Source organism: Giraffa tippelskirchi, chromosome 7 (assembly GCF_054371585.1).
Source record: "Giraffa tippelskirchi isolate mGirTip1 chromosome 7, T2T-mGirTip1v1.2.pri, whole genome shotgun sequence".
In the NCBI taxonomy this organism is placed as follows: domain Eukaryota; kingdom Metazoa; phylum Chordata; class Mammalia; order Artiodactyla; family Giraffidae; genus Giraffa; species Giraffa tippelskirchi.
The window spans coordinates 65,024,111-65,135,333 of NC_137281.1; the positions used below are offsets into that span (position 1 = coordinate 65,024,111).

At 54.9% G+C, this 111,223-nt stretch overlaps 6 protein-coding genes and 1 long non-coding RNA gene across 8 annotated transcripts in view; 1 reads left to right on the forward strand and 6 right to left on the reverse strand.

Annotated features, from left to right (window-relative positions):
• Nucleotides 1–7,335, reverse strand: part of LOC145514063 (uncharacterized) — a 10,959-nt gene extending 3,624 nt beyond the window's left edge. The window contains exons 1-2 of one of the 2 annotated variants that reach the window (XM_081511141.1): nt 7,160–7,329; nt 6,448–6,760 (exon numbers count right to left, since the gene is read on the reverse strand). In XM_081511141.1, coding sequence (XP_081367267.1) covers nt 6,448–6,760; nt 7,160–7,294 — 448 coding nt within the window. In that variant the 5' untranslated portion in view covers nt 7,295–7,329. Of the gene's footprint in view, nt 1–5,536; nt 6,141–6,447 lie in introns of those variants that run through there. The other variant, XR_014059829.1, reaches the window with a different exon arrangement.
• An 18,971-nt stretch (nt 7,336–26,306) lies between these two features.
• Nucleotides 26,307–87,092, forward strand: LOC145514066 (uncharacterized). The gene is made up of 6 exons (XR_014059831.1): nt 26,307–26,427; nt 56,860–56,971; nt 64,495–64,606; nt 72,130–72,241; nt 79,764–79,875; nt 84,062–87,092. It is a non-coding gene; the product is annotated as an uncharacterized LOC145514066 (long non-coding RNA).
• LOC145514061 (uncharacterized) lies at nt 28,456–30,291 on the reverse strand. Its single transcript, XM_081511138.1, has 3 exons — nt 30,079–30,291; nt 29,367–29,679; nt 28,456–29,116 (listed from the first exon to the last, which is right to left on the reverse strand). The coding sequence occupies exons 1-3, from the start codon at nt 30,211–30,213 to the stop codon at nt 28,488–28,490; spliced, it is 1,077 nt and encodes a 358-aa protein (XP_081367264.1). The 5' UTR covers nt 30,214–30,291; the 3' UTR covers nt 28,456–28,487.
• Nucleotides 59,008–60,800, reverse strand: LOC145514059 (uncharacterized). The gene is made up of 3 exons (XM_081511136.1): nt 60,623–60,800; nt 59,911–60,223; nt 59,008–59,660 (listed from the first exon to the last, which is right to left on the reverse strand). Exons 1-3 carry the CDS (start codon nt 60,755–60,757, stop codon nt 59,032–59,034), a joined length of 1,077 nt encoding a protein of 358 aa, XP_081367262.1. The 5' UTR covers nt 60,758–60,800; the 3' UTR covers nt 59,008–59,031.
• Nucleotides 74,276–76,062, reverse strand: LOC145514062 (uncharacterized). The gene is made up of 3 exons (XM_081511139.1): nt 75,893–76,062; nt 75,181–75,493; nt 74,276–74,930 (listed from the first exon to the last, which is right to left on the reverse strand). Exons 1-3 carry the CDS (start codon nt 76,025–76,027, stop codon nt 74,302–74,304), a joined length of 1,077 nt encoding a protein of 358 aa, XP_081367265.1. The 5' UTR covers nt 76,028–76,062; the 3' UTR covers nt 74,276–74,301.
• LOC145514060 (uncharacterized) lies at nt 81,904–83,696 on the reverse strand. The gene is made up of 3 exons (XM_081511137.1): nt 83,527–83,696; nt 82,815–83,127; nt 81,904–82,564 (listed from the first exon to the last, which is right to left on the reverse strand). The coding sequence occupies exons 1-3, from the start codon at nt 83,659–83,661 to the stop codon at nt 81,936–81,938; spliced, it is 1,077 nt and encodes a 358-aa protein (XP_081367263.1). The 5' UTR covers nt 83,662–83,696; the 3' UTR covers nt 81,904–81,935.
• Nucleotides 87,093–97,191: 10,099 nt separating the features above from the next.
• Nucleotides 97,192–102,255, reverse strand: LOC145514057 (uncharacterized). Its single transcript, XM_081511133.1, has 3 exons — nt 98,806–102,255; nt 98,094–98,406; nt 97,192–97,843 (listed from the first exon to the last, which is right to left on the reverse strand). Exons 1-3 carry the CDS (start codon nt 99,040–99,042, stop codon nt 97,215–97,217), a joined length of 1,179 nt encoding a protein of 392 aa, XP_081367259.1. The 5' UTR covers nt 99,043–102,255; the 3' UTR covers nt 97,192–97,214.
• Nucleotides 102,256–111,223: the final 8,968 nt, after the last annotated feature.

Below are 111,223 nucleotides of genomic sequence, written 5' to 3' on the forward strand. Positions count from 1 at the left end.
TTTCCCCGGTCTCTCCATCTGCAGAGTGGGGGTCATTCTCCCATCTGTTTCCTAGGTCTGTCGGCCTACGAGCAGCTCCATGCCTTTCCACCTGGGGCTGATATCACGTGGAGCTTGTGCGCTGAGACTTCAGAAAGAAAGACTCCATCCAGGGCTGACACAGCACAGAATGGGGCAGAACGAGGCCTGGATGCGCCGTGGTACCCAGGAAAAGGCACTCCCCCTCCTGACTGTTTGGAGACCCCGCATGCAAGTTGGAGGACCGAAAGGAAGACTCGAAGGTCTCCCTCTCTGATAGAAAAGAGTAGCCAACTTTCTGGTCCTCTGTTTCCATTGAGATTCTGTTCAAGTGTCCCAGCTCGGCTTCTGCGGGTGGCTGAGCTTCTAATGGCTCCCTGCGTTCTTGTCTTTTCCTCTCCAAACCTTCCGTCCGTTTCCCCCTTCTGGGGTGGATGGGCGCTGTCATTGCTTCTACCTTCGAGACAGATTGATGAAAAGTCTGGACCATCGACTCCTTTCCTCTCTTTGGTTCCGTGTCTCTCTCTGGCTGTGTCCCTCTCTTTTCCTTTCTCGATTCAGTCTGTGTCTTCCTCTTTCTCTCTCGTGTGTGGATGGATGGATGCTAGGAATGCACATGTATATGATTAGATGAGGGTTATGTTTTAGGGATAGGTTAGAGGGAGAGAAAGGCTTTAGGTCGGAGTTGGTCATGGGGGAAGGGTCAAGGGTGGTGGTGGTGTTTCTTGGAATCTGAGTGCTGTGCATTCTTCGTCTCTTTCCATATGAACCCCTTCTCAGATACACCACTTGCAAGGAGTCTCTCATGTTCCGTTTCCTATCTTTTGCATTTGTGAATGCTTAGCTTCTCTGTTGTGAAGAGGTTCCATTGGATGGAAACCCATTGGTGTACTTGGTTTCCCTCTTTCCCTTACTTGAAGAGACCCATTTCTACCTCCGCCCAGCAAATGGCAAGGAGACTCTGATGTTAAGGAGCCTTTGACCTACGCTTCTTTCTAGCTATCTCATGACATCAGTCTTTAGGGTGAGGTTTTTCCCCGATATTGAGGTGGTGTGAGATCAAAACCAATAGCGTTCTTCAGATGTAGCTGTCTGGTTTTCCCATGGACATTGATTGAAGAGGCTTTCTTGTTCCCATTTGGATATTCTCCCCTTCTGTGTCAGAGATGAGTTGACCTTGGATGCCGGGGTTTGTTTCTGGACCCTCAACTTTATTCCATCGATCTGGATCTGTGTGTGTTGTTGTATTCCCAATAGCATACTGTCCTGCTGCTGCCGCTGCGGCTAAGTCACTTCAGTCGTGTCTGACTCTGCGCGACCCCATGGCCTGCAGCCTACCAGGCTGCTCCGTCCATGGCATTTTCCAGGCAAGAGTACTGGAGTGGGTCGCCATCGCCTTCTCCGATACTCTCCTGAGGATCCTAGTTTGGTCGTCTAATTTCCTTTCACACAACCTTGGACGTCCGTATCGGGGCTTTTTCGTCGGATTGTATTGACAATTTAGGCTCTTTTCTGTTTCCGTAACCCCTTTTGCAATTCTTTGTTCGGTGCGAACATGCATTGGCATTTTGGGAGGAATAGCATCGAAGCTGTGGATTGCCTTGTGGGGCTGTGACATCATTTTCCCAATAGGAATTCTTTCAAGCCCTGAGCACAGCTTCTCTTTCCAGTGATTGGTGTGGGCTTGATCTTCTTTCTTCCATCTCTCGCCGTTTTGTGAGAACAGGTCCTTCCTTCCCTTCTGGGTTAGATGGACTCGTGGGTATCACTTCAGTGAATGGCATTGTCAGTGGGGGTGATAATTCCCTTCTCATTGGAAGACTTTGCTGTGAGTATTAGAAGTGCAAGTGATTTCTCTTCCCCTTCCTCCCTGTCCATCTCTCAGAGCCACCGGGAAACAGAGGCCTCATCCAGGGTCACACAGGCCTGAGGGAGTGCAACTAGACTGTTGTTTCTTCAGGCCCTCAGTGCTGGACATCATCCGGGATACTCTGTGTGTGTCTTCCTCAGTCTGGCGTCCCTTCAGACCTTTCCCTAGTTTTCACAGGCTTGTTGTGTTGGTGTTCTTTGTCTGTTTGGAGACACGTCCTTGAGAAGCTTTGTGTTTCCACTCATTCGTCTCGCGATGTATGACCTGTCTTTTGCTTTTGTAATGAGGTCTTTCCCACGGTAGATATCTTTGATTTTGCAAAGTCCACTGTATTCTCTGGGTTGTTTTGTGGACTGCCTTTTAGTTTTGTGTGTGAAGACTCAAAGCACGTGTCCGGTTTCTGCTCATTGTTCTTCTAGATTTGTGACAAGTTTTCATGGAAACTTTGTCTAGGGATAACTGGAAGTGAACTCGGTGTAAGGTGTCAAGTCTCCATCTCCATTCATGTCATGCCCTGCAGTTTCCAATTCCCTGTTCCTGAGTGGTTTTGGAGACCTTGTGGGAAGTTTGGTTGCATCGGAGTTTGCATTTCCACCTTGAGTAGATTCACACTGTTCTGCCCTCAGGGACACTGTCAAGGGGGAGTGAGGAGCAGCCTGCACTTGCAGCAGTGACCACACGGTGGGGCGAGTGCTGCTGTCCCCTCTGGGAGCCCCAGGCCACAGGCATCCCAGTGAGGAGCCAGCTCTGTGCTCAGCTGAAAGGAGTTATTCTCTCAGGAGCCTCTGAGCCCTTGCCTTTGGATCACCCAGGGTGGGCATTTACTGTGACAGAAAAAAATTGCCCTGAATTCCATGGACGGAAGAGCCTGGCTGTGTAGAGTTCGTGAGTTGCCGTGAATCAGACACAACTGAGGACACAAAAACTCAATAGACTAAAACACTTTTTGGGGGTTGGGGGAGTGAAAGGGGGTGATGTGGGGTTTTTTGTCTTATATAATAGCCAAGGGAAATCTAGTTTAAACCTAAGTTCACATAGATGGGAAAGGTATAGCTCTCCGTCACCCTATTAAAAAAAAAAAAAAAAAACGACTTAACTTTTCTGAAAGTTTATTTAGTAGCTTCCTTGAGCAGTTCATTGTGAAGCATTTTTTTTTTTTTCTGTGCCATTGGCCTCATTAAAAAGTACGGTTTGCCTTTACTGGATAATTTTGTTCATTGGTTTGTTAGGGAATCTTGGTAATATTTGAGTTTCCTGGGGAGCATGGTCACATGACCTGGCCCTGGCCAATCGGTGCGTTCCACCTCCCTGGCCACTGTGATTGGCTCCGGACTGGGGCAGTGCCCAATCGGGGCCCAGGGCCGGGCCTCACGTTGGAAGCCAGGGGAAGACGAGCTCTCGTCCTGCTGGGGTAGGGGAAGGGGTGGGGCCGGGGGAGGTCAGGCTCCAGCAGTGGGAGGGGCTTGAGGTCCGCCTGCGGCAGTTGGTGACCTTCCTGCTCCCCTCAGGGCAGAGCCGCCGGCCTGAGAATGAGGGCGCTGCTGAGCCCAGGGGCTGGGATGGCCCGTTGCTGCTGTGGTCCCAGAGCTCCACCCGAGACCTGAGGGAGGCCGTCTGCCCGTGAGTCCTCTCCCGCTTGTCTGTCAGCTTGTTTGAAGCATGCTGGGTTTTCTGCCCAGCTGGCTAAGGGGAGTCCCTGGAAATGCAAGGGTGTGGGTTTTGGCAGACTTCAGGGAAGACATGCCAGATGAGCCTGGGAGACTCCAGCTTAATCTGGATTCAGGAGATATCTCTTCGGGCCAGCTAGTAATTGTAGGATAAGCCTAATGAGTCTTCACAGGATGAAGAGAGTAACGTGCCAAGGTAGCAATCGATGTCCTCCTTCGAGAGGATGAAGCTGGTGCTCAGAGAAGGGGGGAACTTGGCCACAGCAAGGAGGTGTGCACCCAGACAGAACCCCCAGGTCCGGCCATTTGAGCTCAGGGAGGCCAGTGGTGTGGCTTGTCCCTGTGGCAGGGGCCGAGGCACGCAGCCCACCCTGATTCCTGCGGGGGCCTGACTTGGGAAGTGCCATCTGGTAGCTTTGAGACTCACCAAACCAAATTGCACTGGAGAGAGGAAGGACACCTTCCTTCATCCACCCCCCACCCCCGCCGGATTCCCACATACCCTGACCCCTTTCTCTGGATTTCGGAGCCATTTCCAGAGTCCCGCTCATATGACCTCATTCGAAGTGCACTGTGGACGAGCTGCCATGTGCAGCTGCTACCACAGCAGCCAAGGGCTTTAGCTCCCGAGTACCTCCCTTCCTTTGGAACTTGGGGGCCCTCTACTCCCCACTTGCACACCACAGACCTTTGCTGAGGATTGTGGGGACCCTCACTCAGTTTGCAGCACGTTGTAGCCATCCCTGTCCTCTCAATACCTCCCTTGCAACTCAGCTTGTGAGCTCCTTTGGAGCAGCGTGGCCCACCTGGCTGCAACGGAAGAGACACAGCTGACAGGGAAACAACAGCTTAGATCTGACAGCCGGAAAGCTCTGTCAAAAGGGACCTCCCTCTTCACACCGTAGAGGCTGTAGGAGCCGCCAGGGTTTGGGAACCAGTGCTGGGGCCAAAATGACTCCACAGCTGTTTTCCTTCCTGGGGAGGGTTCTGGCTCCAGTGGGAATGGCTCAAGTCTCCTAAGGTTCTGAAAGCCCACTGTGTGCAGATTCACGGTACACAGAGAGGAGAAGGTGGAGTCCTGCCCTGGAGGTGGGCACAGCTCACGGATGAGCCAGGCAGGCAGGCAGGCAGGCAGGGCATGAGAACACCTGAGCTGCCTTCATGAGTGAATGGTGTGGGGGCAGAGGAAGAGAAGCCGGTCTGCTCCCTCATATGGTGCCCAGGGCAGGTTGTCCCCAGAGGAAACCCTTACGACGGTGAGGACTATCACTGCTGTTTCCCAAGGGGTTCCGTCGGTGCGTGTCTTCCCCGGAGCGGTCAGGCCGTCTCTAAAGTACACTGGCCATGGGCATTGCCTCTCCTTGGAACTTCCCATGTGTTTCTCTTTTTTATGGAACAGTGATTTTTTAGAGGGGTTCTGGGCCACAAGGTTGTTGGGTCATTTTCTAGCCTTCTGTCGTGAAGAACGCTTTCCTGGGCGTTGGGGTGGTTTGTTGTTCCAGCTCCCTTTCTTGGCTTCTTTTGGGAGCTGGTGCAACAAGAGGAGCTCAGCCTCTGCCTTCTGGCTGAGATGACACCCTTCAAACAGCAATGCCTGCCTGGAGATAATGATGGCATTTGCCAAAAGGGCTTCGTTTGGCACATGATATCTTGAAAGGACGTACACCGTCCTTTCAGCTATCAAAGGCTAGTTCAAATGACATACAAATGAGAACTCTCCAATGGAGTCTTACAGTAGGTGGAGAGTCCGAAAAAAACTCCTTCAGTCATTTCACTGAGAGTCATTGATTGGGGACACCAAGAATATAGGAAGGAATGCAGAAAGAAAAGATGAAATTGTGTTCAGGATCGGGGGGAGGGATGAACAGGGCGTGCTTGCCTTGAATCCAGGCTTTGTTGGGGGGTGGGGCATAAAGATCGAACGGGTCTGAAACTACAAAGTGGGATGGTAACACAGTATCACCAGAGTTACACAACAGTGTTCCCAAATTGCAACAATGATGAAAAAGTTTACTAATCCCAACTTAACCAAGAGAAATACAGGAAACCATACACAAAATAAAACATCACCAGAAAGGTGGAAACAAACCAAATGCAAAGCAGTTCAGGGGAAAGGAACTCCATGTCCCCTGGGGGCAGACCGAGTTGCCGGCGTCCACGGTGAGCAGACAGGGATGGAGGCTGCAGAGCCGACCGCTCCCCTGGACGTGGTGTTTCCGGCAAGGGCTCTGGGTCTCTGCCCAGAGCGGGGCCTCGTTCTTCCTGCAGGGGCGAGTGAGTCATCGTCGGCGTCTGGGTGTTGCGCGGGAGCCAGGGCAGGCTCTCCCTGCCGAGGCGGTGACTCCTCCTCTGCCTCGGGTTCTCCTGCCAAAGCCCGAGCAGGTACAGGTGCACGTGGAGGTGGAGGTTCTGGCTGAGGGGGTGGGACGTCAGTGCCTGGGGCTGGGGGCCCTGCAGGCACGGAGATCCGATCTGCCCGGTGTGCTGGCCAGTACCCAGCTGGCCTGGTGTCTCTGCGAGGGCAAGTCTCGGTTCTCCATCTGGCCTCGGTGGATCCCTGGGTCCTGCACCTGGAGCCACCACCTCTGTAGGGACAGGTCTGGGAAGTAGAGCCTGGTTCCAGTTGGAGGCCAGTGCTAGAGCTGGGGGAGAAGCAAAGTTTGCCCACAGGCCAGCCTTGGCATGTGCGTATCCCGGGACAGAAAGCTTCCAAGAGATTCCCAAAGAATACCCAGGGTCGGATGTCTTTTGGGACTGAAGTGTGCAAGATGGGGGTGGGGGTGTGAGGCCAGCGCTTGCTGCAGGCCCAGCAGCATCTTTCGGGGACTCGTCCGTGTGTAGCTCAGCACCCCCTCCCCACACACTCCCGTGCACCAGCCCCAGCGTCCTCACCTCTGTGCTCTGGCGTGCTGGGCTCCAGGTCCTCCTGCTGCCTCAGAGGCCGGGGTTCTCGGGACTCTGGGTCGGAGCCGGGTGTGCTGAGCTCCGTGGCAGCCTCAGACTGGGCCGCCGGGTGTATCCTGGGCGGTGTCTCGGCAGCAGGCCTTCCCCGCCTCCGCTTCGCCCCCGGTGGGGCTGATGCCTCCGTGGGCACGCTCACCTGGAGCCTGCACTGGGCCTCACGGGCGGGGGGGTGGTGCTCCGACCCCTCCCTCCGGGAGGTGGACGGGGTGTCCCTGTCCTCGGCCTCATCACGTGGGAAGCTCTGCAACGACAGTGACCGTCAGCCAGCCGTGCTGGGAGTTTTCCGAGCTGGGCCTGGCCAGTGGAGCCGCTGCTTCTGCCTGCTCGAACTTCTCTTCCCAGAAGGGTCAGAGACGTGTGTCTGCTCAGATCCCCACCCGGGAGGAAAGAGACCCACCTGAGGGTGTGAGGTCAGCCTGGGCGGCCGGCGCTGCCCGCACTCTCCCCATCCCACCCAGCCTGCTCTCCCCTGGGGTGTGGACACAACTTGTCTGCAGGCTTCTGACCCCACATCCGCCTGGGCTTCCTTGAGGGAGACACACCCCGAGAAACCCGCATCCACACACACAGGCAAAGGACCCGGTGTTTCCGGGTGGCATGGGAGAGGTGGCCTGGCCCCGCCTGGGGCTCCCCGTGTTACCTTTCTGTTTCTCCGGGCAAAGGGCCAGAGGCCTCTCGGGGGTGCCCTGAGCCAACGTCGACAGGGTGCCCACGCACACTGCCTGTGAGCTCTCCTGAGGCCCCGGCCTCTGGGCAGGGGCAAGCAGCAGAACATCCTGGCAGCAAGTGATCTGGCTGGGGGCTCCTCTCCGCTCTGGAGGCCTGGATACCCGGGTTGCGGGTTCTGTTGGGTTCTGTTGCCGGCAGGTGACATCATTTCCTGGGGTTCGTGCTGAGGTCCCTTCCCCAAAACTTCGCAAGGGAATCTCTGGGTTTCTGACTGCTCGACCACCCCCCTTAGGCCATGTGCAGGCACAGTGACAGCCACACAGCCCAGCCCACAGCCCTGGGGAGGCCTGGGTGCAGCCAGGGCCTGAGCTCCGAGGACCCCGCTGCTCTCAGACCAGGCTCCTTCTTCTCATAAGTGGTGTGGCCCTGGACAAGCATATGCCCCTCAGGGTTTCCCCGGTCTCTCCATCTGCAGAGTGGGGGTCATTCTCCCGTCTGTTTCCTAGGTCTTTCGGCCTACGAGAAGCTCCATGCCTTTCCACCTGGGGCTGATATCACGTGGAGCTTGTGCGCCGAGACTTCAGAAAGAAAGACTCCATCCAGGGCTGACACAGCACAGAATGGGGCAGAACGAGGCCTGGATGCGCCGTGGTACCCAGGAAAAGGCACTCCCCCTCCTGACTGTTTGGAGACCCCGCATGCAAGTTGGAGGACCGAAAGGAAGACTCGAAGGTCTCCCTCTCTGATAGAAAAGAGTAGCCAACTTTCTGGTCCTCTGTTTCCATTGAGATTCTGTTCAAGTGTCCCAGCTCGGCTTCTGCGGGTGGCTGAGCTTCTAATGGCTCCCTGCGTTCTTGTCTTTTCCTCTCCAAACCTTCCGTCCGTTTCCCCCTTCTGGGGTGGATGGGCGCTGTCATTGCTTCTACCTTCGAGACAGATTGATGAAAAGTCTGGACCATCGACTCCTTTCCTCTCTTTGGTTCCGTGTCTCTCTCTGGCTGTGTCCCTCTCTTTTCCTTTCTCGATTCAGTCTGTGTCTTCCTCTTTCTCTCTCGTGTGTGGATGGATGGATGCTAGGAATGCACATGTATATGATTAGATGAGGGTTATGTTTTAGGGATAGGTTAGAGGGAGAGAAAGGCTTTAGGTCGGAGTTGGTCATGGGGGAAGGGTCAAGGGTGGTGGTGGTGTTTCTTGGAATCTGAGTGCTGTGCATTCTTCGTCTCTTTCCATATGAACCCCTTCTCAGATACACCACTTGCAAGGAGTCTCTCATGTTCCGTTTCCTATCTTTTGCATTTGTGAATGCTTAGCTTCTCTGTTGTGAAGAGGTTCCATTGGATGGATACCCATTGGTGTACTTGGTTTCCCTCTTTCCCTTACTTGAAGAGACCCATTTCTACCTCCGCCCAGCAAATGGCAAGGAGACTCTGATGTTAAGGAGCCTTTGACCTACGCTTCTTTCTAGCTATCTCATGACATCAGTCTTTAGGGTGAGGTTTTTCCCCGATATTGAGGTGGTGTGAGATCAAAACCAATAGCGTTCTTCAGATGTAGCTGTCTGGTTTTCCCATGGACATTGATTGAAGAGGCTTTCTTGTTCCCATTTGGATATTCTCCCCTTCTGTGTCAGAGATGAGTTGACCTTGGATGCCGGGGTTTGTTTCTGGACCCTCAACTTTATTCCATCGATCTGGATCTGTGTGTGTTGTTGTATTCCCAATAGCATACTGTCCTGCTGCTGCCGCTGCGGCTAAGTCACTTCAGTCGTGTCTGACTCTGCGCGACCCCATGGCCTGCAGCCTACCAGGCTCCTCCGTCCAGGGCATTTTCCAGGCAAGAGTACTGGAGTGGGTCGCCATCGCCTTCTCCGATACTCTCCTGAGGATCCTAGTTTGGTCGTCTAATTTCCTTTCACACAACCTTGGACGTCCGTATCGGGGCTTTTTCGTCGGATTGTATTGACAATTTAGGCTCTTTTCTGTTTCCGTAACCCCTTTTGCAATTCTTTGTTCGGTGCGAACATGCATTGGCATTTTGGGAGGAATAGCATCGAAGCTGTGGATTGCCTTGTGGGGCTGTGACATCATTTCCCCAATAGGAATTCTTTCAAGCCCTGAGCACAGCTTCTCTTTCCAGTGATTGGTGTGGGCTTGATCTTCTTTCTTCCATCTCTCGCCGTTTTGTGAGAACAGGTCCTTCCTTCCCTTCTGGGTTAGATGGACTCGTGGGTATCACTTCAGTGAATGGCATTGTCAGTGGGGGTGATAATTCCCTTCTCATTGGAAGACTTTGCTGTGAGTATTAGAAGTGCAAGTGATTTCTCTTCCCCTTCCTCCCTGTCCATCTCTCAGAGCCACCGGGAAACAGAGGCCTCATCCAGGGTCACACAGGCCTGAGGGAGTGCAACTAGACTGTTGTTTCTTCAGGCCCTCAGTGCTGGACATCATCCGGGATACTCTGTGTGTGTCTTCCTCAGTCTGGCGTCCCTTCAGACCTTTCCCTAGTTTTCACAGGCTTGTTGTGTTGGTGTTCTTTGTCTGTTTGGAGACACGTCCTTGAGAAGCTTTGTGTTTCCACTCATTCGTCTCGCGATGTATGACCTGTCTTTTGCTTTTGTAATGAGGTCTTTCCCACGGTAGATGTCTTTGATTTTGCAAAGTCCACTGTATTCTCTGGGTTGTTTTGTGGACTGCCTTTTAGTTTTGTGTGTGAAGACTCAAAGCACGTGTCCGGTTTCTGCTCATTGTTCTTCTAGATTTGTGACAAGTTTTCATGGAAACTTTGTCTAGGGATAACTGGAAGTGAACTCGGTGTAAGGTGTCAAGTCTCCATCTCCATTCATGTCATGCCCTGCAGTTTCCAATTCCCTGTTCCTGAGTGGTTTTGGAGACCTTGTGGGAAGTTTGGTTGCATCGGAGTTTGCATTTCCACCTTGAGTAGATTCACACTGTTCTGCCCTCAGGGACACTGTCAAGGGGGAGTGAGGAGCAGCCTGCACTTGCAGCAGTGACCACACGGTGGGGCGAGTGCTGCTGTCCCCTCTGGGAGCCCCAGGCCACAGGCATCCCAGTGAGGAGCCAGCTCTGTGCTCAGCTGAAAGGAGTTATTCTCTCAGGAGCCTCTGAGCCCTTGCCTTTGGATCACCCAGGGTGGGCATTTACTGTGACAGAAAAAAATTGCCCTGAATTCCATGGACGGAAGAGCCTGGCTGTGTAGAGTTCGTGAGTTGCCGTGAATCAGACACAACTGAGGACACAAAAACTCAATAGACTAAAACACTTTTTGGGGGTTGGGGGAGTGAAAGGGGGTGATGTGGGGTTTTTTGTCTTATATAATAGCCAAGGGAAATCTAGTTTAAACCTAAGTTCACATAGATGGGAAAGGTATAGCTCTCCGTCACCCTATTAAAAAAAAAAAAAAAAAACGACTTAACTTTTCTGAAAGTTTATTTAGTAGCTTCCTTGAGCAGTTCATTGTGAAGCTTTTTTTTTTTTTTCTGTGACATTGGCCTCATTAAAAAGTACGGTTTGCGTTTACTGGATAATTTTGTTCATTGGTTTGTTAGGGAATCTTGGTAATATTTGAGTTTCCTGGGGAGCATGGTCACATGACCTGGCCCTGGCCAATCGGTGCGTTCCACCTCCCTGGCCACTGTGATTGGCTCCGGACTGGGGCAGTGCCCAATCGGGGCCCAGGGCCGGGCCTCACGTTGGAAGCCAGGGGAAGACGAGCTCTCGTCCTGCTGGGGTAGGGGAAGGGGTGGGGCCGGGGGAGGTCAGGCTCCAGCAGTGGGAGGGGCTTGAGGTCCGCCTGCGGCAGTTGGTGACCTTCCTGCTCCCCTCAGGGCAGAGCCGCCGGCCTGAGAATGAGGGCGCTGCTGAGCCCAGGGGCTGGGATGGCCCGTTGCTGCTGTGGTCCCAGAGCTCCACCCGAGCCCTGAGGGAGGCCGTCTGCCCGTGAGTCCTCTCCCGCTTGTCTGTCAGCTTGTTTGAAGCATGCTGGGTTTTCTGCCCAGCTGGCTAAGGGGAGTCCCTGGAAATGCAAGGGTGTGGGTTTTGGCAGACTTCAGGGAAGACATGCCAGATGAGCCTGGGAGACTCCAGCTTAATCTGGATTCAGGAGATATCTCTTCGGGCCAGCTAGTAATTGTAGGATAAGCCTAATGAGTCTTCACAGGATGAAGAGAGTAACGTGCCAAGGTAGCAATCGATGTCCTCCTTCGAGAGGATGAAGCTGGTGCTCAGAGAAGGGGGGAACTTGGCCACAGCAAGGAGGTGTGCACCCAGACAGAACCCCCAGGTCCGGCCATTTGAGCTCAGGGAGGCCAGTGGTGTGGCTTGTCCCTGTGGCAGGGGCCGAGGCACACAGCCCACCCTGATTCCTGCGGGGGCCTGACTTGGGAAGTGCCATCTGGTAGCTTTGAGACTCACCAAACCAAATTGCACTGGAGAGAGGAAGGACACCTTCCTTCATCCACCCCCCACCCCCGCCGGATTCCCACATACCCTGACCCCTTTCTCTGGATTTCGGAGCCATTTCCAGAGTCCCGCTCATATGACCTCATTCGAAGTGCACTGTGGACGAGCTGCCATGTGCAGCTGCTACCACAGCAGCCAAGGGCTTTAGCTCCCGAGTACCTCCCTTCCTTTGGAACTTGGGGGCCCTCTACTCCCCACTTGCACACCACAGACCTTTGCTGAGGATTGTGGGGACCCTCACTCAGTTTGCAGCACGTTGTAGCCATCCCTGTCCTCTCAATACCTCCCTTGCAACTCAGCTTGTGAGCTCCTTTGGAGCAGCGTGGCCCACCTGGCTGCAACGGAAGAGACACAGCTGACAGGGAAACAACAGCTTAGATCTGACAGCCGGAAAGCTCTGTCAAAAGGGACCTCCCTCTTCACACCGTAGAGGCTGTAGGAGCCGCCAGGGTTTGGGAACCAGTGCTGGGGCCAAAATGACTCCACAGCTGTTTTCCTTCCTGGGGAGGGTTCTGGCTCCAGTGGGAATGGCTCAAGTCTCCTAAGGTTCTGAAAGCCCACTGTGTGCAGATTCACGGTACACAGAGAGGAGAAGGTGGAGTCCTGCCCTGGAGGTGGGCACAGCTCACGGATGAGCCAGGCAGGCAGGCAGGCAGGCAGGGCATGAGAACACCTGAGCTGCCTTCATGAGTGAATGGTGTGGGGGCAGAGGAAGAGAAGCCGGTCTGCTCCCTCATGTGGTGCCCAGGGCAGGTTGTCCCCAGAGGAAACCCTTACGACGGTGAGGACTATCACTGCTGTTTCCCAAGGGGTTCCGTCGGTGCGTGTCTTCCCCGGAGCGGTCAGGCCGTCTCTAAAGTACACTGGCCATGGGCATTGCCTCTCCTTGGAACTTCCCATGTGTTTCTCTTTTTTATGGAACAGTGATTTTTTAGAGGGGTTCTGGGCCACAAGGTTGTTGGGTCATTTTCTAGCCTTCTGTCGTGAAGAACGCTTTCCTGGGCGTTGGGGTGGTTTGTTGTTCCAGCTCCCTTTCTTGGCTTCTTTTGGGAGCTGGTGCAACAAGAGGAGCTCAGCCTCTGCCTTCTGGCTGAGATGTCACCCTTCAAACAGCAATGCCTGCCTGGAGATAATGATGGCATTTGCCAAAAGGGCTTCGTTTGGCACATGATATCTTGAAAGGACGTACACCGTCCTTTCAGCTATCAAAGGCTAGTTCAAATGACATACAAATGAGAACTCTCCAATGGAGTCTTACAGTAGGTGGAGAGTCCGAAAAAAACTCCTTCAGTCATTTCACTGAGAGTCATTGATTGGGGACACCAAGAATATAGGAAGGAATGCAGAAAGAAAAGATGAAATTGTGTTCAGGATCGGGGGGAGGGATGAACAGGGCGTGCTTGCCTTGAATCCAGGCTTTGTTGGGGGGTGGGGCATAAAGATCGAACGGGTCTGAAACTACAAAGTGGGATGGTAACACAGTATCACCAGAGTTACACAACAGTGTTCCCAAATTGCAACAATGATGAAAAAGTTTACTAATCCCAACTTAACCAAGAGAAATACAGGAAACCATACACAAAATAAAACATCACCAGAAAGGTGGAAACAAACCAAATGCAAAGCAGTTCAGGGGAAAGGAACTCCATGTCCCCTGGGGGCAGACCGAGTTGCCGGCGTCCACGGTGAGCAGACAGGGATGGAGGCTGCAGAGCCGACCGCTCCCCTGGACGTGGTGTTTCCGGCAAGGGCTCTGGGTCTCTGCCCAGAGCGGGGGCTCGTTCTTCCTGCAGGGGCGAGTGAGTCATCGTCGGCGTCTGGGTGTTGCGCGGGAGCCAGGGCAGGCTCTCCCTGCCGAGGCGGTGACTCCTCCTCTGCCTCGGGTTCTCCTGCCAAAGCCCGAGCAGGTACAGGTGCACGTGGAGGTGGAGGTTCTGGCTGAGGGGGTGGGACATCAGTGCCTGGGGCTGGGGGCCCTGCAGGCACGGAGATCCGATCTGCCCGGTGTGCTGGCCAGTACCCAGCTGGCCTGGTGTCTCTGCGAGGGCAAGTCTCGGTTCTCCATCTGGCCTCGGTGGATCCCTGGGTCCTGCACCTGGAGCCACCACCTCTGTAGGGACAGGTCTGGGAAGTAGAGCCTGGTTCCAGTTGGAGGCCAGTGCTAGAGCTGGGGGAGAAGCAAAGTTTGCCCACAGGCCAGCCTTGGCATGTGCGTATCCCAGGACAGAAAGCTTCCAAGAGATTCCCAAAGAATACCCAGGGTCGGATGTCTTTTGGGACTGAAGTGTGCAAGATGGGGGTGGGGGTGTGAGGCCAGCGCTTGCTGCAGGCCCAGCAGCATCTTTCGGGGACTCGTCCGTGTGTAGCTCAGCACCCCCTCCCCACACACTCCCGTGCACCAGCCCCAGCGTCCTCACCTCTGTGCTCTGGCGTGCTGGGCTCCAGGTCCTCCTGCTGCCTCAGAGGCCGGGGTTCTCGGGACTCTGGGTCGGAGCCGGGTGTGCTGAGCTCCGTGGCAGCCTCAGACTGGGCCGCCGGGTGTATCCTGGGCGGTGTCTCGGCAGCAGGCCTTCCCCGCCTCCGCTTCGCCCCCGGTGGGGCTGATGCCTCCGTGGGCACGCTCACCTGGAGCCTGCACTGGGCCTCACGGGCGGGGGGGTGGTGCTCCGACCCCTCCCTCCGGGAGGTGGACGGGGTGTCCCCGTCCTCGGCCTCATCACGTGGGAAGCTCTGCAACGACAGTGACCGTCAGCCAGCCGTGCTGGGAGTTTTCCGAGCTGGGCCTGGCCAGTGGAGCCGCTGCTTCTGCCTGCTCGAACTTCTCTTCCCAGAAGGGTCAGAGACGTGTGTCTGCTCAGATCCCCACCCGGGAGGAAAGAGACCCACCTGAGGGTGTGAGGTCAGCCTGGGCGGCCGGCGCTGCCCGCACTCTCCCCATCCCACCCAGCCTGCTCTCCCCTGGGGTGTGGACACAACTTGTCCGCAGGCTTCTGACCCCATATCCGCCTGGGCTTCCTTGAGGGAGACACACCCCGAGAAACCCGCATCCACACACACAGGCAAAGGACCCGCTGTTTCCGGGTGGCATGGGAGAGGTGGCCTGGCCCCGCCTGGGGCTCCCCGTGTTACCTTTCTGTTTCTCCGGGCAAAGGGCCAGAGGCCTCTCGGGGGTGCCCTGAGCCAACGTCAACAGGGTGCCCACGCACACTGCCTGTGAGCTCTCCTGAGGCCCCGGCCTCTGGGCAGGGGCAAGCAGCAGAACATCCTGGTAGCAAGTGATCTGGCTGGGGGCTCCTCTCCGCTCTGGAGGCCTGGATACCCGGGTTGCGGGTTCTGTTGGGTTCTGTTGCCGGCAGGTGACATCATTTCCTGGGGTTCGTGCTGAGGTCCCTTCCCCAAAACTTCGCAAGGGAATCTCTGGGTTTCTGACTGCTCGACCACCCCCCTTAGGCCATGTGCAGGCACAGTGACAGCCACACAGCCCAGCCCACAGCCCTGGGGAGGCCTGGGTGCAGCCAGGGCCTGAGCTCCGAGGACCCCGCTGCTCTCAGACCAGGCTCCTTCTTCTCATAAGTGGTGTGGCCCTGGACAAGCATATGCCCCTCAGGGTTTCCCCGGTCTCTCCATCTGCAGAGTGGGGGTCATTCTCCCATCTGTTTCCTAGGTCTGTCGGCCTACGAGCAGCTCCATGCCTTTCCACCTGGGGCTGATATCACGTGGAGCTTGTGCGCTGAGACTTCAGAAAGAAAGACTCCATCCAGGGCTGACACAGCACAGAATGGGGCAGAACGAGGCCTGGATGCGCCGTGGTACCCAGGAAAAGGCACTCCCCCTCCTGACTGTTTGGAGACCCCGCATGCAAGTTGGAGGACCGAAAGGAAGACTCGAAGGTCTCCCTCTCTGATAGAAAAGAGTAGCCAACTTTCTGGTCCTCTGTTTCCATTGAGATTCTGTTCAAGTGTCCCAGCTCGGCTTCTGCGGGTGGCTGAGCTTCTAATGGCTCCCTGCGTTCTTGTCTTTTCCTCTCCAAACCTTCCGTCCGTTTCCCCCTTCTGGGGTGGATGGGCGCTGTCATTGCTTCTACCTTCGAGACAGATTGATGAAAAGTCTGGACCATCGACTCCTTTCCTCTCTTTGGTTCCGTGTCTCTCTCTGGCTGTGTCCCTCTCTTTTCCTTTCTCGATTCAGTCTGTGTCTTCCTCTTTCTCTCTCGTGTGTGGATGGATGGATGCTAGGAATGCACATGTATATGATTAGATGAGGGTTATGTTTTAGGGATAGGTTAGAGGGAGAGAAAGGCTTTAGGTCGGAGTTGGTCATGGGGGAAGGGTCAAGGGTGGTGGTGGTGTTTCTTGGAATCTGAGTGCTGTGCATTCTTCGTCTCTTTCCATATGAACCCCTTCTCAGATACACCACTTGCAAGGAGTCTCTCATGTTCCGTTTCCTATCTTTTGCATTTGTGAATGCTTAGCTTCTCTGTTGTGAAGAGGTTCCATTGGATGGAAACCCATTGGTGTACTTGGTTTCCCTCTTTCCCTTACTTGAAGAGACCCATTTCTACCTCCGCCCAGCAAATGGCAAGGAGACTCTGATGTTAAGGAGCCTTTGACCTACGCTTCTTTCTAGCTATCTCATGACATCAGTCTTTAGGGTGAGGTTTTTCCCCGATATTGAGGTGGTGTGAGATCAAAACCAATAGCGTTCTTCAGATGTAGCTGTCTGGTTTTCCCATGGACATTGATTGAAGAGGCTTTCTTGTTCCCATTTGGATATTCTCCCCTTCTGTGTCAGAGATGAGTTGACCTTGGATGCCGGGGTTTGTTTCTGGACCCTCAACTTTATTCCATCGATCTGGATCTGTGTGTGTTGTTGTATTCCCAATAGCATACTGTCCTGCTGCTGCCGCTGCGGCTAAGTCACTTCAGTCGTGTCTGACTCTGCGCGACCCCATGGCCTGCAGTCTACCAGGCTGCTCCGTCCATGGCATTTTCCAGGCAAGAGTACTGGAGTGGGTCGCCATCGCCTTCTCCGATACTCTCCTGAGGATCCTAGTTTGGTCGTCTAATTTCCTTTCACACAACCTTGGACGTCCGTATCGGGGCTTTTTCGTCGGATTGTATTGACAATTTAGGCTCTTTTCTGTTTCCGTAACCCCTTTTGCAATTCTTTGTTCGGTGCGAACATGCATTGGCATTTTGGGAGGAATAGCATCGAAGCTGTGGATTGCCTTGTGGGGCTGTGACATCATTTCCCCAATAGGAATTCTTTCAAGCCCTGAGCACAGCTTCTCTTTCCAGTGATTGGTGTGGGCTTGATCTTCTTTCTTCCATCTCTCGCCGTTTTGTGAGAACAGGTCCTTCCTTCCCTTCTGGGTTAGATGGACTCGTGGGTATCACTTCAGTGAATGGCATTGTCAGTGGGGGTGATAATTCCCTTCTCATTGGAAGACTTTGCTGTGAGTATTAGAAGTGCAAGTGATTTCTCTTCCCCTTCCTCCCTGTCCATCTCTCAGAGCCACCGGGAAACAGAGGCCTCATCCAGGGTCACACAGGCCTGAGGGAGTGCAACTAGACTGTTGTTTCTTCAGGCCCTCAGTGCTGGACATCATCCGGGATACTCTGTGTGTGTCTTCCTCAGTCTGGCGTCCCTTCAGACCTTTCCCTAGTTTTCACAGGCTTGTTGTGTTGGTGTTCTTTGTCTGTTTGGAGACACGTCCTTGAGAAGCTTTGTGTTTCCACTCATTCGTCTCGCGATGTATGACCTGTCTTTTGCTTTTGTAATGAGGTCTTTCCCACGGTAGATATCTTTGATTTTGCAAAGTCCACTGTATTCTCTGGGTTGTTTTGTGGACTGCCTTTTAGTTTTGTGTGTGAAGACTCAAAGCACGTGTCCGGTTTCTGCTCATTGTTCTTCTAGATTTGTGACAAGTTTTCATGGAAACTTTGTCTAGGGATAACTGGAAGTGAACTCGGTGTAAGGTGTCAAGTCTCCATCTCCATTCATGTCATGCCCTGCAGTTTCCAATTCCCTGTTCCTGAGTGGTTTTGGAGACCTTGTGGGAAGTTTGGTTGCATCGGAGTTTGCATTTCCACCTTGAGTAGATTCACACTGTTCTGCCCTCAGGGACACTGTCAAGGGGGAGTGAGGAGCAGCCTGCACTTGCAGCAGTGACCACACGGTGGGGCGAGTGCTGCTGTCCCCTCTGGGAGCCCCAGGCCACAGGCATCCCAGTGAGGAGCCAGCTCTGTGCTCAGCTGAAAGGAGTTATTCTCTCAGGAGCCTCTGAGCCCTTGCCTTTGGATCACCCAGGGTGGGCATTTACTGTGACAGAAAAAAATTGCCCTGAATTCCATGGACGGAAGAGCCTGGCTGTGTAGAGTTCGTGAGTTGCCGTGAATCAGACACAACTGAGGACACAAAAACTCAATAGACTAAAACACTTTTTGGGGGTTGGGGGAGTGAAAGGGGGTGATGTGGGGTTTTTTGTCTTATATAATAGCCAAGGGAAATCTAGTTTAAACCTAAGTTCACATAGATGGGAAAGGTATAGCTCTCCGTCACCCTATTAAAAAAAAAAAAAAAAAACGACTTAACTTTTCTGAAAGTTTATTTAGTAGCTTCCTTGAGCAGTTCATTGTGAAGCTTTTTTTTTTTTTTTCTGTGACATTGGCCTCATTAAAAAGTACGGTTTGCGTTTACTGGATAATTTTGTTCATTGGTTTGTTAGGGAATCTTGGTAATATTTGAGTTTCCTGGGGAGCATGGTCACATGACCTGGCCCTGGCCAATCGGTGCGTTCCACCTCCCTGGCCACTGTGATTGGCTCCGGACTGGGGCAGTGCCCAATCGGGGCCCAGGGCCGGGCCTCACGTTGGAAGCCAGGGGAAGACGAGCTCTCGTCCTGCTGGGGTAGGGGAAGGGGTGGGGCCGGGGGAGGTCAGGCTCCAGCAGTGGGAGGGGCTTGAGGTCCGCCTGCGGCAGTTGGTGACCTTCCTGCTCCCCTCAGGGCAGAGCCGCCGGCCTGAGAATGAGGGCGCTGCTGAGCCCAGGGGCTGGGATGGCCCGTTGCTGCTGTGGTCCCAGAGCTCCACCCGAGACCTGAGGGAGGCCGTCTGCCCGTGAGTCCTCTCCCGCTTGTCTGTCAGCTTGTTTGAAGCATGCTGGGTTTTCTGCCCAGCTGGCTAAGGGGAGTCCCTGGAAATGCAAGGGTGTGGGTTTTGGCAGACTTCAGGGAAGACATGCCAGATGAGCCTGGGAGACTCCAGCTTAATCTGGATTCAGGAGATATCTCTTCGGGCCAGCTAGTAATTGTAGGATAAGCCTAATGAGTCTTCACAGGATGAAGAGAGTAACGTGCCAAGGTAGCAATCGATGTCCTCCTTCGAGAGGATGAAGCTGGTGCTCAGAGAAGGGGGGAACTTGGCCACAGCAAGGAGGTGTGCACCCAGACAGAACCCCCAGGTCCGGCCATTTGAGCTCAGGGAGGCCAGTGGTGTGGCTTGTCCCTGTGGCAGGGGCCGAGGCACGCAGCCCACCCTGATTCCTGCGGGGGCCTGACTTGGGAAGTGCCATCTGGTAGCTTTGAGACTCACCAAACCAAATTGCACTGGAGAGAGGAAGGACACCTTCCTTCATCCACCCCCCACCCCCGCCGGATTCCCACATACCCTGACCCCTTTCTCTGGATTTCGGAGCCATTTCCAGAGTCCCGCTCATATGACCTCATTCGAAGTGCACTGTGGACGAGCTGCCATGTGCAGCTGCTACCACAGCAGCCAAGGGCTTTAGCTCCCGAGTACCTCCCTTCCTTTGGAACTTGGGGGCCCTCTACTCCCCACTTGCACACCACAGACCTTTGCTGAGGATTGTGGGGACCCTCACTCAGTTTGCAGCACGTTGTAGCCATCCCTGTCCTCTCAATACCTCCCTTGCAACTCAGCTTGTGAGCTCCTTTGGAGCAGCGTGGCCCACCTGGCTGCAACGGAAGAGACACAGCTGACAGGGAAACAACAGCTTAGATCTGACAGCCGGAAAGCTCTGTCAAAAGGGACCTCCCTCTTCACACCGTAGAGGCTGTAGGAGCCGCCAGGGTTTGGGAACCAGTGCTGGGGCCAAAATGACTCCACAGCTGTTTTCCTTCCTGGGGAGGGTTCTGGCTCCAGTGGGAATGGCTCAAGTCTCCTAAGGTTCTGAAAGCCCACTGTGTGCAGATTCACGGTACACAGAGAGGAGAAGGTGGAGTCCTGCCCTGGAGGTGGGCACAGCTCACGGATGAGCCAGGCAGGCAGGCAGGCAGGCAGGGCATGAGAACACCTGAGCTGCCTTCATGAGTGAATGGTGTGGGGGCAGAGGAAGAGAAGCCGGTCTGCTCCCTCATGTGGTGCCCAGGGCAGGTTGTCCCCAGAGGAAACCCTTACGACGGTGAGGACTATCACTGCTGTTTCCCAAGGGGTTCCGTCGGTGCGTGTCTTCCCCGGAGCGGTCAGGCCGTCTCTAAAGTACACTGGCCATGGGCATTGCCTCTCCTTGGAACTTCCCATGTGTTTCTCTTTTTTATGGAACAGTGATTTTTTAGAGGGGTTCTGGGCCACAAGGTTGTTGGGTCATTTTCTAGCCTTCTGTCGTGAAGAACGCTTTCCTGGGCGTTGGGGTGGTTTGTTGTTCCAGCTCCCTTTCTTGGCTTCTTTTGGGAGCTGGTGCAACAAGAGGAGCTCAGCCTCTGCCTTCTGGCTGAGATGTCACCCTTCAAACAGCAATGCCTGCCTGGAGATAATGATGGCATTTGCCAAAAGGGCTTCGTTTGGCACATGATATCTTGAAAGGACGTACACCGTCCTTTCAGCTATCAAAGGCTAGTTCAAATGACATACAAATGAGAACTCTCCAATGGAGTCTTACAGTAGGTGGAGAGTCCGAAAAAAACTCCTTCAGTCATTTCACTGAGAGTCATTGATTGGGGACACCAAGAATATAGGAAGGAATGCAGAAAGAAAAGATGAAATTGTGTTCAGGATCGGGGGGAGGGATGAACAGGGCGTGCTTGCCTTGAATCCAGGCTTTGTTGGGGGGTGGGGCATAAAGATCGAACGGGTCTGAAACTACAAAGTGGGATGGTAACACAGTATCACCAGAGTTACACAACAGTGTTCCCAAATTGCAACAATGATGAAAAAGTTTACTAATCCCAACTTAACCAAGAGAAATACAGGAAACCATACACAAAATAAAACATCACCAGAAAGGTGGAAACAAACCAAATGCAAAGCAGTTCAGGGGAAAGGAACTCCATGTCCCCTGGGGGCAGACCGAGTTGCCGGCGTCCACGGTGAGCAGACAGGGATGGAGGCTGCAGAGCCGACCGCTCCCCTGGACGTGGTGTTTCCGGCAAGGGCTCTGGGTCTCTGCCCAGAGCGGGGCCTCGTTCTTCCTGCAGGGGCGAGTGAGTCATCGTCGGCGTCTGGGTGTTGCGCGGGAGCCAGGGCAGGCTCTCCCTGCCGAGGCGGTGACTCCTCCTCTGCCTCGGGTTCTCCTGCCAAAGCCCGAGCAGGTACAGGTGCACGTGGAGGTGGAGGTTCTGGCTGAGGGGGTGGGACATCAGTGCCTGGGGCTGGGGGCCCTGCAGGCACGGAGATCCGATCTGCCCGGTGTGCTGGCCAGTACCCAGCTGGCCTGGTGTCTCTGCGAGGGCAAGTCTCGGTTCTCCATCTGGCCTCGGTGGATCCCTGGGTCCTGCACCTGGAGCCACCACCTCTGTAGGGACAGGTCTGGGAAGTAGAGCCTGGTTCCAGTTGGAGGCCAGTGCTAGAGCTGGGGGAGAAGCAAAGTTTGCCCACAGGCCAGCCTTGGCATGTGCGTATCCCAGGACAGAAAGCTTCCAAGAGATTCCCAAAGAATACCCAGGGTCGGATGTCTTTTGGGACTGAAGTGTGCAAGATGGGGGTGGGGGTGTGAGGCCAGCGCTTGCTGCAGGCCCAGCAGCATCTTTCGGGGACTCGTCCGTGTGTAGCTCAGCACCCCCTCCCCACACACTCCCGTGCACCAGCCCCAGCGTCCTCACCTCTGTGCTCTGGCGTGCTGGGCTCCAGGTCCTCCTGCTGCCTCAGAGGCCGGGGTTCTCGGGACTCTGGGTCGGAGCCGGGTGTGCTGAGCTCCGTGGCAGCCTCAGACTGGGCCGCCGGGTGTATCCTGGGCGGTGTCTCGGCAGCAGGCCTTCCCCGCCTCCGCTTCGCCCCCGGTGGGGCTGATGCCTCCGTGGGCACGCTCACCTGGAGCCTGCACTGGGCCTCACGGGCGGGGGGGTGGTGCTCCGACCCCTCCCTCCGGGAGGTGGACGGGGTGTCCCCGTCCTCGGCCTCATCACGTGGGAAGCTCTGCAACGACAGTGACCGTCAGCCAGCCGTGCTGGGAGTTTTCCGAGCTGGGCCTGGCCAGTGGAGCCGCTGCTTCTGCCTGCTCGAACTTCTCTTCCCAGAAGGGTCAGAGACGTGTGTCTGCTCAGATCCCCACCCGGGAGGAAAGAGACCCACCTGAGGGTGTGAGGTCAGCCTGGGCGGCCGGCGCTGCCCGCACTCTCCCCATCCCACCCAGCCTGCTCTCCCCTGGGGTGTGGACACAACTTGTCCGCAGGCTTCTGACCCCATATCCGCCTGGGCTTCCTTGAGGGAGACACACCCCGAGAAACCCGCATCCACACACACAGGCAAAGGACCCGCTGTTTCCGGGTGGCATGGGAGAGGTGGCCTGGCCCCGCCTGGGGCTCCCCGTGTTACCTTTCTGTTTCTCCGGGCAAAGGGCCAGAGGCCTCTCGGGGGTGCCCTGAGCCAACGTCAACAGGGTGCCCACGCACACTGCCTGTGAGCTCTCCTGAGGCCCCGGCCTCTGGGCAGGGGCAAGCAGCAGAACATCCTGGTAGCAAGTGATCTGGCTGGGGGCTCCTCTCCGCTCTGGAGGCCTGGATACCCGGGTTGCGGGTTCTGTTGGGTTCTGTTGCCGGCAGGTGACATCATTTCCTGGGGTTCGTGCTGAGGTCCCTTCCCCAAAACTTCGCAAGGGAATCTCTGGGTTTCTGACTGCTCGACCACCCCCCTTAGGCCATGTGCAGGCACAGTGACAGCCACACAGCCCAGCCCACAGCCCTGGGGAGGCCTGGGTGCAGCCAGGGCCTGAGCTCCGAGGACCCCGCTGCTCTCAGACCAGGCTCCTTCTTCTCATAAGTGGTGTGGCCCTGGACAAGCATATGCCCCTCAGGGTTTCCCCGGTCTCTCCATCTGCAGAGTGGGGGTCATTCTCCCATCTGTTTCCTAGGTCTGTCGGCCTACGAGCAGCTCCATGCCTTTCCACCTGGGGCTGATATCACGTGGAGCTTGTGCGCTGAGACTTCAGAAAGAAAGACTCCATCCAGGGCTGACACAGCACAGAATGGGGCAGAACGAGGCCTGGATGCGCCGTGGTACCCAGGAAAAGGCACTCCCCCTCCTGACTGTTTGGAGACCCCGCATGCAAGTTGGAGGACCGAAAGGAAGACTCGAAGGTCTCCCTCTCTGATAGAAAAGAGTAGCCAACTTTCTGGTCCTCTGTTTCCATTGAGATTCTGTTCAAGTGTCCCAGCTCGGCTTCTGCGGGTGGCTGAGCTTCTAATGGCTCCCTGCGTTCTTGTCTTTTCCTCTCCAAACCTTCCGTCCGTTTCCCCCTTCTGGGGTGGATGGGCGCTGTCATTGCTTCTACCTTCGAGACAGATTGATGAAAAGTCTGGACCATCGACTCCTTTCCTCTCTTTGGTTCCGTGTCTCTCTCTGGCTGTGTCCCTCTCTTTTCCTTTCTCGATTCAGTCTGTGTCTTCCTCTTTCTCTCTCGTGTGTGGATGGATGGATGCTAGGAATGCACATGTATATGATTAGATGAGGGTTATGTTTTAGGGATAGGTTAGAGGGAGAGAAAGGCTTTAGGTCGGAGTTGGTCATGGGGGAAGGGTCAAGGGTGGTGGTGGTGTTTCTTGGAATCTGAGTGCTGTGCATTCTTCGTCTCTTTCCATATGAACCCCTTCTCAGATACACCACTTGCAAGGAGTCTCTCATGTTCCGTTTCCTATCTTTTGCATTTGTGAATGCTTAGCTTCTCTGTTGTGAAGAGGTTCCATTGGATGGAAACCCATTGGTGTACTTGGTTTCCCTCTTTCCCTTACTTGAAGAGACCCATTTCTACCTCCGCCCAGCAAATGGCAAGGAGACTCTGATGTTAAGGAGCCTTTGACCTACGCTTCTTTCTAGCTATCTCATGACATCAGTCTTTAGGGTGAGGTTTTTCCCCGATATTGAGGTGGTGTGAGATCAAAACCAATAGCGTTCTTCAGATGTAGCTGTCTGGTTTTCCCATGGACATTGATTGAAGAGGCTTTCTTGTTCCCATTTGGATATTCTCCCCTTCTGTGTCAGAGATGAGTTGACCTTGGATGCCAGGGTTTGTTTCTGGACCCTCAACTTTATTCCATCGATCTGGATCTGTGTGTGTTGTTGTATTCCCAATAGCATACTGTCCTGCTGCTGCCGCTGCGGCTAAGTCACTTCAGTCGTGTCTGACTCTGCGCGACCCCATGGCCTGCAGCCTACCAGGCTGCTCCGTCCATGGCATTTTCCAGGCAAGAGTACTGGAGTGGGTCGCCATCGCCTTCTCCGATACTCTCCTGAGGATCCTAGTTTGGTCGTCTAATTTCCTTTCACACAACCTTGGACGTCCGTATCGGGGCTTTTTCGTCGGATTGTATTGACAATTTAGGCTCTTTTCTGTTTCCGTAACCCCTTTTGCAATTCTTTGTTCGGTGCGAACATGCATTGGCATTTTGGGAGGAATAGCATCGAAGCTGTGGATTGCCTTGTGGGGCTGTGACATCATTTCCCCAATAGGAATTCTTTCAAGCCCTGAGCACAGCTTCTCTTTCCAGTGATTGGTGTGGGCTTGATCTTCTTTCTTCCATCTCTCGCCGTTTTGTGAGAACAGGTCCTTCCTTCCCTTCTGGGTTAGATGGACTCGTGGGTATCACTTCAGTGAATGGCATTGTCAGTGGGGGTGATAATTCCCTTCTCATTGGAAGACTTTGCTGTGAGTATTAGAAGTGCAAGTGATTTCTCTTCCCCTTCCTCCCTGTCCATCTCTCAGAGCCACCGGGAAACAGAGGCCTCATCCAGGGTCACACAGGCCTGAGGGAGTGCAACTAGACTGTTGTTTCTTCAGGCCCTCAGTGCTGGACATCATCCGGGATACTCTGTGTGTGTCTTCCTCAGTCTGGCGTCCCTTCAGACCTTTCCCTAGTTTTCACAGGCTTGTTGTGTTGGTGTTCTTTGTCTGTTTGGAGACACGTCCTTGAGAAGCTTTGTGTTTCCACTCATTCGTCTCGCGATGTATGACCTGTCTTTTGCTTTTGTAATGAGGTCTTTCCCACGGTAGATATCTTTGATTTTGCAAAGTCCACTGTATTCTCTGGGTTGTTTTGTGGACTGCCTTTTAGTTTTGTGTGTGAAGACTCAAAGCACGTGTCCGGTTTCTGCTCATTGTTCTTCTAGATTTGTGACAAGTTTTCATGGAAACTTTGTCTAGGGATAACTGGAAGTGAACTCGGTGTAAGGTGTCAAGTCTCCATCTCCATTCATGTCATGCCCTGCAGTTTCCAATTCCCTGTTCCTGAGTGGTTTTGGAGACCTTGTGGGAAGTTTGGTTGCATCGGAGTTTGCATTTCCACCTTGAGTAGATTCACACTGTTCTGCCCTCAGGGACACTGTCAAGGGGGAGTGAGGAGCAGCCTGCACTTGCAGCAGTGACCACACGGTGGGGCGAGTGCTGCTGTCCCCTCTGGGAGCCCCAGGCCACAGGCATCCCAGTGAGGAGCCAGCTCTGTGCTCAGCTGAAAGGAGTTATTCTCTCAGGAGCCTCTGAGCCCTTGCCTTTGGATCACCCAGGGTGGGCATTTACTGTGACAGAAAAAAATTGCCCTGAATTCCATGGACGGAAGAGCCTGGCTGTGTAGAGTTCGTGAGTTGCCGTGAATCAGACACAACTGAGGACACAAAAACTCAATAGACTAAAACACTTTTTGGGGGTTGGGGGAGTGAAAGGGGGTGATGTGGGGTTTTTTGTCTTATATAATAGCCAAGGGAAATCTAGTTTAAACCTAAGTTCACATAGATGGGAAAGGTATAGCTCTCCGTCACCCTATTAAAAAAAAAAAAAAAAAAACGACTTAACTTTTCTGAAAGTTTATTTAGTAGCTTCCTTGAGCAGTTCATTGTGAAGCATTTTTTTTTTTTTCTGTGCCATTGGCCTCATTAAAAAGTACGGTTTGCCTTTACTGGATAATTTTGTTCATTGGTTTGTTAGGGAATCTTGGTAATATTTGAGTTTCCTGGGGAGCATGGTCACATGACCTGGCCCTGGCCAATCGGTGCGTTCCACCTCCCTGGCCACTGTGATTGGCTCCGGACTGGGGCAGTGCCCAATCGGGGCCCAGGGCCGGGCCTCACGTTGGAAGCCAGGGGAAGACGAGCTCTCGTCCTGCTGGGGTAGGGGAAGGGGTGGGGCCGGGGGAGGTCAGGCTCCAGCAGTGGGAGGGGCTTGAGGTCCGCCTGCGGCAGTTGGTGACCTTCCTGCTCCCCTCAGGGCAGAGCCGCCGGCCTGAGAATGAGGGCGCTGCTGAGCCCAGGGGCTGGGATGGCCCGTTGCTGCTGTGGTCCCAGAGCTCCACCCGAGCCCTGAGGGAGGCCGTCTGCCCGTGAGTCCTCTCCCGCTTGTCTGTCAGCTTGTTTGAAGCATGCTGGGTTTTCTGCCCAGCTGGCTAAGGGGAGTCCCTGGAAATGCAAGGGTGTGGGTTTTGGCAGACTTCAGGGAAGACATGCCAGATGAGCCTGGGAGACTCCAGCTTAATCTGGATTCAGGAGATATCTCTTCGGGCCAGCTAGTAATTGTAGGATAAGCCTAATGAGTCTTCACAGGATGAAGAGAGTAACGTGCCAAGGTAGCAATCGATGTCCTCCTTCGAGAGGATGAAGCTGGTGCTCAGAGAAGGGGGGAACTTGGCCACAGCAAGGAGGTGTGCACCCAGACAGAACCCCCAGGTCCGGCCATTTGAGCTCAGGGAGGCCAGTGGTGTGGCTTGTCCCTGTGGCAGGGGCCGAGGCACGCAGCCCACCCTGATTCCTGCGGGGGCCTGACTTGGGAAGTGCCATCTGGTAGCTTTGAGACTCACCAAAGCAAATTGCACTGGAGAGAGGAAGGACACCTTCCTTCATCCACCCCCCACCCCCGCCGGATTCCCACATACCCTGACCCCTTTCTCTGGATTTCGGAGCCATTTCCAGAGTCCCGCTCATATGACCTCATTCGAAGTGCACTGTGGACGAGCTGCCATGTGCAGCTGCTACCACAGCAGCCAAGGGCTTTAGCTCCCGAGTACCTCCCTTCCTTTGGAACTTGGGGGCCCTCTACTCCCCACTTGCACACCACAGACCTTTGCTGAGGATTGTGGGGACCCTCACTCAGTTTGCAGCACGTTGTAGCCATCCCTGTCCTCTCAATACCTCCCTTGCAACTCAGCTTGTGAGCTCCTTTGGAGCAGCGTGGCCCACCTGGCTGCAACGGAAGAGACACAGCTGACAGGGAAACAACAGCTTAGATCTGACAGCCGGAAAGCTCTGTCAAAAGGGACCTCCCTCTTCACACCGTAGAGGCTGTAGGAGCCGCCAGGGTTTGGGAACCAGTGCTGGGGCCAAAATGACTCCACAGCTGTTTTCCTTCCTGGGGAGGGTTCTGGCTCCAGTGGGAATGGCTCAAGTCTCCTAAGGTTCTGAAAGCCCACTGTGTGCAGATTCACGGTACACAGAGAGGAGAAGGTGGAGTCCTGCCCTGGAGGTGGGCACAGCTCACGGATGAGCCAGGCAGGCAGGCAGGCAGGCAGGGCATGAGAACACCTGAGCTGCCTTCATGAGTGAATGGTGTGGGGGCAGAGGAAGAGAAGCCGGTCTGCTCCCTCATGTGGTGCCCAGGGCAGGTTGTCCCCAGAGGAAACCCTTACGACGGTGAGGACTATCACTGCTGTTTCCCAAGGGGTTCCGTCGGTGCGTGTCTTCCCCGGAGCGGTCAGGCCGTCTCTAAAGTACACTGGCCATGGGCATTGCCTCTCCTTGGAACTTCCCATGTGTTTCTCTTTTTTATGGAACAGTGATTTTTTAGAGGGGTTCTGGGCCACAAGGTTGTTGGGTCATTTTCTAGCCTTCTGTCGTGAAGAACGCTTTCCTGGGCGTTGGGGTGGTTTGTTGTTCCAGCTCCCTTTCTTGGCTTCTTTTGGGAGCTGGTGCAACAAGAGGAGCTCAGCCTCTGCCTTCTGGCTGAGATGTCACCCTTCAAACAGCAATGCCTGCCTGGAGATAATGATGGCATTTGCCAAAAGGGCTTCGTTTGGCACATGATATCTTGAAAGGACGTACACCGTCCTTTCAGCTATCAAAGGCTAGTTCAAATGACATACAAATGAGAACTCTCCAATGGAGTCTTACAGTAGGTGGAGAGTCCGAAAAAAACTCCTTCAGTCATTTCACTGAGAGTCATTGATTGGGGACACCAAGAATATAGGAAGGAATGCAGAAAGAAAAGATGAAATTGTGTTCAGGATCAGGGGGAGGGATGAACAGGGCGTGCTTGCCTTGAATCCAGGCTTTGTTGGGGGGTGGGGCATAAAGATCGAACGGGTCTGAAACTACAAATTGGGATGGTAACACAGTATCACCAGAGTTACACAACAGTGTTCCCAAATTGCAACAATGATGAAAAAGTTTACTAATCCCAACTTAACCAAGAGAAATACAGGAAACCATACACAAAATAAAACATCACCAGAAAGGTGGAAACAAACCAAATGCAAAGCAGTTCAGGGGAAAGGAACTCCATGTCCCCTGGGGGCAGACCGAGTTGCCGGCGTCCACGGTGAGCAGACAGGGATGGAGGCTGCAGAGCCGACCGCTCCCCTGGACGTGGTGTTTCCGGCAAGGGCTCTGGGTCTCTGCCCAGAGCGGGGGCTCGTTCTTCCTGCAGGGGCGAGTGAGTCATCGTCGGCGTCTGGGTGTTGCGCGGGAGCCAGGGCAGGCTCTCCCTGCCGAGGCGGTGACTCCTCCTCTGCCTCGGGTTCTCCTGCCAAAGCCCGAGCAGGTACAGGTGCACGTGGAGGTGGAGGTTCTGGCTGAGGGGGTGGGACGTCAGTGCCTGGGGCTGGGGGCCCTGCAGGCACGGAGATCCGATCTGCCCGGTGTGCTGGCCAGTACCCAGCTGGCCTGGTGTCTCTGCGAGGGCAAGTCTCGGTTCTCCATCTGGCCTCGGTGGATCCCTGGGTCCTGCACCTGGAGCCACCACCTCTGTAGGGACAGGTCTGGGAAGTAGAGCCTGGTTCCAGTTGGAGGCCAGTGCTAGAGCTGGGGGAGAAGCAAAGTTTGCCCACAGGCCAGCCTTGGCATGTGCGTATCCCGGGACAGAAAGCTTCCAAGAGATTCCCAAAGAATACCCAGGGTCGGATGTCTTTTGGGACTGAAGTGTGCAAGATGGGGGTGGGGGTGTGAGGCCAGCGCTTGCTGCAGGCCCAGCAGCATCTTTCGGGGACTCGTCCGTGTGTAGCTCAGCACCCCCTCCCCACACACTCCCGTGCACCAGCCCCAGCGTCCTCACCTCTGTGCTCTGGCGTGCTGGGCTCCAGGTCCTCCTGCTGCCTCAGAGGCCGGGGTTCTCGGGACTCTGGGTCGGAGCCGGGTGTGCTGAGCTCCGTGGCAGCCTCAGACTGGGCCGCCGGGTGTATCCTGGGCGGTGTCTCGGCAGCAGGCCTTCCCCGCCTCCGCTTCGCCCCCGGTGGGGCTGATGCCTCCGTGGGCACGCTCACCTGGAGCCTGCACTGGGCCTCACGGGCGGGGGGGTGGTGCTCCGACCCCTCCCTCCGGGAGGTGGACGGGGTGTCCCCGTCCTCGGCCTCATCACGTGGGAAGCTCTGCAACGACAGTGACCGTCAGCCAGCCGTGCTGGGAGTTTTCCGAGCTGGGCCTGGCCAGTGGAGCCGCTGCTTCTGCCTGCTCGAACTTCTCTTCCCAGAAGGGTCAGAGACGTGTGTCTGCTCAGATCCCCACCCGGGAGGAAAGAGACCCACCTGAGGGTGTGAGGTCAGCCTGGGCGGCCGGCGCTGCCCGCACTCTCCCCATCCCACCCAGCCTGCTCTCCCCTGGGGTGTGGACACAACTTCTCCGCAGGCTTCTGACCCCACATCCGCCTGGGCTTCCTTGAGGGAGACACACCCCGAGAAACCCGCATCCACACACACAGGCAAAGGACCCGGTGTTTCCGGGTGGCATGGGAGAGGTGGCCTGGCCCCGCCTGGGGCTCCCCGTGTTACCTTTCTGTTTCTCCGGGCAAAGGGCCAGAGGCCTCTCGGGGGTGCCCTGAGCCAACGTCGACAGGGTGCCCACGCACACTGCCTGTGAGCTCTCCTGAGGCCCCGGCCTCTGGGCAGGGGCAAGCAGCAGAACATCCTGGCAGCAAGTGATCTGGCTGGGGGCTCCTCTCCGCTCTGGAGGCCTGGATACCCGGGTTGCGGGTTCTGTTGGGTTCTGTTGCCGGCAGGTGACATCATTTCCTGGGGTTCGTGCTGAGGTCCCTTCCCCAAAACTTCGCAAGGGAATCTCTGGGTTTCTGACTGCTCGACCACCCCCCTTAGGCCATGTGCAGGCACAGTGACAGCCACACAGCCCAGCCCACAGCCCTGGGGAGGCCTGGGTGCAGCCAGGGCCTGAGCTCCGAGGACCCCGCTGCTCTCAGACCAGGCTCCTTCTTCTCATAAGTGGTGTGGCCCTGGACAAGCATATGCCCCTCAGGGTTTCCCCGGTCTCTCCATCTGCAGAGTGGGGGTCATTCTCCCATCTGTTTCCTAGGTCTGTCGGCCTACGAGCAGCTCCATGCCTTTCCACCTGGGGCTGATATCACGTGGAGCTTGTGCGCTGAGACTTCAGAAAGAAAGACTCCATCCAGGGCTGACACAGCACAGAATGGGGCAGAACGAGGCCTGGATGCGCCGTGGTACCCAGGAAAAGGCACTCCCCCTCCTGACTGTTTGGAGACCCCGCATGCAAGTTGGAGGACCGAAAGGAAGACTCGAAGGTCTCCCTCTCTGATAGAAAAGAGTAGCCAACTTTCTGGTCCTCTGTTTCCATTGAGATTCTGTTCAAGTGTCCCAGCTCGGCTTCTGCGGGTGGCTGAGCTTCTAATGGCTCCCTGCGTTCTTGTCTTTTCCTCTCCAAACCTTCCGTCCGTTTCCCCCTTCTGGGGTGGATGGGCGCTGTCATTGCTTCTACCTTCGAGACAGATTGATGAAAAGTCTGGACCATCGACTCCTTTCCTCTCTTTGGTTCCGTGTCTCTCTCTGGCTGTGTCCCTCTCTTTTCCTTTCTCGATTCAGTCTGTGTCTTCCTCTTTCTCTCTCGTGTGTGGATGGATGGATGCTAGGAATGCACATGTATATGATTAGATGAGGGTTATGTTTTAGGGATAGGTTAGAGGGAGAGAAAGGCTTTAGGTCGGAGTTGGTCATGGGGGAAGGGTCAAGGGTGGTGGTGGTGTTTCTTGGAATCTGAGTGCTGTGCATTCTTCGTCTCTTTCCATATGAACCCCTTCTCAGATACACCACTTGCAAGGAGTCTTTCATGTTCCGTTTCCTATCTTTTGCATTTGTGAATGCTTAGCTTCTCTGTTGTGAAGAGGTTCCATTGGATGGATACCCATTGGTGTACTTGGTTTCCCTCTTTCCCTTACTTGAAGAGACCCATTTCTACCTCCGCCCAGCAAATGGCAAGGAGACTCTGATGTTAAGGAGCCTTTGACCTACGCTTCTTTCTAGCTATCTCATGACATCAGTCTTTAGGGTGAGGTTTTTCCCCGATATTGAGGTGGTGTGAGATCAAAACCAATAGCGTTCTTCAGATGTAGCTGTCTGGTTTTCCCATGGACATTGATTGAAGAGGCTTTCTTGTTCCCATTTGGATATTCTCCCCTTCTGTGTCAGAGATGAGTTGACCTTGGATGCCGGGGTTTGTTTCTGGACCCTCAACTTTATTCCATCGATCTGGATCTGTGTGTGTTGTTGTATTCCCAATAGCGTACTGTCCTGCTGCTGCCGCTGCGGCTAAGTCACTTCAGTCGTGTCTGACTCTGCGCGACCCCATGGCCTGCAGCCTACCAGGCTCCTCCGTCCAGGGCATTTTCCAGGCAAGAGTACTGGAGTGGGTCGCCATCGCCTTCTCCGATACTCTCCTGAGGATCCTAGTTTGGTCGTCTAATTTCCTTTCACACAACCTTGGACGTCCGTATCGGGGCTTTTTCGTCGGATTGTATTGACAATTTAGGCTCTTTTCTGTTTCCATAACCCCTTTTGCAATTCTTTGTTCGGTGCGAACATGCATTGGCATTTTGGGAGGAATAGCATCGAAGCTGTGGATTGCCTTGTGGGGCTGTGACATCATTTTCCCAATAGGAATTCTTTCAAGCCCTGAGCACAGCTTCTCTTTCCAGTGATTGGTGTGGGCTTGATCTTCTTTCTTCCATCTCTCGCCGTTTTGTGAGAACAGGTCCTTCCTTCCCTTCTGGGTTAGATGGACTCGTGGGTATCACTTCAGTGAATGGCATTGTCAGTGGGGGTGATAATTCCCTTCTCATTGGAAGACTTTGCTGTGAGTATTAGAAGTGCAAGTGATTTCTCTTCCCCTTCCTCCCTGTCCATCTCTCAGAGCCACCGGGAAACAGAGGCCTCATCCAGGGTCACACAGGCCTGAGGGAGTGCAACTAGACTGTTGTTTCTTCAGGCCCTCAGTGCTGGACATCATCCGGGATACTCTGTGTGTGTCTTCCTCAGTCTGGCGTCCCTTCAGACCTTTCCCTAGTTTTCACAGGCTTGTTGTGTTGGTGTTCTTTGTCTGTTTGGAGACACGTCCTTGAGAAGCTTTGTGTTTCCACTCATTCGTCTCGCGATGTATGACCTGTCTTTTGCTTTTGTAATGAGGTCTTTCCCACGGTAGATATCTTTGATTTTGCAAAGTCCACTGTATTCTCTGGGTTGTTTTGTGGACTGCCTTTTAGTTTTGTGTGTGAAGACTCAAAGCACGTGTCCGGTTTCTGCTCATTGTTCTTCTAGATTTGTGACAAGTTTTCATGGAAACTTTGTCTAGGGATAACTGGAAGTGAACTCGGTGTAAGGTGTCAAGTCTCCATCTCCATTCATGTCATGCCCTGCAGTTTCCAATTCCCTGTTCCTGAGTGGTTTTGGAGACCTTGTGGGAAGTTTGGTTGCATCGGAGTTTGCATTTCCACCTTGAGTAGATTCACACTGTTCTGCCCTCAGGGACACTGTCAAGGGGGAGTGAGGAGCAGCCTGCACTTGCAGCAGTGACCACACGGTGGGGCGAGTGCTGCTGTTCCCTCTGGGAGCCCCAGGCCACAGGCATCCCAGTGAGGAGCCAGCTCTGTGCTCAGCTGAAAGGAGTTAGTCTCTCAGGAGCCTCTGAGCCCTTGCCTTTGGATCACCCAGGGTGGGCATTTACTGTGACAGAAAAAAATTGCCCTGAATTCCATGGACGGAAGAGCCTGGCTGTGTAGAGTTCGTGAGTTGCCGTGAATCAGACACAACTGAGGACACAAAAACTCAATAGACTAAAACACTTTTTGGGGGTGGGGGGAGTGAAAGGGGGTGATGTGGGGTTTTTTGTCTTATATAATAGCCAAGGGAAATCTAGTTTAAACCTAAATTCACATAGATTGGAAAGGTATAGCTCTCCGTCACCCTATTAAAAAAAAAAAAAACAACGACTTAACTTTTCTGAAAGTTTATTTAGTAGCTTCCTTGAGCAGTTCATTGTGAAGCATTTTTTTTTTTTTCTGTGACATTGGCCTCATTAAAAAGTACGGTTTGCCTTTACTGGATAATTTTGTTCATTGGTTTGTTAGGGAATCTTGGTAATATTTGAGTTTCCTGGGGAGCATGGTCACATGACCTGGCCCTGGCCAATCGGTGCGTTCCACCTCCCTGGCCACTGTGTTTGGCTCCGGACTGGGGCAGTGCCCAATCGGGGCCCAGGGCCGGGCCTCACGTTGGAAGCCAGGGGAAGACGAGCTCTCGTCCTGCTGGGGTAGGGGAAGGGGTGGGGCCGGGGGAGGTCAGGCTCCAGCAGTGGGAGGGGCTTGAGGTCCGCCTGCGGCAGTTGGTGACCTTCCTGCTCCCCTCAGGGCAGAGCCGCCGGCCTGAGAATGAGGGCGCTGCTGAGCCCAGGGGCTGGGATGGCCCGTTGCTGCTGTGGTCCCAGAGCTCCACCCGAGACCTGAGGGAGGCCGTCTGCCCGTGAGTCCTCTCCCGCTTGTCTGTCAGCTTGTTTGAAGCATGCTGGGTTTTCTGCCCAGCTGGCTAAGGGGAGTCCCTGGAAATGCAAGGGTGTGGGTTTTGGCAGACTTCAGGGAAGACATGCCAGATGAGCCTGGGAGACTCCAGCTTAATCTGGATTCAGGAGATATCTCTTCGGGCCAGCTAGTAATTGTAGGATAAGCCTAATGAGTCTTCACAGGATGAAGAGAGTAACGTGCCAAGGTAGCAATCGATGTCCTCCTTCGAGAGGATGAAGCTGGTGCTCAGAGAAGGGGGGAACTTGGCCACAGCAAGGAGGTGTGCACCCAGACAGAACCCCCAGATCCGGCCATTTGAGCTCAGGGAGGCCACTGGTGTGGCTTGTCCCTGTGGCAGGGGCCGAGGCACGCAGCCCACCCTGATTCCTGCGGGGGCCTGACTTGGGAAGTGCCATCTGGTAGCTTTGAGACTCACCAAAGCAAATTGCACTGGAGAGAGGAAGGACACCTTCCTTCATCCACCCCCCACCCCCGCCGGATTCCCACATACCCTGACCCCTTTCTCTGGATTTCGGAGCCATTTCCAGAGTCCCGCTCATATGACCTCATTCGAAGTGCACTGTGGACGAGCTGCCATGTGCAGCTGCTACCACAGCAGCCAAGGGCTTTAGCTCCCGAGTACCTCCCTTCCTTTGGAACTTGGGGGCCCTCTACTCCCCACTTGCACACCACAGACCTTTGCTGAGGATTGTGGGGACCCTCACTCAGTTTGCAGCACGTTGTAGCCATCCCTGTCCTCTCAATACCTCCCTTGCAACTCAGCTTGTGAGCTCCTTTGGAGCAGCGTGGCCCACCTGGCTGCAACGGAAGAGACACAGCTGACAGGGAAACAACAGCTTAGATCTGACAGCCGGAAAGCTCTGTCAAAAGGGACCTCCCTCTTCACACCGTAGAGGCTGTAGGAGCCGCCAGGGTTTGGGAACCAGTGCTGGGGCCAAAATGACTCCACAGCTGTTTTCCTTCCTGGGGAGGGTTCTGGCTCCAGTGGGAATGGCTCAAGTCTCCTAAGGTTCTGAAAGCCCACTGTGTGCAGATTCACGGTACACAGAGAGGAGAAGGTGGAGTCCTGCCCTGGAGGTGGGCACAGCTCACGGATGAGCCAGGCAGGCAGGCAGGCAGGCAGGGCATGAGAACACCTGAGCTGCCTTCATGAGTGAATGGTGTGGGGGCAGAGGAAGAGAAGCCGGTCTGCTCCCTCATGTGGTGCCCAGGGCAGGTTGTCCCCAGAGGAAACCCTTACGACGGTGAGGACTATCACTGCTGTTTCCCAAGGGGTTCCGTCGGTGCGTGTCTTCCCCGGAGCGGTCAGGCCGTCTCTAAAGTACACTGGCCATGGGCATTGCCTCTCCTTGGAACTTCCCATGTGTTTCTCTTTTTTATGGAACAGTGATTTTTTAGAGGGGTTCTGGGCCACAAGGTTGTTGGGTCATTTTCTAGCCTTCTGTCGTGAAGAACGCTTTCCTGGGCGTTGGGGTGGTTTGTTGTTCCAGCTCCCTTTCTTGGCTTCTTTTGGGAGCTGGTGCAACAAGAGGAGCTCAGCCTCTGCCTTCTGGCTGAGATGTCACCCTTCAAACAGCAATGCCTGCCTGGAGATAATGATGGCATTTGCCAAAAGGGCTTCGTTTGGCACATGATATCTTGAAAGGACGTACACCGTCCTTTCAGCTATCAAAGGCTAGTTCAAATGACATACAAATGAGAACTCTCCAATGGAGTCTTACAGTAGGTGGAGAGTCCGAAAAAAACTCCTTCAGTCATTTCACTGAGAGTCATTGATTGGGGACACCAAGAATATAGGAAGGAATGCAGAAAGAAAAGATGAAATTGTGTTCAGGATCGGGGGAGGGATGAACAGGGCGTGCTTGCCTTGAATCCAGGCTTTGTTGGGGGGTGGGGCATAAAGATCGAACGGGTCTGAAACTACAAATTGGGATGGTAACACAGTATCACCAGAGTTACACAACAGTGTTCCCAAATTGCAACAATGATGAAAAAGTTTACTAATCCCAACTTAACCAAGAGAAATACAGGAAACCATACACAAAATAAAACATCACCAGAAAGGTGGAAACAAACCAAATGCAAAGCAGTTCAGGGGAAAGGAACTCCATGTCCCCTGGGGGCAGACCGAGTTGCCGGCGTCCACGGTGAGCAGACAGGGATGGAGGCTGCAGAGCCGACCGCTCCCCTGGACGTGGTGTTTCCGGCAAGGGCTCTGGGTCTCTGCCCAGAGCGGGGGCTCGTTCTTCCTGCAGGGGCGGGTGAGTCATCGTCGGCGTCTGGGTGTTGCGCGGGAGCCAGGGCAGGCTCTCCCTGCCGAGGCGGTGACTCCTCCTCTGCCTCGGGTTCTCCTGCCAAAGCCCGAGCAGGTACAGGTGCACGTGGAGGTGGAGGTTCTGGCTGAGGGGGTGGGACATCAGTGCCTGGGGCTGGGGGCCCTGCAGGCACGGAGATCCGATCTGCCCGGTGTGCTGGCCAGTACCCAGCTGGCCTGGTGTCTCTGCGAGGGCAAGTCTCGGTTCTCCATCTGGCCTCGGTGGATCCCTGGGTCCTGCACCTGGAGCCACCACCTCTGTAGGGACAGGTCTGGGAAGTAGAGCCTGGTTCCAGTTGGAGGCCAGTGCTAGAGCTGGGGGAGAAGCAAAGTTTGCCCACAGGCCAGCCTTGGCATGTGCGTATCCCGGGACAGAAAGCTTCCAAGAGATTCCCAAAGAATACCCAGGGTCGGATGTCTTTTGGGACTGAAGTGTGCAAGATGGGGGTGGGGGTGTGAGGCCAGCGCTTGCTGCAGGCCCAGCAGCATCTTTCGGGGACTCGTCCGTGTGTAGCTCAGCACCCCCTCCCCACACACTCCCATGCACCAGCCCCAGCGTCCTCACCTCTGTGCTCTGGCGTGCTGGGCTCCAGGTCCTCTTGCTGCCTCAGAGGCCGGGGTTCTCGGGACTCTGGGTCGGAGCCGGGTGTGCTGAGCTCCGTGGCAGCCTCAGACCGGGCCGCCGGGTGTATCCTGGGCGGTGTCTCGGCAGCAGGCCTTCCCCGCCTCCGCTTCGCCCCCGGTGGGGCTGATGCCTCCGTGGGCACGCTCACCTGGAGCCTGCACTGGGCCTCACGGGCGGGGGGGTGGTGCTCCGACCCCTCCCTCCGGGAGGTGGACGGGGTGTCCCCGTCCTCGGCCTCATCACGTGGGAAGCTCTGAAACGACAGTGACCGTCAGCCAGCCGTGCTGGGAGTTTTCCGAGCTGGGCCTGGCCAGTGGAGCCGCTGCTTCTGCCTGCTCGAACTTCTCTTCCCAGAAGGGTCAGAGACGTGTGTCTGCTCAGATCCCCACCCGGGAGGAAAGAGACCCACCTGAGGGTGTGAGGTCAGCCTGGGCGGCCAGCGCTGCCCACACTCTCCCCATCCCACCCAGCCTGCTCTCCCCTGGGGTGTGGACACAACTTGTCTGCAGGCTTCTGACCCCACCTCCGCCTGGGCTTCCTTGAGGGAGACACACCCCGAGAAACCCGCATCCACACACACAGGCAAAGGACCCGGTGTTTCCGGGTGGCATGGGAGAGGTGGCCTGGCCCCGCCTGGGGCTCCCCGTGTTACCTTTCTGTTTCTCCGGGCAAAGGGCCAGAGGCCTCTCGGGGGTGCCCTGAGCCAACGTCGACAGGGTGCCCACGCTCACTGCCTGTGAGCTCTCCTGAGGCCCCGGCCTCTGGGCAGGGGCAAGCAGCAGAACATCCTGGCAGCAAGTGATCTGGCTGGGGGCTCCTCTCCGCTCTGGAGGCCTGGCTACCAGGGTTGCGGGTTCTGTTGGGTTCTGTTGCCGGCAGGTGACATCATTTCCTGGGGTTCGTGCTGAGGTCCCTTCCCCAAAACTTCGCAAGGGAATCTCTGGGTTTCTGACTGCTCGACCACCCCCCTTAGGCCATGTGCAGGCACAGTGACAGCCACACAGCCCAGCCCACAGCGCTGGGGAGGCCTGGGTGCAGCCAGGGCCTGAGCTCCGAGGACCCCGCTGCTCTCAGACCAGGCTCCTTCTTCTCATAAGTGGTGTGGCCCTGGACAAGCATATGCCCCTCAGGGTTTCCCCGGTCTCTCCATCTGCAGAGTGGGGGTCATTCTCCCATCTGTTTCCTAGGTCTGTCGGCCTACGAGCAGCTCCATGCCTTTCCACCTGGGGCTGATATCACGTGGAGCTTGTGCGCTGAGACTTCAGAAAGAAAGACTCCATCCAGGGCTGACACAGCACAGAATGGGGCAGAACGAGGCCTGGATGCACCGTGGTACCCAGGAAAAGGCACTCCCCCTCCTGACTGTTTTGAGACCCCGCATGCAAGTTGGAGGACCGAAAGGAAGACTCGAAGGTCTCCCTCTCTGATAGAAAAGAGTAGCCAACTTTCTGGTCCTCTGTTTCCATTGAGATTCTGTTCAAGTGTCCCAGCTCGGCTTCTGCGGGTGGCTGAGCTTCTAATGGCTCCCTGCGTTCTTGTCTTTTCCTCTCCAAACCTTCCGTCCGTTTCCCCCTTCTGGGGTGGATGGGCGCTGTCATTGCTTCTACCTTCGAGACAGATTGGTGAAAAGTCTGGACCATCGACTCCTTTCCTCTCTTTGGTTCCGTGTCTCTCTCTGGCTGTGTCCCTCTCTTTTCCTTTCTCGATTCAGTCTGTGTCTTCCTCTTTCTCTCTCGTGTGTGGATGGATGGATGCTAGGAATGCACATGTATATGATTAGATGAGGGTTATGTTTTAGGGATAGGTTAGAGGGAGAGAAAGGCTTTAGGTCGGAGTTGGTCATGGGGGAAGGGTCAAGGGTGGTGGTGGTGTTTCTTGGAATCTGAGTGCTGTGCATTCTTCGTCTCTTTCCATATGAACCCCTTCTCAGATACACCACTTGCAAGGAGTCTCTCATGTTCCGTTTCCTATCTTTTGCATTTGTGAATGCTTAGCTTCTCTGTTGTGAAGAGGTTCCATTGGATGGATACCCATTGGTGTACTTGGTTTCCCTCTTTCCCTTACTTGAAGAGACCCATTTCTACCTCCGCCCAGCAAATGGCAAGGAGACTCTGATGTTAAGGAGCCTTTGACCTACGCTTCTTTCTAGCTATCTCATGACATCAGTCTTTAGGGTGAGGTTTTTCCCCAATATTGAGGTGGTGTGAGATCAAAACCAATAGCGTTCTTCAGATGTAGCTGTCTGGTTTTCCCATGGACATTGATTGAAGAGGCTTTCTTGTTCCCATTTGGATATTCTCCCCTTCTGTGTCAGAGATGAGTTGACCTTGGATGCCGGGGTTTGTTTCTGGACCCTCAACTTTATTCCATCGATCTGGATCTGTGTGTGTTGTTGTATTCCCAATAGCGTACTGTCCTGCTGCTGCCGCTGCGGCTAAGTCACTTCAGTCGTGTCTGACTCTGCGCGACCCCATGGCCTGCAGCCTACCAGGCTCCTCCGTCCAGGGCATTTTCCAGGCAAGAGTACTGGAGTGGGTCGCCATCGCCTTCTCCGATACTCTCCTGAGGATCCTAGTTTGGTCGTCTAATTTCCTTTCACACAACCTTGGACGTCCGTATCGGGGCTTTTTCGTCGGATTGTATTGACAATTTAGGCTCTTTTCTGTTTCCGTAACCCCTTTTGCAATTCTTTGTTCGGTGCGAACATGCATTGGCATTTTGGGAGGAATAGCATCGAAGCTGTGGATTGCCTTGTGGGGCTGTGACATCATTTTCCCAATAGGAATTCTTTCAAGCCCTGAGCACAGCTTCTCTTTCCAGTGATTGGTGTGGGCTTGATCTTCTTTCTTCCATCTCTCGCCGTTTTGTGAGAACAGGTCCTTCCTTCCCTTCTGGGTTAGATGGACTCGTGGGTATCACTTCAGTGAATGGCATTGTCAGTGGGGGTGATAATTCCCTTCTCATTGGAAGACTTTGCTGTGAGTATTAGAAGTGCAAGTGATTTCTCTTCCCCTTCCTCCCTGTCCATCTCTCAGAGCCACCGGGAAACAGAGGCCTCATCCAGGGTCACACAGGCCTGAGGGAGTGCAAGTAGACTGTTGTTTCTTCAGGCCCTCAGTGCTGGACATCATCCGGGATACTCTGTGTGTGTCTTCCTCAGTCTGGCGTCCCTTCAGACCTTTCCCTAGTTTTCACAGGCTTGTTGTGTTGGTGTTCTTTGTCTGTTTGGAGACACGTCCTTGAGAAGCTTTGTGTTTCCACTCATTCGTCTCGCGATGTATGACCTGTCTTTTGCTTTTGTAATGAGGTCTTTCCCACGGTAGATACCTTTGATTTTGCAAAGTCCAGTGTATTCTCTGGGTTGTTTTGTGGACTGCCTTTTAGTTTTGTGTGTGAAGACTCAAAGCACGTGTCCGGTTTCTGCTCATTGTTCTTCTAGATTTGTGACAAGTTTTCATGGAAACTTTGTCTAGGGATAACTGGAAGTGAACTCGGTGTAAGGTGTCAAGTCTCCATCTCCATTCATGTCATGCCCTGCAGTTTCCAATTCCCTGTTCCTGAGTGGTTTTGGAGACCTTGTGGGAAGTTTGGTTGCATCGGAGTTTGCATTTCCACCTTGAGTAGATTCACACTGTTCTGCCCTCAGGGACACTGTCAAGGGGGAGTGAGGAGCAGCCTGCACTTGCAGCAGTGACCACACGGTGGGGCGAGTGCTGCTGTTCCCTCTGGGAGCCCCAGGCCACAGGCATCCCAGTGAGGAGCCAGCTCTGTGCTCAGCTGAAAGGAGTTAGTCTCTCAGGAGCCTCTGAGCCCTTGCCTTTGGATCACCCAGGGTGGGCATTTACTGTGACAGAAAAAAATTGCCCTGAATTCCATGGACGGAAGAGCCTGGCTGTGTAGAGTTCGTGAGTTGCCGTGAATCAGACACAACTGAGGACACAAAAACTCAATAGACTAAAACACTTTTTGGGGGTGGGGGGAGTGAAAGGGGGTGATGTGGGGTTTTTTGTCTTATATAATAGCCAAGGGAAATCTAGTTTAAACCTAAGTTCACATAGATGGGAAAGGTATAGCTCTCCGTCACCCTATTAAAAAAAAAAAAAAAAACGACTTAACTTTTCTGAAAGTTTATTTAGTAGCTTCCTTGAGCAGTTCATTGTGAAGCATTTTTTTTTTTTTCTGTGACATTGGCCTCATTAAAAAGTACGGTTTGCGTTTACTGGATAATTTTGTTCATTGGTTTGTTAGGGAATCTTGGTAATATTTGAGTTTCCTGGGGAGCATGGTCACATGACCTGGCCCTGGCCAATCGGTGCGTTCCACCTCCCTGGCCACTGTGATTGGCTCCGGACTGGGGCAGTGCCCAATCGGGGCCCAGGGCCGGGCCTCACGTTGGAAGCCAGGGGAAGACGAGCTCTCGTCCTGCTGGGGTAGGGGAAGGGGTGGGGCCGGGGGAGGTCAGGCTCCAGCAGTGGGAGGGGCTTGAGGTCCGCCTGCGGCAGTTGGTGACCTTCCTGCTCCCCTCAGGGCAGAGCCGCCGGCCTGAGAATGAGGGCGCTGCTGAGCCCAGGGGCTGGGATGGCCCGTTGCTGCTGTGGTCCCAGAGCTCCACCCGAGACCTGAGGGAGGCCGTCTGCCCGTGAGTCCTCTCCCGCTTGTCTGTCAGCTTGTTTGAAGCATGCTGGGTTTTCTGCCCAGCTGGCTAAGGGGAGTCCCTGGAAATGCAAGGGTGTGGGTTTTGGCAGACTTCAGGGAAGACATGCCAGATGAGCCTGGGAGACTCCAGCTTAATCTGGATTCAGGAGATATCTCTTCGGGCCAGCTAGTAATTGTAGGATAAGCCTAATGAGTCTTCACAGGATGAAGAGAGTAACGTGCCAAGGTAGCAATCGATGTCCTCCTTCGAGAGGATGAAGCTGGTGCTCAGAGAAGGGGGGAACTTGGCCACAGCAAGGAGGTGTGCACCCAGACAGAACCCCCAGATCCGGCCATTTGAGCTCAGGGAGGCCAGTGGTGTGGCTTGTCCCTGTGGCAGGGCCCGAGGCACGCAGCCCACCCTGATTCCTGCGGGGGCCTGACTTGGGAAGTGCCATCTGGTAGCTTTGAGACTCACCAAACCAAATTGCACTGGAGAGAGGAAGGACACCTTCCTTCATCCACCCCCCACCCCCGCCGGATTCCCACATACCCTGACCCCTTTCTCTGGATTTCGGAGCCATTTCCAGAGTCCCGCTCATATGACCTCATTCGAAGTGCACTGTGGACGAGCTGCCATGTGCAGCTGCTACCACAGCAGCCAAGGGCTTTAGCTCCCGAGTACCTCCCTTCCTTTGGAACTTGGGGGCCCTCTACTCCCCACTTGCACACCACAGACCTTTGCTGAGGATTGTGGGGACCCTCACTCAGTTTGCAGCACGTTGTAGCCATCCCTGTCCTCTCAATACCTCCCTTGCAACTCAGCTTGTGAGCTCCTTTGGAGCAGCGTGGCCCACCTGGCTGCAACGGAAGAGACACAGCTGACAGGGAAACAACAGCTTAGATCTGACAGCCGGAAAGCTCTGTCAAAAGGGACCTCCCTCTTCACACCGTAGAGGCTGTAGGAGCCGCCAGGGTTTGGGAACCAGTGCTGGGGCCAAAATGACTCCAGAGCTGTTTTCCTTCCTGGGGAGGGTTCTGGCTCCAGTGGGAATGGCTCAAGTCTCCTAAGGTTCTGAAAGCCCACTGTGTGCAGATTCACGGTACACAGAGAGGAGAAGGTGGAGTCCTGCCCTGGAGGTGGGCACAGCTCACGGATGAGCCAGGCAGGCAGGCAGGCAGGCAGGGCATGAGAACACCTGAGCTGCCTTCATGAGTGAATGCTGTGGGGGCAGAGGAAGAGAAGCCGGTCTGCTCCCTCATGTGGTGCCCAGGGCAGGTTGTCCCCAGAGGAAACCCTTACGACGGTGAGGACTATCACTGCTGTTTCCCAAGGGGTTCCGTCGGTGCGTGTCTTCCCCGGAGCGGTCAGGCCGTCTCTAAAGTACACTGGCCATGGGCATTGCCTCTCCTTGGAACTTCCCATGTGTTTCTCTTTTTTATGGAACAGTGATTTTTTAGAGGGGTTCTGGGCCACAAGGTTGTTGGGTCATTTTCTAGCCTTCTGTCGTGAAGAACGCTTTCCTGGGCGTTGGGGTGGTTTGTTGTTCCAGCTCCCTTTCTTGGCTTCTTTTGGGAGCTGGTGCAACAAGAGGAGCTCAGCCTCTGCCTTCTGGCTGAGATGTCACCCTTCAAACAGCAATGCCTGCCTGGAGATAATGATGGCATTTGCCAAAAGGGCTTCGTTTGGCACATGATATCTTGAAAGGACGTACACCGTCCTTTCAGCTATCAAAGGCTAGTTCAAATGACATACAAATGAGAACTCTCCAATGGAGTCTTACAGTAGGTGGAGAGTCCGAAAAAAACTCCTTCAGTCATTTCACTGAGAGTCATTGATTGGGGACACCAAGAATATAGGAAGGAATGCAGAAAGAAAAGATGAAATTGTGTTCAGGATCGGGGGGAGGGATGAACAGGGCGTGCTTGCCTTGAATCCAGGCTTTGTTGGGGGGTGGGGCATAAAGATCGAACGGGTCTGAAACTACAAATTGGGATGGTAACACAGTATCACCAGAGTTACACAACAGTGTTCCCAAATTGCAACAATGATGAAAAAGTTTACTAATCCCAACTTAACCAAGAGAAATACAGGAAACCATACACAAAATAAAACATCACCAGAAAGGTGGAAACAAACCAAATGCAAAGCAGTTCAGGGGAAAGGAACTCCATGTCCCCTGGGGGCAGACCGAGTTGCCGGCGTCCACGGTGAGCAGACAGGGATGGAGGCTGCAGAGCCGACCGCTCCCCTGGACGTGGTGTTTCCGGCAAGGGCTCTGGGTCTCTGCCCAGAGCGGGGGCTCGTTCTTCCTGCAGGGGCGAGTGAGTCATCGTCGGCGTCTGGGTGTTGCGCGGGAGCCAGGGCAGGCTCTCCCTGCCGAGGCGGTGACTCCTCCTCTGCCTCGGGTTCTCCTGCCAAAGCCCGAGCAGGTACAGGTGCACGTGGAGGTGGAGGTTCTGGCTGAGGGGGTGGGACATAAGTGCCTGGGGCTGGGGGCCCTGCAGCCACGGAGATCCGATCTGCCCGGTGTGCTGGCCAGTACCCAGCTGGCCTGGTGTCTCTGCGAGGGCAAGTCTCGGTTCTCCATCTGGCCTCGGTGGATCCCTGGGTCCTGCACCTGGAGCCACCACCTCTGTAGGGACAGGTCTGGGAAGTAGAGCCTGGTTCCAGTTGGAGGCCAGTGCTAGAGCTGGGGGAGAAGCAAAGTTTGCCCACAGGCCAGCCTTGGCATGTGCGTATCCCGGGACAGAAAGCTTCCAAGAGATTCCCAAAGAATACCCAGGGTCGGATGTCTTTTGGGACTGAAGTGTGCAAGATGGGGGTGGGGGTGTGAGGCCAGCGCTTGCTGCAGGCCCAGCAGCATCTTTCGGGGACTCGTCCGTGTGTAGCTCAGCACCCCCTCCCCACACACTCCCGTGCACCAGCCCCAGCGTCCTCACCTCTGTGCTCTGGCGTGCTGGGCTCCAGGTCCTCCTGCTGCCTCAGAGGCCGGGGTTCTCGGGACTCTGGGTCGGAGCCGGGTGTGCTGAGCTCCGTGGCAGCCTCAGACTGGGCCGCCGGGTGTATCCTGGGCGGTGTCTCGGCAGCAGGCCTTCCCCGCCTCCGCTTCGCCCCCGGTGGGGCTGATGCCTCCGTGGGCACGCTCACCTGGAGCCTGCACTGGGCCTCACGGGCGGGGGGGTGGTGCTCCGACCCCTCCCTCCGGGAGGTGGACGGGGTGTCCCCGTCCTCGGCCTCATCACGTGGGAAGCTCTGCAACGACAGTGACCGTCAGCCAGCCGTGCTGGGAGTTTTCCGAGCTGGGCCTGGCCAGTGGAGCCGCTGCTTCTGCCTGCTCGAACTTCTCTTCCCAGAAGGGTCAGAGACGTGTGTCTGCTCAGATCCCCACCCGGGAGGAAAGAGACCCACCTGAGGGTGTGAGGTCAGCCTGGGCGGCCGGCGCTGCCCGCACTCTCCCCATCCCACCCAGCCTGCTCTCCCCTGGGGTGTGGACACAACTTGTCCGCAGGCTTCTGACCCCACCTCCGCCTGGGCTTCCTTGAGGGAGACACACCCCGAGAAACCCGCATCCACACACACAGGCAAAGGACCCGGTGTTTCCGGGTGGCATGGGAGAGGTGGCCTGGCCCCGCCTGGGGCTCCCCGTGTTACCTTTCTGTTTCTCCGGGCAAAGGGCCAGAGGCCTCTCGGGGGTGCCCTGAGCCAACGTCGACAGGGTGCCCACGCTCACTGCCTGTGAGCTCTCCTGAGGCCCCGGCCTCTGGGCAGGGGCAAGCAGCAGAACATCCTGGCAGCAAGTGATCTGGCTGGGGGCTCCTCTCCGCTCTGGAGGCCTGGATACCCGGGTTGCGGGTTCTGTTGGGTTCTGTTGCCGGCAGGTGACATCATTTCCTGGGGTTCGTGCTGAGGTCCCTTCCCCAAAACTTCGCAAGGGAATCTCTGGGTTTCTGACTGCTCGACCACCCCCCTTAGGCCATGTGCAGGCACAGTGACAGCCACACAGCCCAGCCCACAGCCCTGGGGAGGCCTGGGTGCAGCCAGGGCCTGAGCTCCGAGGACCCCGCTGCTCTCAGACCAGGCTCCTTCTTCTCATAAGTGGTGTGGCCCTGGACAAGCATATGCCCCTCAGGGTTTCCCCGGTCTCTCCATCTGCAGAGTGGGGGTCATTCTCCCATCTGTTTCCTAGGTCTGTCGGCCTACGAGCAGCTCCATGCCTTTCCACCTGGGGCCGATATCACGTGGAGCTTGTGCGCTGAGACTTCAGAAAGAAAGACTCCATCCAGGGCTGACACAGCACAGAATGGGGCAGAATGAGGCCTGGATGCGCCGTGGTACCCAGGAAAAGGCACTCCCCCTCCTGACTGTTTGGAGACCCCGCATGCAAGTTGGAGGACCGAAAGGAAGACTCGAAGGTCTCCCTCTCTGATAGAAAAGAGTAGCCAACTTTCTGGTCCTCTGTTTCCATTGAGATTCTGTTCAAGTGTCCCAGCTCGGCTTCTGCGGGTGGCTGAGCTTCTAATGGCTCCCTGCGTTCTTGTCTTTTCCTCTCCAAACCTTCCGTCCGTTTCCCCCTTCTGGGGTGGATGGGCGCTGTCATTGCTTCTACCTTCGAGACAGATTGATGAAAAGTCTGGACCATCGACTCCTTTCCTCTCTTTGGTTCCGTGTCTCTCTCTGGCTGTGTCCCTCTCTTTTCCTTTCTCGATTCAGTCTGTGTCTTCCTCTTTCTCTCTCGTGTGTGGATGGATGGATGCTAGGAATGCACATGTATATGATTAGATGAGGGTTATGTTTTAGGGATAGGTTAGAGGGAGAGAAAGGCTTTAGGTCGGAGTTGGTCATGGGGGAAGGGTCAAGGGTGGTGGTGGTGTTTCTTGGAATCTGAGTGCTGTGCATTCTTCGTCTCTTTCCATATGAACCCCTTCTCAGATACACCACTTGCAAGGAGTCTCTCATGTTCCGTTTCCTATCTTTTGCATTTGTGAATGCTTAGCTTCTCTGTTGTGAAGAGGTTCCATTGGATGGAAACCCATTGGTGTACTTGGTTTCCCTCTTTCCCTTACTTGAAGAGACCCATTTCTACCTCCGCCCAGCAAATGGCAAGGAGACTCTGATGTTAAGGAGCCTTTGACCTACGCTTCTTTCTAGCTATCTCATGACATCAGTCTTTAGGGTGAGGTTTTTCCCCGATATTGAGGTGGTGTGAGATCAAAACCAATAGCGTTCTTCAGATGTAGCTGTCTGGTTTTCCCATGGACATTGATTGAAGAGGCTTTCTTGTTCCCATTTGGATATTCTCCCCTTCTGTGTCAGAGATGAGTTGACCTTGGATGCCGGGGTTTGTTTCTGGACCCTCAACTTTATTCCATCGATCTGGATCTGTGTGTGTTGTTGTATTCCCAATAGCATACTGTCCTGCTGCTGCCGCTGCGGCTAAGTCACTTCAGTCGTGTCTGACTCTGCGCGACCCCATGGCCTGCAGCCTACCAGGCTCCTCCGTCCAGGGCATTTTCCAGGCAAGAGTACTGGAGTGGGTCGCCATCGCCTTCTCCGATACTCTCCTGAGGATCCTAGTTTGGTCGTCTAATTTCCTTTCACACAACCTTGGACGTCCGTATCGGGGCTTTTTCGTCGGATTGTATTGACAATTTAGGCTCTTTTCTGTTTCCGTAACCCCTTTTGCAATTCTTTGTTCGGTGCGAACATGCATTGGCATTTTGGGAGGAATAGCATCGAAGCTGTGGATTGCCTTGTGGGGCTGTGACATCATTTTCCCAATAGGAATTCTTTCAAGCCCTGAGCACAGCTTCTCTTTCCAGTGATTGGTGTGGGCTTGATCTTCTTTCTTCCATCTCTCGCCGTTTTGTGAGAACAGGTCCTTCCTTCCCTTCTGGGTTAGATGGACTCGTGGGTATCACTTCAGTGAATGGCATTGTCAGTGGGGGTGATAATTCCCTTCTCATTGGAAGACTTTGCTGTGAGTATTAGAAGTGCAAGTGATTTCTCTTCCCCTTCCTCCCTGTCCATCTCTCAGAGCCACCGGGAAACAGAGGCCTCATCCAGGGTCACACAGGCCTGAGGGAGTGCAACTAGACTGTTGTTTCTTCAGGCCCTCAGTGCTGGACATCATCCGGGATACTCTGTGTGTGTCTTCCTCAGTCTGGCGTCCCTTCAGACCTTTCCCTAGTTTTCACAGGCTTGTTGTGTTGGTGTTCTTTGTCTGTTTGGAGACACGTCCTTGAGAAGCTTTGTGTTTCCACTCATTCGTCTCGCGATGTATGACCTGTCTTTTGCTTTTGTAATGAGGTCTTTCCCACGGTAGATATCTTTGATTTTGCAAAGTCCACTGTATTCTCTGGGTTGTTTTGTGGACTGCCTTTTAGTTTTGTGTGTGAAGACTCAAAGCACGTGTCCGGTTTCTGCTCATTGTTCTTCTAGATTTGTGACAAGTTTTCATGGAAACTTTGTCTAGGGATAACTGGAAGTGAACTCGGTGTAAGGTGTCAAGTCTCCATCTCCATTCATGTCATGCCCTGCAGTTTCCAATTCCCTGTTCCTGAGTGGTTTTGGAGACCTTGTGGGAAGTTTGGTTGCATCGGAGTTTGCATTTCCACCTTGAGTAGATTCACACTGTTCTGCCCTCAGGGACACTGTCAAGGGGGAGTGAGGAGCAGCCTGCACTTGCAGCAGTGACCACACGGTGGGGCGAGTGCTGCTGTCCCCTCTGGGAGCCCCAGGCCACAGGCATCCCAGTGAGGAGCCAGCTCTGTGCTCAGCTGAAAGGAGTTTTTCTCTCAGGAGCCTCTGAGCCCTTGCCTTTGGATCACCCAGGGTGGGCATTTACTGTGACAGAAAAAAATTGCCCTGAATTCCATGGACGGAAGAGCCTGGCTGTGTAGAGTTCGTGAGTTGCCGTGAATCAGACACAACTGAGGACACAAAAACTCAATAGACTAAAACACTTTTTGGGGGTGGGGGGAGTGAAAGGGGGTGATGTGGGGTTTTTTGTCTTATATAATAGCCAAGGGAAATCTAGTTTAAACCTAAATTCACATAGATGGGAAAGGTATAGCTCTCCGTCACCCTATTAAAAAAAAAAAAAACGACTTAATTTTCTGAAAGTTTATTTAGTAGCTTCCTTGAGCAGTTCATTGTGAAGCTTTTTTTTTTTTTTTTTGTGACATTGCCTCATTAAAAAGTACGGTTTGCGTTTACTGGATAATTTTGTTCATTGGTTTGTTAGGGAATCTTGGTAATATTTGAGTTTCCTGGGGAGCATGGTCACATGACCTGGCCCTGGCCAATCGGTGCGTTCTACCTCCCTGGCCACTGTGATTGCCTCCGGACTGGGGCAGTGCCCAATCGGGGCCCAGGGCCGGGCCTCACGTTGGAAGCCAGGGGAAGACGAGCTCTCGTCCTGCTGGGGTAGGGGAAGGGGTGGGGCCGGGGGAGGTCAGGCTCCAGCAGTGGGAGGGGCTTGAGGTCCGCCTGCGGCAGTTGGTGACCTTCCTGCTCCCCTCAGGGCAGAGCCGCTGGCCTGAGAATGAGGGCGCTGCTGAGCCCAGGGGCTGGGATGGCCCGTTGCTGCTGTGGTCCCAGAGCTCCACCCGAGACCTGAGGGAGGCCGTCTGCCCGTGAGTCCTCTCCCGCTTGTCTGTCAGCTTGTTTGAAGCATGCTGGGTTTTCTGCCCAGCTGGCTAAGGGGAGTCCCTGGAAATGCAAGGGTGTGGGTTTTGGCAGACTTCAGGGAAGACATGCCAGATGAGCCTGGGAGACTCCAGCTTAATCTGGATTCAGGAGATATCTCTTCGGGCCAGCTAGTAATTGTAGGATAAGCCTAATGAGTCTTCACAGGATGAAGAGAGTAACGTGCCAAGGTAGCAATCGATGTCCTCCTTCGAGAGGATGAAGCTGGTGCTCAGAGAAGGGGGGAACTTGGCCACAGCAAGGAGGTGTGCACCCAGACAGAACCCCCAGATCCGGCCATTTGAGCTCAGGGAGGCCAGTGGTGTGGCTTGTCCCTGTGGCAGGGGCCGAGGCACGCAGCCCACCCTGATTCCTGCGGGGGCCTGACTTGGGAAGTGCCATCTGGTAGCTTTGAGACTCACCAAACCAAATTGCACTGGAGAGAGGAAGGACACCTTCCTTCATCCACCCCCCACCCCCGCCGGATTCCCACATACCCTGACCCCTTTCTCTGGATTTCGGAGCCATTTCCAGAGTCCCGCTCATATGACCTCATTCGAAGTGCACTGTGGACGAGCTGCCATGTGCAGCTGCTACCACAGCAGCCAAGGGCTTTAGCTCCCGAGTACCTCCCTTCCTTTGGAACTTGGGGGCCCTCTACTCCCCACTTGCACACCACAGACCTTTGCTGAGGATTGTGGGGACCCTCACTCAGTTTGCAGCACGTTGTAGCCATCCCTGTCCTCTCAATACCTCCCTTGCAACTCAGCTTGTGAGCTCCTTTGGAGCAGCGTGGCCCACCTGGCTGCAACGGAAGAGACACAGCTGACAGGGAAACAACAGCTTAGATCTGACAGCCGGAAAGCTCTGTCAAAAGGGACCTCCCTCTTCACACCGTAGAGGCTGTAGGAGCCGCCAGGGTTTGGGAACCAGTGCTGGGGCCAAAATGACTCCACAGCTGTTTTCCTTCCTGGGGAGGGTTCTGGCTCCAGTGGGAATGGCTCAAGTCTCCTAAGGTTCTGAAAGCCCACTGTGTGCAGATTCACGGTACACAGAGAGGAGAAGGTGGAGTCCTGCCCTGGAGGTGGGCACAGCTCACGGATGAGCCAGGCAGGCAGGCAGGCAGGCAGGGCATGAGAACACCTGAGCTGCCTTCATGAGTGAATGGTGTGGGGGCAGAGGAAGAGAAGCCGGTCTGCTCCCTCATGTGGTGCCCAGGGCAGGTTGTCCCCAGAGGAAACCCTTACGACGGTGAGGACTATCACTGCTGTTTCCCAAGGGGTTCCGTCGGTGCGTGTCTTCCCCGGAGCGGTCAGGCCGTCTCTAAAGTACACTGGCCATGGGCATTGCCTCTCCTTGGAACTTCCCATGTGTTTCTCTTTTTTATGGAACAGTGATTTTTTAGAGGGGTTCTGGGCCACAAGGTTGTTGGGTCATTTTCTAGCCTTCTGTCGTGAAGAACGCTTTCCTGGGCGTTGGGGTGGTTTGTTGTTCCAGCTCCCTTTCTTGGCTTCTTTTGGGAGCTGGTGCAACAAGAGGAGCTCAGCCTCTGCCTTCTGGCTGAGATGTCACCCTTCAAACAGCAATGCCTGCCTGGAGATAATGATGGCATTTGCCAAAAGGGCTTCGTTTGGCACATGATATCTTGAAAGGACGTACACCGTCCTTTCAGCTATCAAAGGCTAGTTCAAATGACATACAAATGAGAACTCTCCAATGGAGTCTTACAGTAGGTGGAGAGTCCGAAAAAAACTCCTTCAGTCATTTCACTGAGAGTCATTGATTGGGGACACCAAGAATATAGGAAGGAATGCAGAAAGAAAAGATGAAATTGTGTTCAGGATCGGGGGGAGGGATGAACAGGGCGTGCTTGCCTTGAATCCAGGCTTTGTTGGGGGGTGGGGCATAAAGATCGAACGGGTCTGAAACTACAAATTGGGATGGTAACACAGTATCACCAGAGTTACACAACAGTGTTCCCAAATTGCAACAATGATGAAAAAGTTTACTAATCCCAACTTAACCAAGGGAAATACAGGAAACCATACACAAAATAAAACATCACCAGAAAGGTGGAAACAAACCAAATGCAAAGCAGTTCAGGGGAAAGGAACTCCATGTCCCCTGGGGGCAGACCGAGTTGCCGGCGTCCACGGTGAGCAGACAGGGATGGAGGCTGCAGAGCCGACCGCTCCCCTGGACGTGGTGTTTCCGGCAAGGGCTCTGGGTCTCTGCCCAGAGCGGGGGCTCGTTCTTCCTGCAGGGGCGAGTGAGTCATCGTCGGCGTCTGGGTGTTGCGCGGGAGCCAGGGCAGGCTCTCCCTGCCGAGGCGGTGACTCCTCCTCTGCCTCGGGTTCTCCTGCCAAAGCCCGAGCAGGTACAGGTGCACGTGGAGGTGGAGGTTCTGGCTGAGGGGGTGGGACATAAGTGCCTGGGGCTGGGGGCCCTGCAGGCACGGAGATCCGATCTGCCCGGTGTGCTGGCCAGTACCCAGCTGGCCTGGTGTCTCTGCGAGGGCAAGTCTCGGTTCTCCATCTGGCCTCGGTGGATCCCTGGGTCCTGCACCTGGAGCCACCACCTCTGTAGGGACAGGTCTGGGAAGTAGAGCCTGGTTCCAGTTGGAGGCCAGTGCTAGAGCTGGGGGAGAAGCAAAGTTTGCCCACAGGCCAGCCTTGGCATGTGCGTATCCCGGGACAGAAAGCTTCCAAGAGATTCCCAAAGAATACCCAGGGTCGGATGTCTTTTGGGACTGAAGTGTGCAAGATGGGGGTGGGGGTGTGAGGCCAGCGCTTGCTGCAGGCCCAGCAGCATCTTTCGGGGACTCGTCCGTGTGTAGCTCAGCACCCCCTCCCCACACACTCCCGTGCACCAGCCCCAGCGTCCTCACCTCTGTGCTCTGGCGTGCTGGGCTCCAGGTCCTCCTGCTGCCTCAGAGGCCGGGGTTCTCGGGACTCTGGGTCGGAGCCGGGTGTGCTGAGCTCCGTGGCAGCCTCAGACTGGGCCGCCGGGTGTATCCTGGGCGGTGTCTCGGCAGCAGGCCTTCCCCGCCTCCGCTTCGCCCCCGGTGGGGCTGATGCCTCCGTGGGCACGCTCACCTGGAGCCTGCACTGGGCCTCACGGGCGGGGGGGTGGTGCTCCGACCCCTCCCTCCGGGAGGTGGACGGGGTGTCCCCGTCCTCGGCCTCATCACGTGGGAAGCTCTGCAACGACAGTGACCGTCAGCCAGCCGTGCTGGGAGTTTTCCGAGCTGGGCCTGGCCAGTGGAGCCGCTGCTTCTGCCTGCTCGAACTTCTCTTCCCAGAAGGGTCAGAGACGTGTGTCTGCTCAGATCCCCACCCGGGAGGAAAGAGACCCACCTGAGGGTGTGAGGTCAGCCTGGGCGGCCGGCGCTGCCCGCACTCTCCCCATCCCACCCAGCCTGCTCTCCCCTGGGGTGTGGACACAACTTGTCCGCAGGCTTCTGACCCCACCTCCGCCTGGGCTTCCTTGAGGGAGACACACCCCGAGAAACCCGCATCCACACACACAGGCAAAGGACCCGGTGTTTCCGGGTGGCATGGGAGAGGTGGCCTGGCCCCGCCTGGGGCTCCCCGTGTTACCTTTCTGTTTCTCCGGGCAAAGGGCCAGAGGCCTCTCGGGGGTGCCCTGAGCCAACGTCGACAGGGTGCCCACGCACACTGCCTGTGAGCTCTCCTGAGGCCCCGGCCTCTGGGCAGGGGCAAACAGCAGAACATCCCGGCAGCAAGTGATCTGGCTGGGGGCTCCTCTCCGCTCTGGAGGCCTGGATACCCGGGTTGCGGGTTCTGTTGGGTTCTGTTGCCGGCAGGTGACATCATTTCCTGGGGTTCGTGCTGAGGTCCCTTCCCCAAAACTTCGCAAGGGAATCTCTGGGTTTCTGACTGCTCGACCACCCCCCTTAGGCCATGTGCAGGCACAGTGACAGCCACACAGCCCAGCCCACAGCCCTGGGGAGGCCTGGGTGCAGCCAGGGCCTGAGCTCCGAGGACCCCGCTGCTCTCAGACCAGGCTCCTTCTTCTCATAAGTGGTGTGGCCCTGGACAAGCATATGCCCCTCAGGGTTTCCCCGGTCTCTCCATCTGCAGAGTGGGGGTCATTCTCCCATCTGTTTCCTAGGTCTGTCCGCCTACGAGCAGCTCCATGCCTTTCCACCTGGGGCCGATATCACGTGGAGATTGTGCGCTGAGACTTCAGAAAGAAAGACTCCATCCAGGGCTGACACAGCACAGAATGGGGCAGAACGAGGCCTGGATGCACCGTGGTACCCAGGAAAAGGCACTCCCCCTCCTGACTGTTTTGAGACCCCGCATGCAAGTTGGAGGACCGAAAGGAAGACTCGAAGGTCTCCCTCTCTGATAGAAAAGAGTAGCCAACTTTCTGGTCCTCTGTTTCCATTGAGATTCTGTTCAAGTGTCCCAGCTCGGCTTCTGCGGGTGGCTGAGCTTCTAATGGCTCCCTGCGTTCTTGTCTTTTCCTCTCCAAACCTTCCGTCCGTTTCCCCCTTCTGGGGTGGATGGGCGCTGTCATTGCTTCTACCTTCGAGACAGATTGATGAAAAGTCTGGACCATCGACTCCTTTCCTCTCTTTGGTTCCGTGTCTCTCTCTGGCTGTGTCCCTCTCTTTTCCTTTCTCAATTCAGTCTGTGTCTTCCTCTTTCTCTCTCGTGTGTGGATGGATGGATGCTAGGAATGCACATGTATATGATTAGATGAGGGTTATGTTTTAGGGATAGGTTAGAGGGAGAGAAAGGCTTTAGGTCGGAGTTGGTCATGGGGGAAGGGTCAAGGGTGGTGGTGGTGTTTCTTGGAATCTGAGTGCTGTGCATTCTTCGTCTCTTTCCATATGAACCCCTTCTCAGATACACCACTTGCAAGGAGTCTCTCATGTTCCGTTTCCTATCTTTTGCATTTGTGAATGCTTAGCTTCTCTGTTGTGAAGAGGTTCCATTGGATGGAAACCCATTGGTGTACTTGGTTTCCCTCTTTCCCTTACTTGAAGAGACCCATTTCTACCTCCGCCCAGCAAATGGCAAGGAGACTCTGATGTTAAGGAGCCTTTGACCTACGCTTCTTTCTAGCTATCTCATGACATCAGTCTTTAGGGTGAGGTTTTTCCCCGATATTGAGGTGGTGTGAGATCAAAACCAATAGCGTTCTTCAGATGTAGCTGTCTGGTTTTCCCATGGACATTGATTGAAGAGGCTTTCTTGTTCCCATTTGGATATTCTCCCCTTCTGTGTCAGAGATGAGTTGACCTTGGATGCCGGGGTTTGTTTCTGGACCCTCAACTTTATTCCATCGATCTGGATCTGTGTGTGTTGTTGTATTCCCAATAGCATACTGTCCTGCTGCTGCCGCTGCGGCTAAGTCACTTCAGTCGTGTCTGACTCTGCGCGACCCCATGGCCTGCAGCCTACCAGGCTCCTCCGTCCAGGGCATTTTCCAGGCAAGAGTACTGGAGTGGGTCGCCATCGCCTTCTCCGATACTCTCCTGAGGATCCTAGTTTGGTCGTCTAATTTCCTTTCACACAACCTTGGACGTCCGTATCGGGGCTTTTTCGTCGGATTGTATTGACAATTTAGGCTCTTTTCTGTTTCCGTAACCCCTTTTGCAATTCTTTGTTCGGTGCGAACATGCATTGGCATTTTGGGAGGAATAGCATCGAAGCTGTGGATTGCCTTGTGGGGCTGTGACAACATTTTCCCAATAGGAATTCTTTCAAGCCCTGAGCACAGCTTCTCTTTCCAGTGATTGGTGTGGGCTTGATCTTCTTTCTTCCATCTCTCGCCGTTTTGTGAGAACAGGTCCTTCCTTCCCTTCTGGGTTAGATGGACTCGTGGGTATCACTTCAGTGAATGGCATTGTCAGTGGGGGTGATAATTCCCTTCTCATTGGAAGACTTTGCTGTGAGTATTACAAGTGCAAGTGATTTCTCTTCCCCTTCCTCCCTGTCCATCTCTCAGAGCCACCGGGAAACAGAGGCCTCATCCAGGGTCACACAGGCCTGAGGGAGTGCAACTAGACTGTTGTTTCTTCAGGCCCTCAGTGCTGGACATCATCCGAGATACTCTGTGTGTGTCTTCCTCAGTCTGGCGTCCCTTCAGACCTTTCCCTAGTTTTCACAGGCTTGTTGTGTTGGTGTTCTTTGTCTGTTTGGAGACACGTCCTTGAGAAGCTTTGTGTTTCCACTCATTCGTCTCGCGATGTATGACCTGTCTTTTGCTTTTGTAATGAGGTCTTTCCCACGGTAGATATCTTTGATTTTGCAAAGTCCACTGTATTCTCTGGGTTGTTTTGTGGACTGCCTTTTAGTTTTGTGTGTGAAGACTCAAAGCACGTGTCCGGTTTCTGCTCATTGTTCTTCTAGATTTGTGACAAGTTTTCATGGAAACTTTGTCTAGGGATAACTGGAAGTGAACTCGGTGTAAGGTGTCAAGTCTCCATCTCCATTCATGTCATGCCCTGCAGTTTCCAATTCCCTGTTCCTGAGTGGTTTTGGAGACCTTGTGGGAAGTTTGGTTGCATCGGAGTTTGCATTTCCACCTTGAGTAGATTCACACTGTTCTGCCCTCAGGGACACTGTCAAGGTGGAGTGAGGAGCAGCCTGCACTTGCAGCAGTGACCACACGGTGGGGCGAGTGCTGCTGTCCCCTCTGGGAGCCCCAGGCCACAGGCATCCCAGTGAGGAGCCAGCTCTGTGCTCAGCTGAAAGGAGTTATTCTCTCAGGAGCCTCTGAGCCCTTGCCTTTGGATCACCCAGGGTGGGCATTTACTGTGACAGAAAAAAATTGCCCTGAATTCCATGGACGGAAGAGCCTGGCTGTGTAGAGTTCGTGAGTTGCCGTGAATCAGACACAACTGAGGACACAAAAACTCAATAGACTAAAACACTTTTTGGGGGTGGGGGGAGTGAAAGGGGGTGATGTGGGGTTTTTTGTCTTATATAATAGCCAAGGGAAATCTAGTTTAAACCTAAATTCACATAGATGGGAAAGGTATAGCTCTCCGTCACCCTATTAAAAAAAAAAAAAAACGACTTAATTTTCTGAAAGTTTATTTAGTAGCTTCCTTGAGCAGTTCATTGTGAAGCTTTTTTTTTTTTTTCTGTGACATTGGCCTCATTAAAAAGTACGGTTTGCGTTTACTGGATAATTTTGTTCATTGGTTTGTTAGGGAATCTTGGTAATATTTGAGTTTCCTGGGGAGCATGGTCACATGACCTGGCCCTGGCCAATCGGTGCGTTCTACCTCCCTGGCCACTGTGATTGCCTCCGGACTGGGGCAGTGCCCAATCGGGGCCCAGGGCCGGGCCTCACGTTGGAAGCCAGGGGAAGACGAGCTCTCGTCCTGCTGGGGTAGGGGAAGGGGTGGGGCCGGGGGAGGTCAGGCTCCAGCAGTGGGAGGGGCTTGAGGTCCGCCTGCGGCAGTTGGTGACCTTCCTGCTCCCCTCAGGGCAGAGCCGCCGGCCTGAGAATGAGGGCGCTGCTGAGCCCAGGGGCTGGGATGGCCCGTTGCTGCTGTGGTCCCAGAGCTCCACCCGAGACCTGAGGGAGGCCGTCTGCCCGTGAGTCCTCTCCCGCTTGTCTGTCAGCTTGTTTGAAGCATGCTGGGTTTTCTGCCCAGCTGGCTAAGGGGAGTCCCTGGAAATGCAAGGGTGTGGGTTTTGGCAGACTTCAGGGAAGACATGCCAGATGAGCCTGGGAGACTCCAGCTTAATCTGGATTCAGGAGATATCTCTTCGGGCCAGCTAGTAATTGTAGGATAAGCCTAATGAGTCTTCACAGGATGAAGAGAGTAACGTGCCAAGGTAGCAATCGATGTCCTCCTTCGAGAGGATGAAGCTGGTGCTCAGAGAAGGGGGGAACTTGGCCACAGCAAGGAGGTGTGCACCCAGACAGAACCCCCAGATCCGGCCATTTGAGCTCAGGGAGGCCAGTGGTGTGGCTTGTCCCTGTGGCAGGGGCCGAGGCACGCAGCCCACCCTGATTCCTGCGGGGGCCTGACTTGGGAAGTGCCATCTGGTAGCTTTGAGACTCACCAAACCAAATTGCACTGGAGAGGGGAAGGACACCTTCCTTCATCCACCCCCCACCCCCGCCGGATTCCCACATACCCTGACCCCTTTCTCTGGATTTCGGAGCCATTTCCAGAGTCCCGCTCATATGACCTCATTCGAAGTGCACTGTGGACGAGCTGCCATGTGCAGCTGCTACCACAGCAGCCAAGGGCTTTAGCTCCCGAGTACCTCCCTTCCTTTGGAACTTGGGGGCCCTCTACTCCCCACTTGCACACCACAGACCTTTGCTGAGGATTGTGGGGACCCTCACTCAGTTTGCAGCACGTTGTAGCCATCCCTGTCCTCTCAATACCTCCCTTGCAACTCAGCTTGTGAGCTCCTTTGGAGCAGCGTGGCCCACCTGGCTGCAACGGAAGAGACACAGCTGACAGGGAAACAACAGCTTAGATCTGACAGCCGGAAAGCTCTGTCAAAAGGGACCTCCCTCTTCACACCGTAGAGGCTGTAGGAGCCGCCAGGGTTTGGGAACCAGTGCTGGGGCCAAAATGACTCCACAGCTGTTTTCCTTCCTGGGGAGGGTTCTGGCTCCAGTGGGAATGGCTCAAGTCTCCTAAGGTTCTGAAAGCCCACTGTGTGCAGATTCACGGTACGCAGAGAGGAGAAGGTGGAGTCCTGCCCTGGAGGTGGGCACAGCTCACGGATGAGCCAGGCAGGCAGGCAGGCAGGCAGGGCATGAGAACACCTGAGCTGCCTTCATGAGTGAATGGTGTGGGGGCAGAGGAAGAGAAGCCGGTCTGCTCCCTCATGTGGTGCCCAGGGCAGGTTGTCCCCAGAGGAAACCCTTACGACGGTGAGGACTATCACTGCTGTTTCCCAAGGGGTTCCGTCGGTGCGTGTCTTCCCCGGAGCGGTCAGGCCGTCTCTAAAGTACACTGGCCATGGGCATTGCCTCTCCTTGGAACTTCCCATGTGTTTCTCTTTTTTATGGAACAGTGATTTTTTAGAGGGGTTCTGGGCCACAAGGTTGTTGGGTCATTTTCTAGCCTTCTGTCGTGAAGAACGCTTTCCTGGGCGTTGGGGTGGTTTGTTGTTCCAGCTCCCTTTCTTGGCTTCTTTTGGGAGCTGGTGCAACAAGAGGAGCTCAGCCTCTGCCTTCTGGCTGAGATGTCACCCTTCAAACAGCAATGCCTGCCTGGAGATAATGATGGCATTTGCCAAAAGGGCTTCGTTTGGCACATGATATCTTGAAAGGACGTACACCATCCTTTCAGCTATCAAAGGCTAGTTCAAATGACATACAAATGAGAACTCTCCAATGGAGTCTTACAGTAGGTGGAGAGTCCGAAAAAAACTCCTTCAGTCATTTCACTGAGAGTCATTGATTGGGGACACCAAGAATATAGGAAGGAATGCAGAAAGAAAAGATGAAATTGTGTTCAGGATCGGGGGGAGGGATGAACAGGGCGTGCTTGCCTTGAATCCAGGCTTTGTTGGGGGGTGGGGCATAAAGATCGAACGGGTCTGAAACTACAAAGTGGGATGGTAACACAGTATCACCAGAGTTACACAACAGTGTTCCCAAATTGCAACAATGATGAAAAAGTTTACTAATCCCAACTTAACCAAGAGAAATACAGGAAACCATACACAAAATAAAACATCACCAGAAAGGTGGAAACAAACCAAATGCAAAGCAGTTCAGGGGAAAGGAACTCCATGTCCCCTGGGGGCAGACCGAGTTGCCGGCGTCCACGGTGAGCAGACAGGGATGGAGGCTGCAGAGCCGACCGCTCCCCTGGACGTGGTGTTTCCGGCAAGGGCTCTGGGTCTCTGCCCAGAGCGGGGGCTCGTTCTTCCTGCAGGGGCGAGTGAGTCATCGTCGGCGTCTGGGTGTTGCGCGGGAGCCAGGGCAGGCTCTCCCTGCCGAGGCGGTGACTCCTCCTCTGCCTCGGGTTCTCCTGCCAAAGCCCGAGCAGGTACAGGTGCACGTGGAGGTGGAGGTTCTGGCTGAGGGGGTGGGACATCAGTGCCTGGGGCTGGGGGCCCTGCAGGCACGGAGATCCGATCTGCCCGGTGTGCTGGCCAGTACCCAGCTGGCCTGGTGTCTCTGCGAGGACAAGTCTCGGTTCTCCATCTGGCCTCGGTGGATCCCTGGGTCCTGCACCTGGAGCCACCACCTCTGTAGGGACAGGTCTGGGAAGTAGAGCCTGGTTCCAGTTGGAGGCCAGTGCTAGAGCTGGGGGAGAAGCAAAGTTTGCCCACAGGCCAGCCTTGGCATGTGCGTATCCCGGGACAGAAAGCTTCCAAGAGATTCCCAAAGAATACCCAGGGTCGGATGTCTTTTGGGACTGAAGTGTGCAAGATGGGGGTGGGGGTGTGAGGCCAGCGCTTGCTGCAGGCCCAGCAGCATCTTTCGGGGACTCGTCCGTGTGTAGCTCAGCACCCCCTCCCCACACACTCCCGTGCACCAGCCCCAGCGTCCTCACCTCTGTGCTCTGGCGTGCTGGGCTCCAGGTCCTCCTGCTGCCTCAGAGGCCGGGGTTCTCGGGACTCTGGGTCGGAGCCGGGTGTGCTGAGCTCCGTGGCAGCCTCAGACTGGGCCGCCGGGTGTATCCTGGGCGGTGTCTCGGCAGCAGGCCTTCCCCGCCTCCGCTTCGCCCCCGGTGGGGCTGATGCCTCCGTGGGCACGCTCACCTGGAGCCTGCACTGGGCCTCACGGGCGGGGGGGTGGTGCTCCGACCCCTCCCTCCGGGAGGTGGACGGGGTGTCCCCGTCCTCGGCCTCATCACGTGGGAAGCTCTGCAACGACAGTGACCGTCAGCCAGCCGTGCTGGGAGTTTTCCGAGCTGGGCCTGGCCAGTGGAGCCGCTGCTTCTGCCTGCTCGAACTTCTCTTCCCAGAAGGGTCAGAGACGTGTGTCTGCTCAGATCCCCACCCGGGAGGAAAGAGACCCACCTGAGGGTGTGAGGTCAGCCTGGGCGGCCGGCGCTGCCCGCACTCTCCCCATCCCACCCAGCCTGCTCTCCCCTGGGGTGTGGACACAACTTGTCCGCAGGCTTCTGACCCCACATCCGCCTGGGCTTCCTTGAGGGAGACACACCCCGAGAAACCCGCATCCACACACACAGGCAAAGGACCCGGTGTTTCCGGGTGGCATGGGAGAGGTGGCCTGGCCCCGCCTGGGGCTCCCCGTGTTACCTTTCTGTTTCTCCGGGCAAAGGGCCAGAGGCCTCTCGGGGGTGCCCTGAGCCAACGTCGACAGGGTGCCCACGCACACTGCCTGTGAGCTCTCCTGAGGCCCCGGCCTCTGGGCAGGGGCAAGCAGCAGAACATCCTGGCAGCAAGTGATCTGGCTGGGGGCTCCTCTCCGCTCTGGAGGCCTGGATACCCGGGTTGCGGGTTCTGTTGGGTTCTGTTGCCGGCAGGTGACATCATTTCCTGGGGTTCGTGCTGAGGTCCCTTCCCCAAAACTTCGCAAGGGAATCTCTGGGTTTCTGACTGCTCGACCACCCCCCTTAGGCCATGTGCAGGCACAGTGACAGCCACACAGCCCAGCCCACAGCCCTGGGGAGGCCTGGGTGCAGCCAGGGCCTGAGCTCCGAGGACCCCGCTGCTCTCAGACCAGGCTCCTTCTTCTCATAAGTGGTGTGGCCCTGGACAAGCATATGCCCCTCAGGGTTTCCCCGGTCTCTCCATCTGCAGAGTGGGGGTCATTCTCCCATCTGTTTCCTAGGTCTGTCGGCCTACGAGCAGCTCCATGCCTTTCCACCTGGGGCTGATATCACGTGGAGCTTGTGCGTTGAGACTTCAGAAAGAAAGACTCCATCCAGGGCTGACACAGCACAGAATGGGGCAGAACGAGGCCTGGATGCGCCGTGGTACCCAGGAAAAGGCACTCCCCCTCCTGACTGTTTGGAGACCCCGCATGCAAGTTGGAGGACCGAAAGGAAGACTCGAAGGTCTCCCTCTCTGATAGAAAAGAGTAGCCAACTTTCTGGTCCTCTGTTTCCATTGAGATTCTGTTCAAGTGTCCCAGCTCGGCTTCTGCGGGTGGCTGAGCTTCTAATGGCTCCCTGCGTTCTTGTCTTTTCCTCTCCAAACCTTCCGTCCGTTTCCCCCTTCTGGGGTGGATGGGCGCTGTCATTGCTTCTACCTTCGAGACAGATTGATGAAAAGTCTGGACCATCGACTCCTTTCCTCTCTTTGGTTCCGTGTCTCTCTCTGGCTGTGTCCCTCTCTTTTCCTTTCTCGATTCAGTCTGTGTCTTCCTCTTTCTCTCTCGTGTGTGGATGGATGGATGCTAGGAATGCACATGTATATGATTAGATGAGGGTTATGTTTTAGGGATAGGTTAGAGGGAGAGAAAGGCTTTAGGTCGGAGTTGGTCATGGGGGAAGGGTCAAGGGTGGTGGTGGTGTTTCTTGGAATCTGAGTGCTGTGCATTCTTCGTCTCTTTCCATATGAACCCCTTCTCAGATACACCACTTGCAAGGAGTCTCTCATGTTCCGTTTCCTATCTTTTGCATTTGTGAATGCTTAGCTTCTCTGTTGTGAAGAGGTTCCATTGGATGGAAACCCATTGGTGTACTTGGTTTCCCTCTTTCCCTTACTTGAAGAGACCCATTTCTACCTCCGCCCAGCAAATGGCAAGGAGACTCTGATGTTAAGGAGCCTTTGACCTACGCTTCTTTCTAGCTAACTCATGACATCAGTCTTTAGGGTGAGGTTTTTCCCCGATATTGAGGTGGTGTGAGATCAAAACCAATAGCGTTCTTCAGATGTAGCTGTCTGGTTTTCCCATGGACATTGATTGAAGAGGCTTTCTTGTTCCCATTTGGATATTCTCCCCTTCTGTGTCAGAGATGAGTTGACCTTGGATGCCGGGGTTTGTTTCTGGACCCTCAACTTTATTCCATCGATCTGGATCTGTGTGTGTTGTTGTATTCCCAATAGCATACTGTCCTGCTGCTGCCGCTGCGGCTAAGTCACTTCAGTCGTGTCTGACTCTGCGCGACCCCATGGCCTGCAGCCTACCAGGCTCCTCCGTCCAGGGCATTTTCCAGGCAAGAGTACTGGAGTGGGTCGCCATCGCCTTCTCCGATACTCTCCTGAGGATCCTAGTTTGGTCGTCTAATTTCCTTTCACACAACCTTGGACGTCCGTATCGGGGCTTTTTCGTCGGATTGTATTGACAATTTAGGCTCTTTTCTGTTTCCGTAACCCCTTTTGCAATTCTTTGTTCGGTGCGAACATGCATTGGCATTTTGGGAGGAATAGCATCGAAGCTGTGGATTGCCTTGTGGGGCTGTGACATCATTTTCCCAATAGGAATTCTTTCAAGACCTGAGCACAGCTTCTCTTTCCAGTGATTGGTGTGGGCTTGATCTTCTTTCTTCCATCTCTCGCCGTTTTGTGAGAACAGGTCCTTCCTTCCCTTCTGGGTTAGATGGACTCGTGGGTATCACTTCAGTGAATGGCATTGTCAGTGGGGGTGATAATTCCCTTCTCATTGGAAGACTTTGCTGTGAGTATTAGAAGTGCAAGTGATTTCTCTTCCCCTTCCTCCCTGTCCATCTCTCAGAGCCACCGGGAAACAGAGGCCTCATCCAGGGTCACACAGGCCTGAGGGAGTGCAACTAGACTGTTGTTTCTTCAGGCCCTCAGTGCTGGACATCATCCGGGATACTCTGTGTGTGTCTTCCTCAGTCTGGCGTCCCTTCAGACCTTTCCCTAGTTTTCACAGGCTTGTTGTGTTGGTGTTCTTTGTCTGTTTGGAGACACGTCCTTGAGAAGCTTTGTGTTTCCACTCATTCGTCTCGCGATGTATGACCTGTCTTTTGCTTTTGTAATGAGGTCTTTCCCACGGTAGATATCTTTGATTTTGCAAAGTCCACTGTATTCTCTGGGTTGTTTTGTGGACTGCCTTTTAGTTTTGTGTGTGAAGACTCAAAGCACGTGTCCGGTTTCTGCTCATTGTTCTTCTAGATTTGTGACAAGTTTTCATGGAAACTTTGTCTAGGGATAACTGGAAGTGAACTCGGTGTAAGGTGTCAAGTCTCCATCTCCATTCATGTCATGCCCTGCAGTTTCCAATTCCCTGTTCCTGAGTGGTTTTGGAGACCTTGTGGGAAGTTTGGTTGCATCGGAGTTTGCATTTCCACCTTGAGTAGATTCACACTGTTCTGCCCTCAGGGACACTGTCAAGGGGGAGTGAGGAGCAGCCTGCACTTGCAGCAGTGACCACACGGTGGGGCGAGTGCTGCTGTCCCCTCTGGGAGCCCCAGGCCACAGGCATCCCAGTGAGGAGCCAGCTCTGTGCTCAGCTGAAAGGAGTTATTCTCTCAGGAGCCTCTGAGCCCTTGCCTTTGGATCACCCAGGGTGGGCATTTACTGTGACAGAAAAAAATTGCCCTGAATTCCATGGACGGAAGAGCCTGGCTGTGTAGAGTTCGTGAGTTGCCGTGAATCAGACACAACTGAGGACACAAAAACTCAATAGACTAAAACACTTTTTGGGGGTTGGGGGAGTGAAAGGGGGTGATGTGGGGTTTTTTGTCTTATATAATAGCCAAGGGAAATCTAGTTTAAACCTAAGTTCACATAGATGGGAAAGGTATAGCTCTCCGTCACCCTATTAAAAAAAAAAAAAAAAACGACTTAACTTTTCTGAAAGTTTAGTAGCTTCCTTGAGCAGTTCATTGTGAAGCATTTTTTTTTTTTTTCTGTGACATTGGCCTCATTAAAAAGTACGGTTTGCGTTTACTGGATAATTTTGTTCATTGGTTTGTTAGGGAATCTTGGTAATATTTGAGTTTCCTGGGGAGCATGGTCACATGACCTGGCCCTGGCCAATCGGTGCGTTCCACCTCCCTGGCCACTGTGATTGGCTCCGGACTGGGGCAGTGCCCAATCGGGGCCCAGGGCCGGGCCTCACGTTGGAAGCCAGGGGAAGACGAGCTCTCGTCCTGCTGGGGTAGGGGAAGGGGTGGGGCCGGGGGAGGTCAGGCTCCAGCAGTGGGAGGGGCTTGAGGTCCGCCTGCGGCAGTTGGTGACCTTCCTGCTCCCCTCAGGGCAGAGCCGCCGGCCTGAGAATGAGGGCGCTGCTGAGCCCAGGGGCTGGGATGGCCCGTTGCTGCTGTGGTCCCAGAGCTCCACCCGAGACCTGAGGGAGGCCGTCTGCCCGTGAGTCCTCTCCCGCTTGTCTGTCAGCTTGTTTGAAGCATGCTGGGTTTTCTGCCCAGCTGGCTAAGGGGAGTCCCTGGAAATGCAAGGGTGTGGGTTTTGGCAGACTTCAGGGAAGACATGCCAGATGAGCCTGGGAGACTCCAGCTTAATCTGGATTCAGGAGATATCTCTTCGGGCCAGCTAGTAATTGTAGGATAAGCCTAATGAGTCTTCACAGGATGAAGAGAGTAACGTGCCAAGGTAGCAATCGATGTCCTCCTTCGAGAGGATGAAGCTGGTGCTCAGAGAAGGGGGGAACTTGGCCACAGCAAGGAGGTGTGCACCCAGACAGAACCCCCAGGTCCGGCCATTTGAGCTCAGGGAGGCCACTGGTGTGGCTTGTCCCTGTGGCAGGGGCCGAGGCACGCAGCCCACCCTGATTCCTGCGGGGGCCTGACTTGGGAAGTGCCATCTGGTAGCTTTGAGACTCACCAAAGCAAATTGCACTGGAGAGAGGAAGGACACCTTCCTTCATCCACCCCCCACCCCCGCCGGATACCCACATACCCTGACCCCTTTCTCTGGATTTCGGAGCCATTTCCAGAGTCCCGCTCATATGACCTCATTCGAAGTGCACTGTGGACGAGCTGCCATGTGCAGCTGCTACCACAGCAGCCAAGGGCTTTAGCTCCCGAGTACCTCCCTTCCTTTGGAACTTGGGGGCCCTCTACTCCGCACTTGCACACCACAGACCTTTGCTGAGGATTGTGGGGACCCTCACTCAGTTTGCAGCACGTTGTAGCCATCCCTGTCCTCTCAATACCTCCCTTGCAACTCAGCTTGTGAGCTCCTTTGGAGCAGCGTGGCCCACCTGGCTGCAACGGAAGAGACACAGCTGACAGGGAAACAACAGCTTAGATCTGACAGCCGGAAAGCTCTGTCAAAAGGGACCTCCCTCTTCACACCGTAGAGGCTGTAGGAGCCGCCAGGGTTTGGGAACCAGTGCTGGGGCCAAAATGACTCCAGAGCTGTTTTCCTTCCTGGGGAGGGTTCTGGCTCCAGTGGGAATGGCTCAAGTCTCCTAAGGTTCTGAAAGCCCACTGTGTGCAGATTCACGGTACACAGAGAGGAGAAGGTGGAGTCCTGCCCTGGAGGTGGGCACAGCTCACGGATGAGCCAGGCAGGCAGGCAGGCAGGCAGGGCATGAGAACACCTGAGCTGCCTTCATGAGTGAATGGTGTGGGGGCAGAGGAAGAGAAGCCGGTCTGCTCCCTCATGTGGTGCCCAGGGCAGGTTGTCCCCAGAGGAAACCCTTACGACGGTGAGGACTATCACTGCTGTTTCCCAAGGGGTTCCGTCGGTGCGTGTCTTCCCCGGAGCGGTCAGGCCGTCTCTAAAGTACACTGGCCATGGGCATTGCCTCTCCTTGGAACTTCCCATGTGTTTCTCTTTTTTATGGAACAGTGATTTTTTAGAGGGGTTCTGGGCCACAAGGTTGTTGGGTCATTTTCTAGCCTTCTGTCGTGAAGAACGCTTTCCTGGGCGTTGGGGTGGTTTGTTGTTCCAGCTCCCTTTCTTGGCTTCTTTTGGGAGCTGGTGCAACAAGAGGAGCTCAGCCTCTGCCTTCTGGCTGAGATGTCACCCTTCAAACAGCAATGCCTGCCTGGAGATAATGATGGCATTTGCCAAAAGGGCTTCGTTTGGCACATGATATCTTGAAAGGACGTACACCGTCCTTTCAGCTATCAAAGGCTAGTTCAAATGACATACAAATGAGAACTCTCCAATGGAGTCTTACAGTAGGTGGAGAGTCCGAAAAAAACTCCTTCAGTCATTTCACTGAGAGTCATTGATTGGGGACACCAAGAATATAGGAAGGAATGCAGAAAGAAAAGATGAAATTGTGTTCAGGATCGGGGGGAGGGATGAACAGGGCGTGCTTGCCTTGAATCCAGGCTTTGTTGGGGGGTGGGGCATAAAGATCGAACGGGTCTGAAACTACAAAGTGGGATGGTAACACAGTATCACCAGAGTTACACAACAGTGTTCCCAAATTGCAACAATGATGAAAAAGTTTACTAATCCCAACTTAACCAAGAGAAATACAGGAAACCATACACAAAATAAAACATCACCAGAAAGGTGGAAACAAACCAAATGCAAAGCAGTTCAGGGGAAAGGAACTCCATGTCCCCTGGGGGCAGACCGAGTTGCCGGCGTCCACGGTGAGCAGACAGGGATGGAGGCTGCAGAGCCGACCGCTCCCCTGGACGTGGTGTTTCCGGCAAGGGCTCTGGGTCTCTGCCCAGAGCGGGGGCTCGTTCTTCCTGCAGGGGCGAGTGAGTCATCGTCGGCGTCTGGGTGTTGCGCGGGAGCCAGGGCAGGCTCTCCCTGCCGAGGCGGTGACTCCTCCTCTGCCTCGGGTTCTCCTGCCAAAGCCCGAGCAGGTACAGGTGCACGTGGAGGTGGAGGTTCTGGCTGAGGGGGTGGGACATCAGTGCCTGGGGCTGGGGGCCCTGCAGGCACGGAGATCCGATCTGCCCGGTGTGCTGGCCAGTACCCAGCTGGCCTGGTGTCTCTGCGAGGGCAAGTCTCGGTTCTCCATCTGGCCTCGGTGGATCCCTGGGTCCTGCACCTGGAGCCACCACCTCTGTAGGGACAGGTCTGGGAAGTAGAGCCTGGTTCCAGTTGGAGGCCAGTGCTAGAGCTGGGGGAGAAGCAAAGTTTGCCCACAGGCCAGCCTTGGCATGTGCGTATCCCGGGACAGAAAGCTTCCAAGAGATTCCCAAAGAATACCCAGGGTCGGATGTCTTTTGGGACTGAAGTGTGCAAGATGGGGGTGGGGGTGTGAGGCCAGCGCTTGCTGCAGGCCCAGCAGCATCTTTCGGGGACTCGTCCGTGTGTAGCTCAGCACCCCCTCCCCACACACTCCCGTGCACCAGCCCCAGCGTCCTCACCTCTGTGCTCTGGCGTGCTGGGCTCCAGGTCCTCCTGCTGCCTCAGAGGCCGGGGTTCTCGGGACTCTGGGTCGGAGCCGGGTGTGCTGAGCTCCGTGGCAGCCTCAGACTGGGCCGCCGGGTGTATCCTGGGCGGTGTCTCGGCAGCAGGCCTTCCCCGCCTCCGCTTCGCCCCCGGTGGGGCTGATGCCTCCGTGGGCACGCTCACCTGGAGCCTGCACTGGGCCTCACGGGCGGGGGGGTGGTGCTCCGACCCCTCCCTCCGGGAGGTGGACGGGGTGTCCCCGTCCTCGGCCTCATCACGTGGGAAGCTCTGCAACGACAGTGACCGTCAGCCAGCCGTGCTGGGAGTTTTCCGAGCTGGGCCTGGCCAGTGGAGCCGCTGCTTCTGCCTGCTCGAACTTCTCTTCCCAGAAGGGTCAGAGACGTGTGTCTGCTCAGATCCCCACCCGGGAGGAAAGAGACCCACCTGAGGGTGTGAGGTCAGCCTGGGCGGCCGGCGCTGCCCGCACTCTCCCCATCCCACCCAGCCTGCTCTCCCCTGGGGTGTGGACACAACTTGTCCGCAGGCTTCTGACCCCACATCCGCCTGGGCTTCCTTGAGGGAGACACACCCCGAGAAACCCGCATCCACACACACAGGCAAAGGACCCGGTGTTTCCGGGTGGCATGGGAGAGGTGGCCTGGCCCCGCCTGGGGCTCCCCGTGTTACCTTTCTGTTTCTCCGGGCAAAGGGCCAGAGGCCTCTCGGGGGTGCCCTGAGCCAACGTCGACAGGGTGCCCACGCACACTGCCTGTGAGCTCTCCTGAGGCCCCGGCCTCTGGGCAGGGGCAAGCAGCCGAACATCCTGGCAGCAAGTGATCTGGCTGGGGGCTCCTCTCCGCTCTGGAGGCCTGGATACCCGGGTTGCGGGTTCTGTTGGGTTCTGTTGCCGGCAGGTGACATCATTTCCTGGGGTTCGTGCTGAGGTCCCTTCCCCAAAACTTCGCAAGGGAATCTCTGGGTTTCTGACTGCTCGACCACCCCCCTTAGGCCATGTGCAGGCACAGTGACAGCCACACAGCCCAGCCCACAGCCCTGGGGAGGCCTGGGTGCAGCCAGGGCCTGAGCTCCGAGGACCCCGCTGCTCTCAGACCAGGCTCCTTCTTCTCATAAGTGGTGTGGCCCTGGACAAGCATATGCCCCTCAGGGTTTCCCCGGTCTCTCCATCTGCAGAGTGGGGGTCATTCTCCCATCTGTTTCCTAGGTCTGTCGGCCTACGAGCAGCTCCATGCCTTTCCACCTGGGGCTGATATCACGTGGAGCTTGTGCGCTGAGACTTCAGAAAGAAAGACTCCATCCAGGGCTGACACAGCACAGAATGGGGCAGAACGAGGCCTGGATGCGCCGTGGTACCCAGGAAAAGGCACTCCCCCTCCTGACTGTTTTGAGACCCCGCATGCAAGTTGGAGGACCGAAAGGAAGACTCGAAGGTCTCCCTCTCTGATAGAAAAGAGTAGCCAACTTTCTGGTCCTCTGTTTCCATTGAGATTCTGTTCAAGTGTCCCAGCTCGGCTTCTGCGGGTGGCTGAGCTTCTAATGGCTCCCTGCGTTCTTGTCTTTTCCTCTCCAAACCTTCCGTCCGTTTCCCCCTTCTGGGGTGGATGGGCGCTGTCATTGCTTCTACCTTCGAGACAGATTGATGAAAAGTCTGGACCATCGACTCCTTTCCTCTCTTTGGTTCCGTGTCTCTCTCTGGCTGTGTCCCTCTCTTTTCCTTTCTCGATTCAGTCTGTGTCTTCCTCTTTCTCTCTCGTGTGTGGATGGATGGATGCTAGGAATGCACATGTATATGATTAGATGAGGGTTATGTTTTAGGGATAGGTTAGAGGGAGAGAAAGGCTTTAGGTCGGAGTTGGTCATGGGGGAAGGGTCAAGGGTGGTGGTGGTGTTTCTTGGAATCTGAGTGCTGTGCATTCTTCGTCTCTTTCCATATGAACCCCTTCTCAGATACACCACTTGCAAGGAGTCTCTCATGTTCCGTTTCCTATCTTTTGCATTTGTGAATGCTTAGCTTCTCTGTTGTGAAGAGGTTCCATTGGATGGAAACCCATTGGTGTACTTGGTTTCCCTCTTTCCCTTACTTGAAGAGACCCATTTCTACCTCCGCCCAGCAAATGGCAAGGAGACTCTGATGTTAAGGAGCCTTTGACCTACGCTTCTTTCTAGCTAACTCATGACATCAGTCTTTAGGGTGAGGTTTTTCCCCGATATTGAGGTGGTGTGAGATCAAAACCAATAGCGTTCTTCAGATGTAGCTGTCTGGTTTTCCCATGGACATTGATTGAAGAGGCTTTCTTGTTCCCATTTGGATATTCTCCCCTTCTGTGTCAGAGATGAGTTGACCTTGGATGCCGGGGTTTGTTTCTGGACCCTCAACTTTATTCCATCGATCTGGATCTGTGTGTGTTGTTGTATTCCCAATAGCATACTGTCCTGCTGCTGCCGCTGCGGCTAAGTCACTTCAGTCGTGTCTGACTCTGCGCGACCCCATGGCCTGCAGCCTACCAGGCTCCTCCGTCCAGGGCATTTTCCAGGCAAGAGTACTGGAGTGGGTCGCCATCGCCTTCTCCGATACTCTCCTGAGGATCCTAGTTTGGTCGTCTAATTTCCTTTCACACAACCTTGGACGTCCGTATCGGGGCTTTTTCGTCGGATTGTATTGACAATTTAGGCTCTTTTCTGTTTCCGTAACCCCTTTTGCAATTCTTTGTTCGGTGCGAACATGCATTGGCATTTTGGGAGGAATAGCATCGAAGCTGTGGATTGCCTTGTGGGGCTGTGACATCATTTTCCCAATAGGAATTCTTTCAAGACCTGAGCACAGCTTCTCTTTCCAGTGATTGGTGTGGGCTTGATCTTCTTTCTTCCATCTCTCGCCGTTTTGTGAGAACAGGTCCTTCCTTCCCTTCTGGGTTAGATGGACTCGTGGGTATCACTTCAGTGAATGGCATTGTCAGTGGGGGTGATAATTCCCTTCTCATTGGAAGACTTTGCTGTGAGTATTAGAAGTGCAAGTGATTTCTCTTCCCCTTCCTCCCTGTCCATCTCTCAGAGCCACCGGGAAACAGAGGCCTCATCCAGGGTCACACAGGCCTGAGGGAGTGCAACTAGACTGTTGTTTCTTCAGGCCCTCAGTGCTGGACATCATCCGGGATACTCTGTGTGTGTCTTCCTCAGTCTGGCGTCCCTTCAGACCTTTCCCTAGTTTTCACAGGCTTGTTGTGTTGGTGTTCTTTGTCTGTTTGGAGACACGTCCTTGAGAAGCTTTGTGTTTCCACTCATTCGTCTCGCGATGTATGACCTGTCTTTTGCTTTTGTAATGAGGTCTTTCCCACGGTAGATATCTTTGATTTTGCAAAGTCCACTGTATTCTCTGGGTTGTTTTGTGGACTGCCTTTTAGTTTTGTGTGTGAAGACTCAAAGCACGTGTCCGGTTTCTGCTCATTGTTCTTCTAGATTTGTGACAAGTTTTCATGGAAACTTTGTCTAGGGATAACTGGAAGTGAACTCGGTGTAAGGTGTCAAGTCTCCATCTCCATTCATGTCATGCCCTGCAGTTTCCAATTCCCTGTTCCTGAGTGGTTTTGGAGACCTTGTGGGAAGTTTGGTTGCATCGGAGTTTGCATTTCCACCTTGAGTAGATTCACACTGTTCTGCCCTCAGGGACACTGTCAAGGGGGAGTGAGGAGCAGCCTGCACTTGCAGCAGTGACCACACGGTGGGGCGAGTGCTGCTGTCCCCTCTGGGAGCCCCAGGCCACAGGCATCCCAGTGAGGAGCCAGCTCTGTGCTCAGCTGAAAGGAGTTATTCTCTCAGGAGCCTCTGAGCCCTTGCCTTTGGATCACCCAGGGTGGGCATTTACTGTGACAGAAAAAAATTGCCCTGAATTCCATGGACGGAAGAGCCTGGCTGTGTAGAGTTCGTGAGTTGCCGTGAATCAGACACAACTGAGGACACAAAAACTCAATAGACTAAAACACTTTTTGGGGGTTGGGGGAGTGAAAGGGGGTGATGTGGGGTTTTTTGTCTTATATAATAGCCAAGGGAAATCTAGTTTAAACCTAAGTTCACATAGATGGGAAAGGTATAGCTCTCCGTCACCCTATTAAAAAAAAAAAAAAAAACGACTTAACTTTTCTGAAAGTTTAGTAGCTTCCTTGAGCAGTTCATTGTGAAGCATTTTTTTTTTTTTTCTGTGACATTGGCCTCATTAAAAAGTACGGTTTGCGTTTACTGGATAATTTTGTTCATTGGTTTGTTAGGGAATCTTGGTAATATTTGAGTTTCCTGGGGAGCATGGTCACATGACCTGGCCCTGGCCAATCGGTGCGTTCCACCTCCCTGGCCACTGTGATTGGCTCCGGACTGGGGCAGTGCCCAATCGGGGCCCAGGGCCGGGCCTCACGTTGGAAGCCAGGGGAAGACGAGCTCTCGTCCTGCTGGGGTAGGGGAAGGGGTGGGGCCGGGGGAGGTCAGGCTCCAGCAGTGGGAGGGGCTTGAGGTCCGCCTGCGGCAGTTGGTGACCTTCCTGCTCCCCTCAGGGCAGAGCCGCCGGCCTGAGAATGAGGGCGCTGCTGAGCCCAGGGGCTGGGATGGCCCGTTGCTGCTGTGGTCCCAGAGCTCCACCCGAGACCTGAGGGAGGCCGTCTGCCCGTGAGTCCTCTCCCGCTTGTCTGTCAGCTTGTTTGAAGCATGCTGGGTTTTCTGCCCAGCTGGCTAAGGGGAGTCCCTGGAAATGCAAGGGTGTGGGTTTTGGCAGACTTCAGGGAAGACATGCCAGATGAGCCTGGGAGACTCCAGCTTAATCTGGATTCAGGAGATATCTCTTCGGGCCAGCTAGTAATTGTAGGATAAGCCTAATGAGTCTTCACAGGATGAAGAGAGTAACGTGCCAAGGTAGCAATCGATGTCCTCCTTCGAGAGGATGAAGCTGGTGCTCAGAGAAGGGGGGAACTTGGCCACAGCAAGGAGGTGTGCACCCAGACAGAACCCCCAGGTCCGGCCATTTGAGCTCAGGGAGGCCACTGGTGTGGCTTGTCCCTGTGGCAGGGGCCGAGGCACGCAGCCCACCCTGATTCCTGCGGGGGCCTGACTTGGGAAGTGCCATCTGGTAGCTTTGAGACTCACCAAAGCAAATTGCACTGGAGAGAGGAAGGACACCTTCCTTCATCCACCCCCCACCCCCGCCGGATACCCACATACCCTGACCCCTTTCTCTGGATTTCGGAGCCATTTCCAGAGTCCCGCTCATATGACCTCATTCGAAGTGCACTGTGGACGAGCTGCCATGTGCAGCTGCTACCACAGCAGCCAAGGGCTTTAGCTCCCGAGTACCTCCCTTCCTTTGGAACTTGGGGGCCCTCTACTCCCCACTTGCACACCACAGACCTTTGCTGAGGATTGTGGGGACCCTCACTCAGTTTGCAGCACGTTGTAGCCATCCCTGTCCTCTCAATACCTCCCTTGCAACTCAGCTTGTGAGCTCCTTTGGAGCAGCGTGGCCCACCTGGCTGCAACGGAAGAGACACAGCTGACAGGGAAACAACAGCTTAGATCTGACAGCCGGAAAGCTCTGTCAAAAGGGACCTCCCTCTTCACACCGTAGAGGCTGTAGGAGCCGCCAGGGTTTGGGAACCAGTGCTGGGGCCAAAATGACTCCACAGCTGTTTTCCTTCCTGGGGAGGGTTCTGGCTCCAGTGGGAATGGCTCAAGTCTCCTAAGGTTCTGAAAGCCCACTGTGTGCAGATTCACGGTACACAGAGAGGAGAAGGTGGAGTCCTGCCCTGGAGGTGGGCACAGCTCACGGATGAGCCAGGCAGGCAGGCAGGCAGGCAGGGCATGAGAACACCTGAGCTGCCTTCATGAGTGAATGGTGTGGGGGCAGAGGAAGAGAAGCCGGTCTGCTCCCTCATGTGGTGCCCAGGGCAGGTTGTCCCCAGAGGAAACCCTTACGACGGTGAGGACTATCACTGCTGTTTCCCAAGGGGTTCCGTCGGTGCGTGTCTTCCCCGGAGCGGTCAGGCCGTCTCTAAAGTACACTGGCCATGGGCATTGCCTCTCCTTGGAACTTCCCATGTGTTTCTCTTTTTTATGGAACAGTGATTTTTTAGAGGGGTTCTGGGCCACAAGGTTGTTGGGTCATTTTCTAGCCTTCTGTCGTGAAGAACGCTTTCCTGGGCGTTGGGGTGGTTTGTTGTTCCAGCTCCCTTTCTTGGCTTCTTTTGGGAGCTGGTGCAACAAGAGGAGCTCAGCCTCTGCCTTCTGGCTGAGATGTCACCCTTCAAACAGCAATGCCTGCCTGGAGATAATGATGGCATTTGCCAAAAGGGCTTCGTTTGGCACATGATATCTTGAAAGGACGTACACCGTCCTTTCAGCTATCAAAGGCTAGTTCAAATGACATACAAATGAGAACTCTCCAATGGAGTCTTACAGTAGGTGGAGAGTCCGAAAAAAACTCCTTCAGTCATTTCACTGAGAGTCATTGATTGGGGACACCAAGAATATAGGAAGGAATGCAGAAAGAAAAGATGAAATTGTGTTCAGGATCGGGGGGAGGGATGAACAGGGCGTGCTTGCCTTGAATCCAGGCTTTGTTGGGGGGTGGGGCATAAAGATCGAACGGGTCTGAAACTACAAAGTGGGATGGTAACACAGTATCACCAGAGTTACACAACAGTGTTCCCAAATTGCAACAATGATGAAAAAGTTTACTAATCCCAACTTAACCAAGAGAAATACAGGAAACCATACACAAAATAAAACATCACCAGAAAGGTGGAAACAAACCAAATGCAAAGCAGTTCAGGGGAAAGGAACTCCATGTCCCCTGGGGGCAGACCGAGTTGCCGGCGTCCACGGTGAGCAGACAGGGATGGAGGCTGCAGAGCCGACCGCTCCCCTGGACGTGGTGTTTCCGGCAAGGGCTCTGGGTCTCTGCCCAGAGCGGGGGCTCGTTCTTCCTGCAGGGGCGAGTGAGTCATCGTCGGCGTCTGGGTGTTGCGCGGGAGCCAGGGCAGGCTCTCCCTGCCGAGGCGGTGACTCCTCCTCTGCCTCGGGTTCTCCTGCCAAAGCCCGAGCAGGTACAGGTGCACGTGGAGGTGGAGGTTCTGGCTGAGGGGGTGGGACATCAGTGCCTGGGGCTGGGGGCCCTGCAGGCACGGAGATCCGATCTGCCCGGTGTGCTGGCCAGTACCCAGCTGGCCTGGTGTCTCTGCGAGGGCAAGTCTCGGTTCTCCATCTGGCCTCGGTGGATCCCTGGGTCCTGCACCTGGAGCCACCACCTCTGTAGGGACAGGTCTGGGAAGTAGAGCCTGGTTCCAGTTGGAGGCCAGTGCTAGAGCTGGGGGAGAAGCAAAGTTTGCCCACAGGCCAGCCTTGGCATGTGCGTATCCCGGGACAGAAAGCTTCCAAGAGATTCCCAAAGAATACCCAGGGTCGGATGTCTTTTGGGACTGAAGTGTGCAAGATGGGGGTGGGGGTGTGAGGCCAGCGCTTGCTGCAGGCCCAGCAGCATCTTTCGGGGACTCGTCCGTGTGTAGCTCAGCACCCCCTCCCCACACACTCCCGTGCACCAGCCCCAGCGTCCTCACCTCTGTGCTCTGGCGTGCTGGGCTCCAGGTCCTCCTGCTGCCTCAGAGGCCGGGGTTCTCGGGACTCTGGGTCGGAGCCGGGTGTGCTGAGCTCCGTGGCAGCCTCAGACTGGGCCGCCGGGTGTATCCTGGGCGGTGTCTCGGCAGCAGGCCTTCCCCGCCTCCGCTTCGCCCCCGGTGGGGCTGATGCCTCCGTGGGCACGCTCACCTGGAGCCTGCACTGGGCCTCACGGGCGGGGGGGTGGTGCTCCGACCCCTCCCTCCGGGAGGTGGACGGGGTGTCCCCGTCCTCGGCCTCATCACGTGGGAAGCTCTGCAACGACAGTGACCGTCAGCCAGCCGTGCTGGGAGTTTTCCGAGCTGGGCCTGGCCAGTGGAGCCGCTGCTTCTGCCTGCTCGAACTTCTCTTCCCAGAAGGGTCAGAGACGTGTGTCTGCTCAGATCCCCACCCGGGAGGAAAGAGACCCACCTGAGGGTGTGAGGTCAGCCTGGGTGGCCGGCGCTGCCCGCACTCTCCCCATCCCACCCAGCCTGCTCTCCCCTGGGGTGTGGACACAACTTGTCCGCAGGCTTCTGACCCCACATCCGCCTGGGCTTCCTTGAGGGAGACACACCCCGAGAAACCCGCATCCACACACACAGGCAAAGGACCCGGTGTTTCCGGGTGGCATGGGAGAGGTGGCCTGGCCCCGCCTGGGGCTCCCCGTGTTACCTTTCTGTTTCTCCGGGCAAAGGGCCAGAGGCCTCTCGGGGGTGCCCTGAGCCAACGTCGACAGGGTGCCCACGCACACTGCCTGTGAGCTCTCCTGAGGCCCCGGCCTCTGGGCAGGGGCAAGCAGCAGAACATCCTGGCAGCAAGTGATCTGGCTGGGGGCTCCTCTCCGCTCTGGAGGCCTGGATACCCGGGTTGCGGGTTCTGTTGGGTTCTGTTGCCGGCAGGTGACATCATTTCCTGGGGTTCGTGCTGAGGTCCCTTCCCCAAAACTTCGCAAGGGAATCTCTGGGTTTCTGACTGCTCGACCACCCCCCTTAGGCCATGTGCAGGCACAGTGACAGCCACACAGCCCAGCCCACAGCCCTGGGGAGGCCTGGGTGCAGCCAGGGCCTGAGCTCCGAGGACCCCGCTGCTCTCAGACCAGGCTCCTTCTTCTCATAAGTGGTGTGGCCCTGGACAAGCATATGCCCCTCAGGGTTTCCCCGGTCTCTCCATCTGCAGAGTGGGGGTCATTCTCCCATCTGTTTCCTAGGTCTGTCGGCCTACGAGCAGCTCCATGCCTTTCCACCTGGGGCTGATATCACGTGGAGCTTGTGCGTTGAGACTTCAGAAAGAAAGACTCCATCCAGGGCTGACACAGCACAGAATGGGGCAGAACGAGGCCTGGATGCGCCGTGGTACCCAGGAAAAGGCACTCCCCCTCCTGACTGTTTGGAGACCCCGCATGCAAGTTGGAGGACCGAAAGGAAGACTCGAAGGTCTCCCTCTCTGATAGAAAAGAGTAGCCAACTTTCTGGTCCTCTGTTTCCATTGAGATTCTGTTCAAGTGTCCCAGCTCGGCTTCTGCGGGTGGCTGAGCTTCTAATGGCTCCCTGCGTTCTTGTCTTTTCCTCTCCAAACCTTCCGTCCGTTTCCCCCTTCTGGGGTGGATGGGCGCTGTCATTGCTTCTACCTTCGAGACAGATTGATGAAAAGTCTGGACCATCGACTCCTTTCCTCTCTTTGGTTCCGTGTCTCTCTCTGGCTGTGTCCCTCTCTTTTCCTTTCTCGATTCAGTCTGTGTCTTCCTCTTTCTCTCTCGTGTGTGGATGGATGGATGCTAGGAATGCACATGTATATGATTAGATGAGGGTTATGTTTTAGGGATAGGTTAGAGGGAGAGAAAGGCTTTAGGTCGGAGTTGGTCATGGGGGAAGGGTCAAGGGTGGTGGTGGTGTTTCTTGGAATCTGAGTGCTGTGCATTCTTCGTCTCTTTCCATATGAACCCCTTCTCAGATACACCACTTGCAAGGAGTCTCTCATGTTCCGTTTCCTATCTTTTGCATTTGTGAATGCTTAGCTTCTCTGTTGTGAAGAGGTTCCATTGGATGGAAACCCATTGGTGTACTTGGTTTCCCTCTTTCCCTTACTTGAAGAGACCCATTTCTACCTCCGCCCAGCAAATGGCAAGGAGACTCTGATGTTAAGGAGCCTTTGACCTACGCTTCTTTCTAGCTAACTCATGACATCAGTCTTTAGGGTGAGGTTTTTCCCCGATATTGAGGTGGTGTGAGATCAAAACCAATAGCGTTCTTCAGATGTAGCTGTCTGGTTTTCCCATGGACATTGATTGAAGAGGCTTTCTTGTTCCCATTTGGATATTCTCCCCTTCTGTGTCAGAGATGAGTTGACCTTGGATGCCGGGGTTTGTTTCTGGACCCTCAACTTTATTCCATCGATCTGGATCTGTGTGTGTTGTTGTATTCCCAATAGCATACTGTCCTGCTGCTGCCGCTGCGGCTAAGTCACTTCAGTCGTGTCTGACTCTGCGCGACCCCATGGCCTGCAGCCTACCAGGCTCCTCCGTCCAGGGCATTTTCCAGGCAAGAGTACTGGAGTGGGTCGCCATCGCCTTCTCCGATACTCTCCTGAGGATCCTAGTTTGGTCGTCTAATTTCCTTTCACACAACCTTGGACGTCCGTATCGGGGCTTTTTCGTCGGATTGTATTGACAATTTAGGCTCTTTTCTGTTTCCGTAACCCCTTTTGCAATTCTTTGTTCGGTGCGAACATGCATTGGCATTTTGGGAGGAATAGCATCGAAGCTGTGGATTGCCTTGTGGGGCTGTGACATCATTTTCCCAATAGGAATTCTTTCAAGACCTGAGCACAGCTTCTCTTTCCAGTGATTGGTGTGGGCTTGATCTTCTTTCTTCCATCTCTCGCCGTTTTGTGAGAACAGGTCCTTCCTTCCCTTCTGGGTTAGATGGACTCGTGGGTATCACTTCAGTGAATGGCATTGTCAGTGGGGGTGATAATTCCCTTCTCATTGGAAGACTTTGCTGTGAGTATTAGAAGTGCAAGTGATTTCTCTTCCCCTTCCTCCCTGTCCATCTCTCAGAGCCACCGGGAAACAGAGGCCTCATCCAGGGTCACACAGGCCTGAGGGAGTGCAACTAGACTGTTGTTTCTTCAGGCCCTCAGTGCTGGACATCATCCGGGATACTCTGTGTGTGTCTTCCTCAGTCTGGCGTCCCTTCAGACCTTTCCCTAGTTTTCACAGGCTTGTTGTGTTGGTGTTCTTTGTCTGTTTGGAGACACGTCCTTGAGAAGCTTTGTGTTTCCACTCATTCGTCTCGCGATGTATGACCTGTCTTTTGCTTTTGTAATGAGGTCTTTCCCACGGTAGATATCTTTGATTTTGCAAAGTCCACTGTATTCTCTGGGTTGTTTTGTGGACTGCCTTTTAGTTTTGTGTGTGAAGACTCAAAGCACGTGTCCGGTTTCTGCTCATTGTTCTTCTAGATTTGTGACAAGTTTTCATGGAAACTTTGTCTAGGGATAACTGGAAGTGAACTCGGTGTAAGGTGTCAAGTCTCCATCTCCATTCATGTCATGCCCTGCAGTTTCCAATTCCCTGTTCCTGAGTGGTTTTGGAGACCTTGTGGGAAGTTTGGTTGCATCGGAGTTTGCATTTCCACCTTGAGTAGATTCACACTGTTCTGCCCTCAGGGACACTGTCAAGGGGGAGTGAGGAGCAGCCTGCACTTGCAGCAGTGACCACACGGTGGGGCGAGTGCTGCTGTCCCCTCTGGGAGCCCCAGGCCACAGGCATCCCAGTGAGGAGCCAGCTCTGTGCTCAGCTGAAAGGAGTTATTCTCTCAGGAGCCTCTGAGCCCTTGCCTTTGGATCACCCAGGGTGGGCATTTACTGTGACAGAAAAAAATTGCCCTGAATTCCATGGACGGAAGAGCCTGGCTGTGTAGAGTTCGTGAGTTGCCGTGAATCAGACACAACTGAGGACACAAAAACTCAATAGACTAAAACACTTTTTGGGGGTTGGGGGAGTGAAAGGGGGTGATGTGGGGTTTTTTGTCTTATATAATAGCCAAGGGAAATCTAGTTTAAACCTAAGTTCACATAGATGGGAAAGGTATAGCTCTCCGTCACCCTATTAAAAAAAAAAAAAAAAACGACTTAACTTTTCTGAAAGTTTAGTAGCTTCCTTGAGCAGTTCATTGTGAAGCATTTTTTTTTTTTTCTGTGACATTGGCCTCATTAAAAAGTACGGTTTGCGTTTACTGGATAATTTTGTTCATTGGTTTGTTAGGGAATCTTGGTAATATTTGAGTTTCCTGGGGAGCATGGTCACATGACCTGGCCCTGGCCAATCGGTGCGTTCCACCTCCCTGGCCACTGTGATTGGCTCCGGACTGGGGCAGTGCCCAATCGGGGCCCAGGGCCGGGCCTCACGTTGGAAGCCAGGGGAAGACGAGCTCTCGTCCTGCTGGGGTAGGGGAAGGGGTGGGGCCGGGGGAGGTCAGGCTCCAGCAGTGGGAGGGGCTTGAGGTCCGCCTGCGGCAGTTGGTGACCTTCCTGCTCCCCTCAGGGCAGAGCCGCCGGCCTGAGAATGAGGGCGCTGCTGAGCCCAGGGGCTGGGATGGCCCGTTGCTGCTGTGGTCCCAGAGCTCCACCCGAGACCTGAGGGAGGCCGTCTGCCCGTGAGTCCTCTCCCGCTTGTCTGTCAGCTTGTTTGAAGCATGCTGGGTTTTCTGCCCAGCTGGCTAAGGGGAGTCCCTGGAAATGCAAGGGTGTGGGTTTTGGCAGACTTCAGGGAAGACATGCCAGATGAGCCTGGGAGACTCCAGCTTAATCTGGATTCAGGAGATATCTCTTCGGGCCAGCTAGTAATTGTAGGATAAGCCTAATGAGTCTTCACAGGATGAAGAGAGTAACGTGCCAAGGTAGCAATCGATGTCCTCCTTCGAGAGGATGAAGCTGGTGCTCAGAGAAGGGGGGAACTTGGCCACAGCAAGGAGGTGTGCACCCAGACAGAACCCCCAGGTCCGGCCATTTGAGCTCAGGGAGGCCACTGGTGTGGCTTGTCCCTGTGGCAGGGGCCGAGGCACGCAGCCCACCCTGATTCCTGCGGGGGCCTGACTTGGGAAGTGCCATCTGGTAGCTTTGAGACTCACCAAAGCAAATTGCACTGGAGAGAGGAAGGACACCTTCCTTCATCCACCCCCCACCCCCGCCGGATACCCACATACCCTGACCCCTTTCTCTGGATTTCGGAGCCATTTCCAGAGTCCCGCTCATATGACCTCATTCGAAGTGCACTGTGGACGAGCTGCCATGTGCAGCTGCTACCACAGCAGCCAAGGGCTTTAGCTCCCGAGTACCTCCCTTCCTTTGGAACTTGGGGGCCCTCTACTCCCCACTTGCACACCACAGACCTTTGCTGAGGATTGTGGGGACCCTCACTCAGTTTGCAGCACGTTGTAGCCATCCCTGTCCTCTCAATACCTCCCTTGCAACTCAGCTTGTGAGCTCCTTTGGAGCAGCGTGGCCCACCTGGCTGCAACGGAAGAGACACAGCTGACAGGGAAACAACAGCTTAGATCTGACAGCCGGAAAGCTCTGTCAAAAGGGACCTCCCTCTTCACACCGTAGAGGCTGTAGGAGCCGCCAGGGTTTGGGAACCAGTGCTGGGGCCAAAATGACTCCACAGCTGTTTTCCTTCCTGGGGAGGGTTCTGGCTCCAGTGGGAATGGCTCAAGTCTCCTAAGGTTCTGAAAGCCCACTGTGTGCAGATTCACGGTACACAGAGAGGAGAAGGTGGAGTCCTGCCCTGGAGGTGGGCACAGCTCACGGATGAGCCAGGCAGGCAGGCAGGCAGGCAGGGCATGAGAACACCTGAGCTGCCTTCATGAGTGAATGGTGTGGGGGCAGAGGAAGAGAAGCCGGTCTGCTCCCTCATGTGGTGCCCAGGGCAGGTTGTCCCCAGAGGAAACCCTTACGACGGTGAGGACTATCACTGCTGTTTCCCAAGGGGTTCCGTCGGTGCGTGTCTTCCCCGGAGCGGTCAGGCCGTCTCTAAAGTACACTGGCCATGGGCATTGCCTCTCCTTGGAACTTCCCATGTGTTTCTCTTTTTTATGGAACAGTGATTTTTTAGAGGGGTTCTGGGCCACAAGGTTGTTGGGTCATTTTCTAGCCTTCTGTCGTGAAGAACGCTTTCCTGGGCGTTGGGGTGGTTTGTTGTTCCAGCTCCCTTTCTTGGCTTCTTTTGGGAGCTGGTGCAACAAGAGGAGCTCAGCCTCTGCCTTCTGGCTGAGATGTCACCCTTCAAACAGCAATGCCTGCCTGGAGATAATGATGGCATTTGCCAAAAGGGCTTCGTTTGGCACATGATATCTTGAAAGGACGTACACCGTCCTTTCAGCTATCAAAGGCTAGTTCAAATGACATACAAATGAGAACTCTCCAATGGAGTCTTACAGTAGGTGGAGAGTCCGAAAAAAACTCCTTCAGTCATTTCACTGAGAGTCATTGATTGGGGACACCAAGAATATAGGAAGGAATGCAGAAAGAAAAGATGAAATTGTGTTCAGGATCGGGGGGAGGGATGAACAGGGCGTGCTTGCCTTGAATCCAGGCTTTGTTGGGGGGTGGGGCATAAAGATCGAACGGGTCTGAAACTACAAAGTGGGATGGTAACACAGTATCACCAGAGTTACACAACAGTGTTCCCAAATTGCAACAATGATGAAAAAGTTTACTAATCCCAACTTAACCAAGAGAAATACAGGAAACCATACACAAAATAAAACATCACCAGAAAGGTGGAAACAAACCAAATGCAAAGCAGTTCAGGGGAAAGGAACTCCATGTCCCCTGGGGGCAGACCGAGTTGCCGGCGTCCACGGTGAGCAGACAGGGATGGAGGCTGCAGAGCCGACCGCTCCCCTGGACGTGGTGTTTCCGGCAAGGGCTCTGGGTCTCTGCCCAGAGCGGGGGCTCGTTCTTCCTGCAGGGGCGAGTGAGTCATCGTCGGCGTCTGGGTGTTGCGCGGGAGCCAGGGCAGGCTCTCCCTGCCGAGGCGGTGACTCCTCCTCTGCCTCGGGTTCTCCTGCCAAAGCCCGAGCAGGTACAGGTGCACGTGGAGGTGGAGGTTCTGGCTGAGGGGGTGGGACATCAGTGCCTGGGGCTGGGGGCCCTGCAGGCACGGAGATCCGATCTGCCCGGTGTGCTGGCCAGTACCCAGCTGGCCTGGTGTCTCTGCGAGGGCAAGTCTCGGTTCTCCATCTGGCCTCGGTGGATCCCTGGGTCCTGCACCTGGAGCCACCACCTCTGTAGGGACAGGTCTGGGAAGTAGAGCCTGGTTCCAGTTGGAGGCCAGTGCTAGAGCTGGGGGAGAAGCAAAGTTTGCCCACAGGCCAGCCTTGGCATGTGCGTATCCCGGGACAGAAAGCTTCCAAGAGATTCCCAAAGAATACCCAGGGTCGGATGTCTTTTGGGACTGAAGTGTGCAAGATGGGGGTGGGGGTGTGAGGCCAGCGCTTGCTGCAGGCCCAGCAGCATCTTTCGGGGACTCGTCCGTGTGTAGCTCAGCACCCCCTCCCCACACACTCCCGTGCACCAGCCCCAGCGTCCTCACCTCTGTGCTCTGGCGTGCTGGGCTCCAGGTCCTCCTGCTGCCTCAGAGGCCGGGGTTCTCGGGACTCTGGGTCGGAGCCGGGTGTGCTGAGCTCCGTGGCAGCCTCAGACTGGGCCGCCGGGTGTATCCTGGGCGGTGTCTCGGCAGCAGGCCTTCCCCGCCTCCGCTTCGCCCCCGGTGGGGCTGATGCCTCCGTGGGCACGCTCACCTGGAGCCTGCACTGGGCCTCACGGGCGGGGGGGTGGTGCTCCGACCCCTCCCTCCGGGAGGTGGACGGGGTGTCCCCGTCCTCGGCCTCATCACGTGGGAAGCTCTGCAACGACAGTGACCGTCAGCCAGCCGTGCTGGGAGTTTTCCGAGCTGGGCCTGGCCAGTGGAGCCGCTGCTTCTGCCTGCTCGAACTTCTCTTCCCAGAAGGGTCAGAGACGTGTGTCTGCTCAGATCCCCACCCGGGAGGAAAGAGACCCACCTGAGGGTGTGAGGTCAGCCTGGGCGGCCGGCGCTGCCCGCACTCTCCCCATCCCACCCAGCCTGCTCTCCCCTGGGGTGTGGACACAACTTCTCCGCAGGCTTCTGACCCCACATCCGCCTGGGCTTCCTTGAGGGAGACACACCCCGAGAAACCCGCATCCACACACACAGGCAAAGGACCCGGTGTTTCCGGGTGGCATGGGAGAGGTGGCCTGGCCCCGCCTGGGGCTCCCCGTGTTACCTTTCTGTTTCTCCGGGCAAAGGGCCAGAGGCCTCTCGGGGGTGCCCTGAGCCAACGTCGACAGGGTGCCCACGCACACTGCCTGTGAGCTCTCCTGAGGCCCCGGCCTCTGGGCAGGGGCAAGCAGCAGAACATCCCGGCAGCAAGTGATCTGGCTGGGGGCTCCTCTCCGCTCTGGAGGCCTGGATACCCGGGTTGCGGGTTCTGTTGGGTTCTGTTGCCGGCAGGTGACATCATTTCCTGGGGTTCGTGCTGAGGTCCCTTCCCCAAAACTTCGCAAGGGAATCTCTGGGTTTCTGACTGCTCGACCACCCCCCTTAGGCCATGTGCAGGCACAGTGACAGCCACACAGCCCAGCCCACAGCCCTGGGGAGGCCTGGGTGCAGCCAGGGCCTGAGCTCCGAGGACCCCGCTGCTCTCAGACCAGGCTCCTTCTTCTCATAAGTGGTGTGGCCCTGGACAAGCATATGCCCCTCAGGGTTTCCCCGGTCTCTCCATCTGCAGAGTGGGGGTCATTCTCCCATCTGTTTCCTAGGTCTGTCGGCCTACGAGCAGCTCCATGCCTTTCCACCTGGGGCTGATATCACGTGGAGCTTGTGCGCTGAGACTTCAGAAAGAAAGACTCCATCCAGGGCTGACACAGCACAGAATGGGGCAGAACGAGGCCTGGATGCGCCGTGGTACCCAGGAAAAGGCACTCCCCCTCCTGACTGTTTGGAGACCCCGCATGCAAGTTGGAGGACCGAAAGGAAGTCTCGAAGGTCTCCCTCTCTGATAGAAAAGAGTAGCCAACTTTCTGGTTCTCTGTTTCCATTGAGATTCTGTTCAAGTGTCCCAGCTCGGCTTCTGCGGGTGGCTGAGCTTCTAATGGCTCCCTGCGTTCTTGTCTTTTCCTCTCCAAACCTTCCGTCCGTTTCCCCCTTCTGGGGTGGATGGGCGCTGTCATTGCTTCTACCTTCGAGACAGATTGATGAAAAGTCTGGACCATCGACTCCTTTCCTCTCTTTGGTTCCGTGTCTCTCTCTGGCTGTGTCCCTCTCTTTTCCTTTCTCGATTCAGTCTGTGTCTTCCTCTTTCTCTCTCGTGTGTGGATGGATGGATGCTAGGAATGCACATGTATATGATTAGATGAAGGTTATGTTTTAGGGATAGGTTAGAGGGAGAGAAAGGCTTTAGGTCGGAGTTGGTCATGGGGGAAGGGTCAAGGGTGGTGGTGGTGTTTCTTGGAATCTGAGTGCTGTGCATTCTTCGTCTCTTTCCATATGAACCCCTTCTCAGATACACCACTTGCAAGGAGTCTCTCATGTTCCGTTTCCTATCTTTTGCATTTGTGAATGCTTAGCTTCTCTGTTGTGAAGAGGTTCCATTGGATGGAAACCCATTGGTGTACTTGGTTTCCCTCTTTCCCTTACTTGAAGAGACCCATTTCTACCTCCGCCCAGCAAATGGCAAGGAGACTCTGATGTTAAGGAGCCTTTGACCTACGCTTCTTTCTAGCTATCTCATGACATCAGTCTTTAGGGTGAGGTTTTTCCCCGATATTGAGGTGGTGTGAGATCAAAACCAATAGCGTTCTTCAGATGTAGCTGTCTGGTTTTCCCATGGACATTGATTGAAGAGGCTTTCTTGTTCCCATTTGGATATTCTCCCCTTCTGTGTCAGAGATGAGTTGACCTTGGATGCCGGGGTTTGTTTCTGGACCCTCAACTTTATTCCATCGATCTGGATCTGTGTGTGTTGTTGTATTCCCAATAGCATACTGTCCTGCTGCTGCCGCTGCGGCTAAGTCACTTCAGTCGTGTCTGACTCTGCGCGACCCCATGGCCTGCAGCCTACCAGGCTGCTCCGTCCAGGGCATTTTCCAGGCAAGAGTACTGGAGTGGGTCGCCATCGCCTTCTCCGATACTCTCCTGAGGATCCTAGTTTGGTCGTCTAATTTCCTTTCACACAACCTTGGACGTCCGTATCGGGGCTTTTTCGTCGGATTGTATTGACAATTTAGGCTCTTTTCTGTTTCCGTAACCCCTTTTGCAATTCTTTGTTCGGTGCGAACATGCATTGGCATTTTGGGAGGAATAGCATCGAAGCTGTGGATTGCCTTGTGGGGCTGTGACATCATTTCCCCAATAGGAATTCTTTCAAGCCCTGAGCACAGCTTCTCTTTCCAGTGATTGGTGTGGGCTTGATCTTCTTTCTTCCATCTCTCGCCGTTTTGTGAGAACAGGTCCTTCCTTCCCTTCTGGGTTAGATGGACTCGTGGGTATCACTTCAGTGAATGGCATTGTCAGTGGGGGTGATAATTCCCTTCTCATTGGAAGACTTTGCTGTGAGTATTAGAAGTGCAAGTGATTTCTCTTCCCCTTCCTCCCTGTCCATCTCTCAGAGCCACCGGGAAACAGAGGCCTCATCCAGGGTCACACAGGCCTGAGGGAGTGCAACTAGACTGTTGTTTCTTCAGGCCCTCAGTGCTGGACATCATCCGGGATACTCTGTGTGTGTCTTCCTCAGTCTGGCGTCCCTTCAGACCTTTCCCTAGTTTTCACAGGCTTGTTGTGTTGGTGTTCTTTGTCTGTTTGGAGACACGTCCTTGAGAAGCTTTGTGTTTCCACTCATTCGTCTCGCGATGTATGACCTGTCTTTTGCTTTTGTAATGAGGTCTTTCCCACGGTAGATGTCTTTGATTTTGCAAAGTCCACTGTATTCTCTGGGTTGTTTTGTGGACTGCCTTTTAGTTTTGTGTGTGAAGACTCAAAGCACGTGTCCGGTTTCTGCTCATTGTTCTTCTAGATTTGTGACAAGTTTTCATGGAAACTTTGTCTAGGGATAACTGGAAGTGAACTCGGTGTAAGGTGTCAAGTCTCCATCTCCATTCATGTCATGCCCTGCAGTTTCCAATTCCCTGTTCCTGAGTGGTTTTGGAGACCTTGTGGGAAGTTTGGTTGCATCGGAGTTTGCATTTCCACCTTGAGTAGATTCACACTGTTCTGCCCTCAGGGACACTGTCAAGGGGGAGTGAGGAGCAGCCTGCACTTGCAGCAGTGACCACACGGTGGGGCGAGTGCTGCTGTCCCCTCTGGGAGCCCCAGGCCACAGGCATCCCAGTGAGGAGCCAGCTCTGTGCTCAGCTGAAAGGAGTTATTCTCTCAGGAGCCTCTGAGCCCTTGCCTTTGGATCACCCAGGGTGGGCATTTACTGTGACAGAAAAAAATTGCCCTGAATTCCATGGACGGAAGAGCCTGGCTGTGTAGAGTTCGTGAGTTGCCGTGAATCAGACACAACTGAGGACACAAAAACTCAATAGACTAAAACACTTTTTGGGGGTTGGGGGAGTGAAAGGGGGTGATGTGGGGTTTTTTGTCTTATATAATAGCCAAGGGAAATCTAGTTTAAACCTAAGTTCACATAGATGGGAAAGGTATAGCTCTCCGTCACCCTATTAAAAAAAAAAAAAAAAAACGACTTAACTTTTCTGAAAGTTTATTTAGTAGCTTCCTTGAGCAGTTCATTGTGAAGCTTTTTTTTTTTTTTCTGTGACATTGGCCTCATTAAAAAGTACGGTTTGCGTTTACTGGATAATTTTGTTCATTGGTTTGTTAGGGAATCTTGGTAATATTTGAGTTTCCTGGGGAGCATGGTCACATGACCTGGCCCTGGCCAATCGGTGCGTTCCACCTCCCTGGCCACTGTGATTGGCTCCGGACTGGGGCAGTGCCCAATCGGGGCCCAGGGCCGGGCCTCACGTTGGAAGCCAGGGGAAGACGAGCTCTCGTCCTGCTGGGGTAGGGGAAGGGGTGGGGCCGGGGGAGGTCAGGCTCCAGCAGTGGGAGGGGCTTGAGGTCCGCCTGCGGCAGTTGGTGACCTTCCTGCTCCCCTCAGGGCAGAGCCGCCGGCCTGAGAATGAGGGCGCTGCTGAGCCCAGGGGCTGGGATGGCCCGTTGCTGCTGTGGTCCCAGAGCTCCACCCGAGACCTGAGGGAGGCCGTCTGCCCGTGAGTCCTCTCCCGCTTGTCTGTCAGCTTGTTTGAAGCATGCTGGGTTTTCTGCCCAGCTGGCTAAGGGGAGTCCCTGGAAATGCAAGGGTGTGGGTTTTGGCAGACTTCAGGGAAGACATGCCAGATGAGCCTGGGAGACTCCAGCTTAATCTGGATTCAGGAGATATCTCTTCGGGCCAGCTAGTAATTGTAGGATAAGCCTAATGAGTCTTCACAGGATGAAGAGAGTAACGTGCCAAGGTAGCAATCGATGTCCTCCTTCGAGAGGATGAAGCTGGTGCTCAGAGAAGGGGGGAACTTGGCCACAGCAAGGAGGTGTGCACCCAGACAGAACCCCCAGATCCGGCCATTTGAGCTCAGGGAGGCCAGTGGTGTGGCTTGTCCCTGTGGCAGGGGCCGAGGCACGCAGCCCACCCTGATTCCTGCGGGGGCCTGACTTGGGAAGTGCCATCTGGTAGCTTTGAGACTCACCAAACCAAATTGCACTGGAGAGAGGAAGGACACCTTCCTTCATCCACCCCCCACCCCCGCCGGATTCCCACATACCCTGACCCCTTTCTCTGGATTTCGGAGCCATTTCCAGAGTCCCGCTCATATGACCTCATTCGAAGTGCACTGTGGACGAGCTGCCATGTGCAGCTGCTACCACAGCAGCCAAGGGCTTTAGCTCCCGAGTACCTCCCTTCCTTTGGAACTTGGGGGCCCTCTACTCCCCACTTGCACACCACAGACCTTTGCTGAGGATTGTGGGGACCCTCACTCAGTTTGCAGCACGTTGTAGCCATCCCTGTCCTCTCAATACCTCCCTTGCAACTCAGCTTGTGAGCTCCTTTGGAGCAGCGTGGCCCACCTGGCTGCAACGGAAGAGACACAGCTGACAGGGAAACAACAGCTTAGATCTGACAGCCGGAAAGCTCTGTCAAAAGGGACCTCCCTCTTCACACCGTAGAGGCTGTAGGAGCCGCCAGGGTTTGGGAACCAGTGCTGGGGCCAAAATGACTCCACAGCTGTTTTCCTTCCTGGGGAGGGTTCTGGCTCCAGTGGGAATGGCTCAAGTCTCCTAAGGTTCTGAAAGCCCACTGTGTGCAGATTCACGGTACACAGAGAGGAGAAGGTGGAGTCCTGCCCTGGAGGTGGGCACAGCTCACGGATGAGCCAGGCAGGCAGGCAGGCAGGCAGGGCATGAGAACACCTGAGCTGCCTTCATGAGTGAATGGTGTGGGGGCAGAGGAAGAGAAGCCGGTCTGCTCCCTCATGTGGTGCCCAGGGCAGGTTGTCCCCAGAGGCAACCCTTACGACGGTGAGGACTATCACTGCTGTTTCCCAAGGGGTTCCGTCGGTGCGTGTCTTCCCCGGAGCGGTCAGGCCGTCTCTAAAGTACACTGGCCATGGGCATTGCCTCTCCTTGGAACTTCCCATGTGTTTCTCTTTTTTATGGAACAGTGATTTTTTAGAGGGGTTCTGGGCCACAAGGTTGTTGGGTCATTTTCTAGCCTTCTGTCGTGAAGAACGCTTTCCTGGGCGTTGGGGTGGTTTGTTGCTCCAGCTCCCTTTCTTGGCTTCTTTTGGGAGCTGGTGCAACAAGAGGAGCTCAGCCTCTGCCTTCTGGGTGAGATGTCACCCTTCAAACAGCAATGCCTGCCTGGAGATAATGATGGCATTTGCCAAAAGGGCTTCGTTTGGCACATGATATCTTGAAAGGACGTACACCGTCCTTTCAGCTATCAAAGGCTAGTTCAAATGACATACAAATGAGAACTCTCCAATGGAGTCTTACAGTAGGTGGAGAGTCCGAAAAAAACTCCTTCAGTCATTTCACTGAGAGTCATTGATTGGGGACACCAAGAATATAGGAAGGAATGCAGAAAGAAAAGATGAAATTGTGTTCAGGATCGGGGGAGGGATGAACAGGGCGTGCTTGCCTTGAATCCAGGCTTTGTTGGGGGGTGGGGCATAAAGATCGAACGGGTCTGAAACTACAAATTGGGATGGTAACACAGTATCACCAGAGTTACACAACAGTGTTCCCAAATTGCAACAATGATGAAAAAGTTTACTAATCCCAACTTAACCAAGAGAAATACAGGAAACCATACACAAAATAAAACATCACCAGAAAGGTGGAAACAAACCAAATGCAAAGCAGTTCAGGGGAAAGGAACTCCATGTCCCCTGGGGGCAGACCGAGTTGCCCGCGTCCACGGTGAGCAGACAGGGATGGAGGCTGCAGAGCCGACCGCTCCCCTGGACGTGGTGTTTCCGGCAAGGGCTCTGGGTCTCTGCCCAGAGCGGGGGCTCGTTCTTCCTGCAGGGGCGGGTGAGTCATCGTCCGCGTCTGGGTGTTGCGCGGGAGCCAGGGCAGGCTCCCCCTGCCGAGGCGGTGACTCCTCCTCTGCCTCGGGTTCTCCTGCCAAAGCCCGAGCAGGTACAGGTGCACGTGGAGGTGGAGGTTCTGGCTGAGGGGGTGGGACGTCAGTGCCTGGGGCTGGGGGCCCTGCAGGCACGGAGATCCGATCTGCCCGGTGTGCTGGCCAGTACCCAGCTGGCCTGGTGTCTCTGCGAGGGCAAGTCTCGGTTCTCCATCTGGCCTCGGTGGATCCCTGGGTCCTGCACCTGGAGCCACCACCTCTGTAGGGACAGGTCTGGGAAGTAGAGCCTGGTTCCAGTTGGAGGCCAGTGCTAGAGCTGGGGGAGAAGCAAAGTTTGCCCACAGGCCAGCCTTGGCATGTGCGTATCCCGGGACAGAAAGCTTCCAAGAGATTCCCAAAGAATACCCAGGGTCGGATGTCTTTTGGGACTGAAGTGTGCAAGATGGGGGTGGGGGTGTGAGGCCAGCGCTTGCTGCAGGCCCAGCAGCATCTTTCGGGGACTCGTCCGTGTGTAGCTCAGCACCCCCTCCCCACACACTCCCGTGCACCAGCCCCAGCGTCCTCACCTCTGTGCTCTGGCGTGCTGGGCTCCAGGTCCTCCTGCTGCCTCAGAGGCCGGGGTTCTCGGGACTCTGGGTCGGAGCCGGGTGTGCTGAGCTCCGTGGCAGCCTCAGACTGGGCCGCCGGGTGTATCCTGGGCGGTGTCTCGGCAGCAGGCCTTCCCCGCCTCCGCTTCGCCCCCGGTGGGGCTGATGCCTCCGTGGGCACGCTCACCTGGAGCCTGCACTGGGCCTCACGGGCGGGGGGGTGGTGCTCCGACCCCTCCCTCCGGGAGGTGGACGGGGTGTCCCCGTCCTCGGCCTCATCACGTGGGAAGCTCTGCAACGACAGTGACCGTCAGCCAGCCGTGCTGGGAGTTTTCCGAGCTGGGCCTGGCCAGTGGAGCCGCTGCTTCTGCCTGCTCGAACTTCTCTTCCCAGAAGGGTCAGAGACGTGTGTCTGCTCAGATCCCCACCCGGGAGGAAAGAGACCCACCTGAGGGTGTGAGGTCAGCCTGGGCGGCCGGCGCTGCCCGCACTCTCCCCATCCCACCCAGCCTGCTCTCCCCTGGGGTGTGGACACAACTTCTCCGCAGGCTTCTGACCCCACATCCGCCTGGGCTTCCTTGAGGGAGACACACCCCGAGAAACCCGCATCCACACACACAGGCAAAGGACCCGGTGTTTCCGGGTGGCATGGGAGAGGTGGCCTGGCCCCGCCTGGGGCTCCCCGTGTTACCTTTCTGTTTCTCCGGGCAAAGGGCCAGAGGCCTCTCGGGGGTGCCCTGAGCCAACGTCGACAGGGTGCCCACGCACACTGCCTGTGAGCTCTCCTGAGGCCCCGGCCTCTGGGCAGGGGCAAGCAGCAGAACATCCTGGCAGCAAGTGATCTGGCTGGGGGCTCCTCTCCGCTCTGGAGGCCTGGATACCCGGGTTGCGGGTTCTGTTGGGTTCTGTTGCCGGCAGGTGACATCATTTCCTGGGGTTCGTGCTGAGGTCCCTTCCCCAAAACTTCGCAAGGGAATCTCTGGGTTTCTGACTGCTCGACCACCCCCCTTAGGCCATGTGCAGGCACAGTGACAGCCACACAGCCCAGCCCACAGCCCTGGGGAGGCCTGGGTGCAGCCAGGGCCTGAGCTCCGAGGACCCCGCTGCTCTCAGACCAGGCTCCTTCTTCTCATAAGTGGTGTGGCCCTGGACAAGCATATGCCCCTCAGGGTTTCCCCGGTCTCTCCATCTGCAGAGTGGGGGTCATTCTCCCATCTGTTTCCTAGGTCTGTCGGCCTACGAGCAGCTCCATGCCTTTCCACCTGGGGCTGATATCACGTGGAGCTTGTGCGCTGAGACTTCAGAAAGAAAGACTCCATCCAGGGCTGACACAGCACAGAATGGGGCAGAACGAGGCCTGGATGCGCCGTGGTACCCAGGAAAAGGCACTCCCCCTCCTGACTGTTTGGAGACCCCGCATGCAAGTTGGAGGACCGAAAGGAAGACTCGAAGGTCTCCCTCTCTGATAGAAAAGAGTAGCCAACTTTCTGGTCCTCTGTTTCCATTGAGATTCTGTTCAAGTGTCCCAGCTCGGCTTCTGCGGGTGGCTGAGCTTCTAATGGCTCCCTGCGTTCTTGTCTTTTCCTCTCCAAACCTTCCGTCCGTTTCCCCCTTCTGGGGTGGATGGGCGCTGTCATTGCTTCTACCTTCGAGACAGATTGATGAAAAGTCTGGACCATCGACTCCTTTCCTCTCTTTGGTTCCGTGTCTCTCTCTGGCTGTGTCCCTCTCTTTTCCTTTCTCGATTCAGTGTGTGTCTTCCTCTTTCTCTCTCGTGTGTGGAAGGATGGATGCTAGGAATGCACATGTATATGATTAGATGAGGGTTATGTTTTAGGGATAGGTTAGAGGGAGAGAAAGGCTTTAGGTCGGAGTTGGTCATGGGGGAAGGGTCAAGGGTGGTGGTGGTGTTTCTTGGAATCTGAGTGCTGTGCATTCTTCGTCTCTTTCCATATGAACCCCTTCTCAGATACACCACTTGCAAGGAGTCTCTCATGTTCCGTTTCCTATCTTTTGCATTTGTGAATGCTTAGCTTCTCTGTTGTGAAGAGGTTCCATTGGATGGATACCCATTGGTGTACTTGGTTTCCCTCTTTCCCTTACTTGAAGAGACCCATTTCTACCTCCGCCCAGCAAATGGCAAGGAGACTCTGATGTTAAGGAGCCTTTGACCTACGCTTCTTTGTAGCTATCTCATGACATCAGTCTTTAGGGTGAGGTTTTTCCCCGATATTGAGGTGGTGTGAGATCAAAACCAATAGCGTTCTTCAGATGTAGCTGTCTGGTTTTCCCATGGACATTGATTGAAGAGGCTTTCTTGTTCCCATTTGGATATTCTCCCCTTCTGTGTCAGAGATGAGTTGACCTTGGATGCCGGGGTTTGTTTCTGGACCCTCAACTTTATTCCATCGATCTGGATCTGTGTGTGTTGTTGTATTCCCAATAGCGTACTGTCCTGCTGCTGCCGCTGCGGCTAAGTCACTTCAGTCGTGTCTGACTCTGCGCGACCCCATGGCCTGCAGCCTACCAGGCTCCTCCGTCCAGGGCATTTTCCAGGCAAGAGTACTGGAGTGGGTCGCCATCGCCTTCTCCGATACTCTCCTGAGGATCCTAGTTTGGTCGTCTAATTTCCTTTCACACAACCTTGGACGTCCGTATCGGGGCTTTTTCGCCGGATTGTATTGACAATTTAGGCTCTTTTCTGTTTCCGTAACCCCTTTTGCAATTCTTTGTTCGGTGCGAACATGCATTGGCATTTTGGGAGGAATAGCATCGAAGCTGTGGATTGCCTTGTGGGGCTGTGACATCATTTTCCCAATAGGAATTCTTTCAAGCCCTGAGCACAGCTTCTCTTTCCAGTGATTGGTGTGGGCTTGATCTTCTTTCTTCCATCTCTCGCCGTTTTGTGAGAACAGGTCCTTCCTTCCCTTCTGGGTTAGATGGACTCGTGGGTATCACTTCAGTGAATGGCATTGTCAGAGGGGGTGATAATTCCCTTCTCATTGGAAGACTTTGCTGTGAGTATTAGAAGTGCAAGTGATTTCTCTTCCCCTTCCTCCCTGTCCATCTCTCAGAGCCACCGGGAAACAGAGGCCTCATCCAGGGTCACACAGGCCTGAGGGAGTGCAACTAGACTGTTGTTTCTTCAGGCCCTCAGTGCTGGACATCATCCGGGATACTCTGTGTGTGTCTTCCTCAGTCTGGCGTCCCTTCAGACCTTTCCCTAGTTTTCACAGGCTTGTTGTGTTGGTGTTCTTTGTCTGTTTGGAGACACGTCCTTGAGAAGCTTTGTGTTTCCACTCATTCGTCTCGCGATGTATGACCTGTCTTTTGCTTTTGTAATGAGGTCTTTCCCACGGTAGATATCTTTGATTTTGCAAAGTCCACTGTATTCTCTGGGTTGTTTTGTGGACTGCCTTTTAGTTTTGTGTGTGAAGACTCAAAGCACGTGTCCGGTTTCTGCTCATTGTTCTTCTAGATTTGTGACAAGTTTTCATGGGAACTTTGTCTAGGGATAACTGGAAGTGAACTCGGTGTAAGGTGTCAAGTCTCCATCTCCATTCATGTCATGCCCTGCAGTTTCCAATTCCCTGTTCCTGAGTGGTTTTGGAGACCTTGTGGGAAGTTTGGTTGCATCGGAGTTTGCATTTCCACCTTGAGTAGATTCACACTGTTCTGCCCTCAGGGACACTGTCAAGGGGGAGTGAGGAGCAGCCTGCACTTGCAGCAGTGACCACACGGTGGGGCGAGTGCTGCTGTCCCCTCTGGGAGCCCCAGGCCACAGGCATCCCAGTGAGGAGCCAGCTCTGTGCTCAGCTGAAAGGAGTTAGTCTCTCAGGAGCCTCTGAGCCCTTGCCTTTGGATCACCCAGGGTGGGCATTTACTGTGACAGAAAAAAATTGCCCTGAATTCCATGGACGGATGAGCCTGGCTGTGTAGAGTTCGTGAGTTGCCGTGAATCAGACACAACTGAGGACACAAAAACTCAATAGACTAAAACACTTTTTGGGGGTGGGGGGAGTGAAAGGGGGTGATGTGGGGTTTTTTGTCTTATATAATAGCCAAGGGAAATCTAGTTTAAACCTAAATTCACATAGATGGGAAAGGTATAGCTCTCCGTCACCCTATTAAAAAAAAAAAAAAAAACGACTTAACTTTTCTGAAAGTTTATTTAGTAGCTTCCTTGAGCAGTTCATTGTGAAGCATTTTTTTTTTTTCTGTGACATTGGCCTCATTAAAAAGTACGGTTTGCGTTTACTGGATAATTTTGTTCATTGGTTTGTTAGGGAATCTTGGTAATATTTGAGTTTCCTGGGGAGCATGGTCACATGACCTGGCCCTGGCCAATCGGTGCGTTCCACCTCCCTGGCCACTGTGATTGGCTCCGGACTGGGGCAGTGCCCAATCGGGGCCCAGGGCCGGGCCTGACGTTGGAAGCCAGGGGAAGACGAGCTCTCGTCCTGCTGGGGTAGGGGAAGGGGTGGGGCCGGGGGAGGTCAGGCTCCAGCAGTGGGAGGGGCTTGAGGTCCGCCTGCGGCAGTTGGTGACCTTCCTGCTCCCCTCAGGGCAGAGCCGCCGGCCTGAGAATGAGGGCGCTGCTGAGCCCAGGGGCTGGGATGGCCCGTTGCTGCTGTGGTCCCAGAGCTCCACCCGAGACCTGAGGGAGGCCGTCTGCCCGTGAGTCCTCTCCCGCTTGTCTGTCAGCTTGTTTGAAGCATGCTGGGTTTTCTGCCCAGCTGGCTAAGGGGAGTCCCTGGAAATGCAAGGGTGTGGGTTTTGGCAGACTTCAGGGAAGACATGCCAGATGAGCCTGGGAGACTCCAGCTTAATCTGGATTCAGGAGATATCTCTTCGGGCCAGCTAGTAATTGTAGGATAAGCCTAATGAGTCTTCACAGGATGAAGAGAGTAACGTGCCAAGGTAGCAATCGATGTCCTCCTTCGAGAGGATGAAGCTGGTGCTCAGAGAAGGGGGGAACTTGGCCACAGCAAGGAGGTGTGCACCCAGACAGAACCCCCAGATCCGGCCATTTGAGCTCAGGGAGGCCAGTGGTGTGGCTTGTCCCTGTGGCAGGGGCCGAGGCACGCAGCCCACCCTGATTCCTGCGGGGGCCTGACTTGGGAAGTGCCATCTGGTAGCTTTGAGACTCACCAAACCAAATTGCACTGGAGAGGGGAAGGACACCTTCCTTCATCCACCCCCCACCCCCGCCGGATTCCCACATACCCTGACCCCTTTCTCTGGATTTCGGAGCCATTTCCAGAGTCCCGCTCATATGACCTCATTCGAAGTGCACTGTGGACGAGCTGCCATGTGCAGCTGCTACCACAGCAGCCAAGGGCTTTAGCTCCCGAGTACCTCCCTTCCTTTGGAACTTGGGGGCCCTCTACTCCCCACTTGCACACCACAGACCTTTGCTGAGGATTGTGGGGACCCTCACTCAGTTTGCAGCACGTTGTAGCCATCCCTGTCCTCTCAATACCTCCCTTGCAACTCAGCTTGTGAGCTCCTTTGGAGCAGCGTGGCCCACCTGGCTGCAACGGAAGAGACACAGCTGACAGGGAAACAACAGCTTAGATCTGACAGCCGGAAAGCTCTGTCAAAAGGGACCTCCCTCTTCACACCGTAGAGGCTGTAGGAGCCGCCAGGGTTTGGGAACCAGTGCTGGGGCCAAAATGACTCCACAGCTGTTTTCCTTCCTGGGGAGGGTTCTGGCTCCAGTGGGAATGGCTCAAGTCTCCTAAGGTTCTGAAAGCCCACTGTGTGCAGATTCACGGTACACAGAGAGGAGAAGGTGGAGTCCTGCCCTGGAGGTGGGCACAGCTCACGGATGAGCCAGGCAGGCAGGCAGGCAGGCAGGCAGGGCATGAGAACACCTGAGCTGCCTTCATGAGTGAATGGTGTGGGGGCAGAGGAAGAGAAGCCGGTCTGCTCCCTCATGTGGTGCCCAGGGCAGGTTGTCCCCAGAGGCAACCCTTACGACGGTGAGGACTATCACTGCTGTTTCCCAAGGGGTTCCGTCGGTGCGTGTCTTCCCCGGAGCGGTCAGGCCGTCTCTAAAGTACACTGGCCATGGGCATTGCCTCTCCTTGGAACTTCCCATGTGTTTCTCTTTTTTATGGAACAGTGATTTTTTAGAGGGGTTCTGGGCCACAAGGTTGTTGGGTCATTTTCTAGCCTTCTGTCGTGAAGAACGCTTTCCTGGGCGTTGGGGTGGTTTGTTGCTCCAGCTCCCTTTCTTGGCTTCTTTTGGGAGCTGGTGCAACAAGAGGAGCTCAGCCTCTGCCTTCTGGCTGAGATGTCACCCTTCAAACAGCAATGCCTGCCTGGAGATAATGATGGCATTTGCCAAAAGGGCTTCGTTTGGCACATGATATCTTGAAAGGACGTACACCGTCCTTTCAGCTATCAAAGGCTAGTTCAAATGACATACAAATGAGAACTCTCCAATGGAGTCTTACAGTAGGTGGAGAGTCCGAAAAAAACTCCTTCAGTCATTTCACTGAGAGTCATTGATTGGGGACACCAAGAATATAGGAAGGAATGCAGAAAGAAAAGATGAAATTGTGTTCAGGATCGGGGGGAGGGATGAACAGGGCGTGCTTGCCTTGAATCCAGGCTTTGTTGGGGGGTGGGGCATAAAGATCGAACGGGTCTGAAACTACAAATTGGGATGGTAACACAGTATCACCAGAGTTACACAACAGTGTTCCCAAATTGCAACAATGATGAAAAAGTTTACTAATCCCAACTTAACCAAGAGAAATACAGGAAACCATACACAAAATAAAACATCACCAGAAAGGTGGAAACAAACCAAATGCAAAGCAGTTCAGGGGAAAGGAACTCCATGTCCCCTGGGGGCAGACCGAGTTGCCGGCGTCCACGGTGAGCAGACAGGGATGGAGGCTGCAGAGCCGACCGCTCCCCTGGACGTGGTGTTTCCGGCAAGGGCTCTGGGTCTCTGCCCAGAGCGGGGGCTCGTTCTTCCTGCAGGGGCGAGTGAGTCATCGTCGGCGTCTGGGTGTTGCGCGGGAGCCAGGGCAGGCTCCCCCTGCCGAGGCGGTGACTCCTCCTCTGCCTCGGGTTCTCCTGCCAAAGCCCGAGCAGGTACAGGTGCACGTGGAGGTGGAGGTTATGGCTGAGGGGGTGGGACGTCAGTGCCTGGGGCTGGGGGCCCTGCAGGCACGGAGATCCGATCTGCCCGGTGTGCTGGCCAGTACCCAGCTGGCCTGGTGTCTCTGCGAGGGCAAGTCTCGGTTCTCCATCTGGCCTCGGTGGATCCCTGGGTCCTGCACCTGGAGCCACCACCTCTGTAGGGACAGGTCTGGGAAGTAGAGCCTGGTTCCAGTTGGAGGCCAGTGCTAGAGCTGGGGGAGAAGCAAAGTTTGCCCACAGGCCAGCCTTGGCATGTGCGTATCCCGGGACAGAAAGCTTCCAAGAGATTCCCAAAGAATACCCAGGGTCGGATGTCTTTTGGGACTGAAGTGTGCAAGATGGGGGTGGGGGTGTGAGGCCAGCGCTTGCTGCAGGCCCAGCAGCATCTTTCGGGGACTCGTCCGTGTGTAGCTCAGCACCCCCTCCCCACACACTCCCGTGCACCAGCCCCAGCGTCCTCACCTCTGTGCTCTGGCGTGCTGGGCTCCAGGTCCTCCTGCTGCCTCAGAGGCCGGGGTTCTCGGGACTCTGGGTCGGAGCCGGGTGTGCTGAGCTCCGTGGCAGCCTCAGACTGGGCCGCCGGGTGTATCCTGGGCGGTGTCTCGGCAGCAGGCCTTCCCCGCCTCCGCTTCGCCCCCGGTGGGGCTGATGCCTCCGTGGGCACGCTCACCTGGAGCCTGCACTGGGCCTCACGGGCGGGGGGGTGGTGCTCCGACCCCTCCCTCCGGGAGGTGGACGGGGTGTCCCCGTCCTCGGCCTCATCACGTGGGAAGCTCTGCAACGACAGTGACCGTCAGCCAGCCGTGCTGGGAGTTTTCCGAGCTGGGCCTGGCCAGTGGAGCCGCTGCTTCTGCCTGCTCGAACTTCTCTTCCCAGAAGGGTCAGAGACGTGTGTCTGCTCAGATCCCCACCCGGGAGGAAAGAGACCCACCTGAGGGTGTGAGGTCAGCCTGGGCGGCCGGCGCTGCCCGCACTCTCCCCATCCCACCCAGCCTGCTCTCCCCTGGGGTGTGGACACAACTTCTCCGCAGGCTTCTGACCCCACATCCGCCTGGGCTTCCTTGAGGGAGACACACCCCGAGAAACCCGCATCCACACACACAGGCAAAGGACCCGGTGTTTCCGGGTGGCATGGGAGAGGTGGCCTGGCCCCGCCTGGGGCTCCCCGTGTTACCTTTCTGTTTCTCCGGGCAAAGGGCCAGAGGCCTCTCGGGGGTGCCCTGAGCCAACGTCGACAGGGTGCCCACGCACACTGCCTGTGAGCTCTCCTGAGGCCCCGGCCTCTGGGCAGGGGCAAGCAGCAGAACATCCTGGCAGCAAGTGATCTGGCTGGGGGCTCCTCTCCGCTCTGGAGGCCTGGATACCCGGGTTGCGGGTTCTGTTGGGTTCTGTTGCCGGCAGGTGACATCATTTCCTGGGGTTCGTGCTGAGGTCCCTTCCCCAAAACTTCGCAAGGGAATCTCTGGGTTTCTGACTGCTCGACCACCCCCCTTAGGCCATGTGCAGGCACAGTGACAGCCACACAGCCCAGCCCACAGCCCTGGGGAGGCCTGGGTGCAGCCAGGGCCTGAGCTCCGAGGACCCCGCTGCTCTCAGACCAGGCTCCTTCTTCTCATAAGTGGTGTGGCCCTGGACAAGCATATGCCCCTCAGGGTTTCCCCGGTCTCTCCATCTGCAGAGTGGGGGTCATTCTCCCATCTGTTTCCTAGGTCTGTCGGCCTACGAGCAGCTCCATGCCTTTCCACCTGGGGCTGATATCACGTGGAGCTTGTGCGCTGAGACTTCAGAAAGAAAGACTCCATCCAGGGCTGACACAGCACAGAATGGGGCAGAACGAGGCCTGGATGCGCCGTGGTACCCAGGAAAAGGCACTCCCCCTCCTGACTGTTTGGAGACCCCGCATGCAAGTTGGAGGACCGAAAGGAAGTCTCGAAGGTCTCCCTCTCTGATAGAAAAGAGTAGCCAACTTTCTGGTCCTCTGTTTCCATTGAGATTCTGTTCAAGTGTCCCAGCTCGGCTTCTGCGGGTGGCTGAGCTTCTAATGGCTCCCTGCGTTCTTGTCTTTTCCTCTCCAAACCTTCCGTCCGTTTCCCCCTTCTGGGGTGGATGGGCGCTGTCATTGCTTCTACCTTCGAGACAGATTGATGAAAAGTCTGGACCATCGACTCCTTTCCTCTCTTTGGTTCCGTGTCTCTCTCTGGCTGTGTCCCTCTCTTTTCCTTTCTCGATTCAGTGTGTGTCTTCCTCTTTCTCTCTCGTGTGTGGAAGGATGGATGCTAGGAATGCACATGTATATGATTAGATGAGGGTTATGTTTTAGGGATAGGTTAGAGGGAGAGAAAGGCTTTAGGTCGGAGTTGGTCATGGGGGAAGGGTCAAGGGTGGTGGTGGTGTTTCTTGGAATCTGAGTGCTGTGCATTCTTCGTCTCTTTCCATATGAACCCCTTCTCAGATACACCACTTGCAAGGAGTCTCTCATGTTCCGTTTCCTATCTTTTGCATTTGTGAATGCTTAGCTTCTCTGTTGTGAAGAGGCTCCATTGGTTGGATACCCATTGGTGTACTTGGTTTCCCTCTTTCCCTTACTTGAAGAGACCCATTTCTACCTCCGCCCAGCAAATGGCAAGGAGACTCTGATGTTAAGGAGCCTTTGACCTACGCTTCTTTCTAGCTATCTCATGACATCAGTCTTTAGGGTGAGGTTTTTCCCCGATATTGAGGTGGTGTGAGATCAAAACCAATAGCGTTCTTCAGATGTAGCTGTCTGGTTTTCCCATGGACATTGATTGAAGAGGCTTTCTTGTTCCCATTTGGATATTCTCCCCTTCTGTGTCAGAGATGAGTTGACCTTGGATGCCGGGGTTTGTTTCTGGACCCTCAACTTTATTCCATCGATCTGGATCTGTGTGTGTTGTTGTATTCCCAATAGCGTACTGTCCTGCTGCTGCCGCTGCGGCTAAGTCACTTCAGTCGTGTCTGACTCTGCGCGACCCCATGGCCTGCAGCCTACCAGGCTCCTCCGTCCAGGGCATTTTCCAGGCAAGAGTACTGGAGTGGGTCGCCATCGCCTTCTCCGATACTCTCCTGAGGATCCTAGTTTGGTCGTCTAATTTCCTTTCACACAACCTTGGACGTCCGTATCGGGGCTTTTTCGTCGGATTGTATTGACAATTTAGGCTCTTTTCTGTTTCCGTAACCCCTTTTGCAATTCTTTGTTCGGTGCGAACATGCATTGGCATTTTGGGAGGAATAGCATCGAAGCTGTGGATTGCCTTGTGGGGCTGTGACATCATTTTCCCAATAGGAATTCTTTCAAGCCCTGAGCACAGCTTCTCTTTCCAGTGATTGGTGTGGGCTTGATCTTCTTTCTTCCATCTCTCGCCGTTTTGTGAGAACAGGTCCTTCCTTCCCTTCTGGGTTAGATGGACTCGTGGGTATCACTTCAGTGAATGGCATTGTCAGTGGGGGTGATAATTCCCTTCTCATTGGAAGACTTTGCTGTGAGTATTAGAAGTGCAAGTGATTTCTCTTCCCCTTCCTCCCTGTCCATCTCTCAGAGCCACCGGGAAACAGAGGCCTCATCCAGGGTCACACAGGCCTGAGGGAGTGCAACTAGACTGTTGTTTCTTCAGGCCCTCAGTGCTGGACATCATCCGGGATACTCTGTGTGTGTCTTCCTCAGTCTGGCGTCCCTTCAGACCTTTCCCTAGTTTTCACAGGCTTGTTGTGTTGGTGTTCTTTGTCTGTTTGGAGACACGTCCTTGAGAAGCTTTGTGTTTCCACTCATTCGTCTCGCGATGTATGACCTGTCTTTTGCTTTTGTAATGAGGTCTTTCCCACGGTAGATACCTTTGATTTTGCAAAGTCCAGTGTATTCTCTGGGTTGTTTTGTGGACTGCCTTTTAGTTTTGTGTGTGAAGACTCAAAGCACGTGTCCGGTTTCTGCTCATTGTTCTTCTAGATTTGTGACAAGTTTTCATGGAAACTTTGTCTAGGGATAACTGGAAGTGAACTCGGTGTAAGGTGTCAAGTCTCCATCTCCATTCATGTCATGCCCTGCAGTTTCCAATTCCCTGTTCCTGAGTGGTTTTGGAGACCTTGTGGGAAGTTTGGTTGCATCGGAGTTTGCATTTCCACCTTGAGTAGATTCACACTGTTCTGCCCTCAGGGACACTGTCAAGGGGGAGTGAGGAGCAGCCTGCACTTGCAGCAGTGACCACACGGTGGGGCGAGTGCTGCTGTTCCCTCTGGGAGCCCCAGGCCACAGGCATCCCAGTGAGGAGCCAGCTCTGTGCTCAGCTGAAAGGAGTTAGTCTCTCAGGAGCCTCTGAGCCCTTGCCTTTGGATCACCCAGGGTGGGCATTTACTGTGACAGAAAAAAATTGCCCTGAATTCCATGGACGGAAGAGCCTGGCTGTGTAGAGTTCGTGAGTTGCCGTGAATCAGACACAACTGAGGACACAAAAACTCAATAGACTAAAACACTTTTTGGGGGTGGGGGGAGTGAAAGGGGGTGATGTGGGGTTTTTTGTCTTATATAATAGCCAAGGGAAATCTAGTTTAAACCTAAATTCACATAGATGGGAAAGGTATAGCTCTCCGTCACCCTATTAAAAAAAAAAAAAAAAAACGACTTAACTTTTCTGAAAGTTTATTTAGTAGCTTCCTTGAGCAGTTCATTGTGAAGCATTTTTTTTTTTTTTCTGTGACATTGGCCTCATTAAAAAGTACGGTTTGCGTTTACTGGATAATTTTGTTCATTGGTTTGTTAGGGAATCTTGGTAATATTTGAGTTTCCTGGGGAGCATGGTCACATGACCTGGCCCTGGCCAATCGGTGCGTTCCACCTCCCTGGCCACTGTGATTGGCTCCGGACTGGGGCAGTGCCCAATCGGGGCCCAGGGCCGGGCCTCACGTTGGAAGCCAGGGGAAGACGAGCTCTCGTCCTGCTGGGGTAGGGGAAGGGGTGGGGCCGGGGGAGGTCAGGCTCCAGCAGTGGGAGGGGCTTGAGGTCCGCCTGCGGCAGTTGGTGACCTTCCTGCTCCCCTCAGGGCAGAGCCGCCGGCCTGAGAATGAGGGCGCTGCTGAGCCCAGGGGCTGGGATGGCCCGTTGCTGCTGTGGTCCCAGAGCTCCACCCGAGACCTGAGGGAGGCCGTCTGCCCGTGAGTCCTCTCCCGCTTGTCTGTCAGCTTGTTTGAAGCATGCTGGGTTTTCTGCCCAGCTGGCTAAGGGGAGTCCCTGGAAATGCAAGGGTGTGGGTTTTGGCAGACTTCAGGGAAGACATGCCAGATGAGCCTGGGAGACTCCAGCTTAATCTGGATTCAGGAGATATCTCTTCGGGCCAGCTAGTAATTGTAGGATAAGCCTAATGAGTCTTCACAGGATGAAGAGAGTAACGTGCCAAGGTAGCAATCGATGTCCTCCTTCGAGAGGATGAAGCTGGTGCTCAGAGAAGGGGGGAACTTGGCCACAGCAAGGAGGTGTGCACCCAGACAGAACCCCCAGATCCGGCCATTTGAGCTCAGGGAGGCCAGTGGTGTGGCTTGTCCCTGTGGCAGGGGCCGAGGCACGCAGCCCACCCTGATTCCTGCGGGGGCCTGACTTGGGAAGTGCCATCTGGTAGCTTTGAGACTCACCAAACCAAATTGCACTGGAGAGAGGAAGGACACCTTCCTTCATCCACCCCCCACCCCCGCCGGATTCCCACATACCCTGACCCCTTTCTCTGGATTTCGGAGCCATTTCCAGAGTCCCGCTCATATGACCTCATTCGAAGTGCACTGTGGACGAGCTGCCATGTGCAGCTGCTACCACAGCAGCCAAGGGCTTTAGCTCCCGAGTACCTCCCTTCCTTTGGAACTTGGGGGCCCTCTACTCCCCACTTGCACACCACAGACCTTTGCTGAGGATTGTGGGGACCCTCACTCAGTTTGCAGCACGTTGTAGCCATCCCTGTCCTCTCAATACCTCCCTTGCAACTCAGCTTGTGAGCTCCTTTGGAGCAGCGTGGCCCACCTGGCTGCAACGGAAGAGACACAGCTGACAGGGAAACAACAGCTTAGATCTGACAGCCGGAAAGCTCTGTCAAAAGGGACCTCCCTCTTCACACCGTAGAGGCTGTAGGAGCCGCCAGGGTTTGGGAACCAGTGCTGGGGCCAAAATGACTCCACAGCTGTTTTCCTTCCTGGGGAGGGTTCTGGCTCCAGTGGGAATGGCTCAAGTCTCCTAAGGTTCTGAAAGCCCACTGTGTGCAGATTCACGGTACACAGAGAGGAGAAGGTGGAGTCCTGCCCTGGAGGTGGGCACAGCTCACGGATGAGCCAGGCAGGCAGGCAGGCAGGCAGGGCATGAGAACACCTGAGCTGCCTTCATGAGTGAATGGTGTGGGGGCAGAGGAAGAGAAGCCGGTCTGCTCCCTCATGTGGTGCCCAGGGCAGGTTGTCCCCAGAGGAAACCCTTACGACGGTGAGGACTATCACTGCTGTTTCCCAAGGGGTTCCGTCGGTGCGTGTCTTCCCCGGAGCGGTCAGGCCGTCTCTAAAGTACACTGGCCATGGGCATTGCCTCTCCTTGGAACTTCCCATGTGTTTCTCTTTTTTATGGAACAGTGATTTTTTAGAGGGGTTCTGGGCCACAAGGTTGTTGGGTCATTTTCTAGCCTTCTGTCGTGAAGAACGCTTTCCTGGGCGTTGGGGTGGTTTGTTGCTCCAGCTCCCTTTCTTGGCTTCTTTTGGGAGCTGGTGCAACAAGAGGAGCTCAGCCTCTGCCTTCTGGCTGAGATGTCACCCTTCAAACAGCAATGCCTGCCTGGAGATAATGATGGCATTTGCCAAAAGGGCTTCGTTTGGCACATGATATCTTGAAAGGACGTACACCGTCCTTTCAGCTATCAAAGGCTAGTTCAAATGACATACAAATGAGAACTCTCCAATGGAGTCTTACAGTAGGTGGAGAGTCCGAAAAAAACTCCTTCAGTCATTTCACTGAGAGTCATTGATTGGGGACACCAAGAATATAGGAAGGAATGCAGAAAGAAAAGATGAAATTGTGTTCAGGATCGGGGGGAGGGATGAACAGGGCGTGCTTGCCTTGAATCCAGGCTTTGTTGGGGGGTGGGGCATAAAGATCGAACGGGTCTGAAACTACAAATTGGGATGGTAACACAGTATCACCAGAGTTACACAACAGTGTTCCCAAATTGCAACAATGATGAAAAAGTTTACTAATCCCAACTTAACCAAGAGAAATACAGGAAACCATACACAAAATAAAACATCACCAGAAAGGTGGAAACAAACCAAATGCAAAGCAGTTCAGGGGAAAGGAACTCCATGTCCCCTGGGGGCAGACCGAGTTGCCGGCGTCCACGGTGAGCAGACAGGGATGGAGGCTGCAGAGCCGACCGCTCCCCTGGACGTGGTGTTTCCGGCAAGGGCTCTGGGTCTCTGCCCAGAGCGGGGGCTCGTTCTTCCTGCAGGGGCGAGTGAGTCATCGTCGGCGTCTGGGTGTTGCGCGGGAGCCAGGGCAGGCTCTCCCTGCCGAGGCGGTGACTCCTCCTCTGCCTCGGGTTCTCCTGCCAAAGCCCGAGCAGGTACAGGTGCACGTGGAGGTGGAGGTTCTGGCTGAGGGGGTGGGACATAAGTGCCTGGGGCTGGGGGCCCTGCAGGCACGGAGATCCGATCTGCCCGGTGTGCTGGCCAGTACCCAGCTGGCCTGGTGTCTCTGCGAGGGCAAGTCTCGGTTCTCCATCTGGCCTCGGTGGATCCCTGGGTCCTGCACCTGGAGCCACCACCTCTGTAGGGACAGGTCTGGGAAGTAGAGCCTGGTTCCAGTTGGAGGCCAGTGCTAGAGCTGGGGGAGAAGCAAAGTTTGCCCACAGGCCAGCCTTGGCATGTGCGTATCCCGGGACAGAAAGCTTCCAAGAGATTCCCAAAGAGTACCCAGGGTCGGATGTCTTTTGGGACTGAAGTGTGCAAGATGGGGGTGGGGGTGTGAGGCCAGCGCTTGCTGCAGGCCCAGCAGCATCTTTCGGGGACTCGTCCGTGTGTAGCTCAGCACCCCCTCCCCACACACTCCCATGCACCAGCCCCAGCGTCCTCACCTCTGTGCTCTGGCGTGCTGGGCTCCAGGTCCTCCTGCTGCCTCAGAGGCCGGGGTTCTCGGGACTCTGGGTCGGAGCCGGGTGTGCTGAGCTCCGTGGCAGCCTCAGACTGGGCCGCCGGGTGTATCCTGGGTGGTGTCTCGGCAGCAGGACTTCCCCGCCTCCGCTTCGCCCCCGGTGGGGCTGATGCCTCCGTGGGCACGCTCACCTGGAGCCTGCACTGGGCCTCACGGGCGGGGGGGTGGTGCTCCGACCCCTCCCTCCGGGAGGTGGACGGGGTGTCCCCGTCCTCGGCCTCATCACGTGGGAAGCTCTGCAACGACAGTGACCGTCAGCCAGCCGTGCTGGGAGTTTTCCGAGCTGGGCCTGGCCAGTGGAGCCGCTGCTTCTGCCTGCTCGAACTTCTCTTCCCAGAAGGGTCAGAGACGTGTGTCTGCTCAGATCCCCACCCGGGAGGAAAGAGACCCACCTGAGGGTGTGAGGTCAGCCTGGGCGGCCGGCGCTGCCCGCACTCTCCCCATCCCACCCAGCCTGCTCTCCCCTGGGGTGTGGACACAACTTGTCCGCAGGCTTCTGACCCCACCTCCGCCTGGGCTTCCTTGAGGGAGACACACCCCGAGAAACCCGCATCCACACACACAGGCAAAGGACCCGGTGTTTCCGGGTGGCATGGGAGAGGTGGCCTGGCCCCGCCTGGGGCTCCCCGTGTTACCTTTCTGTTTCTCCGGGCAAAGGGCCAGAGGCCTCTCGGGGGTGCCCTGAGCCAACGTCGACAGGGTGCCCACGCTCACTGCCTGTGAGCTCTCCTGAGGCCCCGGCCTCTGGGCAGGGGCAAGCAGCAGAACATCCTGGCAGCAAGTGATCTGGCTGGGGGCTCCTCTCCGCTCTGGAGGCCTGGATACCCGGGTTGCGGGTTCTGTTGGGTTCTGTTGCCGGCAGGTGACATCATTTCCTGGGGTTCGTGCTGAGGTCCCTTCCCCAAAACTTCGCAAGGGAATCTCTGGGTTTCTGACTGCTCGACCACCCCCCTTAGGCCATGTGCAGGCACAGTGACAGCCACACAGCCCAGCCCACAGCCCTGGGGAGGCCTGGGTGCAGCCAGGGCCTGAGCTCCGAGGACCCCGCTGCTCTCAGACCAGGCTCCTTCTTCTCATAAGTGGTGTGGCCCTGGACAAGCATATGCCCCTCAGGGTTTCCCCGGTCTCTCCATCTGCAGAGTGGGGGTCATTCTCCCATCTGTTTCCTAGGTCTGTCGGCCTACGAGCAGCTCCATGCCTTTCCACCTGGGGCCGATATCACGTGGAGCTTGTGCGCTGAGACTTCAGAAAGAAAGACTCCATCCAGGGCTGACACAGCACAGAATGGGGCAGAACGAGGCCTGGATGCGCCGTGGTACCCAGGAAAAGGCACTCCCCCTCCTGACTGTTTTGAGACCCCGCATGCAAGTTGGAGGACCGAAAGGAAGACTCGAAGGTCTCCCTCTCTGATACAAAAGAGTAGCCAACTTTCTGGTCCTCTGTTTCCATTGAGATTCTGTTCAAGTGTCCCAGCTCGGCTTCTGCGGGTGGCTGAGCTTCTAATGGCTCCCTGTGTTCTTGTCTTTTCCGCTCCAAACCTTCCGTCCTTTTCCCCCTTCTGGGGTGGATGGGCGCTGTCATTGCTTGTACCTTCGAGACAGATTGATGAAAAGTCTGGACCATCGACTCCTTTCCTCTCTTTGGTTCCGTGTCTCTCTCTGGCTGTGTCCCTCTCTTTTCCTTTTTCGATTCAGTCTGTGTCTTCCTCTTTCTCTCTCGTGTGTGGATGGATGGATGCTAGGAATGCACATGTATATGATTAGATGAGGGTTATGTTTTAGGGATAGGTTAGAGGGAGAGAAAGGCTTTAGGTCGGAGTTGGTCATGGGGGAAGGGTCAAGGGTGGTGGTGGTGTTTCTTGGAATCTGAGTGCTGTGCATTCTTCGTCTCTTTCCATATGAACCCCTTCTCAGATACACCACTTGCAAGGAGTCTCTCATGTTCCGTTTCCTATCTTTTGCATTTGTGAATGCTTAGCTTCTCTGTTGTGAAGAGGTTCCATTGGATGGATACCCATTGGTGTACTTGGTTTCCCTCTTTCCCTTACTTGAAGAGACCCATTTCTACCTCCGCCCAGCAAATGGCAAGGAGACTCTGATGTTAAGGAGCCTTTGACCTACGCTTCTTTCTAGCTATCTCATGACATCAGTCTTTAGGGTGAGGTTTTTCCCCGATATTGAGGTGGTGTGAGATCAAAACCAATAGCGTTCTTCAGATGTAGCTGTCTGGTTTTCCCATGGACATTGATTGAAGAGGCTTTCTTGTTCCCATTTGGATATTCTCCCCTTCTGTGTCAGAGATGAGTTGACCTTGGATGCCGGGGTTTGTTTCTGGACCCTCAACTTTATTCCATCGATCTGGATCTGTGTGTGTTGTTGTATTCCCAATAGCGTACTGTCCTGCTGCTGCCGCTGCGGCTAAGTCACTTCAGTCGTGTCTGACTCTGCGCGACCCCATGGCCTGCAGCCTACCAGGCTCCTCCGTCCAGGGCATTTTCCAGGCAAGAGTACTGGAGTGGGTCGCCATCGCCTTCTCTGATACTCTCCTGAGGATCCTAGTTTGGTCGTCTAATTTCCTTTCACACAACCTTGGACGTCCGTATCGGGGCTTTTTCGTCGGATTGTATTGACAATTTAGGCTCTTTTCTGTTTCCGTAACCCCTTTTGCAATTCTTTGTTCGGTGCGAACATGCATTGGCATTTTGGGAGGAATAGCATCGAAGCTGTGGATTGCCTTGTGGGGCTGTGACATCATTTTCCCAATAGGAATTCTTTCAAGCCCTGAGCACAGCTTCTCTTTCCAGTGATTGGTGTGGGCTTGATCTTCTTTCTTCCATCTCTCGCCGTTTTGTGAGAACAGGTCCTTCCTTCCCTTCTGGGTTAGATGGACTCGTGGGTATCACTTCAGTGAATGGCATTGTCAGTGGGGGTGATAATTCCCTTCTCATTGGAAGACTTTGCTGTGAGTATTAGAAGTGCAAGTGATTTCTCTTCCCCTTCCTCCCTGTCCATCTCTCAGAGCCACCGGGAAACAGAGGCCTCATCCAGGGTCACACAGGCCTGAGGGAGTGCAACTAGACTGTTGTTTCTTCAGGCCCTCAGTGCTGGACATCATCCGGGATACTCTGTGTGTGTCTTCCTCAGTCTGGCGTCCCTTCAGACCTTTCCCTAGTTTTCACAGGCTTGTTGTGTTGGTGTTCTTTGTCTGTTTGGAGACACGTCCTTGAGAAGCTTTGTGTTTCCACTCATTCGTCTCGCGATGTATGACCTGTCTTTTGCTTTTGTAATGAGGTCTTTCCCACGGTAGATACCTTTGATTTTGCAAAGTCCAGTGTATTCTCTGGGTTGTTTTGTGGACTGCCTTTTAGTTTTGTGTGTGAAGACTCAAAGCACGTGTCCGGTTTCTGCTCATTGTTCTTCTAGATTTGTGACAAGTTTTCATGGAAACTTTGTCTAGGGATAACTGGAAGTGAACTCGGTGTAAGGTGTCAAGTCTCCATCTCCATTCATGTCATGCCCTGCAGTTTCCAATTCCCTGTTCCTGAGTGGTTTTGGAGACCTTGTGGGAAGTTTGGTTGCATCGGAGTTTGCATTTCCACCTTGAGTAGATTCACACTGTTCTGCCCTCAGGGACACTGTCAAGGGGGAGTGAGGAGCAGCCTGCACTTGCAGCAGTGACCACACGGTGGGGCGAGTGCTGCTGTTCCCTCTGGGAGCCCCAGGCCACAGGCATCCCAGTGAGGAGCCAGCTCTGTGCTCAGCTGAAAGGAGTTAGTCTCTCAGGAGCCTCTGAGCCCTTGCCTTTGGATCACCCAGGGTGGGCATTTACTGTGACAGAAAAAAATTGCCCTGAATTCCATGGACGGAAGAGCCTGGCTGTGTAGAGTTCGTGAGTTGCCGTGAATCAGACACAACTGAGGACACAAAAACTCAATAGACTAAAACACTTTTTGGGGGTGGGGGGAGTGAAAGGGGGTGATGTGGGGTTTTTTGTCTTATATAATAGCCAAGGGAAATCTAGTTTAAACCTAAATTCACATAGATGGGAAAGGTATAGCTCTCCGTCACCCTATTAAAAAAAAAAAAAACAACGACTTAACTTTTCTGAAAGTTTATTTAGTAGCTTCCTTGAGCAGTTCATTGTGAAGCATTTTTTTTTTTTTTCTGTGACATTGGCCTCATTAAAAAGTACGGTTTGCGTTTACTGGATAATTTTGTTCATTGGTTTGTTAGGGAATCTTGGTAATATTTGAGTTTCCTGGGGAGCATGGTCACATGACCTGGCCCTGGCCAATCGGTGCGTTCCACCTCCCTGGCCACTGTGATTGGCTCCGGACTGGGGCAGTGCCCAATCGGGGCCCAGGGCCGGGCCTCACGTTGGAAGCCAGGGGAAGACGAGCTCTCGTCCTGCTGGGGTAGGGGAAGGGGTGGGGCCGGGGGAGGTCAGGCTCCAGCAGTGGGAGGGGCTTGAGGTCCGCCTGCGGCAGTTGGTGACCTTCCTGCTCCCCTCAGGGCAGAGCCGCCGGCCTGAGAATGAGGGCGCTGCTGAGCCCAGGGGCTGGGATGGCCCGTTGCTGCTGTGGTCCCAGAGCTCCACCCGAGACCTGAGGGAGGCCGTCTGCCCGTGAGTCCTCTCCCGCTTGTCTGTCAGCTTGTTTGAAGCATGCTGGGTTTTCTGCCCAGCTGGCTAAGGGGAGTCCCTGGAAATGCAAGGGTGTGGGTTTTGGCAGACTTCAGGGAAGACATGCCAGATGAGCCTGGGAGACTCCAGCTTAATCTGGATTCAGGAGATATCTCTTCGGGCCAGCTAGTAATTGTAGGATAAGCCTAATGAGTCTTCACAGGATGAAGAGAGTAACGTGCCAAGGTAGCAATCGATGTCCTCCTTCGAGAGGATGAAGCTGGTGCTCAGAGAAGGGGGGAACTTGGCCACAGCAAGGAGGTGTGCACCCAGACAGAACCCCCAGATCCGGCCATTTGAGCTCAGGGAGGCCAGTGGTGTGGCTTGTCCCTGTGGCAGGGGCCGAGGCACGCAGCCCACCCTGATTCCTGCGGGGGCCTGACTTGGGAAGTGCCATCTGGTAGCTTTGAGACTCACCAAACCAAATTGCACTGGAGAGAGGAAGGACACCTTCCTTCATCCACCCCCCACCCCCGCCGGATTCCCACATACCCTGACCCCTTTCTCTGGATTTCGGAGCCATTTCCAGAGTCCCGCTCATATGACCTCATTCGAAGTGCACTGTGGACGAGCTGCCATGTGCAGCTGCTACCACAGCAGCCAAGGGCTTTAGCTCCCGAGTACCTCCCTTCCTTTGGAACTTGGGGGCCCTCTACTCCCCACTTGCACACCACAGACCTTTGCTGAGGATTGTGGGGACCCTCACTCAGTTTGCAGCACGTTGTAGCCATCC

Bases quoted from the DNA above. Each gene is read 5' to 3' on its own strand.
- LOC145514057 (XM_081511133.1), bottom strand. From the start codon at position 99,042: ATGATGTCACCTGCCGGCAACAGAACCCAACAGAACCCGCAACCCGGG. The intron at 98,407-98,805 runs GTAACACGGGGA...CTGTCGTTGCAG, and splicing joins TTGCCCGGAGAAACAGAAAG to AGCTTCCCACGTGATGAGGC. The intron at 97,844-98,093 runs GTGAGGACGCTG...CTTCTCCCCCAG, and splicing joins CAGCACGCCAGAGCACAGAG to CTCTAGCACTGGCCTCCAAC.
- LOC145514061 (XM_081511138.1), bottom strand. From the start codon at position 30,213: ATGTTCTGCTGCTTGCCCCTGCCCAGAGGCCGGGGCCTCAGGAGAGCT. The intron at 29,680-30,078 runs GTAACACGGGGA...CTGTCGTTGCAG, and splicing joins TTGCCCGGAGAAACAGAAAG to AGCTTCCCACGTGATGAGGC. The intron at 29,117-29,366 runs GTGAGGACGCTG...CTTCTCCCCCAG, and splicing joins CAGCACGCCAGAGCACAGAG to CTCTAGCACTGGCCTCCAAC.
- LOC145514060 (XM_081511137.1), bottom strand. From the start codon at position 83,661: ATGTTCTGCTGCTTGCCCCTGCCCAGAGGCCGGGGCCTCAGGAGAGCT. The intron at 83,128-83,526 runs GTAACACGGGGA...CTGTCGTTGCAG, and splicing joins TTGCCCGGAGAAACAGAAAG to AGCTTCCCACGTGATGAGGC. The intron at 82,565-82,814 runs GTGAGGACGCTG...CTTCTCCCCCAG, and splicing joins CAGCACGCCAGAGCACAGAG to CTCTAGCACTGGCCTCCAAC.
- LOC145514059 (XM_081511136.1), bottom strand. From the start codon at position 60,757: ATGTTCTGCTGCTTGCCCCTGCCCAGAGGCCGGGGCCTCAGGAGAGCT. The intron at 60,224-60,622 runs GTAACACGGGGA...CTGTCGTTGCAG, and splicing joins TTGCCCGGAGAAACAGAAAG to AGCTTCCCACGTGATGAGGC. The intron at 59,661-59,910 runs GTGAGGACGCTG...CTTCTCCCCCAG, and splicing joins CAGCACGCCAGAGCACAGAG to CTCTAGCACTGGCCTCCAAC.
- LOC145514062 (XM_081511139.1), bottom strand. From the start codon at position 76,027: ATGTTCTGCTGCTTGCCCCTGCCCAGAGGCCGGGGCCTCAGGAGAGCT. The intron at 75,494-75,892 runs GTAACACGGGGA...CTGTCGTTGCAG, and splicing joins TTGCCCGGAGAAACAGAAAG to AGCTTCCCACGTGATGAGGC. The intron at 74,931-75,180 runs GTGAGGACGCTG...CTTCTCCCCCAG, and splicing joins CAGCACGCCAGAGCACAGAG to CTCTAGCACTGGCCTCCAAC.